Here is a 144,179-nt window from a genome sequence, read left to right on the forward strand (position 1 = left end):
AGCTTCAGGAGTCATAGGGTTTCCATCTTTCTTCCTATGTGTAATGTCAAAAAGTTGAAGGAGTCCAACTTTTTGACCGGATGATAGTTCCTACAATATAGTAGTAAAAATATTATTTGATAGAAAGTAATAAATATATGATAGAATTACAAAATTAATACTACCTCGGCCTGAGCTACACAAGCAAAACTTTTCGTCCCAGCTGTGTGAGTGAATTTCTGTTTCTGCCTACTACTTTTTCCAACTCATTCACGATCCTACATTATGGAATTATTAGTACGTTAATTAGTAAATACTATAAACCAAAATAATTACAAGATTTTTGTAGTAACACATACCTCTCCTTTCTTCGAAGTCTAAAATTTAACGACCTCTTCCCACTGGTACCTCAGCATTCCCGGTGGGACATTTTGTAATTTATCGTCCAGTGTTGTTTTTGTCTTAAAATAGTCTTTCTTTAAAGTGCTCTTATGGTCTCTCCATCTTTTTCCCAATGCCTTCTTTACATAAGCATCGGAGACCTCTGGAGCAAATCTCGCCCACAAAAAACATAAGTTAAGAAAGTAAATATAAATGAAACTTAAACCCAAGTATTATAAATGACATTAACTTTTTGCTACCTTAATGTTATCGAGAGCTTGGTTCTTGTTACTATCGGGCATTGCTCGCCATGACTCGTAGTTAATTGGCAACATATTTGCATTCCGTGCAAGAATGCCCAAGTATCCTGCTAAAAGGTGAGCTTCTGATCCAACAGGCTGACCAAAGCTATTACTGCAGACTTTGACACGCTCAACTGGATCTAGCTCGTATAAATCCCTAAGTAGCGTACGTCCTCGAACTCTCCGCGTCCCACCAGTTTCAGCTGAAAAATATTATATTGTAATATAAGAATTTTAAAAAAATAAACAAAATGTCAACACGCATGTAAATTAAATGTTATATTACTTTGACCTTCTGTAGGTTCCTCAGGTGTAACCGGAACATTTGAAGATCCAATAGCAGTCTGTTGTCCAGTGCTGTTTGTTTCCGCCGAGTTTGGAGTAGCTTTAACAATGCCTAGCTCTCGTACTTTTCTTCTAGGCATTTTATCTACAATACAAATAAAATAGTTGAATACTTAGTATACAATTACAACAATAATAGCACATATAAAATAGTTGAAATATATAATAAGAGAAATATTTATATTATGATATTACATATAAAAATAATAATCGCAAAAGCTTACTACATTATAAGTCGTAAATATCTTCATCCGTATCCTGACAGACCCATTGAAATTGTGTACTAGTACTAGGGATCTTTTCGTTTAAGTTTTGTTCTGGAAAGGGCAAAGTTTGTGTTCTGTCGTCAATGCCATCTGTACTTTCACTGCCCATGTCAAACAAGTCTCTAGGGATGTTACGGAGTACAATGTACCAACCGTCATCAGTTGGATCTTTTGAGTAAAAAACTTGTTTGACTTGAGAAGAAAATACATACGACTCATCAATCAATTGTTGTCCTGTGTGAATCAATCGAGAGAAGTTCACCATTGTGAAACCAAATTGATCTTGCTTGATCCCACGAGCAGTATTAACATCGGCCCAATCACCTCCAATGGACTGATGGTAAGTATTACCAGGATAAGATACATCCATCGTTGAAGAGAAGGTACTAGGCGGGCATTCTCCATGAAAAAGCCATTTTTTATAACCCGAACAAACCCATCAACAATTAGATGCTCATATACAACTTCACGATAATGCCAGTTTGTGTTGACACAGTTGTTACACGGGCAAAGAATCATGTTCTCTTGGCTTGCATGTTGAAATGCAAAATTTAGAAAAGATTGTACTCCATTTCGATAACCGTTGCTTACCCTTGACAAATTCATCCAAGAACGGTCCATTTCTAAATTCTTAAAGTCGGATTTTCACCAAAAATTACAAGGGTAAGTTGTTCTATTATAAGTATATATGAGTTATGTATGATATATATTTCTGTATTAAGTAAATTATGTAAGTTATGTATTATATAAGTTATGTAAGTTACGTATTATGTGAGCTATGTAAGTTGTATTTTATGTAAGTTATTTAGTATGTAAGCTATGTAAGTTGTGTATTATGTAAGCTATGTATTATGTTACTTATGTGGGTTATATATTATGTATGTTATGTAAGTTGTTCAGGTTATAAGCTATGTAAGTTATGTGAGTTATATATGTAAGTTATGTATAAGTTTAATTTGTATTAAGCTATGTAAGTTGTGAATAATGTAAGTTATGAAAGTTATATATTATGTTAAGTTATGAAAATTATGTATTAAGTTGTGTATTATGTAAGTTGTGAATAATGTAAGTTATGAACGTTATGTATTATGTTAAGTTATGAAAGTTATGTATTAAGTTGTGTATTATGTTAGTTATTTAAGCTATGTATTATGAAATTTTATCTTAATATTATATAAGTTATCTAAAATTAGAAAGCGATATGTAATTAGAAATTGTATCTTAATATTATATAAGTTATGTAATGAGAAATTAATATTATATAAGTTATGCAATTGAAATTTTATCTTAATATTATATAAGTTATCTAAATATATAAATTTATGTGTACTTAGAAATTACAATTTAATATTATATAAGTTATGTAATTCCAAATTTAATCTTAAAATAATATAACTTATCTTAATATTATAGAAGTTATGTAATTAGAAATTTTATCTTAATATTATATAAGTTATCTTAATATTTATATAAGTTATGTAATTAGAAATTTTGTCTTAATACTATATAAGTAATCTTAATATTATATAAGTTATCTTAATTTTATGTTATTTCCAATTGATGTGTGATTAGAAATTTTATCTTAATATTATATAAGTTATGAAGTGTCTGCTAAAAGCTATGTAAGTTGTGAAAGTAGATGAAATTACATTACTTAAGCCATATGCATGTTATATATTATGTGGGTTACATAAAATACATAAATTATGAAATCGATCCAAAGATTTTGCAAGTCTTGAAATTTGATCTTAATATTATATAAGTTTAATTTGTATTAAGCAAGTTAATACCATTTACAAAAGTTAAGAAATTTTAGCTTTAAGTATGTATGTTTTGTTAATTTTAACTTTAAAACAAATAAAATAAATTTGAATTAAATAAAATATTTAATTACGTTAATTAAATAACTTTGAATTCATCGTTCAAATTAAATAAAATATTTTTATGTTATGTAAGTTTTAAAAAAATGGTAAGTTATCAAAATTAAACTTAAAATAAATTAAAACATATAATTTTTTCCATGATTCAAATTAAATTAATGTGTAATTTACGTGATAAAAATTAAACTTAAAAATAAACTAAATTTCCGTGATTAAAATAACAACTAAAGGCAAAAAAGAAAGAAAAATTTTGGAGGAGAACATATAAATATTTGCAAACTATACATACATTTAACCAAATGTTTTTATTATTTGCACATAAATAACATTCATTTTGTCTTAAAATAATTTACTTGCAATATGGAATAATATGTACACATCAATTAAGCATATTTCATATCAATGAAACTGAGCTGTGAAAATAAAGTGGATTAATTTGTTCTTAAATGAAATGTGTAGTTAAGAAATATCGAATAATTTTAAAATAAAAAAATTTGTATCCAAATCCCAGTACAATTTATTAAATTGCTCCTATTTTGCTCAACATATATAACAATCATTGATGGATGATAACAGAAAACATAAGTCAGAAAAGTACATGGCAATTGTAAAATAAGTAAAATGAAACATAAGGTAAAGGGAAACAACCAAAACCAATTACATGTATACAAAAGCAGAGCCCCAAAAGAAATTTTTTTCAAAAATCATCATGATAAAACTATTACTGATTTAAGTTATGAACTAAAACATACCTTAATATTTAACTCAACTTTGTCTACTTCACTCTCACCAGCAAATAGAGACTACAGTCAGGAATAGGAATTTTGTTAAGCAATTTGGGAAAATGCATATAAATAAGGGGAAAACGTTCAAATTTTAACATGTACCTACCCAAACAATAGTTCCGCAAAACACACGCAGCAAACCCCAAATTTCAATGGTTAGATATGTATTAAGATGCACCAAATATTATTTCTGCCTACAATAGATGAACCATGATCAAACTAGCACCAAATATTTTTTCAGTTTAGCCATCAAATATGTAAAACTTTATGGATATCACAACCAAATATTACTTGGAAACATTAAATGGCACCTTAAAACTTTACCAATATGAGAACCAAATATAAAAACTTAATGAATACCAATGACCCTAAACCAAATATATAGAAAACAGAAAATATAAGCAGCCAGGTGTTTACGAAACTATAGAAAAGTAACTAAACAAAGTATCAATTGATAAAGTCAAGTGAAACATAAGATCAAGTTGCATGTAAACATAAGATCAACTAAAAGCGATCAATTATTTACCGTCCATTAATGAAGACAATACAATGATGTAAATCCAAAATCAAGTTGCATGTTACGAACCGAGTAATCTCAAATATGTTAAAATAAAGAATGCCATCTATGCACAAACGATTTTAAAAATTTCAAATACTTAGAAAATATTAAAACACTAAACCTTTCTGCATATATAGTTCTTGAAAAATTTAAATACTTAGAAAATATTAAAACATTGAAAAAGTAATAACGAATAAATAAATAACTACTGAACAAAAAAAGAGAGAGTAAATAGTTGCACTGAACTAACAAGTTAACAAATAAATCAACCTAAGCTCAAGCATATCAAAAATCAAAATGAGAACAAATCACTGATTTCTCATCTCCCTTAATCATAACTTAATATTTTTCTTTTTCCAAGTCAACAAATTTTTTTCCATTACAGAGGGTAAAACATAGTACAACAGTTTGAATTTTCTTTTTCATATAAGTACCGTAACACTTCAATTCTTCATTTTTCTTGAATTTTTCAACAAGGCAAAAAGGAAATAAGAATAAGCATGCTTTAGTTTTAATACATATACATATACATATATATAATTTTCAACGGGATTCGCCCTACTAAATGAAATGAAAAGGATATTTGAAATTGGTTTTTGATAAAAATGAAATGTCGATATATAAAACTGATTTTTTATGCAAATTTCTCAACCTATAACGTTTTCTGAAAATGAACAGAACTATCACTAGTTCGGAAGCCCCAAATGCACGAGATTGGCCATACACTCGAAATGGAATTTTTGTTCAAAATTGGTATACCAGATAACATTCACACATGAAAAAGAAAAAGGAAGATGCCGAACTTACCGATTGTTGGGGAACCAGAGAAGTAAGGAGACTGTGATGTGGCAAAGCAGACGGCGCCTTACAGGGATACGTCGGGTTTGGGGAACTGTTAGGGATTAAGGGAATTTAGGGATTTGGGGGAGATGACAGTTTGGGGGGAGGGAGATTAATTGGGGTTTTTGGTTTTGTTTCGGTCAAAAGGATGGAAAACAAATGATGCCATTTTTTCCTATTTAACCCAGTTGCGGCGTTTATACATAAGCGCCACAAAATATACAGTCAAACGTTGTCATTTCGACATCAGTTAAATCAAACTCCTGGCATTTTCAACCCTAAATTCCACAACTAAAATAAGTAAAATGGCACCGTTTATATATAAAACTTAAACTATTTGCGGCGTTTTAGGGAAAGCGCCACTCAAGACAATGCCAAACGATGCAGTTTCTTAACTCATAATACACTATTGCGGCATTTACAAAAAGCGCCACTAAATGCAAAGAACAAAACGGCAATGTTTTGCTAACATTTCAATAAAATTAACCGATATTTCAATAATTTCTTTTAAATTAGAGAGAAAATTTTAACTAATAATTACACATTTTAAAAAGAAAATACATCAGTATATTTTTATATTGAATAAATATAAATATTTATGTATTGAATATAAATAAAAATTTATTTTAATTATATCAATAATTATGTTACTATTTTACAAGATTATCTGGATCACACACGATAAAAGTTAATGTATAAAATAGTTGAACAATAAAACATTGTTCGTGTCTGCTTTTGGGATTTAACCCATTTTGATATATTTTTTAAATATTAATTTATATTTATATTATTTTCATTTATATTAATCTAGAATTTCCAAGATTAAACACAAAAGCCCCAATCCCCAAATTAAAGTTGAAACCTTAAAATCATCAACCATATTATTTATCCGTAACCATCAAACCCCAAACTATAAACCACTATATTGTAAGCCTTAATTAATCATAAATCCTAAACCCCAAACTATAAACCTTAAACCTCAAATCCCACATCGTAAAACTTAAACCCTAAACCCATCAATTAACCATAAAACACCAAACCACCAAACCACAAAATCCAATCCACAATATATCGTAAACATTAACCGTAGATCTTAAATCCTAAATTAACCATAAACATTAAACCCGTAAACCACAAACAACAACCACCAAATCATAAAATCTAAACCCTAAAGTTGGCCAAACCCCTAAAGTCTAAACCGTACGTCATAAACCTTAATCCTAAACCATATCTTTGGAAATTCGGGTGGCCAATGTGTTAGTTTAGTACAGAACATATATTTTATAGTATTTAATTATTTAATATAGGTGTGCTACAACGTGGCATGGATCCCAGTAAAATTAAAATGTTATTCTTTAATTAGTTGTCAAATAGTAGTATATATATATCTTTAAACCTTGAACATTAAACCTTCAATCCCTAGCCCAAAATAAAAAATAGTATATATACCATAAACCCTAAAAATCTATAGCGAAAATAATGGAAAAATAAATCCTAAAATAATGGAAAAATAAATTAAGTTTCTTGCGGCGTTTTTAATCTAAAGCGCCACTAAAAGTTACTCTATAGCGGCGTTTCCAAATAAGCACCGCTAATGAATCTATACGTGAAGCTGAAACGAAGCGTTTTGGTCAAAATTTTTTTTGCGCTTAAGCAGAAGCGCCACTAAAAGCTGATATATAGCAGCGTTTACGGGAACGCGCCACTAAAGGCGCTATAGCTCAAGACGAAACGTTGCATTTCGGTTTAAAAATTTTCAGTGTTTTTTAGTTAAACGCCGCTATTTATGGGAAATAACGGCGTTTTCAGGTAAGCACCACTAACGCCTTTATATGTCAAACCCGAACGATGCGTTTTGTTCAAAATATTTGCGGCGATTCAGGAATAGCGCCACTAAAAGCTGATATATAGCGGCGTTTTCAGCTAAGAGCCGCTAAAGGCGCTATAGCTCAAGACGAAACGTTCCGTTTCGGTTTCAAAAGTTCCGACATTTTTTGGTTACGCCGCTAATAGCGGGCTATAGCGGCATTTTCCACAAGCGCCAATATTGGCTCTATGCCTCAATACCAAACGTTGCATTTTGGTTTAGATATTTTGCGGCGCATGTACTATAGCACCGCTAATGCTGTGCTTCAGCGGCGTTTTTACAGAAGTGCCACTAATTCTACTATACCTCAATATTGTACCTGCGTTTTGTTTAACATTTTTTGCGGCGCTTGCAAACAAACGCCGCTAATTGTGCTCTATAATGGCGTTTTTATAATGCGCCACTACTGCCACTATTCCTGAATATTAAACGATAAGTTTTGTCAGATTTATTATGGTGTTTTTGTTTAAAATGCTACTAATGATGCTCTTTTGCGGCATTTTTATATAAAACGCCACTATGGGTTTGACTATTTGCGGCGTTTTCCTAGAAGCACCGCTATTGTTGGATCTTTACCGGCATTTTAGAATTAGCGCCACGAATGCCTGATTTTTAGCGGCATTTTATCTACAAACGCCACAAAAAATGCCACTAAAGCCCTCTTTTGGTGTAATGGGCCAAGTAAAATGGCCAATCCTTGAGACCTTTGCTACTATCTACTCGAAAAAATCCCTGGTGATAAGGAAGGAAGATTAACTAGTTTGAAATTTTATTGGTTAAAAGAAAATTTCGAAATGTTCTTGAGCATTCCCATTGAGCCTTAGCTCATTTGCATTGCTCAAGCATTTATTTCGCAGTTGATAGATGGGGTAATAATGTTGGAATCAAATCAAAATAGAGTCCACATTATGTACTTGACCTTATTGGAAGATCTTAACAATGCTAAGTCCTATAGTTGGGGTTCAGCAGTTTTAACGACGTTGAATCATGAGCTTTGTCGAGTGACAAAGCATGAGATGCAAGATATAAGCGGTTGTTGTATTTTGTTGCAATCTTAAGCTCTATACAAGATTCCATTTCTAGCGTCAGTGAGTCACCAACCACCCATGTAGCCACTTGTTAATAGGTAAAAAAATGAAAATGTGGTTGCAATATAAATTTATTTTATGTGCGTGCACTTGTTAAAATTGCAAATTATTTTTTAGATGGTGACAACTTGGGAATTTGGAGGTCAGAGATAGTGGTTGTATACCGTCAAATGATTGAGGCACACTCCGGAACAAAGTAAAATATTATTTTTCAATTTTAATTTTTTTAATTGCAATATTCCAAATAGATTTATTTAACTATATAAATTGTCAATATTGTGCAGTTTGTTTGAACGTTGTATTCAAGGGAAGACGTTGCAGCTTTTATTCCAACGTGGATCCACCAGTAACAACTTGTGTGAACTACTAATGCACCATTGATTGATTTTTCAACAGTGGATTGGCACAATTCTAATCGGGTGTTAGGATAATTTGGGTGCATGCAACATGTCTCGGATGATCCACAAAAGTTTGACAATGTCCACAACATGAACAAAAGGGTAAAGACGACAAGAATTGGGTAGTTGAACATCGACAATATATTGCATAATGGAACGCTGGTGTGAGAAGCGTCCTCAGATGTAGTGTTGTATGTTTAACTTCATGCCTTTGGTTGAGTACCAATATTGGTACATGGAGAACATGAAGCCATATATATTTGGTGTTCAGTGTATGGTAGTCCCACCACACTTGTACAAACAAGGGTCATGACTCAACCACGTCATCACTAAGCTCAATCATTTGGAGTAACCGACATGTCTCGGTGCCCGATCCTGAACCCTAGCATTTGGCCTCACAAACGTAATCATATCATTCAAAGATGGGTGACTGCAGTTCTAGTCATCAACAACACCCATTCTTGGGATCAATGTCACCAACCTATAGAACGTTGCTGAGAAAACAACTGAAATTAGCAAATGATGTGTATGCCTCAAGACGAAGTTAATCGCTTTTATGAGGTTGGTCATTATATGACCATATCGATACCTATCATTGTAACATTGAGCCCATTTCCATGACTTTATGCTACCCAACCACTACGGGAAAGAAGTTGGTAACCCTACCATTTAAGCCTCAAGCCTCGCCAGCCTTTGTTTGAATCGATGTGGTTCTAGCTTGTACCCTACGTATGAATTTTGATATGCAAGTGTTTCAAAATATTTAATAAATTAGAAATGTGATTAAAAATAAAATATTTACAATAAATTTAGAAACGAGATTAAAAATAAAATATCAGCAAATAAATTTAGAAATTAGATTTTTTACCCATGTTCGCGACTTCTTTGCACCAGTCTTTATTTTTTTACTCCTTGTGGAAGTTTGCAGTGATGTGTCAGATGCAGTAAATGGACCTCTACGAAACCCCAGAACACCTAATTGCAGTAACTAGTCCCTTCTATATATTGGAGATAATGCAAATGTTTTCTAGCTTGACAACATGCATTTGTAAGTTCCTCAGGAATGATTCCCAAGATTCAAAGTTCTCGGACTCCACGATGGCGAAAGGAATCGAAAGTACGTTTCAATTATCATCTTGTACAATCGCAATCAGGAGTATTTGCTTATAATTACCATAAAGCTTGGTACCATCAACCTGCACCTATGGCTTGCAATGGGAGAAGGCCCTAACACAAGAATCGAACGTCCAAAACAATTAGTGGAAAACTCATCTCCCTACTTCTAGTTCATCGTCCAAGCCTTTGTAAGATAGTGTTTGCAAATAAATCACGATACTTGGCACATACTCATGTATTGCGACTATCCACCCTTGAAGTTCATTTTATGACGCATCCCAGTCACCGTACAACTGCTCCATCGCCATCTGTTTCGTCCACCATGCTTTTCTATAGGACATTCTGTAGTTGAATCGAGCTTGCATGTCGGTAATAAAAACTGATACAATAATGGTGGGCATGTATTTTACCAGTGGTATGATACAATTTTTGATTGTCTTTGCATCTAGTTTGCGATGGTCTTATGTCATACGTGTAGCCATGCATATATAGGGCCCTTCTAATTTTTTGATTGTCCACATAAACAATTAAATTTATGCATTTAAATCCTTTTAATCATATTTTATGAATTTACCCCTAAACTCTACCCTTTATGCAATTTAGTCCTTAAACCCAAAACTATCAAATTGAACACAATTAAGCTTAAATAAAGCTATCCGAATTTCCTATAATCCTTGAATAGCCCTTAAATTTCTAAATTTTACAATAATTCCATGAAATGTTACTAATTTAACAATTAAATCTTTAATCATCAAAATCACTAAAACTACTTTACAAAATATTATTAATTAGCTATAAAGCTTACAAAGCTATCATAAAACTTCAAAAATCTCACAAATCCAATAATGGAAAATTTCAAAATGTTCACAAATTACCACTCGAGTTAGCTAAATTAAGCTACAACGATCCTAAAAACATAAAATTTACTAAAAATGGTTTAAAATGTAACTTACATACACACCTAAAAACTTGGTTGAACCTTAAGCTTATACAATCATGATGTTTCAATGGTGGAAGGAAAATTTGGAGAATATGATGGTTTATTAATCTTTTGTTTACTTTTATTTTTATTAAATTACTAATTTGTCCTTTATTAAACTTATATAATAGCAAATGTGCTTACCCATAACCATTCTCTATAATTAGTGATGGTCTAATTACCATTTAAGGCCACCAAATCAAGTTTCTAAAGTTATTGAACCCATTTTACTAATACCAATAAACTTTCTCAACTTTTACGATTTAATCCTTTTACTTAATTAACTATCTAAACATTAAAATTTCTTTACCAATTAACTATCTATAAATATTAAATAAATAATTCATCATTAACTTACTAGTCAAAATTGTGGTCACAAAATCACCATTCCTGACACTAATAAAAAATGGGATGTTACAGATATCTTTCGAGACCTCATCCAAATTGAGGTCACTAAATTCTTCAAGATCATGATGTTGGATAGCCAGTACGCCCTATGGCACAATGGAAAAATTATTTTGGTGATCGTCAACCACAGATCCATGTATGAATAATGAAGCAGGTTGAAATAGGGTTGAAGATATACCTTTTAAAGCTGAAGAATGGTGAATAATGTTGTTGGTTGGATTCCCTTGCACGATGCCAATCCTAGTGGCAACAAAGTGTCTCGAGCTCTACGTAGTTCACCCAGTCAAGCACGAACAGAAAAACTCCTCTTGAACTTTTCAGATAGTACCCAAACTTTTTGGTTGTTAGACCTAGTTTGATTTTTCTTACTCTCTTCTACATAATTTGGGATTGTATTCCCTTTATTAATATCATGTATATTAATAATGAAATAATTCCCCTTTTACTTTTCAGAGAAAATCATGGAAGATATTGAAATTTATTCTTTCAAAATGAATATTAACTTCCATAAATATTAACTCTAGAAGGATGTTGCAAATCATATCCACCAAGTAATTCCATCCACCAGGCTATTTTGTATGCCATACGATACTATTCGCCAAGAAAAACTGTCCGCCGGGCTATTTTGGCCACTAGGTGATACTTATCCACCAAGGATAAGAATTTGCCATAATTGTATATAGGAGGGTATACACCCATTCTATTGGCATGAAGTCTATTCGCTTTAACCATAGGGTGTGACCCTGTAGGTTGTTGTAAGGTTAGTAGTAATACTAGAACATTTCAAATGTTACAAGCAATGAGTGGCATCTAGCAATGCATCATTGCTACCCAACTTACAAGAAGTCGTGCTTCAACATAAACTTTCTATAATAAACTTTTCATGTATCATATCCTTTTATCTTTTTTATCTAGATTGGACACAAATCTTGGTATAGTCACACTTGTATAGTCAAATATCATATTTCTTGATAATCTGAGTAGATTATGTTAAACAAATAAGTGTGATATCTCATATCAACTAAATTGAGCATGACCATGCATTTCTATTCTTACTTCATCAAGTGGCCCAAGATATTACACTAATTATGTAGGAGGGATAAATCATATCCTGATAAATCAAATCCTACTACATGGATTATGGTATACCCAACATTAGTCTTTATAGTTCAACCTGTTACGGTAGATGTTTGACTAAATCAAAATATACAACTCACGATGTTCGGACAATGATGATCTCAAGTCTGAGGATCATATACATAGTTATCACTATGAGTAATATTTGTGACTATTACATAATAATCTAAGAAACATACTCATGGCGGGTTAGTCCAATATGTTGTTCTCTAACACATGCTCATGTATTAATTTTGACATCCCTATGTTAACGAAAACACTTTTTCATCAATCAACTACACATTAGTCTCAATGCATTATTATTGTCCAAGCCCAGAATAATACTTAAATAAGAACCTTTTAAAAATAATCATATTATTCTTAGGACTTTATTATTAATCAATTTATTTATACACAAAGAAAAAGAAACAAAAATAACAATGGAATTGCCTTATACTAATAAACAAGGTAAAACAAGTATATAATTACAACCATCTCATGATTAGTCCTTGGGCATACTCTAACAATTTATAGGAAAAATCTTCATTTTTAAACCCTTTATCACCATCTTCTATCAATACCTCTGGATGTATCTCTAGACTGGGACCCGGGATGGGTTGTTATACGAACAACCACCGTAGTTTAGATTTTCAGACGTTTGCAATGTCCCTCCATAGCTCGACTGATCTTCCCAATAGACATTAAGATCAAAGTTAAATCTGTGATGTTGACTTACTTGAGGGACAATTTGAACGAGTTCATGATCGGTTAACTCTACAAATAACTCAACCGGTCAGGGGTTCTCAATCTCAAGTGGGAAATAAATTGCGAACATTGTAGCCAAAGCATCATCATCTACAAGTTCCATATTTGAGAACTTCAACAAATTTGTTGAAAATGAAAATTTGTAGAACAATCTTGACATATGTTTCCTACAATGGGTAACTATCTTTGCACTTGTAACAACCTAATTTCAATGGTGTCGAAAACAATGATTTTGGGACCACAAATCTGACGAATAAATCTGTAATAATTAGTATTTAAATTATATGATTCAATTATAATTTATAATATATTTTGATTTGATAAAATTTTAGTAAATTGAATAAATGACTAGTATAGGTGGTTGTCCCGAAAGTCAAGTAGTTTTGAAAAATGAGGTATCGAACCTCATTTTCTACAACCAAATATTAAATATTTTATTAAATATTTATGGAGTTACTATTTTGGTATGTGAAGGTTTGATTCGAAATTTTATTGTTTAATTGGTTAATTAAAGAAAAGGACTAAACCATAAAATTGGAAAAATTCATCAATATTAATTTTAAGTACTAAATTGATTTAAAAGTATTAATGGTTGGATTTAAATGGCAAATAGGACATTATTAAAACTAGTGGTCGGTTTTACAACTTTAATTAAGTTATAGTTAAAATGTTTATTATTTTAATGTTTAAGTTATAATAACAAAACAAAAAGGTAAATCAAACTTCATCTACTTCATTCTTTCATTCTCCTAGCTGAATCACCATTTTAAAAGACTTGGAAGCTTCGTCCAACGTTTGGTTTATGCATGTAAGTGCAAATTTATCCTGTTTCTTATAATTTTATGTTTTTATGAACGTTGTAGCTAGGTCCAACTAACCCTTACCTTCGCTTTCGAAACTGTTAAAGATTTTAAAATTTTCCATTGATGAATCTTAAATGTTTTTTTATATAGAAAATGGTTTATTTGGAAGCTTGATAATGAGTTTGGACTAGTTTGTAAAGTGATTTTGTTTAGTTTTTAAGTTTAAGAATTAAATTGTTAATTTGTTAAGTTCTTAAATTTGGCATGTTTTCCTTGTAAAATTTCAGAATTAGAGGGCTGATTTGGAATGCAATTAAATTCGGCTCAATAGGTATAAAGATTAATTGTGAAAATAAGCTTATTTCGATTTTAGAGACTAAATCGAATAATGTGTAAAAGTTTGGGGCAATTGTGAAAATTTATATATAGGAAGACATAAGCACTAAATTAAATTAATTGTGAAGTTGAAGCTGATAATTGAAATAAAATTTACTTTATAAATCAAGAACAAGTAGATAATCATGGAAAAGGGAAAGTTGATGATTAGTCCTTGAATTCTGCTATCTCTGCAATTTAGCATTAGTAAGTAATTTGCAAAAAATTATTAACTTGTGATTTATGATTTATTGAATATATATTTAATAAAATAATCATAATTATTATTCAAGGTGAGTAATGAAATTGTATTATAAGATATTATGCAATTTTGTATATCGAGCCCGGATGAACATAGGATAGGATACAATTGGCATGTCAATAGATTATTTTGCGCGTTATATGGGATTGACTTGTGTTGAGATGATGATTCCTGACTTGTTACTGTCCACTAAATATACTGGAATCTAACATTTGTTGCGGACTACCGTGTTATATTTATAGTGATTTGGCGTGTTACTAGAGGCGGATGTAAAGTCTTCGGGTTTGGCACTTGGTGTCCAGGCGTGTTTCTAGACAGATGTTAGCTTACGGGCTATGCACTTGGTGCCAAGGCCTGTTCTTCACTGGTTTGTCTTGTATGAGATTTCTGGCGTGTTTTGGGTGGATAACTACGTATCCATATCCGTTTGTATTGTTCATCGGGCTAAATTTTTAATGGTTAAATGACTTAATGATGATATGTAACTGATATTTAGTTATATTTTCTTGTGAAAGATTTGTACATGTGTTCATGATTTCCAATATTATATCTTGACTTGATAATGGTTGATACTTAATAAATGAGGTGATTAAATAACTTGTATTTACGAAACTCACCTGTTGAATGGTTGTGATTGACATAGTTAATGTTAGCTATTGTTTTTGCTATTTATAAAATGGTGATTATAAAGTAGAGCTTACTAAGTTCGTAAAAGTTTACTCACTTCATTTTCCTATTTCCTTGTAGATAACATTTTGTGGAATTGGGTAATTGGATCAACGCGAATATCACACTATCCATACTTCTTTTGGTAGATTTTGAAAACATTTATTTTTGGGATATGTGACATGTAATAAGAGTATCTTGTATATGTTTTAAGTACTTACTACAAATGGTATGTTCTATATTTGTACGATGAATGTATGCTTTCGGTTAATAATATGCTTGTTCATGGTATAAAAATTCAATTATGGCGTGGAGCTTTTCATGTAATAGGTGTGTTTTGTATTTAAGTTGAGTACATATTTCTATGTGTTCATATTTGGGTGATGTAAAGATGTTTAAGCTTGGTTTTAGACCACTTATGTTTATGCCTTTTGTGTTGGAATGAAGTGTGCATACAACCTTGGGTTTGGTTAGTTGATATAAATAATTTGGAAATGTTTACATTGTGGTAGGATTGAATATGAATAGGTAAAATAACATGGTAAGTTGGTATGTGTTTTTATGTATGAACTCATAGGTTAGAATGTAACTTATTTGATATGATTTGTGGATAAGTTTGTTAATTGAATTGTGGTGTCAATACAGACACATTGGGTAGGCACTTAAGTTAGATGATTTTGGCATGTTTTGGGCTTGTTCAAGTGTGTTTTGAATATGTTTAATTGTTGGTAAATAAGTTGTTTGATGTTCAAGTAAGCACGTTTTCGTAAACTTGCATTTGAAGGAAAAATTAGGGGCACGGCTTGGGACATGGGCTGTCACACGGCCATGTGTTGAACATGGTCATTTTACATAGTCGTGTGTTTCAAGTCAATGTGTCAGACAGTCTAGGACACGTCCTCTGACTCGACCATGAGACCCCTGTTTTCAAAATTTTTGAATTTTCTTAAAACTTTCAATTTTGTTTCAAATTAGTCCTTAATTTTTCCTAAATCATTTTTTAAAAGCCCTGTATGTCCGATTTAAGGTCAATAATCGTATTTATGTTATGAATAACATTTGAATTTTATTTTTGTTATTTAATTTGATATTTGAATAGTTAAATGTTAGTAATTGTTGTGGTGTGTGTTGTAATACTCTAACCCTAACCCAGCGACGAAGATGGGTTAGGGGTGTTACAACATTCATCTTCCATTTAAATTCCGCCAGCATTACATGCTTATTGAATCTCATTCTCATTTTTTTGTGACTCTGAAATACACAACCTTCTTCAGTTGTATTTATCATTTCTCCATTGAAATGACACTAACATTTGGTTATTCATCTTCAACAAAATTTGGTTCCTGAACAAAACACTGATATTTCTTTGTTTTTTCTTTCTCTTAAACTATTAAAGCAAAAAAAAACACGAACCAAAACATAAAAAAATCAATATATAGCCTATTGTGCAGGCAACAAAATAGTCGGCACCCCAAAAAAGTTCTTTTTTTTCAAAAATAGGTGCCGACAGATGGAAGGCCGACACCAAAAATATATATTATTGACAAAATACAAGTGTCGGCAACTAGAAGGTTGACACAAATATTTATTTTTTAAAAAATATTTTCCCAGCAAAAAATAACCGATGCCGGCAAAGGGAAGGTCAACACCAAAAATAAATTATTTTCTTACCCGGGTCTCGGTCTTGAGAAACACGGGACCAAATTTTTTTTTACCTACCACGGGTGCCAACACTAAAAAATACCGAAAAATATTTGAATTTTTTTCGGTGCCAACCATGTAGACGCTACACCTAATCAAAAATATTTTTTTCAAACCGAGAAATACCCGTATTTTTCAAAAAGTAGACCTAGAAATACAATCGGGTATCGGCCATTGCAATGTCGGCACCAAAAAAAATATTTTTTTAAACCCCAACCCAATTAGCAAGCAATCATTACACGGTGATTGACTTTGGTGCCAGCCACCGAAATGCCAGTATCGCTCGACACTATAAATTTCATGTAATTTTCATTATAGTTTTTCAACCTGGATTATTTTTGTAAATATTTATATTTTTTGAATTATTTAAGTAAAAAAGCCCAGCACTAATTAGCCCAACCAGAGTAATTACTCTGACAGGCAGGTAGTAAATTCAAAGAAGCAAATGAAACTTGGAAAGGAAGTGGGAACTGTGGCAAAATACGTACCACAGAAAACGAGTTTGAATGTTCAAAACTGACAAAACCATCCAATTCAACATATATGATTTTTCATTGTGTTTGCATTATTTTCAATGAATTAAGCGAAATTCTTTTCCGAAATTTTGTTTGATAGGTAGACATTGACTTGGATTAGTCAAAAGATAACCCGAAAACCAAGCTTCCTAGCATGGATTGAATCTTTTTGCTTTAATGGGCGCTCTTGAATCTTTCTTCCACTCCAGGCAAGGAAACCAAAACACAAATACTCCCATCTCTGTCGAAACATATCTGGAATACTAAGTTCCCACTTCTTTTTTCTCGATTTTGGTTCCTTGAAATTATAGAATCTCAAAATGTGGATTAAACTTAAAGCTCTTTCTTCAATTCTCTCCCATCTGCTTATCGGCATTGCTCTCGTTGACGCTAACCTACGATGCTATGACACTGGTAATTTCACCCTTAATAGTACATATGGCAAAAACAGAGACCTTATTCTCGCTTCTCTCCTACCTAATGTCTCTGCAAATGGTGGTTTCTTTACTGCCAGTATCGGCCAAGACTCCAACAAAATTTACGCTCTTGGTATGTGCAGAGGAGACTCTACTCCGAACGGTTGTTATACATGTCTCAATGCCTCAATCCAGGACCTCATAGCTAGCTGTCCCAACCGAAAAGAAGCCCTTTCATGGGGAGGTGATCCTCCTTGTCTTGCACGCTATGCAAACCACCCCTTTTTCGGAATCCTGGAGCTACAACCCACTGATGCAGGCTATAATACGGCGGACATCACTTCCAACTTAACTCAATTTGATACTATTTGGGAGAGTTTGATGGACAGAGTGGTTAGCAAGGCTTCCAGCGGGTCTTCTACTAAGTATGCAACCGGGGAAGCAGATTTTACAGCATTCCAGATTTATCACACAAGGACTGTGATTCCTGCCTAAGGCAATCCGTGAGTAACTATGAAAGCTGTTGCCGTGGAAAGCAGGGAGGTTATGTTCAGAAGCCTAACTGTTGGTTCAGATGGGATTTGTATCCTTTTATAAACGCAATGCTTCTACTGCTGCATCCTTATCTCCTCCACCCTCTCCTGCTAGTCCTCCGCCACTGTCAGTGAACTCTACAAGCAAAAAAGGTAACTACCGATCTGCTAGATGGCATGCTGGTTTCAGGAAGACATTGATGTAAATGAAAAGTTGTTGCTTGTGCAGGGGACGGAGGCAGCCATTCATCCCATACCATTGACATTATAATTGTTCCAATAGTCATCTTGGTGGCAGTACTTATCATACTTGCAGTTGCTGTTCTCCTTAAAAGGATAAAAAAAACAAAGCGGGATGATCAAAGTAAGTTGGTCTTTGATTTTCTTTTCTTTGGTCCTAACTTGACTACTTCGCAAAAAATCGACCCCTTGCCATGTTTATGCATTGTTTCGTACTTCTTTAGAAACCATATACCGAGTATGTAAATCTAGAAACAAAAAAAAAAAAAATCAAGATGTGGTTAGCATTAAGTAGCTTTGATGCTTTCCTCTCCTATTCATTTGTTATAACTTAATTGATTCTTTGTTATGCTGCAGATAACAAGATCCGTGGGGAAGCATTGCAGTTTGACTTTAATGCTGTAAGAGTTGCAACAGACAACTTCTCAGACGCCAACTTGCTTGGACGAGGGGGATTTGGTTCTGTTTATAAGGTTTTTCATGATTTGGCCTCTGAAAATTTCCAATATCTCAATGAAGGAAAAAAATAGAGAATGATTGAATTTATGAAATTGAAGCCTCCAGTTTGATGGCTTCCAAGAAATACTAGGAAATAAACTTTGGTGTTTTCCATCATTCTTCTTTGTTCCAAATACCACCAGGGTCAGCTTGAAGACGGACGAAAAGTAGCTGTAAAGAGGCTGTCTGAAAGTTCGGGACAAGGAGAACAAGAATTCAAGAATGAAGTGATGTTATTGGCAAAGCTTCAACACAGGAATTTGGTTAGGCTTCTAGGTTTAAGCTTTGAACAAAAGGAAAGGATTCTCATCTACGAGTTTCTGCCTAACTTAAGCCTTGATAACTTTATATTCGGTGGGATATCGATCCTTTCAAACTATACCTATTGAATTCTTGTTGATTTATTAGGTTGCGTGTCTTGGCAGATACAGTTCAAGTTGTGTTATATTGGTGAAAAGTTTCAGAACTCTGGTTTTTACTATTCTGTTCATGACTAATCACGAGTATAAACATTTTGAATTCTAAATATGCATTTAAGTCGTAGAATTTTTCTAATTTTGTAGATCCAGTAAAGTGTTCACTACTAAATTGGGAGAAGAGGTACAAAATTATAGAGGGAATAGCTAAGGGACTTCTTTATCTTCATGAAGATTCTCAATACCGAATCATCCATCGTGACTTAAAACCAGCCAACATATTGTTAGATGAAGAGATGAATCCTAAAATCTCAGATTTTGGAATGGCGAAATTGTTTACGGTTGATCAAACTCGAGCTGACACAAGCAAAGTCGTTGGGACCTAGTAAGCATTAAGAAGGATCTGTTTGTATATGTTATTTGTTAACTTTGTGATATCTAAAACTCAAAGATCCTAAGCATTAGCACTTCTTCTAGAGGATGTTTTAGCTACCATTTAAATTCATTCATTAAGATTTATTTATCTACAGTGGATACATGGCTCATGACTATGCATGGCATGGACAATATTCAGTTAAATCTGATGTTTACAGCTTTGGAGTATTGGTTTTGGAAATCATTAGTGGTAAAAAAATCAGTAGCTTCTCCAACCAAGAAGTGGGAGACTCTCTTCTAACCCATGTAAGCTGCATACTGTGGTTATCGTATTACTGGATTAGAATTTGCTAAAACACAATGTAAGTTCACATTCCTCGAGTTTTGCAGGCATGGAGAAACTGGAGAGAAGGAACTCCTTTGGAAGTAGTAGATCCAATCCTGAGGGATGGCTCCAGAAGTGAAATAATGAGATGTATCCATCTTGGGTTGCTTTGTGTTCAAGACAATATTGATTCTAGACCAACCATGGCCTCTGTCGTTCTCATGCTTAGTAGCTATTCCATTTCACTGCCAGTGCCATCAAGACCTGCATTTTCCATGCATTCCACCATGGAGACAGAAACGAAGTCTCAGTCATCATCACTCTCCAATCAATCTAAACGAGAAAACATTCAAGTGTCAGTCAACGAGGCTTCAATTTCTGAACTAGATCCTCGGTGAAGTTCGAAGATGGTACCTAGTACTTGCATTGCTTAGTTTCTGTATCTTTGTCTAGATACTCAATTCTTCTTTGGTATAAATAAAAGTAGTAATAATTAACAAAAAAGCTTCAAATTAGAACCTTTCCATAGAATTTATGGAAGAACAGTTTATATCAATTTTCTTTTCAAAAGAATGGACTTAACTTGCTACCGAGGGTAAAATTCGGTGATAGATACATCATTTGTTGAGCACTGGAACTTCCTTGTTGATCGATCCAATCCCATCTCTTCTTCTGAGGTGCTTCCTCTTGTCTTTGTTCCGAAAAAGAAGGCAGGGTGTTGCGGTGGTGGTAAAGTAATATCAGAACTGCTAAGCATGGGAACAATTCTAGCCATCGTCGGCCTTGACTTTGGATTTTGTTAGACGCACGGCAAACCAATCTGAATGCACCTAATGACTTCATCACTCACATAAGAATCTCTTAAAGTCGGATCCATTATCTCCAGCGGCCTCCTCTCTGTCCAATATCTCCAAGCCTGTAATGATCCCAACATTGGTGCTTTATCACTTCATAGGAAACTATATGATGAAATTGAAATTTCATGTTGGACCTACATAGCTCAGAAGGCTCTCAGCACTTTCAGGATTATAGAAACTGGTGTTCGTTTTGCCACCAACAATTTCAAGTGTCAACACGCCATAGCTATACACATCGGATTTGAAAGAGAATATCCCATGCAATGCATATTCTGGAGCAATATAACCACTAAGATGAGGGGTATTTGTTAGTATGCTTATGTTGACTAAAACAGGAAATTTTATGGAATTTTCCCGAAACATAGACCTTATTAATCAGTTGTTGAAATAAAGATTATGGGATGGGAAACTTACTATGTCCCAACAATCTTCTTGGTATATTCGAGGTTGTGGTTTTCTTCAACAATTCTAGCCATTCCAAAATCTGATATTTTGGGATTCATATCCTCATCCAATAAGATATTGCTTGGCTTGAGATCACGATGTACAATCTTGAGCCTTAAATCTGTATGAAGATATAGAAGTCCACGAACGGTTCCTTTAACTATCTTGAGACGTGTTGGCCAATCTAATTGTTTCTGCTTCTCAGTATCTGCATACAAGACGGCATCAAGACTATGGAACTGACAGAATCTAGATCAAATGTTGTTCAAAATAAGAAATACCAATGTCCATAAGTAACAGTTTAATCCATAACATATATGTATCTTTTGGTGAAAGCTTTAAGTTGAAGAGGGGCAGACCAAAGAGGAAGCAGTCTAGGCTTTTGTTGGGGACAAACTCATAGATGAGCATCCTCTCTTCTCTTTCAACGCAAAATCCCAACAGCCTCACAAGATTCCGGTGCTGAAGCTTGGCTACCAACGCAACCTCATTCTTGAATTCCTCTGCAGCTTGTTTAGAACTTCTTGATAGCCTTTTCACTGCAATTTGTTGTCCATTTGAAAGTGTACCCTGATTGAATACCACAGGCATTCCTCAATAGTCCAAATTGCTGTATGGTTAATGGATTTAGACAAATCTACAATTGTACTACCAACTTGTACCTTATACACACTGCCAAATCCACCCACACCAATCATGTTTGCGTCAGAGAAATTGTCTGTAGCTGCTTCAATAGTGCTCATGTCATATTGTAAAGAATTCATGGTTCTAGCCTTGCTTTTATCTACAGACGATTGATATGACATTAATTACAGGGTAATTTTATATGAAAAAAAATAGAAAAAGCAAATATGAATTGTTAACCATATGCTAACATATAAGACAACGGCCACAGTACCCTTCTGGTCCTTTAGCGAATAGGGTTTCATCCTTGCTTTCCTTCTTAGAATGCAATAACAAAATGTTGACAAAAGCACTAAGAAACCAACCGTTGGAACAATAATGTAAATAATTGTCTGTGATGAGCTCTTCCCTTTCCCTGAATCTCTTGGTGGCAGAGGAGATGGCTTGGATCTGGATACTTCCCCTGCAGTTTTGTTATAAAATGGGGTTAATCCATATTGAACATTGCAGCTAGGCAGCAATGAACTTGCTCGAGTTGCTTTCTCTTTTTGACGACAACAATCTGAGAATTCTGTAATAGCACTCTCAAGACATAAATTGCAAGCCACGAAATATCGGAAATATCCGCAGCGCTAGCAGCTTTGCTTGATCAGCAAGCCTCGAGGCTGTACAGCTTTTGAGACCCGCTAAGATTCGCTTAAACTTTGGTCGCATAACTTTTTAGCACCCATTGGAGCATTGGCTGCCTCGACTTCAACAGTACAGCTTTTGAGACATCTTTCACCAAAGACCGCCACTATGTCAACGAAGTCTTCCTCTTCCGTGAAAGTGTCGTTATCCCATACAGATCCCACCAGGCCTGGTTTCCATCGTCGAAAAGATAGATTCATTCGAGTAACGTAGCATGCACTTATCGTACCAAATCACGAGTTTTTCTCCACGGGACAAAGACTAGTAGCATTCCTGGCAGCTGTAGCCACACAGTCTCGGCAAACATCCGGTGTAACATCCCCTCGACAAAGGAAGAGACCGTAGATTCTGTCGGGTGGTTGTTGCCCCACCGTGGTGTTGTGGAAACCGTCGATCCGGTTGGCGTTGGAGGTAAGAAAAGAGAGGAGGAGATTGAGATGGTCCCATAAGTGCTGTTTGTTGTGGAAGTGGTATCTTTGTCATAACAGAACTTATATAAGAAACTTGGGTTGGCTTCGGCTGCGAGATCAAAGATGTAAAAAACAAAAGCACAGAGGAAATGAGGTTGAAGGAAGGCATCAATCACGATCAAAGCTTTCTTCTTCTTAGTTTGAAGATGGGGTGAAGGTGTTGGATAAATGGCAATGGCAGTAGCAAAGAAAGCAAAATCGAATGAAAGAAAAAACAAAAGAAAAGAACTCAGCAAGAAAATTTGTAACTGAAAATCATCATAATTTCATTCAAATTTTGAATATATGAAGGTTACAAAAGTATTTGACAGTTACCTACTAATTTAACTCGCTCTTACTTAATACTTACTAAAAATATAGCAACTTGTATACAAAAGAAAGGCGGCATACCGGCTATTACATCGATCAATCTTTCCTACTAACTTAGCTAACTCATTACAAAGATTTAGGCTAAGTTCCATAGGAACAAAATATTCAAAAATAATTTTATAACCGAACCAACTCCATTTCTTTGCTACAAAAGCAATTATAGCGACTAAAATTGTACAATTTCTCTTTGTTGGTCTTTTGACCAATTTGTTCTTTGTTGGTTCTTTGTTGCAATGCAGCCACGGCTTCAACACTCCTCCTTGGACTGTATGCAACAAACACCAATCCTTTCCTTCAAAGCATTAAATCGGTTGGCTCCCAATGATTTAGTTAAAATGTCACTAAATTTGAATTTCGAGTGCAATGAATTAAGCTAACCTCTCTCGATTGCTCACTTCTCTAACAAAATGGAATTTGATTTTGAAGTGTTTAGTCTTACCATGGAAGATCGGATTCTTAGCTATGGCCACGGTGATTGATTATCCACTCTAATTTCAAGAGGTGAATTTGACTTTCATTTAAATCACCCAAAATCTTCCTAAGCCAAATGGCTTGATTCATCTTCTTTGCAATGAGATATACTCACCTCTGCTTGTAGATTGTGCAATGATTTGTTGCTTCTTTGAACTCCAATTGAAAACACTCGATCCTAAGGTGAAAAAGTAACTCAAGTGCTCCTCATGTCATCAATCGACCACCTTAATCGCTATCGAATAGCCTAAGAGTTTCAGCTCCTTTGCCCTCCAAAACTTCATACCAGCATCGATGGTTCCTTTGACATATCTTAACACTCTTTTAGCTACCTTCAGATGTGCCACATTACTGCAGTGCATAAACCTTGAAAGTAGACTAACAGCATAGACAATGTCTGGTCTAGTTGCTGTTAAATAAAGCAAACAACCAATTAAGCTTCTATATGCTCTCTCATTTACTCGATCATGCTCACTGGCACTTGATAATTTTTCCCCAATGCAAGCGGTGTAGTGGTGATTTGCATTTCGACATGCAAAATTTTTCAAGCACCTTGGAAGCAAATGTTTGTTGACTTATGAAAATACCATCACTTCCTTGTCGATTTCCATACCAAGAAAATAGGTCATTAGACCAAGGTCAGTCATCTCAAAGACATGTTGCATCTGCTTCTTAAAGTCTTCTATCAGTTCATCTTTACAGCCAATGACTAGCAGATCATCAACATACAAGGAAACAATTAGCAAGGTTTCCTTCGATCCTTCTTAACATAGAGTGTAGGCTCACCGACACTCTTTGTGAACCCGAGCTTTGCTAGGTAGCCATCAATCCTCTCATACCGAGCTCTTGGAGCTGTTTTAGACCATATAAGGCCTTTTTCAACTTGTAAACCTTATGTTCTTCACCAAGGACCTCAAAACCCTCAGGTTGCTCAATGAATATTTCTTCATTAAGAAAGCCATTTAGAAAGGCTGACTTAACATCTAAATGGTGCACCTTCCAGTGCTTTTGAGCTGCCAAAGCAAGCAAGATCGATAGTGTCCGACCTTTGCAACAGTGCAAAAGTCTCGAAAAATCAACCCCATCTTTGCTTGACTATACCCTTTCACAACCAATCGGCCTTGTATGCATTCAAAGTACCATCAGCATTGTTTTTAGTTCTAAAGACCCATTTTACACCAATGATTCTTCTATTTTCAGGTCTATCAACAAGCTCCCAAGTGTCATTTTTCTGAATCATTCTCAATTCAGTTTCCATAGCCTCTTGCCAGCACCTTTCTTTTGCAGCTTCTTCAAAACATGAAGGCTCTAGTAGAGTTACTGCACATCTTTCATAAATATTAGCTAATGTCCTAGTGCCTCGAACAGATTCATCATCACAACTATCTTCAATGACTGCTTCAATGTCAACTTGCTGCAAATCAATGTCATTCTGATCTACCTCAGGCAAATTTGCTTCAATTCCATCCCATTTCCAGCTGTTTTCTTCATTGAACTTTACATCCCTACTCACTACAACCTTCTTAGTTAGTGGATCAAAAATTCTATATCCCTTCTTTGTATTGCTGTAGCCAACAAACACCCCTGGCATGGACCTCCTGTCCAACTTGGTTCTTCTCTCCTCAGGTACCAACACATAACATAGACAACCAAATACCTTCAAATGTGTGATAGATGGTTTCTGTCCAAACCAGGCTTCAAAGGGTGTTTTACCCTTGACTGCATTAGTTGGCAGTCTATTCAACAAGTAAACAGCTGTATTCACAGCTTCAGCCCAAAAAGCATTAGGCATTTTAGCCTCAAATAACAAACACCTAGCCATATCAAGGACTGTTCTGTTTTTCCTTTCACAGACACCATTTTGCTGTGGTGTGTATACAGTAGTCAATTGGTGTTGGATTCCAGCTTCATCACACAATTTTTGAAACTTCTGAGATACATACTCAGAACCATTGTCAGACCTCAAACATTTCAGTTTGCAATTTGCTTGGTTTTCAACCAAAGCTTTAAATTTGCAGAAAAAATCATAAACATCTGACTTATTCTTTAAAAAATTTACCCAACAGAACCTTGAATAATCATCAATGAAGAGTACAAAGTACCTGCTACCATTTAAGGAGGTAGTCTTCATTGGTCCACAGATGTCTGTATGAATAAGCTGAAGCTTCCCTTGTGCTCTCCATGCCTTGTTGACTGGAAAGGGTAATCTGGTCTGTTTGCCTAGCTGACAGACCTCACATACAGCATCCTTTGGCTCAATTTTGGACATGTCACTGACCAAATCCATTTTGTGCAGCATGTTCAGTGAATTGTAGTTCACATGCCCCATCCTCCTGTGCCACAAGTCTGTCTCATCAGACTGAGATGCATATGCCTTGGCTTGCAGTTGATTCACATCCACAATGAAGGTTCTGTCTTGCATAGCCACTGTAGTCAACACTTCACCAGCAGCATTTTTGATCAAACAGTTCTTGCCTTCAAAAATCAGAGAGTAGCCCTTCTCCAATAGCTGGCCAACACTTAGCAAGTTTTGGTCAATGTCGTACATAAAGAACCCTCGAAATGGTTTTAATACGACTTGGTGCTTATCAAGGCCTTGCCTTTCCTTTTGCCTCCAGTAGCTCACCATTGCCAATTCTGACTTTGGACTTGAAGGTAGTGTCAAGCTCCTTGAATATACTCTTCTCAGAGCCATATGGTGGGTACATCCATCGTCAATCACCAAATTTTGCTAACCTTGCTCGAGCTTGCAAAGCATGATCTTTGAAAAACATGCTCTTCGGTGCTTCAACCTCTTCTGCAGCTTGAGCTTGGCTTTGAAATTGTGGTTGTGTTTTGACTTGCTCTTACAAACCTTTTCAATGTGGCCAAATTGCTTGCGTGCTCGCATTGAATGTCCGGTCTCATACCAGCAGTATTTCTCAAGATGAGTAGTCTTCTTACAATGGACACAAGGTGGGAACTTCCTTTGATGAGTTCTTTCTTCTTCTTCGGTCCAAGGCTTTTTGCCTTTGACATTTAAGTTTGCACTTGAGCTTTCTCTGCTTCTAGCCTGAAAAGCTCCTTCATGGTGGTCCTCCTGCCTATTTGCCCTTCTCTGCTCTTGAGCATAAAGAGCATTTATAAGCTCTGTCAAAGGGATTGTTGACAAGTCCCTTGAATCTTCCAGAGAAGAAATTTTTGCTTCATACTTCTCTGGCAAGGTTGTTATGACCTTCTCAACCACTCTTTGGTCACTGAATTCCTCCCCAAGCAGCCTTATATTGTTGACAGTTGCCATGATTCTGTCAGCATACTGCTTGATGGTTTCTGAGTCCTTCATCTTGAGGTTTTCAAAATCTCTTCTCATGTTGATCATTCTTTGTTGCTGGTCTTGTCAGACCCCTGAAACTCCTCCTTGAGTTTGTCCCAGGCCTGCTTTGGAGTGTCACAAGCCATTATTCTTGTGAAAATAACATCAGAAACTCCACTTTGAAGGCACGACATAGCCTTGTACTTCTTGGCACAGTCTTCATTGTGCTGCCTAATCTGGGCTATAGTCGGGTTAGCTCTTAGTGGTGGTGGCTCAATGTCATTGAGAACAACATTCCACAGGTCGTGTGCCTGCAGGTATGTTCTCATTTTCACTTTGCCAGATGTTGTAATTTTCTCCAAGAAAGGCAGTGGAGGAGGTGGTGTAAAACTCATTTTTCACAAGCAAAACAACCTCTTCTTCTTTTGTTTCAAACACAATTTGCTTAGTGACGATTGTACAACCAAGGCCCTCAAAGACGAAAAGTTGTTGATACCATTTGTTGGATAAATGGCAATGGCGAGTAAAGAAAGCAAAATCGAATGAAAGAAAAACAAAAGAAAAGAACTCAAAGAAGAAAATTTGTAATCGAAAATCATCATAATTTCATTCAAATTTTGAATATATGAAGGTTACAAAAGTATTTGACAGTTACCTACTAATTTAACTGCTCTTACTTAATACTTACTAAAAATATAGCAACTTGTATACAAAAGAAAGTCGGCATACCGGCTATTACATCGATCAATCTTTCCTACTAACTTAGCTAACTCATTACAAAGATTTAGGCTAAGTTCCATAGGAACAAAATATTCAAAAATAATTTTATAACTGAACCAACTCCATTTCTTTGCTACAAAAGCAGTATAGCGACTAAAATTGTACAATTTGTCTTTGTTGGTCTTTGACCAATTTGTTCTTGTTGGTTCTTTGTTGCAATGCAGGCCACGGCTTCAACAGAAGGCGATTCAGCTATTTTGATTGACATTTCTATTTCTTCTTTCTCATTTTCCCAAGTTTAGATTATAATAATCCATTGTGGGCGAAAGTCAAAATGGTTAAGATAACCTTACCTTGGGTTTACAGAGAGTTTTAAGTATATACTAATTCAAAGCAAAGCAATGAGTATTAAAGTTGTTAATGATCAAAGGATAATTTATTTGTAATTTTTATTTAAATTTGATTTGAATAAATTCTTTTAATATAAATAAATTAATAATTTAGGTACAAGAACTGATTATCTTATCTATAAAAATAATATCAATGATATGATATGATTATCTTATGTTGAAAATTATTATTTTATGGGTAAACTATAAAATCCCACCAACAATATTTTTATTTTATTTTAATCACCTAACTATTAATTTTTTTATTTAATCACTAAATTTTTGAAATTAAATATTTTAATCCTTCTAACATGATGTGAGGTTTTCTTTATTGGTCTAGTAACAAAATTAGCCTTCTAATATTTACACATTCTATCAATTTGATCCAAAATATAAAAAATCAACAAATTTAGCCTTCAATATTTAAAATTTTCATTTTAGTTCTAATTTTTAAAAATAAATAAATTTTTCGTTAACATTTACAAAATCTATCAATTTAGTCCAAACTCTAAAATTAAAAATATTTTAAAAGAGGTTTATTTTTAACCATTTATAACCTATCGGCTAACTTATGTAAGGTATTAAAAAAAAAGAGTATCTTCTTTCAAGTCACTTGCAACCAAAATTTTTAATATAACTTTGGATTCACATTAGATCAAACCAATTGATTTGGAATAATTGGCTACATTACTACCCAATTAGATAATATTTTAATGCCTTTTTTTTGAAACTTAAATTTTTTGTGTGTTATCCCAATTTTTTAGAGTTTTTTTGCAAGCAACTTAAAAGAGAGTACTCTCTCTCTCTCTCTTTTTAAATATTTTACATGGGTTAGCCATAGGTATGGAAAAAAATTCTGAATTCAATGGGTTCTAAGTTTATTCGACCCAATAGGGTCAAGTTTTTTTATTGAAGTCTGAGTTTGAGGCGGGGCAGGTTAATTTTTAAAAATAGTGGGGTCGGGTCAGAGTCGAGTTTAGAATAAAAACAACCTACCTCTATCAAATATTTATGAAATTGCCCTTTACACATATTTAATGTTATTTAAATTAAAAAAATTTCTAAAATTTATCACTAATAATTTTATTCTACCGCCTCTATATTAGTTCCTTTCACCTCCCCATTTCCTATGTTCTTAATTTAATAATTTATTAAAGGAACATTTGTTCCTTGTTTTTTCTTATGTGTTGTACTCATAATATTTGTGTAAATATACATTAACATACAATTCTAGAGATAAATATAAATTTAATTAATCATATTTTTACAAAAAAATAAATATATTTGTGTAAATCTTTCATTTTTAAAAGGGTAAACTACCAAAATAGTTATTTTTGTTTGCCTCAGGTTACATTTTAATCACTTGTGTTTGAAATGTTACATTTTAATCACTTACGTTATCGTATTGTAACACCATTAATTGTTGTTAACGGTGTAACGGTAAGCTGTCATGGCATGTTAAATCATCATTTCAAACGAACTTTTTTGGTTAAATTCTATAATTGGTTTCTATACTTTTTCATTTTGAGCAATTAAAATTTTTTTTCTTTTATTTTCTTTTAACTTTCATTTTTTTTATTTATTTTTCATTCTCTTTGCTTCTCCCAATGTTTCCTCCATCTTCATTTCTTTTAACGTAGTTTTTCTATGTTTTTATTTGTTAAAACTAGTCTATAAGCTCACCTCACTCAAAAAATATTAAATTGTTCCAAAAAAAAGTATAAGGGACTAGTTTTAACAAATGGAAAATATAGAAAAACTATGTTAAAAGAAATGGAGAATGAAGGAAAACAAAGGGAGAAGCAGAAGAGAATGGAAAAAAGAAGAAGAGAAAGTTAAAAGAACATAAAAGAAAACTTTAAATTGCTCAAAACGAAAAAATATGGAGATCGATTGTATAAATTAACCTAAAATTTTTGTTTGAAATTATGATTTAACGTACCACGTCAGCTTATCATTACACGGTTAACGACAATTAATGGCTCGGTGACTAAAATATTACAATACAATAACATAAGTGACTAAAACGTAACATTCCAAACATAAGTAACTAAAATGTAACCTGAAGTAAACAAAAGTGGTTATTTTGGTTGCTTACCCTTTTTAAAAAAAATTAATTAATCACATTTTCACAAAAAATAAAATAACTAAATTAAATTCAGGTTGAGCCGTATCGAAGTTGAGTATGCTATTAATTTTTGGGTTTGGGCTTGAGTTCGGAGCTGGTTAATTTTTTTTAAAGTTGGGGTGGGTCAAGCTCGAGGCATAGCGATAAAGCATTAGATCAGGGTGGGGCAGGCAAAAAACAATCCCATTGTCATCATAGTTAGTCGGTAGGTAATAAAGAGCTAAAAATAATTTTTTTTAAATAATTTTAAAATTTTTAGAGTTAAAGACTAAATTGATAGATTTTGTAAATGTTGAGCGTAAAATTTATTGAATTTTTAGAAGTGGAACTAAAATGACAAATTTTGTAAGCATTGAGAGCTAAATTTGTTTAATTATTTATATTTAAGATTAAATTGATAGAATCAGAACATTAAAGGGCTAATTTTATTATTAAACCAATAAAATAGCTCATATTTACTTAGAGATACTAAAATATTTAATTTGAAAAATTTAATTTACCCATAAAAAATTATGTTTCATAAATAGAAAATTATAACAATAAATTAATTTACACCTTTCAAAATATATAAGTGTTAATTTATCTCTTTTTTCAGTACAAAACAGTAATACAATCTGCAGCTAAGAAAAGGGCTTTCTAGGTACTTTAACCCAATTTCTTCATGAAACTAGCACGGCATCTACCACATACGTACTTACCTTTTGTGATTGTGGAGTTTTGGCCCATACTGCAAGTAAAGAAATGGGAATAGAAACCGAATGAATCCAAAAATAGAAGGGGGAACTTTTAATCTACATTTTACTTGGCAGAGAGGAGAGTTTTCTTTGTGGTTTTTGTTTCCTTGCCTTAAGTTGTCAAGAGCGCCCATTAAGGCAAAAGTCACTGGAAACCTTAGTCTTTCATTCCTGAGTCTCACATGTCTAATTAGTAGCAGTCTTCTTTTGGATTCCTTAACAAGCCCGCCACTGGTTAGAACATATAGATACTTTCATCTGTCTTCCTAAAGGAGATTGTCTACTAACTAGACCTGTCTCTCTTACACAGCTGAGACTGAGGAATTAAAAACCAAGTTTCCTATGACTTTTGACTTCTACTCGAGGCAATGAAACTCCCATCTCATCTCAGCCATGAAAAACCTGGATTTAAAGTTCCCACTTGTTTCTTTTAGGTTTCATTTCTTTCAAATCATACAACCTTAAAATGTGGGTTCAACTTACAGCTCTTTCTTTAATTCTCTCCTATCTTCTCATCGGCATCACTCTTGTTGAGGCTCTCCTAAAATGTTATGACATTGGTAATTTCTCTACGAATAGCGAATATGGTAAAAACCGGGACCTTATTCTTGCTTCTCTCCCATCTAATGTCTCTACAAAAGGTGGTTTCCTTACTACCAGTATTGGCCAAAACTCCAACAAAGTTTACACTCTTGCTATGTGCAGAGGAGACTCTAGTCCATAGGCTTGTTATGAATGTATCTATCGCTCAATCCACAATCTCGTCACTAGTTGTCCCAACCAGAAAGAAGCCCTTTCATATGCGAGGAGTCCATGTCATGTGCACTATGCAGATCGCTCATTTTATGGAACCCTGGAGCTAGAACCCCCTAAGGCAGGCTTTAATAATGACGACATCACGTCGAACTTAACACAATTTTATACAGCTTGGGAGAGTTTGATGGACAGAGTGGGGGAAAAGGCTTCTAACGGCACTTCTCCTCTTAAGTTTGCAAATGGGGAAGCAGATTTTGGGGAATACCAAAAGATATATACACGAATGCAGTGCACTCCAGATTTATCACACAAGGATTGTGATTCCTGCCTCAGCCTATCCGTAAGTTACTTTAAAGCATGTTGCCATGGGAAGAAAGGAGGTTATGTTCGTAGGCCTAACTGTTATTTCCGCTGGGAATTGTATCCCTTCTATACATCCAATGCTACACCTCCACCCCTACCTGTTAGTCTTCCGCCACAGTCAGCGAACACAAATACAAAAGGTAAGTACGGATCTGCTAGATGGCATGTTGGTTTTATGAAGAAGTAGATGGCATATTGTGTAAAAGTACTTACAAATAAGGGTGTTCATTCGGTTAACCGAGCCGAAATAACATTAACTGAATTTACCGACATTTCAAAATTTTTAACCGTTAACCGAACCAAAATTTTTTTAAAAAAATTAACCGAACTGAAATTTTTCGGTTAATTCGGTCGGTTAACTGAATTAAATGAAAATTATATATTTTTTATTTTAGTGAAAAATTACCCGAATTAACCGGATTACCCGAATTAACCGGATTACCTGAATTAACCGAATTACCTGAATTAACCGAATTAACCGAATTGAATCACTACATAATTAAATTATTTTTAGACTTTTAGACTTTAGTTTTAGTTTTAGTTTTAGTTTTAGAATTTTATTTTTATTTATTAAATTATTTGTAATTTTTATGATTGGGTTGGGTTGGGTTGGGTTGAATACTTGGGTTTGGATTGGGTTTAGGTGAATAGTGGGCCTATTTATATATTATACTTTTATTTATTAATTTTTTCGGTTAAACCGAAAAAATTCGGTTAACCGACCGGTTTCGAACTGAATTAACCGTTAACCGAAAAATCAAAAAATAATTAACCGACTCCCGGTCGAAAAAATTCGGTTAACCGACCGAATTTGGTTTTACCCGAATTTTGCACACCCCTACTTACAAAGATCTTTCTTGTGAAGACAGGGGAGACGAAATAAAATATATGCTCTATAGGCTCAAAAGCTCACAAAAAATTTATAGTTTTGATGTCAAACTTGCAAATTTAAAATTTCAAAATAAATTTTTAGTTCAGGGAGGCAATGTAAAATTATAATTTCTGAAAAACAACTAGTAACAACCCAATTTCAGTGGTGTCAAAAACAGTGGTTTTGGGACCACAATTTTGACAAGTGAGTAAATATTTTAATTATTATTTAAATTTTATGTGATTATATTAAGGTTGTATTAAAGTTTCGTTAAGAAATTTTGAAGTTTAAATGGTTAATTAGGTAAAAAAGACTAAATTGAAAAATGTACAAAAGTAGGGTTCTATTAGTCAAAAGGGTTAAATGGCTATGGAAAGGTAAAATAATGGACTTAGATGGTAACTATACCATATATGTTGAAGGTGGACAAATATGGACATGATTTAGTTGTTTTGTAAGTTAATAACTAAAGTTAAAGTAGTAATTAAATAATTAAATCTTAAACTAAAATAAAACAAATTAGAATCATCTTCATTAGTTTTCTTCTCCACCAAAATTTGAAGGAAATAAACACCATTTTCATGGCTTTAAGGTTCGGCTAACATAGGAGCGTTGCATGGTAAGATTGTGTCTCGTTTTTAGCAATTTTTATGTTTTGGAACTCGTTCTAGCTTAATCTACTTAGCCTAGGGGTTAATTTGCAAAATTGTTAAAGGTTTAGGGACTTACCATGATTTTTTTGAATGTGTTTTGGTGTTAATTAATAGATTATTACTATTGGTTGTTAAATAAACTTGTTTTGTTAAATGGTTTTTGATGAATTTAGGGTTTAGGGATCAAATTATTTAAATGATAAATTTCATGAATTTTGAGTGAAATGAGAAAAATATGGATTGATATAGATATAGGGAAGAATTGGCTAACTTTTTTTGAGGGTTAAAATAGTTAAATTTCAAGTTACAAGCGTAAGGACTAAATTGTGAAAAAGTTAAAATAGGAGGGGTAATTCTATAATTTCATGAAAATGTGAATTCTTGATTGAATTGAGTACTTGAAGTTATTTGAAGTGCTTAATTGAATGAAATTACTTATTTAGATTAAGATAAACAATAACAAGATTTAAATCGGGGAAAAGGTAAAGCTTTGGACTAAGACTTCAATTCGGTTATTGCAACCATAGTTGTCGAGGTAAGTTCGTATAAAATTATAATCTTATTAATGATAGTTTGAATTGATTACCGGTTATATTGTGTTAGTTATAAACTGACTTGAAAATGCATGTGTATCGATGCTTTGAGTAATTGACGGATAAATGATTCGTTTGAACTTTAAGAATTCTTAGGATACGAATACACGTCATTAGGGATTTCATGTTTCGGGTGTTGGTCTTGAATGTCCTATTAATGGCTAAGGTCCTGCATTTGTTACGGATTCTTCACAGCTCATGTGAGAAGTATCGTGTAGCTAAAAGAATGCGAATGGTCCTTTTGGTATGTTTGTGGTGAAATGTGAATGGTTAAATTGATGTCAATTGGTAGTTAAATGAACTAGGTTTTGTGTTTGAAATATGGCTATGTTGTTTTACTATAGTTAATGATGTTTTGGTATAAATGTGGTGCCTTTGAATGACATATTGGTTAGATGAAATAAGTTGATTGAATTGGTATATTTAGATGTGTTTGAATGATGCTTAGGTCTATTGAATGTGTACACAAATGGAGTGGTTGAATAGATATGTTTTGGCCTTGAAATGACTTGATTTTAGGGTCAAATTATGGAGCACATGGCCTGAGACACGGGCTGTCACATGGCCTGGCTACATGGTCGTGTGTCACTTTTTTTTTTGGTGTAAATTTCACACAGCCTAAGACATGGCCGTGTGTATCAAGTTAGTATGTTACACGGCCTTGTACACGGCTGTGTCTCACAAGTCAGTGAGTTACACGGTTTGGCACACGGCCTGCGACACGGCCGTGTGACCCAAATTAGTGAGTTACATGGTTTGTGACACAGGTTGGGACACGACCGTGTGTCCCTTTGTTCGATTGTTACACAGTCTGGGCTATGTCACACAGCCTAGCCACACGGCCATGTGACCCCTATTTTCAGATTTTTTAACTTTTTCCCAAAATTTTTTATTTATTTTGATTTAGTCCCAAATCATTTCTAAACTGTTTTTAGGGCCTCAAAGGCCCGATTTAAGACCCAAATGCATATGTTTGATAGGTTTTTAATGAGTTTTATTTAATTAATGATGAATGACATTAGTGATATATTTTGATATTAATTGTATGGAATTGTATGGTAATGCTCCGTAACCCTAATCCAGCAACAGTGACTAGTTAGGGGTGTTACACAAATTATCATGCTTGACTCTCTTGTGTCTTAAAGTCTAAATCAGGCAATGCACAAAAATCCACAAATTATTCCAAAACCGAATAAATAAAAAATCCAAATTAAAAGAAGTTACTTCAAAATTAGGTTCGAATAAATTACTTAAACACAAACAATAATTCAGGGGCTATATCACATAAACATATAAAATCCTCCCCACACTTAAGATGTACATTGCCCTCAATGTACAAACAATTAAAATCACAGAATAAGTACAATAGCATAAGGAGGAAGAGAACTGAAACTGCCTTGAATTTGGATGAACTTGTCAAAATATTACAAACTAGAATCGTGGATGATTTTAAATGAAGTACATGTTTCCGAGAAAACTAATAAGAAGATAGACAAAAATAAATAAGATAAAGAGAAAAAAAATAGAAAAACAATTGACAAAACAATAAAACTATGGTGCATAATTAAATAAAATAACTAAAAACAAAAACTAAAACTAAAACTAAAAAATAAAAATAAAAATAAATAAAATATAAAAACTAAATGAAATCACTTTCATTGGGGTAGGAAGGAAAAAAAAGAAGAAGAAAAAAACTAGCTTTAAAAAGGAAAAAGAAGTACAAGGTCATGTGCCAGGCCATGTGAGCCACATAGCCATTTGTGCCACACGGCTGTGTAGATAGACCATGTGAAATCACCTAGACCGTGTGTGATTCAAAAATGAGAAAAACAAACCCAGTAACCATAGGGCCTAGCTAACGCCCGTGTGTCTAGGTCGTGTGCGATGCTCCTTCACTTCTCCTACACCCATGTGCAAGCCCGTGTAAGTGATACGGTCTACCACACGCCTGTGTGACAGGCCGTGTGAGATGTCTCAAGTCCATGTAACTTTCTGTGCCTGTGTGGGTCAAATTAAAATTGAAAAAAATTAGCTCTAGTATGCACACGGCCTGATGCACGCCCGTGTGTCAAGGCCGTGTGGATCACCCCAGACCATGTAGACCAAATTTTTTTCACTTTTTTCAATTTTTTAAGGTAATAAAAATAAATGTACTATTTTTTTCAAATTTTTTAATTTTTTTAATTCTTAAAAGATAACATGAAAGTAAAATACATAAATAAAAACAAAAACACTTGGGTTGCCTCCCGAGAAGCGCTTATTTAGAGTCTAAGCTTGACTTTCCTTGTTAAGCTCATGGTTAAGGCGGATCTTGAAGTCAAAGCTCTTCTCTCTCGTTATCAGTATTGCCAACAAAATAAAGTTTTCGACCATGATTGTTTACTTTAAATGTGCTATAATCAGGATGTGTTTTCTTAATGGTTCCATATGGAAAGACGATTTTTACCACACATGGGTTAGACCTTGTTAGCTTAAACTCTGAAGGAAAATCCGTGGATCCGATTTGTCTAACAGTACTTTGTCCCCAACTTTAATTGGTTCATTCTCTTTACATGCACATCATGTCGTTGCTTTGTTACTTCCTTTTGCTTTCTCAGTTTCTCATCAACCTTTGTTTGTCATTCATCTAGTTCGTTGAGTTGCACCATCCACTCTTCACTTGTCCCTTGAGTTCTATCACTTTGAATAAAATATGACTCCAACATGTTTTCATGAGGGATTTCCTGCAAAGAACATTGAGCCACATGATTATTAACATTAACAAAACAATTAGTATCATCTAGCTTGCCAGGGACTCTCACAAAATCACGTGCTTGAAGAATAATCTTTTCAACACTTACATGAAGCACAAGTTCATCAGTACCCACATCAATAACAGTTCTAGCAATGACTAAAAAGGGTCAACCTAAGATCATGGGTAGCTTAATATTCTCATCATGTCAATACAACAAAATTAATAAGGAATATAAATTTATTGACTTTCACAAATACATCCTCAATAATAACCTTAGGATATCTAATTGATCTATCCGCTAATTGAATACTCATTCTAGTGGGTTTGGGTTCCCCAAGACCAAGTTGTTTGAACATCTTATAAGACATGACATTTATACTAGCCCCAAAATCAGCCAAAGCTTTTTCAACATTTAAACTACCAATGAGACAAGGGATTGTAAAACTCCCTGAATTTTTAAGTTTGTTAGGTAGTTTATTTTGGAGAATGGCTGAGTAAACTGCATTGAACTCCACAGCCGACAGGTCGTTTAACTTCCTATTATTTGTTAACAGCTCCTTTAAAAATTTTACATACTTTGGCATCTGCGAAAGGGTTTCAACAAACAGTAAGTTAATGTGCAATTTTTTTAAGAGTTCAATAAATTTACCATATTGTTCTTTTATGTGGTATCTCTTCAATGTTGCTGGATATGGAACTCGTGGTTTGTAGTATTTAATTATCGGCTTATGTTCTTTCTTACTTTCTTCAACCTCATCACTTTTCACAACAACTATAGCTTTGACTTCTTTTTAGGCTCGACTAACCCTTCTACGTTTCGAATAGTGATGGTGTGGATTTGCTCATTTGGGTTATTTTCAGTGTTGCTAGGTAAACTACTTTGTGGTCTTTCCAAAATAAGTTTGGTAAGTTGTCCAATTTGATTTTCAAGCCCATGAATCGACTGCATGATTAGTGCAATTATACATTTTGTTAATGTACCCAACATATCGGCTATGGGCTTGATCATCTTTAGAGCATAAGCCTCCATTTATATCAAAGCACATGAGTTGCATATGCTTGGTTAATGACTAACTCGGGATTTAGGTAAATCACAACATGAACATTACAAGTGAATTAATTCAAAAATAGGTTTAGAATTAATTCATCTTGGGTCGAGTCCAATGTACCATTCTACCAATGAATACATCTATGTCTCTACTTGTGGAGTCAACTGCTCCAGTAGCCAATACTAGCCATCTCCCCAATTGGAATTATAGACTACATAATAATCTTTTTCAGTATTTGAATCAAATGTTCACCTTGATTCTTTTATGGGATTACGGGCTCATTTAGATTATCTACTTAAGTAAGTTGTCTTTCTCGCAATGTAAACGTTCTTTACAGTGCCAGAACTTTAGACAATCAATGAGCTAATATTTTTTATCACAATTTCGCTATGCATGCAAAATATAAAAGACATAAATACAAAAGACATAATAGTGAAAGTGAAATTAACTTTTATTATTTATCCATCATTCAAATAAATAGAAAACAATTACATGTTTACTACAATATGGGTACATTTCCCAACACTGCTAAAGTGCACGGAGAATGTATACATATGGTTTTCAACTTTGCAAAGGTTCGGTTGGATTGTATGGAGATATATTTGCACATGTGTATGATAATCCTATGTGGGTTCTTTAAAGTATGAGACTCTGTAGAGTCTAAGGCTTAACGTCTCATATGTGTATGCAAGTCCATGTTCATGGCATATCTAAGTTATGAAAGTCCGTTGGACTTATTCTCTAAGTTTTATGTCAAAGTTATACGTGGGAATTCACCGTACGAAGTTCTCGACATTATCCGCACGTATGAGTCCGTCATATTCATGAATCTACTTCTATGAATCTTTACGCATGACAATCCACAAGACCTATTCTCTGAGTTTCATGACAAAGTTATATATGGAATTCCTTCATGCCAAAGTCTACAAAACAATCTGCGTATATTAATCTGCATCTACATGTAAATATTTGTCTATGGATCCACATGTCTGAGTCTTTCACATATAAGTTCACACTTATGAATCTTCAATATGAATTCGTATGAATAATAATTCACTAGATGTATCTTTATGAATCAAGTTATGGTAGTCTATTGATTTTATATCCTTGTTTTGAGTTTAAGAGTTCAAATAGTCTATCATTAACAAGAGTTAGTACGGACTATTATCCAAGCAAGAGATCGCATGGGCTTATTCTTATATTCAAGCTAGGAGAGTTTGTATGAATTAGTTATATTAAGCCAAAATCGCAAGGATCTTCTTCATATAAGAGTCTGCCAAGGACTAGCTTTAAATCAAGAGTCTACAGTGGCGATTCGCCAAACAAGAGTCTGACAACATCTATTATTTAAGATGGAGTTACAAGTGAGAACCCGTGTGTATAAATTTGCAATTATGACTCCTCTTATAAATGTTCGTAAGTAAGGTCTACAAGTATATGTTTGTCAAGCTCAAGTTCGTGTATAAACGACTTTAAGTGTAAATTTGCATGTAATAGAATTCTCCAAGTATGAATCTCCATGTATGAGTCTTCTTGGAATTAATCTGTTGCACGTTAATCCACAATGATAGCAATTGCTAAGGTAACTCACATATGTTCTACTGGCAAAGAGGTAATGTTCCATCTTACAGGAAATCAATACAAATGGAAAGGTAAAAATCAATCTGCATTGTAGCCTATAGTACGAACGGTAGTAACAGAGGGTTATGTTAATGCAAAAGGTGTACAAATTCTCAAGATGAGCCAACGTAAGGAAGGAAAGAAGTACACTAGGAAGAATGTCTGAATCCTACTTGTGCAAGCGATGTCAAACAAGAGATCAAAACCATGAAGTTTTTACTTATATTTCATTAAAGGTATATTATATTGGAAACTCACTAAGTTCATTAGAACTTACTTAGTATTTGTTGTGTTATCTAGGTATGATGGTTTATATAAGAAGCTAAAGAGGGATCAAGCCATAATTCGTTCAAGCGTGGACGAACTTGTGTTCTCATTTGTGACATGCATATAGTTGGGCGACCTTGAGGCCGAACCTCAGGGTCTGAATCTTTGTATCTACGTATGAACTTGATATATTAAATTCCCTGATGAATAATTGTTTAAATGTAGCAAAACCAATATTGCTAATGTTCTCGTAAGTTTGCGTGATAATAACTTAAGCTAAGAATTTGTAACTGTTGCGTTTTAGTTTGGCGGATCAATTAGTCAAATATTTTAAGTTGTTTCTAGTGTTACGCAAACTAAGTTATGTATGATTAAGAAAACATAATTGGCTATTTTAATCGTGTTAGTTTTATAACTTAGTTGAAATTTGTTCGTAGTTAGTTTTGGAGTTGAGGTGACACTTTGTATTCGAACCTGTCAATCAACAGTGAGCCAAATAATTTCTCCTTTCTAAAATGTGTTTAACCTTTTTTTAAAGTTCATATAAGTTAATTATATTTCAATATAATAATTGAATATTTTTTAAAATAATTTAAAAGTAATTAAATGTTTTTAAATAATTAATAATTTTAAAAAGAATTTAAGTATATATCTATAATTATTATTTTATTATAATATTATTTTAAGGGTTAGAATTTGGTACAATGTCAAGAAACTCTTTTTATTCCACAAGCAATCTTAAAAAGTGACACATATCTCTTTATTTAAAATATTTATTTTTTAATATTTTATTGTACCCTATAGTAGACTTGTCAACCCCTTAACCTTACTTTTGGATTTTAAAACCTATAGGCAAAGTGTACCAAATATTTTTCCTTATTTTAAATATTTAAAATTAAAAATATTATAGTAATATTAAATACTTATCACATTATTTAAAAATTGTTAGTTTTGATATTATCTATAAATTTACTTTTTAAATAATTAATAAATTAAGTATATTTTAGATTTATTATTTTATTATAAAATATTATAGTATTATTTTAAAATTTTAATATTAAAAATATCATAGTAATATTAAATACTTCCCACATTACTTAAAATTTGTTACTTTTCACACATACGGTAATTAATTTGTTAATTTCAACATGGGACTTGGAAAAATCTAACTTACCTAGAAGTGTTTATTTCCATTTTGGGTCAATTTATATATATATGATTATAGCAATTTGGAGAAACAATAATGGAATGTAATCGCATACTTAAATTCTTGCCATTTGTCGTTATAAATTAAAATAAATACAAATATAGAAATACAATATATATATATTAAACGTAATTTATGGAATTCTTAATTAAATGTTTTAATGGTAACCCACTTTATTTTAGGTATTTGTAAACCCTAAATTCCAATTAGTAGACTTTACATGGTAATCTTTATACATTATTTTTTAAACAATTTTTATACATTACTTAATAAAAAATGAATTGACTAAATTACATTTTAATTGTATTTAATAACATACTATACAATAATAAGTGGTATCATACAAAAATTTACATCTTTTGTCAATGCCCTTTAGCAACTGCATGATTGGTCCAATTATACATTTTGTTAATGTCAAATTCCCTTTATTATAAAACAGTGCAATTAGTTATTAAAAATAAAATTATTGAAAAATATATTTTTACTGTGCAATTAAGGTAATCAATGCCCTTTGTTAATACTAATCAAATGCAAATTAATTATAAAAACAATATTAAAATGGCGAAATTAAGGAATAAAATTACCACAAAAAAGATTGATAGAATTAGTAAAAAGAAAAAATATTTTAAACATATTGACATTATTCCCTGCATAATACTAGTTAAATTACTATAATAGAGAAATATTTTAAGGAAACAAATATTTAAGATTTTATAATCAACGTAATCAATGCATAAATATTTTTCATTAACAAATGCAAAATTCCTTAATTTTATTCTTCTCACTATAAATTAATATATTCGTGCATATTTAACAACTTAAAAATTGATGTATTTGAAACACATCTTCATTGATTACAATCCTAAAAAATTGTGAATGTTATAAATGCTATTAAGCGGATGGTCAACCTTTCACCTTTCATCTCCCTTAGCCTTTCACCTTTTATCTTTTTAACTTTTAATCTTTCATTTTCCTTAAACCTTTCATATTCTTGTAACCCTTTTCTATTTATGTATTAAAATATGAAGAGTCTAACCTCCCTATATATAGAGAGAGAAGTATGCTATTTGTAAATATGATGAGAAATATAGAATGCAATAGAAATCTTCATATTCTCATATTCATCTTTTATCTATTTTTTTTATAATACGTTATTAGTACGAATGCTCAAAATAATCCAAGAGCCTTGCATTTTTCGTTAGTTTGGATCAAGGCATGTAATACATTTTATCATGATGTCCATCATGATAAAATTACTTACGTTTATAACTTGTTTCATTTTTTTAAGGGTTCCACTAATCCCGTAATTTGTTAAAACCTTCTAACATAGTCAAATTACTTGTAATTCATTTTATGACTAAATTGTTGTAATTATTTGAGTTTTTTTCTTGTTATGTTATGCTTGAAATTTTTGTTAAGTGATTACTTATATTTGCTTGAAAATTTGTTAAGGAACTACTGATATTTATATTAAATTTATATTGTAGCTATATCATCAATGTCCAACCTTGCAAAACTTGAATTTTTTGCTTTTGATATTACTGGAAAAAACTATTTATCTTGGATATTAGATGCTGAAATACACTTAGATGCAAAAGCCTTAGTGAAACTATTAATGAAGGAAATAAAACATCTAGTCAAGATAAGGCCAAAGCTATAATATTTCTTCGCCATCACCTCCATGAAGGACTAAAGACTGAATATTTGGCTGTTAAAGATCCACTTGTCCTTTGAAATAGTTTAAAAGAAAGATATGACCACCAGAAAACCATAATACTTCTTGAAGCTCGCTATGATTGGTTGCATTTGAGATTACAAGATTTTAAATCTGTGAGTGAATATAACTCGACTATGCTTAGAATCACTTCCCAATTGAAATTATGTGGAGAGAACATAACTGGTGAGAATCTGTTAAAAAAACATACTACAGATTTCACGCAAATAATGTTGTCATGCGGACACAATATCATGAAAAAGGTTTTAAGAAATATTCTGAATTAATATCTTGTCTTCTTGTGGCTAAGCAAAATAATAAACTGTTAATGAAAAATCATGAGTCACGTCCAACTGGCTTTACTCTATTCCCTGAAGCGAATGTGACATCATAAAAAGAAAGGATAAAGGCCACACTAGCAGTCATGGTCGAGGACATGGCTGTGGCCATGGTCGTGGTCATGGACGTGAACGAGGAGGTAATTTCAGGAATACTCACCAGAAGTGGGATCATAAGGATGAAAAGAATGATAAAAATACAACTAAGAAAGTGGAAAGTTTGCGCTATCATTGTGGAGGTAAAAACCATTGGTCCCATACTTGTCATACACAAAATCATCTTGTAGAATTATATCAACAATCATTAAAGGATAAAGGGAAGAAAATAAAGATAATTTTTTTTGTGATAATGACAGATGATTATGGTATCGTTAGTACAACTCATTTGGAAGTGGCTAATTTCTTCACCACCCCTGAAGGGAATAATTGATCTTTTAATTTTATTATTATAGTTTTAAAGAATAAATTTTATGCAAGTTTGTTATGTTATTAACAACATGGTTATTATATTATGTTTCAAACTATTTATGAAAATTTTATATATTTTGAAAATCTATGTGACATTTATTTGTTTTCTTTGAAGAATATGAATACCTTTCAAATTCAATTAGCGATAAATTGTGAAGACTTATTATCGAAACCATTTTTTATGAGAACAAAAATTTAGTTGTCGACTTAAAAAAAAATGGAGTCGCCACCGATCCTTTATTGAGCTGTGATCGGCTCACCTTAAAAACTATTTTGGTCTGCGAATTTTGAGAAAACAGGTTCAGGAGTCAGTTACGCACGAGGAAGGGTTAGCACCCTCGTAACGCCCACAATCTGTACCGAATTGATTATTTAATGTCTTAATGTCAAAAGTTTGAAAATATTTTTTAAAATATGATCATTGTTTTTTAAAAAAACTTGTATAAATCAAATTACATATTAAAATCCTCTTATTTAGGGAATATTCGATTGTTTAAGTTAGATGAAGAAATCGAGACTCAATACGTTGGAGTACAATTTCTCAAAATTCTCAAACTTTGAATATTACCTATTTTATAGGAAAAATTTCATCTCAAGAAAAAAATATGTCATACCCAATACATTAGGATACAATATGTTGAATTTCGAAAATAATTTTTATTTATGCGTTTTGAAAAATATTCTCGATTATTTAGGGTTAACAAGGAAAATTAGAACCCAATACGTTAGGACTCAATTTTCTCGAAAATCCTAAATATCGAATATTACATGATCTTGAAAGCCTTTGAACAAGAATGGTTTCAATGCTTTGATGAAACCAAATATATTTTCTTTAAAAGTATGATAAAATGTTAATGAATAACATGAAACAAATACTTTAATTTAAATTATATATGTGTATGTATTTACAAAATTTGTATATATATATGTATAAGTACAACATAAAATGTGAAAACATGTGTATGCATATATTAAAACACACATATAAGCATACATATAAAAAAGAAAAGGAATGAAATATATAAAACAAAAAACTGATAATAATTTCTAAAAATGTGTATATATATATGTATGTGAAAATTATGAAAGTAAGATAAAAAAATATAAAAGTATGTATAGGTGTATGTATTTAAAAATAAAAAAAATATAAGTATATATATAGGTAAATCATGAAAATATGTATATGTATATATTTAAATACTTATATATATATGTACAATATGTATATAAAATAATGGAATATATAGAATAATAAAAATATTTATAATAATTTAAAAATAAAAAAGTGTATATATATATACTATAGAAAATAAATGTATATTTTGAATTATAAAATATGGGAAATATATGTGTACTATAAAATATGTATGTATACATATATAACATCTAAAGTATATGCGTGTAGTTGAAGAAGTACATGGTTATAATAATAATAATAATAATAATAATAATAATAATAATAATAATAATAATAATAAGAGTATTAACAGTATTAACATGCTAAAAAAACTAAAGTGTTAGATTAGGGATCAGATTGAAAATAAACGAAGATCGGGGGTCAGAATTAAAAAAAACAAGGGACCAAATCCCAATGCGCACAACAAGAGGAGGACCCAATGGGAAATATTCCCATGCTGGTCAAACGGCACCATTTCTATGGACCAAATTAAAATAGAAAGAAAAAATGGCTAAATTGAAAATACATGAAATACTGCATTAAAGTCAAACAAAAAACGGGAGACCAAACGCGCAAATTTCCCATTAACAAGAAAAACACGCGGATCTAGTGTTTCTCGGTCGGGTCATCGGGTTCGGCCCTATACGACGTCATTTTGAGGCCACTGAAGCAGGCCTCAAACGGCGTCGTTTCACAGCCGTTATAAAACCAAATTTTTTTTTCTAAAAACCTCATTTTTTCCCTTTAATTCAAAGTAGCAGAGTAACCCACTGCTTAAGTTTTGTTATTTCCCTGCTGCCGTTCTCAGCTCCAACCAAACCCCGGCGCTCCGTCAAGCTCCAATTTGAGCGAGGTGAACGCGATTTCGACGGCGAATCTTGGGAGGTAATACCTCCCCCTCCCCTTACTGTAGTTTATGTATATATAAAAAAATGAAACAAAAAAAAAACAAAAAATACACAATAATAGACGCGATTCACCTTCAATCTTCGATTTTTCTTTTATTTTAATGTCTGTCTGTGTCTCCCCCTGTTTACAGATTTTAATTGGCTTTTTATAGCCAAAACGAAAAGAAAAGAAAGAAATAAAAGATATATAAAACAAATAATAATAATAATATTTCTTTCCTTCCATTTCGCTATTAGTCCCTTTCTTTTCGCTGCTTGCTTCCTTGTTTGCCATATTGTAGGTACGTGGCCAGTCAACGTGGAGGCATACGTGGGAGCTGTTGTGTGTGGGAGCGGCGCACTTGTAGGGGAGGCCAGTTTAGGGTTCCTGAAAATTTGATTTTGGGCTAGGGTTTGGGTCTGATGTATTGTCATTGGGCTTAGGTTAATAGTTTATGGGTTGGTCTTGTTTTGAGTGGGCCGGGCAAAATAGACTATTACAGCTGCCCCTCTTTGCTTGTTGACGTGCAACGAGAACATAGCAAAGACTTTAGAAATGGCCAATTTTGCCCGGTTGTGCTAAATCTTGGTGCTCTTTCTCTTCAAGTAGCCCCATTTCAACCTACTGCATCTTCGGAGGTATTGATGCTTCGACCCACTCCACTTGTAACTTCTCAAAAGAACAAAATTTGTTATCTTTAGTCTGCTCCACTGCAACTTCATAGAGATAAGACTTGTAACTTCAATCTTATTCTGCTATAATTTTAAAGATAAGTCTGATGCGATCTACTCTCTGCAAATTCAGAGAGATAAGATCTATGGCTTTAATCCGCTCCACTGCAACTTCAGGGAGATAGGATTGGTTTCTTCTGTCTGCTCCACTACAACTTCAGGGAGATAAGACTGGATGCGATCTGCTCTACTGCAACTTTAGCAAGATAAGATCTGTGGTTTTAATCCGCTCCACTGCAACTTCAGGGAGATAGGATTGGTTTCTTCTGTCTGCTCCACTGCAACTTCAGGGAGATAAGACTGGATACGATCTGCTCTACTGCAACTTTAGAGAGATAAGATCTGTTTAATCCACTCCACTGCAACTTTAGGGAGATAGGATTGGTTTCTTCTGTCTGCTCCACTACAACTTCAGAGAGATAAGACTGGATACGATCTGCTTTACTGTAACTTCAGAGAGATAAGATCTGTTTAATCTGCTCTACTGCAACTTCAGGGAGATGGGATTGGTTTCTTCTATCTGCTCCACTGTAACTTCAGGGATATAAGACTGGATACGATCAGCTCTACTGCAACTTTAGAGAGATAAGATCTGTGGTTTTAATCCGCTCCACTGCAACTTTAGGGAGATAGGATTTGTTTCTTTTGTCTGCTCCACTGCAACTTCAGGGAGATAAGACTGTATGCAATCTGCTCTCTGCAACTTCAGAGAGATAAGATCTTTGGTTTTAATCTGCTCTACTGCAACCTTAGGGAGATAGGATTATTTTCTTCAATTTTTTTAACTGTAATATTGGGGAAACAATATTCACTGTCGTAGCTTCAATCTGTTCCACTACACAGCCAAGGAAGTAAGATTCACTGTTGTAGCTTCAATCTTTTTAACTACAATGTCGGGGAAGCAAGATTCACCTTTGTGGCTTCAATCTGTTCCACTGCACCACCTGAAAAGTAAGATTCGCTGTTGTAGCTTCAATCTTTTCCACTGTATTGCCAAAGAGATAGGATTCACTACCCACAACTTCAATCCTCTTCACTTCAGCTATTCCAAGTCTTAACGCCAGGGAGATAAGATTTGCTGCCCTCAGCTTTAATCTGCTCCGCTATAACGTCAAGGAAACAAGGTTGGTGTCTTCGGTCTGCTTCATTACCAATACAGGAAGGCAAGATCTGGTGTTTTCAGCCTGCTCCACTGCAACCCAGGGAGGCAAGGCTTACAATCTTCAACCTATTCCACTGCTGTCCAGAGAGATAGGGCTTACAATCTTCAACCTATTCCACTGCTGTCCAAGGAGATAGGACTTGCAATCTTCAACCTATTCCACTACTGTCCATGGAGATAGGATTCACAATCTTCGATCTGCTTCGTTGTCAGTACAGGAAGGCAAGATCTGTTATTTTTAACCTGCCCCGCTATAACTCAGGGAGGCATAGCTTTGATTTCACCGATCTATTCTTCGAGGAACATGACCTTTTATAATGAATCCAATTATGCCTAAGATTAGGATGACATGATCAAAATGCATCAAATGCTCCTAACTAGACATGTGTGAATGGTGTTTGCATGAATGTAGAATGCTATTTTTTTTAGAATGATCCTTCTTAAGTTATCATTGCTTAAAGTTTATTAAGGCTTTATCACTGACATGCTACAATGCCTTCCTGCTCGGTTGGCGTTTTCAACAAGACACTTAGTCAAATTGCCCCCACTATAAACCTCAAAGTTCAATCCACTAGGACATAAAATTTGTACCATCATTCTTCTACTGCAACCCGATGGTAGAAATATATGGCTTTTTCTCAATCCTCTCCTATCACAATTCAAGGATACAGGATCTAAATCTCTCTGGTCCCTTACACCATTCCTCGAGTATTGTACCAAAAGCTCATACACAAATAAAAGCTTTCTTCTCTGAGGAAACCTCTTCCTACTGCCTGGTGATCATTGCTTGCTTGTTTATTTAAGCTCTGACATCAACACGACATCTTGTCATTTTGTTCAATCAATGTTTTTGACAACAAAATCCAAAGAGAAAGTCCTAATTTAGACTCTTCCTTTTCAGATTTCCAACCTTTAAACCTATTGCGTTCTAAATAATAATCATGTTTCAGGCTCCTGTATTATTTAGAAACTTCTAGAGCAATATGCAAAACTTCCCTTGTGAAAGTTTTATTAGTCCATTAATCATTATTCTAATGCAACACGCTTGCAAAAAGAACAAAATGATGGACAAAATAGAGCTAGTTCTGAGCATAGCTTAAAATGAATAAATTATCAAAGATAGTAAAGAAGGATAACAAAGAAATTAATTGGGAATGTGTATCTTGGAAACGAATGAAGTGTTCCAAGAATAACAAATTCAGTATAAATAGTATGAATATTGGGTGCCCCAGATATCGCTGCTTGAACTTCTCTGTACAAACTTTCTAAAGACCCTTCTGAGTTTGACATGTGTTTAGGAGATCTACAGTACTCTACCAATGCCCCAAGATGTTGCGTACCCTTTCCTGATGATTCAGGTATAACAAGATCACCACATGCCCCAATCTGGTTAAAATTCGAGTTGTTCTGATCACCTCATGCCCCATTCTGATCAACATTTGAGTCACCTTTTTTGGGTTTTCAACTCAAATTCCCTTTGGTCTTAAGGTGCCCTTTGCGGGTTTTCACCTCGGCCTCTCCATTTTTAGTTTTATTTTTATTTTATTTTTCTTTTTTATCACTTTTATTTTTATTTTGATTTTGACCCTTTTTTTTGAATCTGAACTCATAAGATTAGGCAAGTCCTCATTATCCCTTTCGATTAGAACTAATGTTTTTCTAGATAAAGTCTTCCACATAAGATCTTCCACATAAGATCTTCCACTTTCATCTTGTATGCGTAAGATCTTCTTTGTGATCAAATTTCTTTCATAGAGCCTTCTAGGGTAAAATTTAACTATGACGAAAAACTTTGGATCTTCCTCTTCAATTAGGATGAAATCCAACCAAAATTCGGAGAGATAGAAACTCGATCTCAATGGGAAGAACTATGATAAGTCAAACAGAAAGGCGTTGCCCTGGCAAAAAATTTCACTGTATCGTTCATGATGTTAATATTGAACATACTACAAATTTCTGATATCGTGTTGTTGTTTAGATTACAATGTCAGTGATTAACCTGAGCATATCCTAGTATGACCACGCGAAGACGTCTTTGAGCTATTGAGGTAACTCAACAAGGTTCTGCTTTGTTTCTCCGGTTATGCATGTTCACAATCTCCATTGTCTCCTCATAAGGTAAAACTTCCTTCCTGCTCTACCATCCTCAACAAGTCTATTTCATTTTCAAAGTCATGAGATCCCTTTAAACATATGCATTGCTCAAAAGAAAATTCTGAGTCTGTAGCAGTGTCACTCATGTCATTGATATCTGGGGACCCATAGTAGGTACCAAAGAATATATGAATTTATGTACAATATGATTATGAATGAAAGAATGATGTGGAAGAGAGTTCAAAAGAATGAAAGAATAATTATTCAAAAAGAATGAAAGAATATTTTCTCAAAAATGAATGTAAAGATGTATTTTATTAGAATAATAACGTTCAGACATAAGCCTATTTCACAAAAGAGTTCTTATTGCCTCTAGGCTAAAAGTAACAAGTGTGTTCTGAATATTACTCTGAGTAAGCTCTAAATACTATAGGGGTTTCTTCTGCAGTCTAATTATTTAGAACACTCCAAGGTTTATAAGGGCGAATATCTGAAAAGGTCCCTTCTTCAGTTGTTTCTTCGTATATGTCACTGATGTGAACACTTCCCAACACCTCTTCATATATTGCATTCACCCCATTGTCAATCATGATTGGGTAGCGGATTTTCTGCACTAGATGAGTCATCAAACTTGACAACACCCATGATGATGAGTTTTTCAACTAGCTTTTTGAAGGTAATGCAATTCTCTATTGAGTGCCCCGTAGTTCTCGCATGGTAGTCACATTGTGCGTTCGCATCATACCACTTGGGATACAGAGGTTGTAGAGGCTTCGCATGAAAAAAGGAAACAACATGTGCATCAAACAAGCTTTGATACAACTCCTTATACGACATTGGAATTGGCGTGAACTGGAGCTTCTCAGTGCCTTGCTTCACACCTGATTCTTGTCTTGATGAGCCCTGCTGATTAGCAACCACTTTTCTTGGTTGATTCACCGTAATCGATTTGCTATACGTATTCACGTTGTTCACCTCTTTTTCTTTTTCCTTTGAGGCTTGTCTTCCGTTATTTCCTCCAGCATCAATCTTTCCGCTCCTTATGACACTTTCAATCATTTCACCATTCATAACTATGTCAAAAAAGCTTTCTGTAGCACTTCCTAACATATGTGTGATGAACGAGGCTTTCAATGTATTTATAAAGAACATTGTCATTTCTCTTTCCAACAGCGGTGGCTGAACTTGGACGGCGATCTCTCTCCACCTCTGTGCGTACTGCCTAAAGCTTTAATTAGATTTCTTTTCCAAGTTCTGTAAGGTGATTCTATCAGGAACCATATCTGCTACATGACTGTACTGCTTCATAAAAGCCTATGCCAAATCTCTCCAGGAACTAATCCTGGTACTGCTCAATGGATTGTACCATTTAGACGCTGCCCCTGTGAGGCTAACTTGGAAGCAATGTATTAATAATTGGTTGTTGTTGACATACCCAGTCATTCGCCAAATCTGGGGCCAAACACAGATCCTTTGCATCAATCCCACGATAGTTGTCAGTGCTCTCTATTGCTCTGAACTTCTCTTCAATCCATTTCCACCTTTCCTCTAGTTGCTTTGGTAATTCCTCTTTTGTTTTTTCTTTTTCAACCACCTCACCAAAATCGGGAATAACAGGATTGACAGGATTATTCTTAGGGCTAGAGCCTGATCCGACTTGGAAATTCATTGACCTTGAAGCATCAGTTTGAAACTGCTGAGGCCTAATGGTGATAGAAGATTTGCATGAGTATACTTTAGCTCGGGCTTGCACACGTGGAGGAGTAAAGCCTGGAGGATAAAGAGGTTCATCATCGCCTCCCTCTTCAACATTAGCCATAGGGCATTTTCCCTTTTCTTTTCCCCTAGTCAACAGTTGAGTTAACTGAGTCATCATATTCCCTTGAAATTCCATGATTTTGTCTATCATATTCTGCTGAATTTTCTCAAGCTACTCCTTCATTTGCTGCTGAAGCTGATCCTGCATTTCTTTTTGGAATTGCTCGAGCTTTTCCAATCTTTGGTACATATTTTTTTATTTCGCCCGTGTACTGTAACGATGTTGAATTGGCTGGTTAGATTCCAGATTAACTGAGGAATGATTTTGATTAATTAGGCCCTTTAATAGTTTTTAATGCATATGATGCAATGCATGAAATAAATGCAAAAAGAGAACATTGATTCTTATTGAATCCAGTTTAGAAAACTTTACTAGAAGACAAATTTCTTTAGATAAAGCGGATACATATATACAGCTTTGCCCTCATACTCCAGGCGAAGACATCTTCTCTTTCTTCATCCGGATGCTAAGATAGATTTTGCGAATTCTTCAAAAAGGGGTGTCTCCCCTACCTCCTTTTTGCTTGATCTTAATACTCGTTCATCCTCGTAATGCTTATCAGTTTCTTTAATGAATTTGGAATGTCGACAGCTCTCAAATAATTAGCTTGAATCTTCGGGCCATGAAGTAAAGACATGTACTCCTCCATCACCCTTCTTTTGCTGTGTTTCTTGGAATATATTCAAACAACCGTATTATCTTCCACTTTATCAAGAAATCCTTTTTTCATGACAAGCTCTCTATTTAGCAATCAAACTTGAATCAACACCTCTTTTCTAAGATGAAAATGCAATGCAATCATGATGCCATGCAGTCAAAACAAAACACAACAAGCCAGTTTTAGGTATAAAAAACAAATAGAAAATAATAAAAAACCTACTCGGGTAGCTACTAGGGTTCGGTATAATTCTACCAAAGGTAAGTTCCTAAAGTTCACTATATGAGGTTTGGCTTCTAGGGCGAAGGTACCCGAACCAGCAGATTCTTCAATCCTCACCCATTATAGGCTCATACAGACTGAGTTCAGTTCAGGGGGATACATTTCCCTATGGCTACACGGAGATGAAAATCTCACGAAGACATAGGTACGAATGTATCCCGAAAGCGATCCACTATCCTGCACGGAGGTTAAAACCTCACGAAGGACTAGTTTCTCACTCCCACTTAGAGGGGTAAAATTGACCATGAAATGAAAAATGCAAATAAACTAACGGATTTAGACCAATTAAGAAGGCATATCATGAGGAAAACCAATGAATGAAAAAGGGGAAATCATGATTTAAAACAAATTTTCATTTTTTCCGACAAAAAGACAAAAATTAATCAATTTATGGCTCAACTATTTAAAATGTCCCCAGTGGAGTCACCAAGCTGTCGAAACCATTTTTTTATGAGAACAAAAATTTAGTTGTCGACTTAAAAAAACAAAAAAAATAGAGTCGCCACCGATCCTTTATTGAGGTGTGATCGGCTCACCTCAAAAACTATTTTGGTCTACGAATTTTGAGAAAATAGGTTCGGGAGTCAGTTACGCACGAGGAAGGGTTAGCACCCTCGTAACGCCCAAAATCGGTACCGAATTGATTATTTAATGTCTTAATGTCAAATGTTTGAAATGATTTTTTAAAATATGATCATTGTATTTAAAAAAAACTTGTATAAATCAAATTACATATTAAAATCCTCTTATTTAGGGAATATTCGATTGTTTAAGTTAGATGAAGAAATCGAGACTCAATACGTTGGAGTACAATTTCTCAAAATTCTCAAACTTTGAATATTACCTTTTTTATAGGAAAAATTTCATCTCAAGATAAAAATATGTCATACCCAATACATTAGGATACAACATAAAACATGTTGAATTCCCGAAAATGATTTTTATTTATGCGTTTTGAAAAAATATTCTCGATTATTTAGGGTTAACAAGGAAAATTGGAACCCAATACGTTAGGACTCAATTTTCTCGAAAATCCCAAATATCGAATATTACATGATCTTGAAAGCCTTTGAACAAGAATGGTTTCAATGCTTTGATGAAACCAAATATATTTTCTTTAAAAGTATGATAAAATGTTAATGAATAACATGAAACAAATACTTTAATTTAAATTATATATGTGTATGTATTTACAAAATTTGTATATATATATGTATAAGTACAACATAAAATTGTGAAAACATGTGTATGCATATATTAAAACACACATATGTACATATAAAAAAGAAAAGGAATGAAATATATATGATAATAATAAAAATATAAATAATGGAATTATATAGAATAAAATATGTATAGGTGTATGTATTTAAAAATAAAAAAAAATTATATATATATAGGTAAATCATGAAAATATGTATATGTATATATTTAAATACTTATATATATATACAATATGTATATAAAATAATGGAATATATAGAATAATAAAAATATTTATAATAATTTTGAATATAGAAAATAAATGTATATTTTGAATTATAAAATATGGGAAATATATGTGTACTATAAAATATGTATGTATACATATATAACATCTAAAGTATATGCGTGTAGTTGAAGAAGTACATGGTTATAATAATAATAATAATAATAATAATAATAATAATAATAATAATAAGAGTATTAACAGTATTAACATACTAAAAACACTAAAGTGTTAGATTAGGGATCAGATTGAAAATAAACGAAGATCGGGGGTCAGAATTAAAAAACAACAAGGGACCAAATCCCAATGTGCGTAACAAGAGGAGGACCCAAAGGGAAATATTCTCATGCTGGTCAAATGGCACCGTTCCAGTGGGCGTATGCACATGATCTATGGACCAAATTAAAACAGAAAGAAAAAATGGCTAAATTGAAAATAGATGAAATACTGCATTAAAATCAAACAAAAAAATGGAAGACCAAACGCGCAAATTTCCCATTAACAAGAAAAACACGCGGATCTAGTGTTTCTCGGTCGGGTCATCAGGTTCGGCCCTATACGACGTCGTTTTGAGGCCTCTGAAGCAGGCCTCAAACGGCGTCATTTCGCAGCCGTTATAAAACCATATTTTTTTCTAAAAACCTCATTTTTCCCCTTTAATTCAAAGTAGCAGAGTAACCCACTGCTTAAGTTTTGTTATTTCCCTGCTGCCGTTCTCAGCTCCAACCAAACCCCGGCGCTCCGTCAAGCTCCAATTTGAGCGAGGTGAACGCGGTTTCGACGGCGAATCTTGGGAGGTAATACCTCTCCTTCCCTTTACTGTAGTTTATGTATATATAAAAAAATGAAACAAAAAACAAAAAATAGACAATAATAGACGCGATTCACCTTTAAACTTGGTTTTCTTTTATTTTAATGTCCATCTGTGTCTCCCCCATTTCTGATTTTAATTGGCTTTTATAGCCAAAAGCGAAAAGAAAAGAAAGAAAAAAAGATATATAAAACAAATAATAATAATAATATTTCTTTCCTTCCATTTCGCTATTAGTCCCTTTCTTTTATCGCTGCTTGCTTCCTTGTTTGCAGTATTGCAGGTACGTGGCCAGTCAACGTGGAGGCATACGTGGGAGCTGCTGTGCGTGGGAGCGGCGCACGTATAGGGGAGGCCAGTTTAGGGTTTTTGAAATTTTGATTTTGGGCTAGGGTTTGGGTCTGATGTATTGTCATTGGGCTTAGGTTAATAGTTTATGGGTTGGTTTTGTTTTGAGTGGGCTGGGCAAAATAGACTATTACAGTTGCCCCTCTTTGCTTGTTGACGTGCAACGAGAACATAGCAAAGACTTTAGAAATGGTCAATTTTGTCCGGTCGTGTTAAATCTTGGAGCTCTTTCTCTTCAAGTAGCCCCATTTCAACCTACTACATCTTCGAAGGTATTGATGCTTCGACCCACTCCACTTGTAACTTCTCAAAAGAACAAAATTTGTTATCTTTAGTCTGCTCCACTGCAACTTCATAAAGATAAGACTTGTAACTTCAACCTTGTTCTGCTACAATTTTAAAGATAAGTCTGATGCGATCTACTCTCTGCAACTTCAGAGAGATAAGATCTATGGCTTTAATCCGCTCCACTGCAGCTTCAGGGAGATAGGATTGGTTTCTTCTGTCTGCTCCACTGCAACTTCGGGGAGATAAGACTGGATGCGATCTGCTCTACTGTAACTTTAGCAAGATAATATATGTGGTTTTAATTTGCTCCACTGCAACTTCAGGGAGATAAGACTGGATGTGATCTGCTCTACTGCAACTTCAGATAGATAAGATCTTTTCAATCTGCTCCACTGTAACTTCAGGGAGATAGGATTGGTTTCTTCTGTCTGCGCCACTGCAACTTCAGGGAGATAAGACTGGATAGGATCTGCTCTACTGCAACTTTAGAGAGATAAGATCTGTTTAATCCACTCTACTGCAACTTCAGGGAGATAGGATTGGTTTCTTCATGCGCTCCACTACCACTTCGGAGAGATAAGATGGATACGATCGCTTTATTGCAACTTCGAGAGATAAGATCATTTAATCGCTCTCTCGCAACTTCAGGAAGATAGGATTGGTTTCTTCTATCTGCTCCACTGTAACTTCAGGGAGATAAGACTGGATACGATCTGCTCTACTGCAACTTCAGAGAGATAAGATCTGTGGTTTTAATCCACTCCACTGCAACTTTAGGGAGATAGGATTGTTTCTTTTGTCTGCTCCACTGCAACTTCAGGGAGACAAGACTGTATGCAATCTGCTCTCTGCAACTTCAGAGAGATAAGATCTTTGGTTTTAATCCACTCCACTGCAACCTTAGGGAGATAGGATTATTTTCTTCAATTTTTTTAACTGTAATATTGGGGAAACAATATTCACTGTCGTAGCTTCAATCTATTCCATTGCACAGCCAGGGAAGTAAGATTCGCTGTTGTAGCTTCAATCTTTTTAACTGCAATGTCGGGGAAGCAAGATTCGCCTTTGTGGCTTCAATCTGTTCCACTGCACCACCTGGGAAGTAAGATTCGCTGTTGTAGCTTCAATCTTTTCATCTGTATTGCCAAAGAGATAGGATTCACTGCCCACAACTTCAATCCTCTTCACTTCAGCTATTCCAAGTCTTAACGCCAGGGAGATAAGATTTGCTGCCCTCAGCTTTAATCTGCTCCGCTATAACGTCAAGGAAACAAGGTTGGTGTCTTCGATCTGCTTCGTTGCCAATACAGGAAGGTAAGATCTGGTGTTTTCAGCCTACTCCACTGCAACCCAGGGAGGCAAGGCTTACAATCTTCAACTTATTCCACTGCTGTCCAGGGAGATAGGGCTTACAATCTTCAACCTATTCCACTGCTGTCCAAGGAGATAGGACTTGCAATCTTCAACCTATTCCACTGCTGTCCATGGAGATAGGATTCACAATCTTCGATCTACTTCGTTGTCAGTACAGGAAGGCAAGATCTGTTATTTTTAACCTGCCCTACTATAACCTAGGGAGGCATAGCTTTGATTTCACCGATCTATTCTTCGAGAAACATGAAATTTTATAATGAATCCAATTATGCTGAAGATTAGAATGGTGTTTGCATGAATGTAGAATGCTTTTTTTTTAGAATGATCCTTCTTAAGTTATCATTGCTCGAAGTTTATTAAGGCTTTATCACTGACATGCTACAATGCCTTCCTGCTCGGTTGGCATTTTCAACAAGACACTTAGTCAAATTGCCCCACTGTAAACCTCAAAGTTTAATCCACTGGGACATAAATTTTGTACCATCATTCTTCCACTGCAACTCGAGGGTAGAAATATATGGCTTTTTCTCAATCCTCTTCTATCACAATTCAAGGATACAGGATCTAAATCTCTCTGGTCCCTTACACCATTCCCCGAGTGTCGTACCAAAAGCTCATGCACAAATAAAAGCTTTCTTCTCCGAGGAAACCTCTTCCTATTGCCTGGTGATCATTGCTTGCTTGTTTATTTAAGCTCTGACATCAACACGACATCTTGTCATTTTGTTCAATCAATGTTTTTGACAACAAAATCCAAAGAGAAAGTCCTAATTTAGACTCTTCCTTTTCAGATTTCCAACCTTTAAACCTAGTGCGTTCTAAATAATAATCATGTTTCAGGCTCTTGTATTATTTAGAAACTTCTAGAGTAATATGCAAAACTTCCCTTGTGAAAGTTTTATTAGTCCATTAATCGTTATTCTAATGCAACACGCTTGCAAAAAGAACAAAATGATGGACAAAATAGAGCTAGTTCTGAACATAGCTCAAAATGAATAAATTATCAAAGATAGTAAAGAAGGATAACAAAGAAATTAATTGGGAATGTGTACTTGGAAACGAATGAAGTGTTCCAAGAATAACAAATTCAGTATAAATAGTATGAATATTGGGTGCCCCAGATATCGCTGCTTGAACTTCTCTGTACAAACTTTCTGAAGACCCTTCTGAGTTTGACATGTGTTTAGGAGATCTATAGTACTCTACCAATGCCCCCAGATGTTGCGTACCCTTTCCTGATGATTTAGGTATAACATGATCACCACATGCCCCAATCTGGTTAAAATTCGAGTTGTTCTGATCACCTCATACCCCATTCTGATCAACATTTGAGTCACCCTTTTTGGGTTTTCAACTCAAATCCCCTTTGGTCTTAAGGTGCCCTTTGCGGGTTTTCACCTAGGCCTCTCCATTTTTATTTTCTTTTTCTTTTTCTTTTTCTTTTTTATCACTTTTATTTTTATTTTGATTTTGACCCCTTTTTTTTGAATCTGAACTCATAAGATTAGGCAAGCCCTCATTATCCCTTTCGATCAGAACCAATGTTTTTCTAGATAAAGTCTTCCACATAAGATCTTCCACTTTCATCTTGTATGCGTAAGATCTTCTTTGTGATCAAATTTCTTTCATAGAGCCTTTTGGGGAAAAATTTAACTATGACGAAAAACTTTGGATCTTCCTCTTCAATTAGGATGAAATCCAACCAAAATTCGGAGAGATAGAAACTCGATCTCAATTGGCAAAACTATGATAAGTCAAACAGAAAGGCGTTGTCCCGGTAAAAAATTTCACTGTATCGTTCATGATGTTAATATTGAACATACTACAAATTTTTGATATCGTGTTGTTGTTCAGATTACAATGTCAGTGATTAACCTGGGCATATCCTAGTATGACCACGTGAAGACGTCTTTGAGCTATTGATGTAACTCAACAAGGTTCTGCTTTGTTTCTCCAGTTATGCATGTTCACAATCTCCATTGTCTCCTCATAAGGTAAAATTTCCTTCCTGCTCTACCATCCTCAACAAGTCTATGTCATTTTCAAAGTCATGAGATCCATCTAAACACATGCCTTGCTCAAAAGAAAATTTCGAGTCTGTAGCAGTGTCACTCATGTCATTGATATCTGGGGACCCATAGTAGGTACCAAAGAATATATGAATTTATGTACAATATGATTATGAATGAAAGAATGATGTGGAAGAGAGTTCAAAAGAATGAAAGAATAATTATTCAAAAAGAATGAAAGAATATTTGCTCAAAAATGAATGTAAAGATGTATTTTATTAGAATAATAACGTTCAGACATGAGCCTATTTCACAAAAGAGTTCTTATTGCCTCTAGGCTAAAAGCAACAAGTGTGTTCTGAATATTACTCTGAGTAAGCTCTAAATACTATAGGGGTTTCTTCTGCAGTCCAATTATTTAGAACACTCCAAGGTTTATAAGGCGAATATCGAAAAGGTCCCTTCTTGATTGTTTCTTCGTATATGTCACTGATGTGAACACTTCCCAACACCTCTTCATATATTGCATTCACCCCATTGTCAATCATGATTGGGTAGCGGATTTTCTGCACTAGATGAGTCATCAAACTTGACAACACCCATGATGATGAGTTTTTCAACTAGCTTTTTGAAGGTAATGCAATTCTCTATTGAGTGCCCCGTAGTTCCCGCATGGTAGTCACATTGTGCGTTCGCATCATACCACTTGGGATACGGAGGTTATAGAGGCTTTGCACGAAAAGGGGAAACAACATGTGCATCAAACAAGCTTTGATACATCTCCTTATACGACATTGGAATTGGCGTGAACTGGAGCTTCTCAGTGCCTTGCTTCACACCTGATTCTTGTCTTGATGAACCCTGCTGATTAGCAACCACTTTTCTTGGTTGATTCACCGTAATCGATTTGCTATACGTATTCACGCTGTTCACCTCATTTTCTTTTTCCTTTGAGGCTTGTCTTCTGTTATTTCCTCCAGCATCAATCTTTCCGCTCCTTATGGCACTTTCAATCATTTCACCATTCATAACTATGTCAAAAAAGCTTTTTGTAGCACTTCCTAACATATGTGTGATGAACGGGGCTTTCAATGTATTTATAAAGAGCATTATCATTTCTCTTTCCAAGAGCGGTGGCTGAACTTGGACGGCGATCTCCCTTCACCTCTGTGCGTACTGCCTAAAGCTTTCATTCGATTTCTTTTCCAATTTCTGTAAGGTGATTCTATCAGGAACCATATCTGCTACATGACTGTACTGCTTCATAAAAGCCTGTGCCAAATCTCTCCAGGAACTAATCCTGGTACGGCTCAATGGATTGTACCATTTAGACGCTGCCCCTGTAAGGCTATCTTGGAAGCAATGTATTAATAATTGGTCATTGTTGACATACCCAGTCATTCGCCAAATTTGGGACCAAACTCAGATCCTTTGCATCAATCCCACGATAGTTGTCAGTGCTCTCCATTGCTCTGAACTTCTCTTCAATCCATTTCCACCTTTCCTCTAGTTGCTTTGGTAATTCCTCTTTTGTTTTTTATTTTTCAAACACCTCACCAAAATCGGGAATAACAGGATTGACAGGATTATTCTTAGGGCTAGAGCCTGATCCAACTTGGAAATTCATTGACCTTGAAGCATCAGTTTGAAACTGCTGAGGCCTAATGGTGACAGAAGATTTGCATGAGTATACTTCAGCTCGGGCTTGCACACGTGGAGGAGTAAAGCCTGGAGGATAAAGAGGTCCATCATCGCCTCCCTCTTCAACATTAGCCATAGGGCATTTTCCCTTTTCTTTTCCCCTAGTCAACAGTTGAGTTAACTGAGTCATCATATTCCCTTGAGATTCCATGATTTTGTCTATCATATTCTGCTGAATTTTCTCGAGCTGCTCATTCATTTGCTGCTGAAGCTGATCCTGCATTTCTTTTTGGAATTGCTCGAGCTTTTCCAATCTTTGGTACATATTTTTTTATTTCGCCCGTGGACTGTAACGATGTTGAATTGGCTGGTTAGATTCCAGATGAACTGAGGAATGATTTTGATTAATTAGGCCCTTTAATAGTTTTTAATGCATATGATGCAATGCATGAAATGAATGCAAAAAGAGACATTGATTCTTATTCAATCCAGTTTAGAAAACTTTACTAGAAGACAAATTTCTTTACATAAAGCAGATACATATATACAGCTTTGCCATCATACACCAGGCAAAGACATCTTCTCTTTCTTCATCCGGATGCTAAGATAGATTTTGCGAATTCTTCAAAAAGGGGTGTCTCCCCTACCTCCTTTTTGCTTGATCTTAATACTCGTTCATCCTCGTAATGCTTATCATTTTCTTTAAGGAAGTTGGAATGTCGACAGCTCTCGAATAATTAGCTTGAATCTTCAGGCCATGAAGTAAAGACATGTACTCCTCTATCACCCTTCTTTTACTGTGTTTCTTGGAATATATTCAAGCAACCGTATTATCTTCCACTTTATCACAAAATCCGTTTTTCATGACAAGCTCTCTATTTAGCAATCAAACTTGAATAAACACCTCTTTTCTAAGATGAAAATGCAATGCAATCATGATGCCATGCAGTCAAAACAAAACACAACAAGCCAGTATTAGGTATAAAAAACAAATAGAAAATAATAAAAAACCTACTCGGGTAGCTACTAGGGTTCGGTATAATTCTACCTAGGGTAAGTTCCTAAAGTTCACTATATGAGGTTTGGCTTCTAGGGCAAAGGTACCCGAACCAGCAGATTCTTCGATCCTCACCCATTATAGGCTCATACAGACAGAGTTTAGTTCAGGGGGATACATTTCCCTATGGCTACACGGAGATGAAAATCACGAAAAAATAGGTACGAATGTATCCCGAAAGTGATCCACTATCCTGCACGGAGGTGAAAACCTCATGAAGGACTAGTTTCTCACTCCCACTTAGAGGGGTAAAATTGACCATGAAATGAAAAATGCAAATAAACTAACGGATTTAGACCAATTAAGAAGGCATATCATGAGGAAAACCAATGAGTGAAAAAGGGGAAATCATGATTTAAAACAAATTTTGATTTTTTTCGACAAAAAGACAAAAATTAATTAATTTATGGCTCGACTCTCTAAAATGTCCCCAGTGGAGTCGCCAAGCTGTCGAAACCATTTTTTATGAGAACAAAAATTTAGTTGTCGACTTTAAAAAAAATAAAAAAAATAGAGTTGCCACAGATCCTTTATTGAGGTGTGATCGACTCACCTTAAAAACTATTTTGGTCTGCGAATTCTGAGAAAATAGGTTCGGGACTCAGTTACGCACAAGGAAGGGTTAGCACCCTCATAACGCCCAAAATCGGTACCGAATTGATTATTTAATATCTTAATGTCAAAAGTTTGAAAAGCTTTTTTAAAATATAATCATTGTATTTAAAAAAAACTTGTATAAATCAAATTACATATTAAAATCCTCTTATTTAGGGAATATTCGATTGTTTAAGTTAGATGAAGAAATCGAGACTCAATACGTTGGAGTACAATTTCTCAAAATTCTCAAACTTTGAATATTACCTTTTTTCTAGGAAAAATTTCATCTCAAGAAAAAAATGTCATACCCAATACATTAGGATACAACATGTTGAATTCCCGAAAATGATTTTTATTTATGCATTTTGAAAAAATATTCTCGATTATTTAGGGTTAACAAGGAAAATTGGAACCCAATACGTTAGGACTCAATTTTCTCGAAAATCCCAAATATCGAATATTACATGATCTTGAAAGCCTTTGAACAAGAATGGTTTCAATGCTTTGATGAAACCAAATATATTTTCTTTAAAAGTATGATAAAATGTTAATGAACAACATGAAACAAATACTTTAATTTAAATTATATATGTGTATGTATTTACAAAATTTGTATATATATATGTATAAGTACAATGTAAAATTGTGAAAACATATGTATGCATATATTAAAACACACATATAAGCATACATATAAAAAGAAAAGGAATGAAATATAAAACAAAAACCTATAATAATTTCTAAAAATGTGTATATATATATGTATGTGAAAATTATGAAAGTAAGATAAAAAATATAAAAGTATGTATAGGTGTATGTATTTACAAAATAAAAAAATATAAGTATATATATAGATAAATCATGAAAATACGTATATGTATATATTTAAATACTTGTATATATGTACAATATGTATATAAAATAATGGAATATATAGAATAATAAAAATATTTATAATAATTTAGAAATAAAAAAAGTGTATATATATATACTATAAAAATGAATGTATATTTTGAATTATAAAATATGGGAAATATATGTGTACTATAAAATATGTATGTATACATATATAACATATAAAGTATATGCGTGTAGTTGAAGAAGTACATGGTTATAATAATAATAATAATAATAATAATAATAATAATAATAATAATAAGAGTACTAACAGTATTAACATACTAAAAAATTTAAAGTGTTAGATTAGGGATCTGATTGAAAATAAATGAAGATCGGGGGTCAGAATTAAAAAAACAAGGGACCAAATCCCAATGCGCGTAACAAGAGGAGGACCCAAAGGGAAATATTCTCATGCTGGTCAAATGGCACCGTTCCAGTGGGCGTATGCACATGATCTATGGACCAAATTAAAACATAAAGAAAAAAAATGGCTAAATTTAAAAGACATGAAATACTGCATTAAAATCAAACAAAAAAACGGGGGACCAAACGCGCAAATTTCCCATTAACAAGAAAAACACGCGGATCTAGTGTTTCTCGGTCGGGTCATCGGGTTCGGCCCTATACGACGTCGTTTGGAGGCCACTGAAGCAAGCCTCAAACGACGTCCTTTCGCAGCCGTTATAAAACCAAATTTTTTTCTAAAAACATCATTTTTCCCCTTTAATTCAAAGCAGCAGAGTAACCCTCTGCTAGGGTTTTGCTATTTCCCTACCGCCTTTCTTAGCTCCAACTAAACCTCGGCGCTCCGTCAAGCTCCGATTTGAGCGAGGTGAATGCGGTTTCGACGGCGAATCTTGGGAGGTAATACCTCTCCCTCCCATTACTGTAGTTTATGTATATATAAAAAAATGAAACACAAAACAAAAATAGACAATAATAGACGCGATTCACCTTTAAACTTCGATTTTTATTTTATTTTAATGTCTATCTATGTCTCTTCCTATTTACTGATTTTAATTTGATTTTTATAGCCAAAACGAAAAGAAAAGAAAGAAAGAAAAGATATATAAAACAAATAATAATAATATTTCTTTCCTTCCATTTCACTATTAGTCCATTTCTTTTCGCTGCTTGCTTCCTTGTTTATTGTATTGCAGGTACGTGGTCAGTCAACGTGGAGGCGTACGTGGGAGCTGCTGTGCGTGGGAGCGGCTGGCGTAGGGGAGGCCAATTTAGGGTTTCTAAAAATTTGATGTTGGGCTAGGGTTTGGGTTTGATGTATTGTCATTGGGCTTAGGTTAATAGTTTATGGGTTGGTCTTGTTTTGAGTGGGCCGGGCAAAATGGACTATTACACTTATGCTTAGAAAATAGTGTAATTACTCATACATTACTTAAGAATAATAAATATTTTCTCATTTGATAATGTAAAAAGCTAGTGTGAGTACTATGTCCGGTAGTACCAAAATCATAGAAGGTTCTAGAAGAGCAAATATATTATTGCCCAGAGGAACTAAGTTTCAAATTAATGATGCATTATACTCTCCTAAGTCTCAATGAAATTTGTTGAGTTTTAAAGATATTCGCCATAATTGATATCATGTTGTGATAATAAGTGAAGGTTATGATGAATATCTTCAAATTACGAGTATAATCCAAAGAAATAAAAAATATTTTGGAGAAATTGTCTGCACTCTCCTCTGGTTTGTATTAAATGTGAATTAGTATAATTAAAGCACATGATATAATAAATCAGAAGTTTACTAATGAATTTATTATTTGGCAAGACCGGTTAGGCCATCTTGGATCAATTATGATGTGAAAAATTATTGACAATTCATGTGGACATTCATTCAAGAACTAATAGATTCTTCAAGCTAATAATTTTTCATGTGATGCTTGCTTTCAAGACAATTTAATCATTCGACCATCACCAGCCAAGATAAATTATGAATCTATCAGTTTTCTAGAACGGATACAAGGAGATATATGTAGACCAATAAACCCTTCGTGTGGACCATTTAGATATTTTATGGTTTTACTCGATGCTTCGACTAGATGGTTACATATATCCTTGTTATAAACTCGCAACCTGCCATTTGCAAGGTTACTTGTTCAGTTGATCAAATTACGAACACATTTTCTAGATTTCCCTATCAAGACAATTTGTCTTGACAATGCTGGAGAATTTACTTCCCAAGCTTTCAATAATTTTTGTATGTCTATTGGAATAAATGTTGAACATCCTGTAGCAAATGTTCATACACAAAACAATCTTGCTAAATCATTAATCAAATGTCTTCAATTGATTGCAAGACCATTACTTATGAAGTCAAAACTTCCAATTTTTGCTTAGGGTCATGCCATACTACATGCAGCATCACTAATTTGACTTAAGCCAACAAGTTATCATAAGTTCTCCTCGTTACAAATGGTTTTTGGTTAGGAACCAAATATTTCCCATCTGAGAATTTTTGGATGTGCTATATATGTTTTGATTGCTCCACCACAACACTCTAAAATGGGTCATCAAAGGAGGTTAGGATTATATATTGGATATGAATCCCCATCAATAATTAAATATCTCGAGCCATCAACAGGGAATTTATTTACGGCTCAATTTGCTAATTGTCATTTTAACGAGTCAGTTTTTCCAACGTTAAAGGTAGAAAATAAACAGTTGGAAAAAGAAATAGATTGGAATGAATTATCATTGTCTCATCTTGATCATCGTACGCAACAATGCGAACTGGAGGTTGAAAGGATAATTCATTTGCAAAGTTTAGCAAATCCATTGCCAGACACATTTATTGATCTAAAAAGAGTGACAAAATCACATAAATCAGCTGTAAATGCTCCAATCAAAATAGGTGTCCCTGAAGGACAAACTCTAGTTGCTAGTGAGTCTAAAGCACATTTGAAGCGTGGTAGACCAATTGGTTCTAGAGATAAGAATCATTGAAAAAGAAAAGGAGCAAAAATAGATAATGGTCAGATCGAGGAAGCAATGACTTTAAAAAAATCTTCAGAAGAAATTTTAGACATGACTGAAGCTCAAGAAAAATCTCAGGTACCTGATAATGAAGAGATCTCAACAAATTATGTCATGTCAAGAATTAAGTGGAACCAAAATCAAATTGACGTTGATGACATATTTGCATGCAATGTAGCACTAGATATTTTGAATGTCAATGTGGATCTGATATGACCACGCCCCGGGCACACTTTTGGACCATCTCCCTAAGCATTGCTTGCAAACCCATGCGAGTTGAATTAGTTCAATTCCATCTCGTTGAGCTCCATTTAGCTCATTTCCAGCTCCAAGAGCTCGAATTAGCTCAATTTCAGCTCGATAATTTTTGTTTCAGCTCAATTTCATTTATGCGATTACATAGTTGCTGAAATAAATTAATATGTTAATTTATTTAGCTCAATTTATATTTGGTATTTAATTGGTTCAAATCTGGACAAACATTATTAAATTTGTGTTTATTGCATGATATTAAGTTTTCCTAATTACTACAGCTCATAAATAAGTTTGTGTCATTGCATGCTTTTATTTCGTCTTATCTTATTTCAATTAAGTGTGTTTAGTTTTAATCATGTGTTTTTAATTTGTCTAGGTTATATTCTTAATTATGTTTAGCTGAATTTTGCATTAATTAAGTTCATTCATCTTTGTGTAGGTTGGCCGAATGTGGGAATACATTAAGCAAGGTGCATGCATGTTGGGTTCAATGTACCTGGCGATACATGCATGAAATGTCATCAAATTGGTGAGTTGAATTTTGAACATTCCTATGTGACTATTCGACCAAGGGAGCTAATGTTTCCTACTCCAAAGCTGCCATTTATTCCTTTCACATTGCTGGATTCAACTTGGCTGTTCGGTTCATAATGTTCACACTCAATGATTATTCAAAGCTGAGTTTTCACACCTTGAATGGCTTCTCATTACCTCCTTTAATTGCTGGTCATCTTTCAGCAAACGTTGCCAATTAATTGAGCTTATTTAAGCCTATTAACCGAACCTAGCTACTGCCATGCATCTTTCCAAGCTTCCAAGTCCATTGCTCATTCTAGAAGCTGACCATTGGAGTTCCCATTCAGCCGAATCTTGCTAGCTAAATTAATTGAATTCATTTGCTTAACTTTTAAGGATTGTATGTGACTATTCGGCTAGCTTAGTCTTTGCCTATAAATAGTTTACTTGTTTATTGTAAAAGGTTAAAGAATTTGATCAACTAAACTTAATAGAACTTTTGTTCTTGTGAGGTTACCTCCTCTCTTCTTTTGTTCGAGTCTCAAAGTGACTTATCTAGCTTACTAGTGGCGTCAATCCGAACTCCATTGAACTTATCACCGAATCGGTGTGGCGTTCAACCATATTATTATACCTTTGGTTCTTACTTCTTCATAAGTAACGGGTCAAGGTCCATCTTTGATAAACTATTTAACCCACCTTGAGCAATATAAGTCCCGGGGCAACACTCTACATAGTATTGAATCGATCTTGACACTTGAGTTCGTATTCCATCCCATTTTTATTATTAACTTATAAGTTATTTTATTTGTTAAAACCGGACCTATCCATCTCCAAAACCAAGCCATCATTTGAACCCATTTTAATTACTTTTTTTTGTCAAATTTCTAAATGAACTATTGTTCTTGTGAGGATTCTCCCTCTCATATTTTGTGTGAGTCTTGATTTTGCTTATCTAGCGTGCTAGTGGTGTCAACCGAACTCTTTCCGAACTTATCACCAATCCTGGTGTGGCGCTCATCCATTTCAATATACCTTCGGTTCTTACTTTGCTAAGTAACGGGTCGAGGTCCATATTCCTGTTTCCATCTTTTCACCTTAAACCATATAAGATTTGGGGTGATACTCATCATAGTATTGAAACTTTCTTGACGTTTAAGTTCTATTATCCATCTCCACCAATTATCTTTTCTATCTTACCTTGTTTCTATTCCAAACCGAACCTACCAATACCAATACACTTTTAAGTGAATCAAATCAATCAACGAGTCGGATCACATCAGGATCATGAGCCAATGTCAATTGAAGAATGTAGACAAAGAGATGATTGGCCAAAATGGAAAAAAACAATTGAGGCAGAGTTAAAATCTCTTGCGAATAGATATGTATTCGGACATGTAGTTCGTACACTTGAAGGTGTAAAACCTGTAGGATATAAATGGGTTTTTGTGAGAAAGAGAAATGAAAAAGGAGAAATTGTGAGATATAGAACACATTTGGTTGCACAAGGATTTTCAGAAAGGCCTAGTATTGATTATGAAAAGACATACTCTCTTGTGGTGGATGCAACTATTAGGTTCTTGATTAGTCTGGCAATAAGAGAATTGCTTGATTTATGCCAAATAGATGTAGTTACAGCTTATTTGTATGACCCACTTGATAATAGCATTTACATGAAACTCCATAAGGTTTTAAATTGTTAGAAGTAGCTAATTTATGTTCTCGAGAACATTACTCAGTCAAATTAAATAGATCCCTTTATGGATTGAAATAATCTGGGTGCATGTGGTATAACCACCTTAGTGAGTACATATTGAGAGAAGGCTATAATAATAATCTCATTTCCTCATGCATTTAAATAAAGTGGTTTGGATCAGGATTTGTTATAATTGTTGTGTAAGTTGATGATTTAAATATCGTAGGGACTCCTGAAGAGATTTTAATGACAATTGAGTGCTTAAAGAAAGAATTTGAAATGAAAAACCTTAGAAAGATAATATTTTGTCTAGGGTTACAAATTGAGCACCTAAATAATGTAATCATTGTACATCAAACAACATATATAGAAAAAGTACTAAGAAGATTTTACATGCATAATGCACATCCGTTGAGCACCCCAATGGTTGTTAGGTCACTTAATGTAAATAAATATTCTTTTCGTCCTATGAAACAAAAATTACTGCTACTTCTTCTAATCATACTGAGATTTTGGCAATCCAGGAGGCTAGTTGTGAACTTGTGTGGCTAAGGTCTGTAATTCATCACATACAAAAAGACTGTGGTTTATACTCTAAAAAAGAAGCTCCAATAGTCTTATATGAAGATAATACAACTTGTATTGCACGATTAAAGGATGGATATATTAGGGGTGATAGAACAAAACATATATCACTAAAATTTTCTTCACTCATGATCTACAAAAGAATGGAGATATAAATGTTCAATAGATTCGTTCAAGCAAGAATTTGAGAAGTTAATTTTCAACATTGGATTGTGTCGTTTTAAAGATCTTAAGTGATGCCTACATGAGGGGGAGTAAATTCTCACTACATTTTCTTTTAAGGTTGTGACATACTGTGTATCAAAAGATTGTGTACTCTTTTTTCCTTCACTAGGTTTTTGTCCCATAGAGTTTTTCCTAGTAAGATTTTTAATGATGCATATCCTTTATAAAATGAGCATCCAAGGGGGAGTGTTATGAATGCTATTAAGTGGATGTTCAACCTTTCACCTTTCATCTCCCTTAACCTTCCACCTTTCATCTTCTTTAACTTTTAGCCTTTCATCTTCCTTAAACCTTTCATCTTTTGTAACCCCTTTTCTATTTATGAATTAAAATAAGAAGAGTCTAATCTCCATATATATATATAGAAGTATGCTAATTGTAAATATGATGAAAAATATAGAATGCAATAGAAATCTTCATATTCTCATATCCATCTTTTATCTATTATTTTTGTTTATAATAGTGTATTCAATATATATTTTAATTTTTATTTATTTTATATATTACAATTTTTTAAATTTTTATTTTTTTTATTATTAGAGTAAAGATAAATATAAAAATACAAAAACTCAATATTAATAATTTTAACATTAAAAATAATAATTTATCAATTTATATAAAATAAATAAACTGTAAAAATATATTAATATTATTATTTAAATGATTATCTATTAATATTAATATTCAAATTATGGTAAATTTTATATTATTCTAATATTAAATATTATTAAAATACTTTGCAATTGCATTACATTTTCAATTTATTAATGATTTTATGAAATTCATTAATTTTTTAAAATTTAATATTATAAAAACTATTATAAATTTAATATAGACTCTTGACGTGCATCACACAAGAATACTAACTAGTTATTATTACTGTTTATCTAAAAATTTGCATCAATAATCAAAATATTATAACTACATCTAAGTGAGATGTGAATAGGCAACTATGCACCAAAGTAATCGTGCAACCTTTGACAATATTCAAAGGTTTTATCTTGACAAAAATTTAAATGTAATAGAAATAATCAAAATGGCATAAATGAAGTTTGATAGCAAGTTAATTTTGTGCTTTTAATGTAATTATTTTTGGCTAATTTTCGAATAGCATGCTACTAAACTTGTGTCAATCTTATCAAGGACAAAATTGGAGTGTTGAAATTCAAAATCAAACAAAATGGGCTAAATTGGAATGAAAAGCAAAGAGGAGAGCCAAATTGAAGAATTGAAAAATTAGTGGTTGACTAGTTAAAATTAGATTTTTGAAATTGTCAAAATTCTATAAATTATATGAATATGATTTTTAGTTGATATTTTTAGGAAAAAATCTTGCTAAATTTAGCATGAGGAATGTGTATAAATACTTGGTGTTGGTGGCCTTTAAAAAATACACTTGGAAATTGAATGCAAAAAGCAATTTATTTCTTTTTCTCCTTTCATACATTTTAACAATACAGGCATTCTGTCACTTTTCCATTTTTATTACTTTTGGCTTAATTACTTCCCAAGTCCATTCCTTTTCCACCTTCTACCATTTCCATTAAATCCATTTACATACACCAACTAACATGGTTAATATCATGCTTAACTAATTCCATTATAGCTTTAGCCTAATTATCGCTCCACTAAAAAAATCGTGAGATATGAACCCGCACTTTTCAACATGGTATTTACTATCTCTAGAATATGGGATAGTATAAATTCGTCCCTTAAAGTTAATTCCATTTCAACATAAAGTGCACGTTGGGTTGGAGTTGTTTTGGCGTATATTTGGGAAGTCAAGTCGGTTGTGCTGTATTTGAATTTCCGCGAACACATTGGCGTGTCTAGGTGGGAAAAGGCGGTTGGATTTCATCAAGGGAGATAGTGATCGAATTTAAACGACCCGCACAGTTGAGGCCATTAATTTGAGTTTGGATTTCTAAATCGCAAGACTATCATAATCTTAAATTACATTCACGAATTACATGGTTAGAAATTCAAAAAAGGTCAGTTTGCAGGTCGTACTAGAACTGACTACATACGAAAAAGTTGGCAGTTGAGGTGTCCTTGATCGCTATAACCAACTTATCATTTGGAAAGGAAAAATCCCTTTTTCAAGGATCGATTCGAGTTCAGAGTATAGTGAGGCTGAGGCTAAGCTTAAATATATATGCTACTTAAGAAATTCAATTCCATTTTCTTATTTCATTTTATTTTTGATTAAATTGTTTATTGCTACTATTTTGCTTTATTTACTTTCTAAACATTTTTATCTTCCCTTACTTTTTATTTTTCCCAGCAAGTTTGTCACGAGTCGTGGGCACGACTATTGTTGTGAAAATAATATTGATCACGAGAAAAGGCGAAAGTAGACAACCAATCCCTATGGATTCAACCCTACTACTAGTTAGTGTTATTTTGTCATAGGAATTTATATTTGGTGGTTTCAACACTCGTCAAATTTTGTTGTGAAAATTTAACGTTAATTTAAATTTATAATGTATAAATTTTGAACAATTTGCTCTCTAGCACGGTTTTAATCTGTCCTCATTGACACAATTTTGTTCTTTTTAGTTTTCTTATGGTTTCTTACAATTCCTCTTTCGGTCTTTCTAATTCTCGGTTCGATTGGTGCTTTAATGGTGGATGATCTGGCAAATCTTCACCTTTCAAATGAGGAAGAGGATGCTTTTCAGGAGGATGCAAAAGAGATGGAACGAGATATAAAGTTTTCACTGGTTGGAACTTGTTTAACAAATAGAGTGCTCCACTTTTCGTCTTTTCGGAATACCATGGCTGATTTATGGCACCCTATTGGAGGTATTACTATAACTAATATAGGGGAGAAACATTACTCATTTAGGTTCTTTCATACGGTTGATATGAACAAAGTTTTAAAAGGTGTTCCATGGTTTTTTAACAACCATTTATTATTACATAAACGGCAAATGAAAGAAGATCCACTCATAGTCTTGCTAAATTATGTTGTATTTTGGATTCAAATCCATGATTTGCCCTCAGGTCTTATGTTAGAAACAATGGCTAAACATTTTGGAGTGTTCATGGAATATGATATGCGAATTTTGTCTTTAAGGTTGTAATGGTATATGAGAATAAAAGTGAGATTGGATGTGAGTTTGGCCCCTAAATAGAGGGAAAGGTTTCAGGTGGGAGATCAACCATATTATGCTCGCTTTCAATATGAGAAGCTTAGCCTCTTTTGTTTTATATATGGAAAGCTTGGACATGGGGAAAGTTTTTGTCCAGTGAGGGTTTGTGTTGACCCGTCCAAAATAGTGTTTGGTTGGGATACCACTTTGTGAGCCACGATAAAGGGAGGACCGGTGAGAATCAATCGTTGGTTGCATCAGCCAGATGGGATGGACTTTCGATATGCGGATAAGGAAATGATGCTATCCCGGCCGCATCATGTTTCGATACAACTCGACGACCTTAGAATTGGCCTAAGCTCAAGGGGCCCAAGTGCAAAATGAAGCTTAATTTCAGCTCATTGAGCTCAATTCTAGCTTCTTCAAGCTCATCTAGTTCAACCCAAGCTCATTTAGCTTAACTTCAACACATTTTTAATTTGCTGGAATAAGTATTTAGTTGCTGGAATAAATTACTCATCTTAGTTAATTGAGTTCATTTTAGTTAATTAAGTTCCTGGAACAAATTACTCATCTTAGTTAATTAAGTTCATCTTAGTTAATTTAGTTGCTGGAATAATTTATTGTTGCATGTTTTTTTAGTTTATTAAATTAAGTTAAGTGTTAAATGTGTTTATTTACAGTTTATTAATTAAACTTATTAAGTCTAATATGTGTTTTAATGTGTTTTAATGTGTTTGTTAATAAATGCTTGCAGGTGACTATTTAGTTGCTTATTAAGTTTAGTGTGTTTAAATGTGTTTGTTAATAAATGTTTGCAGGTGACCATTTAGTTGGAATCAATTAAGTACAAGGGTTGTTACAAAGTGTTAATTGTTACTATTCAGTTGGAATCTGTTACATACAGGGGTTGTTACATCAATTCAAGGAGAGCATTATACATCATTCAAATGAGCTGTTACATTATTTAAAGGAAAGCATTATACATCCTTTAAATTCAGCAGCCTATTCTTTTTCTCCATGGTGTCTATTTGGCTGTGCAAGGGATAATTTAAAGCTCTTCCTAAATTATTTGGCTGCTCAAGAATGAAACCTAAGCATTCAAGATTATTTAATCAGCTGAATTGGAATATTAAAGTTGCTGTTACTTAGGCTTGAAATTTCAAGAGTTTGAGCTTAATGATTAAGTTAATTTCAACTCATTATTAGCTCATTTAAGCTAAATAATTGTGACTTTTCAGCTAGGCCTTATTTAGCATTATAAATACTTGTAATCAGCTCATTATAAGGGAATTTTGCTGAATTTATGTTAAAATTGAAACTTGTGTGATTTCCACTTCTCCTTATTCTTTTCGGGACTGAATTGACTTATCAAGTTATCTTGTGGCCTCATTCCTTCCTTTGCTAAATCAAACTTATCACCTTTGGTGTGGCATTCATTATACCTTTGGTTCCTATCACATTTGATAGCGGGTCAAGGTTCTTTGCTAATTTTCCTAAACCGACATTCACCTAAGAGCTACTTTGAGATTCGGGTCAATAATCTTTATTGTTGGTTCATTCTCTACCCTTAGCCGATATTTCCATTCACTGTTAAACCTTTTTCCTTTTAAAACCTTTGTTTGGAGCCTTTCATCTATTCTGTTGAAACAAACTCAGCTTTACTCAAATTCATGATCGGACACACACATACAACTCGAATAATTACGAAACGAGTTGGTATCAGGAAAGGGAATTAATGGTACGTAACTTTAGGTACTCAATGTCTAATTCAGGGGGTTATATCAATCATAGGAATCCAAATATTAATGATGAGATTCTTTTTGGATTTAATAAGGGATTTAATGATGGAACTGGGCCGAATGAGGATAAGGTTATGGTAGTTGAGCTTATGGACTTTGATCTGATGGTGAAAATAGCCTCATTCAGCCAGAAGATGGGAAGAAACAATAACAAACAATTTTAGTAACAAATGCGTGCGAAGGCATTGATGATTTATCAGTTGGCTTTGCTAGGAAGGGCAGCAGAACATTATGACAATACTAAGCTAGAATGTCCATGGAATGAAGAATCCACGGGTAGTTTATCGTCTCAAGAATAAATTGAGAGTTGTTCATCCTCATATTTTGTTTCTAATGGAGACAAAATTAAGTGCGAGGAAGATGGAAAGTATTCGTAAGAAATGTGGATTTTATAATAGAATAGAAGTTGGAATTGATGGAAAAGGTGGTTTGTATTTAGGGTGGAGGTAGCATATTGATATTTAGAAACATGGTGGATGGCGATTTATATTTATGGCCATCTGGAGGAACACTTACAAGACTCTACTTAGAATCTACTTTGCAGGCTAGGTCAGGATCAAAACTTACAGTGGTTAACGATGGGTGATTTTAAGGAAGTTACTTTCTCTTTTGAAAAATCGAGTGGTAGAAATCAGGCAGAAAGAGAAGCTTTTCATTCTATAATGGCCGATTGTGATATTACTAATTTGGGTTACAATAAAAAATGGTACACTTGGGAGAGGGGTAAATTTGCATTAACAAACATTCGCGAATAGCTGGATCAGGGTGTAGCAAATGCGTTGTGGTAGTGTCAGTTTCCCGATTTTTTGGTTGATCACTTATAACATTCAATCTCTGACCACTATTTGATTTTAGTGTCAAGTAAAAATCTGGATATCTAAAATAATGGGGAAAGACAAAGGAGATTCAAATTTGATGTTGATTGGTGTTTGGAGGGTGAGTGTGAGAATGTGATCCGAGATTACTAGGGCTCTATTACAGAAAAATTACCCAAGAAACTAGTCAAATTGGGTCATCGACTCATGGATTGGAATTCTGAACTGAAACGAGATCACAAGGCCTTGCATGTGTTAGTAACAGATGAACCAACTAATGAGACGCTCTTGGAATTGCTAAATATTTAGTTAGAGCTAAATCTTAAGGTGGACAAAGAGGAATTGTATTAGGAACAAATGGCACATATTAATTGGCTAAAGCATAGGGATCATAACACCACGTTTTTCTATAAATTAGCAACAGGAAGGAAGTGTTATAACTCCATTAAGGGTCTTGAGGATGAGGCAAAAAGATGGATTGAGGATGAAAATAGAGTCATGGCTATTGTTTCTAATTATTTTCAAGATATTTTCACAGCATTGAAGGAGGGAGAAGCGGGCGCCACTTTTGATAAAGTACAACAAGGCATTTCGCATGATATGAATGTTGAATTGTTGAAATCGTTTATAGAGGAGGAAATTTGGCGGTGAGAGGCATGGCCCCCTTAAAACTTCTGGACTTGATGGATTTCCTACCTTGTTCTATAAGAGATATTGGCATATTTTGGGACCAGAGGTATCTTCCTATTTTCTTGTTGTTCTCCAAGGTGATGTTGTGGTAGAGGAAATTAATAGCACGCATATCATCTTGATCCCTAAGTTTAGTAATCCGAGAACCATTACTCAATTTAGACCTATTAGTCTTTGTAGTTTCTTATATAAGATTATTTCTAAGACCATTGTGAATAGAATTAATGGGCTTTTGAATGTATGTATCCATAAGGTGCAAGGTGCATTTATCCCGAATACACAAATTTTTTATAATATTTTTGTTATTTATGAGATTCTGGATACTTTGAAAACAAAAAGATGGGGTAGAAAAAAGCTTTGTCCTTAAATTAGACATGAGCAAAGCTTATGATAGGGTGAAGTGGGATTTTTAGTTGGAATAATGGTCAATTTGGGGTTTCATGCTGATTGGTGACCTTGATAATGCGATGTGTGGCTTCAGTTTCTTACATAGTGGGATTCAATGGATGTCTAAGTGATAGGTTTATGCCAACAAGGGGTCTTAGGCAAGGGATCCGCTTAGCACGTACTTGTTTTTGGTATGTGCTAGAGGCTTTTAAACACTTTTGGATGATGTTAAGGAGAGGGATTTGGTAAGGGGAGTTCGAATAGGTAGAGGTCCTTTGACAATTAACCATCTATTTTTCGCGGATGACAGCTTACTATTCGAGGATGCTTCAAAAGAGGGAGCTGAAAACATTTATAGAATTATTTCGACATATGAGAAAGCATAGGGGAAAATGGTTAATTATGACAAGTTGTTGATCTATTTTGGGTCAAATGTGGCTAAATGCGATAGAAATATAGCTACCTCTATTCTAAGTGTTCGTTTGTCATCAAATCCAAAAATATCTCGACTTACCTATGATAGTTAGACGCAAAAAGAAATGTGCTTAATCGATTTTGGTGGAGGAATGATAAAATGTTAAAGGATATTCATTGGAGTTCGTGGAGAGAATTATGTGCACCAAATTCCATTGAGGGCTTACGTTTTTGCAATTTTGCTATGTTTAATTTATCTTTGTTGGCTAAGCAAAGTTGGCGTATTTGGACTCAACCAAATTGTTTGCTTACCAGATTTTTTAAAGCGTGTTATTATCCAAAAACTGATTTTCTATCTATTGGGTTGGGAACTTACCCTTCTCTCACCTGGAGAAGCATTCGTGGTTGGCGGGTTGGAGACGGGGAATCAATGAACATTTGGAATGACCCCTGGACCTAGAGATGACAGAGTTAAATGTCAACACATAAATACAAGATTTACTAAAGTTGCTGATTTAATTAACCCATAACAAGGTAACCGAAAGGAAGATGTAGTTCATGAGATTGTTGAATTTGACCAAGTAGATGTTATTTTATCCATCCCCATAGCCCAGATGAAACCACCCGATCTTGAAATTTGGTGTGTTGAAGGTACGGGGGAGTTTACAGTCAAAAGTGGATACAAGTTATTGTTACATGGAAATTTATCCAACCAGAACACTCCTAACAAGCCTACTATAACTCTTGGTACAAATTTTTCTCTCTACTTATGGGCGTTACAACTTTCGTAGAAAATAAAATTTCATTTGTGGAAAGTTTACAATGACTTTTTACCTATTTATGCTAATCTGAATAAGAGAAATCTCCTTAATCCTAGTGCTTGTCTGATGTGCCTTGAGGATACTAAGTCAGTGGACCATCTCCTTCAGTTTTGCCCAGTTACAGAACAAGTTCTGGACTCTTTGCATGTCATTAGATCCCCTGTCTCAAAGCACTCAGACCATAGATATTGGTTAATGGACTCGTTCAACATGGAAAATGGTATAAACATAAAACTTTTGACAGTAACAATATGGGCTATTTGTGTGTTAGAAATCAATTGGTGTATGATGGTATCAAACAATCAATTCAAGATATATTAGGGTTTATTGCAGGGTGTATTAAAGAATTGGAATCCATTTCAATTCAAGATATATCAGGGTTTATTGCAGGGTATATTAAAGAATTGGAATCCATTTCAGATGAGAGCCCCCTTGTTTGTATGCCTAAGACTAGTTACTGGAGGCCACCACAACAGGGCACTGTGAAAATTAATTTCAACTCCTCTTTTAATGTGCATGGAAGCAAATCATTTTTAGGAGTTATTATACGAAACAAAGTGTGTTTGATAATGGGGGCTTGTACTTACCCTTACTCTCATGTTGTAGATGCGTTTGTGGCAGAGCTCGGGCATGTGAATCGGCAATTTGGTTTGTGAGGGAGCTTGGGTTCCAGCATATTCAGATTGAAGGGGAATCTCTTGCAATTATCAAAAAACTGCAATTAGACACATCAGACAAGTCAGTTCTTGGCCCAATCATTATAGACATAAAACAAAATATGGGTTTGTTTGTTTATGTCACCTTTCACCATGTGAGGAGAGATGCAAATGAGGCAACCCATGTGTTGGCAAGGGAGGGATGCTACTTATTAGAGGAATGGTTCTGGATTGAAGAAGCACCGGAGTTGGTCGAGAGCGGCTGCGGCGGATTATTCTAAGTACTGTCTTTCACGCTAATCGGGTTAATGAAAGTGATAAAAAAGAAAAAGGAAAAGGAAAAGAAAAGAAAAATAGAGAGGCCAAGGTGAAAATCCGCAAAGAGCGCCTTGAGACCAAAGGGATTTGAGTTGAAAACCCGAAAAGGGCGGCTCAAATATTGGACAGAATGGGGCACGAGGTGATTAGAGCAACTTGAATTTTAACCAGATTGGGGCATGTGGTGATCTTGTTATACCTAAATCATCAGGAAAGGGTAGGCAACATCTTGGGGCATTGGCAGAGTACTGTAGATCTCCTAAACACATATCAAACTCAGAAGGATCTTCAAAAGTTTGTACAGAGAAGTTCAAGCTGTGATATCTGGGGCACCCAATATTCATACTATTTATACTAAATTTGCTATTCTTTGAACACTTCATTCATTTCCAAGATACGCATTCCCAATTAATTTTTTTGTTATCCTTCTTTACTATCTTTGATAATTTATTCATTTCAAGCTATGCTCAGAACTAGCTCTATTTTATCCATCGTTTTGTTTTTTTGCAAGCATGTTGCATTAGAATAATGATTAATGGACTAATAAAACTTTCACAAGGGAAGTTTTTCATATTACTCTAGAAGTTTCTAAATAATACAGGAGCCTGAAATAGGACTATTATTTAGAATGCATCAGGTTTAAAGGTTGGAAATCTGAAAAGGAAGAGTCTAAATTAGGACTTTCTCTTTGGATTTTGTTGTTAAAAACATTGATTGAACAAAATGACAAGATGTTGTGTTGATGTAAGAACTTAAATAAACAAGCAAGCAATGATCACCAGGCAATAGGAAGAGGTTTCCTCAGAGAACATAGCCTTTATTTATACATGAGCCTTTGGTACGACACCCGGGGAATGGTGTAAAGGACTAGAGAGATTTAGATCATGTATCCTTGAATTGTGATATGAGAGGATTGAGAAAAAGCCATATATTTTTACCCTCGGTTTGCAGTGGGAGAATTACGGTACAAATTTTGCGTCCTAGTGGATTGAAGTTTGAGGTTTACAGTTGGGGACAATCTGACTAAGTATTTCTTTGGAGACGCCAGCCGAATAGGAAGGTGTTGTAGCACGTCAGTGATAAAGCCTTAATAAAATTCGAGCAATGATAACCTAAGCAATAAAAAAGGATCATCCTCAAAAATAGCATTCTACATTCATGCAAACACCATTCACACATGTCTAGTTAGGAGCATTTGATGCACTTTGATCATGCTGTCCTAATCTTAGGCATAATTAGGTTCGTTATACAGGTCATGTTCCCTAGAGAACAGATCGGTGAAACCTCAAAGCCTTGCCTCCTACATTGTAGCAGAGCAGGTTGAAAATAGCATATCTTGCATTCCTGTACTGACGGTGAAATAGATCGAAGATTGTGAATCCTATCTCCTTGGACAATAGCGACATAGGTTGAAGATTGTGAATCCTATCTCCCTGGATAGCAGCGAAATAGGTTGAAGATTGTGAGTCCTATCTCCCTAGACAGTAGTGGAATAGGTTGAAGATTACAAGACTTATCTCCCTGAGCAGCAGTAGAATAGGTTGAAGATTGCAAGTCCTATCTCCCTGGGTAGCAGTGGAATAGGTTGAAGATTACGAATCTTATCTCCCTGGTCAATAGTGGAATAAGTTGAAGATTACGAATGTTATCTCCCTGGTCAACAGTGGAATAAGTGGAAGATCGTGAATCCTATCTCCTTGAGTAGTAGTGGAGTAGGCTGAGAATTACAGATCTTATCTCCCTAAGCAGTAGTGGAGCAGATCGAAGTCCCCAGCCTTATTTCCCTGAGTAGCAGCGGAGTAGGTTGAAAATTACAGATGTTATCTCCCTAAGCAGTAGTGGAGTAGATCGAAGACACTAGCCTTGCCTCTCTCGGTTGCAGCGCAGACAGGTTGAAGATAGTAGATCTTACCTTCCTGTACTGACAGTGAAGCAGATTGAAGACACTAGCCTTGCCTCCCTGAGTTGCAGTGGAGCAGGTTAAAAATAGCAGATCTTGCCTTCTTGCACCGACAGCGAAGCAGATCGAAGACACCAACCTTGCCCCCCTGGGTTGTAGCGAAGCAGTTGAACTAGAATGGATCGCATTAGGTCTTATCTCCCTGAGGTTATAGCAGAGTAGACTGAGAAAGCAAGTCTTATTCCCCTGAAGTTGCAGTGGGGCAAACTGAGAATAGCAAATCTTACTTCCCTAGTGGTGTAGTGGAACAGATTGAAACTACAACACCGAATCTTACTTCCTCGACATCACAGTTAAGCAGACTGAAGATAGTAGATCGTGTCTCCCTAAGCAATAGTGGAGCAGATCGAAGACGGTGAATCTTATCTTCCAAAGGTAGTAGAAGCAGATTTAAGATAAAGCCTTATCTCCCTGAGTAGCAGTGGAGCAGGTTGAAAATAGCAGATCTTGTCTTCCTGTATTGGCAGTGAAGTAGATCAAAGATAGTAGATCTTGTCTTCATATATTGGTAGTGAAGTAGATCGAAGATAATAGATCTTATCTTCCTGTATTGGCAGTGAAGTAGATCAAAGATAGCAGATCTTGTCTTCCTATATTGGCAGTGAAGTAGATCAAATGTGGCAGTCTTATCTCCCTGAGTAGCAGTGGAGCAGCAAAGTAGATCAAAGATAGTAGATCTTGTCTTCCTGTACTGGCAGCGAAGTAGATCAAAGACACCAGTCCTATCTCCCTGAGCAGCAGTGAAGTAGGTTGAAGTTTGTAGATTCTGCAGTAGTGGGGCAGATTGAAGACGACGAATCTTATCTTCCCAAAGTAGTAGGGAAGCAAATTTAAGCCACCAATCCTATCTCCCTAAGCAATAGTGGAGTAGGTTGAAGATTGTAGCAATAGTGGAGCAGATCGAAGATGGTAAATCCTATCTTCCCAAGGTAGTAGGGAAGCATATTTAAGCCATCAATCCCTTCTCCCTGAGCAGTAGTGGAGTAGGTTGAAGATTGTAGATCTTGTCTCCTTAAGCAGTAGTGGAGCAGATCGAAGGCAGCGAATCCTATCTCCTTGGCATTACAATAGAATAGATTAAAGCTAAATGTAGCGAATCTTGTTTCCATGAAACAAATTAAAGTGATGGATCTTATATCTTTGAAGTTGCAATGGGGCAGATTGAAGTTATAAATCCTATCTTACTGGCATTGTAGTAGACTGGACCGAAGCACCAATTCTTATACCTCTGAGAATGCAATAGGTTGGAATGAGGCTACTTGAAGAAGAGCAGCAATGTCCAACACGACCGGACAAAATTGGCTATTTTTAGAGTCTTTGCTCCATTCCCGTTACATGACAACGAGCAAAGAGAGGCAGCTGTAATACCCAATTTTAGCCCGGGCCCAAAATCATAGAATTAAAATGAAATAAAATAAACCAAATAAATGTCCACTTTATTACAACAGTAGGCCCAATTAATTTACCCAAAGCCAAAATACATCAAACCACTAAGCCCCAATATCACAAACCTAATTATTAACCCATTACCTAATTACATTACCCAACACCAAGCCCAAATTACAAACCCATTACAGCCCAAATCCCAACCCGATTGCAGAAACCCTAACAGCAAACAACTTTCCAGTGCCTCACACCCTAATTGCCGCCGCATCCTCCGTGCACATGTGCCTCTTCCACAGCCTCCATACCTGTGAGAAAAGTAGATCCAAACAGCAATAGACGCAGCAAATAACGGAATAGGATTTTTTTATCACTTTTATTTTGCTGTAATTCTGACTATAAAAACTGGAGAAAAATTGTATTGTGGGAGGGGGATGATATCAAAACCTATTAAAAAATAGAGAATTAAAAAGCAATTTGAAGGTTTTTCTTTTTTTTCCTCTATTTCTTTCCTTTTTCTTTTGTTTTCCTTTATTCTTTTCTTCACAAATCAAAGATAATTAAAAGGGAAACCATACCTGGGTGATGTGCTCTCGAAGCCCTTCCTTGTTCTGTGCGAAATGAAGGAAAAAGGAGGGGTTTTGGGAAGAAACGGCGCACACAGGAGAGAAATAACTAAGGTTTTTTTATTTAGGTTTTAAGTGACCTTTATGTAGCATACAAAGCTTACCGTTTGGAGCCTGCATTTTCCTCTGATGGTCTATTTGCGCATTTGATCCCCCTTGTTTTTCAAAATGTGTTTAAACATTTTTTATTTCTTTTGAATTTAACCACATGTTTTACTTTTGTTTCAATTTAGTCCTCTATTTGTTATTAGTTATTTATTATTAAATTAATTATTTTTACACTCTTATTGTATTAATTATTATTATATTATATATTATTATTATACCTACATATATACACGCATATGTATTTTATAATATATATGTATATATTTTAAATGTTTTTTAAATACATATACATATTTTATTACTATTTTATTTTCATAGTTTTTATACGCATATATATGTATATACATTTATATTTTATAATATTTATACATTTTCCATATTTTATAATTCATATATATATACATTTTTATATATATATATACATATACTATTCAAATTATTGTAAATATATTTTCCACATTTTATGTATATATACATATTTTCATAATTTCATAATTTATTAATATATTATACTTTTTTCCTTTTTTATTTTATAATACATATACATCTTTTATATTTCATAATCCATGCACATATATACATGCATTTTCTATAATATACATATACGTACCTTTTTAGAATTATTATAAGTTTTGTTGTTGTTTTTGTTTGGTGTATTTCATGTTTTTATATATGTATATACTTATACATATACATGTAAAATTTAAATTAAAGTATTTGTTTCATGTTGTATATTAACATTTTATCATTTTTTTCAAAAAAAGAAAATGTATTTGGTTTCTTCAAAACATTAAAATCATTCTCTTTTGATTCAAAAGTTTTTAAAATAATGCAATATTCGATATTCGGGATTTTCGAGAAAATTGAGCCCTAGCGTATTGGGTTCTGATTTTCTTTGTTAATCCTAAGTAATCGAGAATATTCTTTATTCAAAATGCATATGTATAAAATCATTTTCGGGAACTTAACTTGTTGTGTCCTAATGTATTGGACATGACATATTGCTTTCTCGAAATGAAGATTTTCTTATAAAATCAAAGCGATATTCAAAGTTTGGGGATTTTGAGCAATTGTACCCTAATGTATTGAGTCTCGATTTTTTCGTCTGACTTAAACAATTGATTATCCTTTTTAGATTTCATCATTTGAGTTTTTTTTTAAATCTTTTTAACCCTCGACACTAAGAGATGAAATAATCAATTTGGTATCGATTTTAGGCGTTACGAGGGTGCTAACCCTTCCTCGTACGTAACTGACTCCTAAACCTATTTTCTTAAAATTCGCAGACCAGAATCGTTTTTAAGGTGAGCCGATCACACCTCAATAAAGGATCGGTGGCGACTCCAATTTTTGTTTTTTTAAAGTCGACAACTAAATTTTTGTTTTCAAAAAAATGGTTTCGACAAAACTAATATTATATTTTTACGTGCTTATAAAATAATAATTAATCAAATAATTAGAGCACGGATATTTTATATAAGATATTGATTTATTTGAATTTTCTTATGCATCAATTTCTTCGGTAAAAATATTAAGGAAGTCCCTATATTTAGGTGTGGATTACATTTCAATCTCTCTATTGAAAAACGATAAATTAACTTTTATACATTTCGAAACATGCAAATTAGCTCATCCGTTAAATATTTAACGTGGAACATGCTAAAAATTATTTTTTATGAGTAAACTATAAAAAGGGCCACCAACTATGCCTTTTGTTCTATTTTGGTCACCCAACTATTAATTTTTTCGATTTAGTCACTAAACTTTTAAAACTTAAATATTTGAGTCACTATGAGCTTATGTGAGTTTTTTTTATTGATCTAGTAACAAAATTAGCCCTATAATATTTACACATTCTATCAATTTGATCCTAAATATAAAAAAGAGCCCCCTCATGTTTACACATTCTATTAATTTGATCATAAATATAAAAAAGTCAACAAATTTAGCCCTCAATGTTTACAAAATTTGTCATTTTAGTTCTAATTCTAAAAATAATAATAAATTTGATCGTCCACATTTACACACTATCATTTTGTCCTAACTCTAAAAACTTTAAAAATATTTTTTAAAAATCATTTTTAGCCGTTTATAATCTATCGACTAACCCATGTGAGGTAATAAAATAAGAAAAATAAGAAAAAGAGTATCTCTTTCAAGTCACTTGCAACAATTTTTTTTAACTATAATCTAGGCTTCACATTGGACTAACCAATTGATTTGGAACATATCTGGAATAATTGGCTACATTACAACCTGATCAAATAATATTTTTAATGCCTTTATTTTCTTTTGGATCTTATTATTATTTTTGTGCTTTATCCCAGCTTTTTAGAGTTTTTTGCAAGCGACTTGAAAGAAGTACTCTTTTTTTTTAATATCTTACATTAGTTAGTTGTACGGATGACAAAAACCCCAAATACGACGAGTTCCAAGCCAATCTGACCCAATAAGGTCAGTTTTTTTATTGAATTTAGGGTCAGGGCATGGAGGGTTAATTTTTTAAAACAGTCCTGTCAGGTTTAGAATGAAATTGCCCCAAGATATTTATGAAATTACCCTTTAAACATATTTAATATTAATTGAATTAAAAATCTCTAAAATTTATCACTAGTAGTCTCATTCTACCACCTCTATATTAGTCTCCTTTCACCCTTCTCCATTTTTAATCTTCTCAGTTTAATAATTTATTAAAGGAACCTTTCTTCCCTCTTTTTTCTTGTGTATTGTAATCAAATGTGTCTAAATATACATTAGCACACAACTTCAGAGATGAATCATTAAGCAAATCTAATAAAAATATGGGCCAAAATCTTTAATTTTAAAAAAATTAATTAATCACAATTTTATAAAAAATTAAAATTAAAAATTCAACTTATGTCGAGCCGGATCGAAGTTGGATATGCTATTAATTCCCAAATTTAGGTTTGCAATAGTTTTAATGTTTTAAAGATGGGTTCGTGTCAGGCTCGAAGCATGGCGATGAGCATTAGATCGAGGTGGGGCAGGCAAAAATCAATCACATTGCCATCATAGTTAGCCAAAAAGTCATAAATGGCTAAATATATATATATATTAAATTATTTTAAAATTTTTAGAGTTAAGACTAAATTGATAGATTTTGTAAATGTTAAGGGCCAACTTTATTGAATTTTTAGAAATAGAACTAAAATGACAAATTTTGTAAGCATTGAGAGCTAAATTTGTTGAATTATTTATATTTAGGATTAAATTGCTAGAATGTGTAAATATTAGATGGCTAATTTTGTTATTAAATCAATAAAAAAGCCCACATCAACCGGTGATTAAAATATTTAATTTCGAAAACTTTAGTGATTAAATAAAAAAAATAAAAGTTGGGTGACCAAAATAGAACAAAAGACATAATTGGGTGATCATTTTTATAGTTTGCCCATAAAAAATATTTTCTAGTGTGTTTGACGTCATTATTTAATAAAAAAATTTCATGTTTCAAAGTGTATAAGGATTAATTTACCCATTTTTTCAATAGAAAAGCCTAAATACAATCTAACCCTAAGTGCAGGGGCTTCCCTAATAGCTTCACCCAATTTCTTCCTAAAAACAAACATGGCATCTACCACATTCGTACTTACCTTTTGTGATTGTGGAGTTTTGGCCCATACTGCAAGTAAAGAAATGGGAAAACAAACCGAATGAATCCAAAAATAGAAGTGGGAACTTTTATTCTACATTTTACTTGGCAGATATGACAGTTTTCTTTGTGGCTTTTGTTTTCTTGCCTTAAGTTGTCTGGAGTGCCCATTAAGGAAAAAGTCACTGGCAACCTTAGTCTTTCATTCTTGAGTTTCACCTGTCTAAATAGAAGCAATATCCTTTTGGATTCCTTCACAAGCCCGCCACTGGTTACAACATATAGATACTTTCATCTGTCTTCCTAAAGGAGATTGTCTACTAACTAGACTTGTCTCTTTCAAACAACTGAGATTGAGGAATTAAAAACCAAGTTTCCTATGACTTTTGACATCTACTCGAGGCACTGAAACTCCCATCCCATCTCATCCATGAAAAATCTGGATTTAAAGTTCCCACTTGTTTCTTTTAGGTTTTGTTTCTTTCAAATTATACAACCTCAAAATGTGGGTTCAACTTACAACTCTTTTTTTAATTCTCTCCTATCTCCTCATCGGTATCACTCATGTTGAGGCTCTCCTAAAATGTTGTGACATTGGTAATTTCTCTATGAATAGCGCATATGGTAAAAACCGGGACCTTATTCTTGCTTCTCTCCTATCTAATGTCTCTACAAAAGGTTCCTTGTTGGAAAAATTTTGATTTAAAAATTTTTTTTGTTAGAGCGGGAAATTAAAATTTTCAAAATTGAGTTGGTTTAAAATATTTATAGAAATAAATTTTTTTATGAAAAATACTTGTATTTTATGCAAGACGGATCCTAAACGTTCCTAACTTTCAATAGAACGACATTCTCCACTATTCTCGTACCATGAATTGCTTCAATGTAGGCTCAAACAAGTTCGAATCAAACACAGAACTAGATGCAATTTTCTAAATCTGTCTCTCAATAGAAATCCATAGAATCATTATTCCCCAAAAATATAATTTATACTTAGAAAATAAATTCTCACTATTTTCGAGCAAAATAATAATATCTCAAAGTTGTGTTATATTTAGCCCTACTAGTGTAATTTATTTATAGGGAGGGAAAATTTTGGTTGAATTAATAAAATGCAAATAATATTTATCTGATAGAAAAACTAATTTCCTAGTTCAACTAGGAGAGGGTTTTGAGCCTCTCCTATATTGGGTCCAATTATATGTCATTCATTAACTTTTAACTCAACACTTTATAATTTAATCCAACCCAATACATGTTTTTTTATTTCACAAAAATAAATATTATTTATTAAATTAATTTAAATTAAATAATTTTCTCAACCCAATTTTAATTCTATTAAATTTGTTACAACTTTATCGTAAAAATATATTAGAAAATATGTTTAATTTTTATATTAAGCATATTCACAATGACCAATTGATTTAATTTTATTTTGAACTTCAATAATTTAATTAAATAATATTTCGAAAAACTTAAATTAATTATCATGTCATTTCCATAATTAGTAAGAAAACACATTCATTTCCAAATGTAACTCATTTCTCTAACTTTATTATTTCCATCTATTTTTGTTTGTTTGTTTGATTCTTTATACAATTCATTTCTGGTTTCAACGAGCTAGTAGAGGGACCACTTGAACATATACAATTAGGGCTATTAATTAAAAACTCATTTAGTCCGAAGTCATTCCACTATAGTATCATGACTAAGCTCTCCTTAATTATATACAATTAGCTACTCAATCAGTGTTCGTCCAATGACCTTATCATAAGTGTGTTACCCTAATAGGATATCCTTAATTTATTTGGGATAAATTTGTTCTCCTAGTATGATCTTATTTTATCTCACAATAACTATTAACTTTCCTTTCACGAAAAGTCAATTACTATCAAATAGTAATTAAGTCATTTATCACAAAGACAAACGACTTGTGGTTACATTTACTTTTCATTTATCATGTAATGCCAATGAGAGGATATCATTTACCCATTTCCTGGGCTATGAATTCCGCTATTGTGAATGATGCTACATACTACAAAATTCGTATACCCAACGCATCAGCTTTCAGTTCTTTATCTATTTAAACTCAGGCTTTTACTTAGATCAAAGTATACGAGTACACATACATAGTCCACCATCCACTCAAGATTAAGGTATGTCACACTATAAATGTCACAAGTGAATAAATCCATAAACGGATTCAGGATCTATTCTACTTAGGTTTTGTCCAATGTACTATCAGTTCAGTTAGTCACATCTATGTCTCTATCTTCTAGGAGTCATCCACTATAATGCTTAAGACAAAGCATCTCTTGAATTGGACTTGATATCTTTCAATCAATTTTCTCATTTCAAATTAGACAAAGGACATGGTTAGGTTTATTTTCTAATACAAGTTGTCTTTTTGCATGACGACCTGGCTACGTAATATTGTTCAGTATTGGTTGAACATTTAGATGATCATTGAGTCAATATTTGCTTCAATTTTTCTTTTCGTGCAAAAACCATTGAGAACAATATACAAAAGATATTAATGTAATTAATGGATATTATTATTTAACCAATTTATTCGAAAAATACAAGTGTACATAGACGAAAATACTATACTTAGGGCACCAAATCCAACAATCTCCCACTTGTCCTAGTGAAGTAGACGAGTCATGTTTTACATTCCTATGCCTCCATATGTTTCCCGAAAAGTCCCTAACTAGTAGAGTCTTGGTAAACAAATCCATAAGATTTGATCTCAGATGCAATCTTTGACTACATCCACTATTCCATCAAACATTACTTGCTCCCTTATGATACTTTCTATCAATGTATTTTGTCCTTATGTGGTTCCTTTGGTGTTTGGCTATATACAAACTATTATAGTGTCATAAATTTTTTCATACCTCACGTTTGACCTCAATAGTAAGTTAGCAATGCAACCCTGCTTGACACTTATTCACACTATAGACCTACTGCCTAGGACAAAGACACATCTCGACGTCGATTTTATTGAATCTTGACACGTTTGAAAGTCAAAATCAGTATATTCTTAACTACTTGCCAATGTCTTGGACCAGGATTCATCTGATATCGACTCACCAACCAAACTACAAAATAGATATCTGGACGTGTGCATAACATGACATACATGAGACTTCCTACCTTAGAAGCATGAGAACCTTTCTCCTATTTTCCCTTTCTTCCGCTGTCCTAGGACATTTCTCCAAATAAAGATAAAATCCTGATACTGAAGTGTGAGTTCCCTTCTTAGAATTGGTCATTGCATAACATTCAAATATCTTGTATATGTTTGAAGCTTGTGATAATGCTATCACTTTGTTCTTTCAATCTCTCAAGATTCAAATGCTTAGAACAAAATTAATTTTTCCCAAGTCCTTCATGCTAAATTGTTAAGTTAATCATAGTTTAACCGATGCAAATGTCTCTACATCATTTCCAATTAGTAGAATTTCATCGATAAATAGAACAAGAAAGACCACCTTTCCATCCCCAACACATTTATAAACACAAGGTTCATTTACATTTTTCTCAAATCCAAAAGTTTTGATCATTTTATCAAACCTTTGTTTCCATGGGCGAGATGCTTGCTTAAGTTTATATATAGATCTAAGAAGTTTGCAAACTTTATGCTCATTTTCTTTAGCTATATATCTAGTGGGTTGCATCATCTAGTGCTTTCTTCAAGATAGCTATTCAAAAATGCTATCTTTGTTGGATCTAGTGCCCTAAATGTGGTATTTTTGTCTATGTACACTTGTAATTTTTTGAATAAATTGGTTAATAAAATTATTTATGAATTACATTAATACTTTATATAATTGTCTTCATGTTATTTTTTTACGCAAAGAAAAATGGGAGTAAATATTAGCTAATTGGTTATCTAATGTTTAAACTAATACTGAGCGATATTACGTGGCTAGATCGTAATATGAAAAGACAACTTGTATTAGTAGACAAACCTAAATATGTCCTTAGTCTAATCGAAATTGAAAGACTAATATGTCATCTATTAAGTCCAATTGGGGAAATATTTTGTCTTGTGCATCAGAGCAGATGACTCCTAGAAGATAAAGACATAGATGTGATGACTGGACTGATAGTACATCGGACTAGACCCTAAAGGAATAGATCCTAAACCCGTTTATGGATTTATTCACTTGTGACATTCATAGTGTGGCATACTGACCGCACCCCAACGTCCGTGCACCAAGGTTGAGAATTAACACTAAAACAATCTAATCTAGGCGGTATGCTTCAAGTGTGACATGTCAATTGTAATATTTATATTGTCAATGGAACACACGAGTATTCCAAGGATCGAACCCAAGAAAGTAAGTGATTTTAATAATTCCTACTCGACAAGCGTGCAATGAAATATTCTAGCTTGCTACTCACTAATTTTTATATTACAAAAATACATAATTTGGAGGTTAATTAATCTAGTTAACTACTTAACACTAAAAAGGACTAAATTGTAAAATAGAATAAAATAAATAAATGACAAGTAGTGATTGGTTGACTTCCATGTTGCTAAATAACCTTTGGATTAGGGATCTAAATCACTAAACTCCCAATTTGTTTTAATTTTACCTCTCGATCTCCACATTACTAAGTTAGACAAATTAGTTTGATTTATCTCATGATCTCACCAAACTAATATATTACAGACACCTTAAGGTATGGGAATCTCAATGATAAAAGACTTGAACATGCCATCAACACACTTTATATGCATAATAACCCGATACACCGCTTATTGGCGTAATCCTAGTGTCGTCCCTCCTGGCGCAGACCCACATCAATATATATGTAACATAACATACACAGATAAGTTCATGAGAGCTTAGTGAGTAAAACATCATTTACCTGTATTATTTTTTCACATTTCAACTGATAATTTGTTTAGATGATATCATCGTTCTGAGCCTTCAACTTAATCAGTAGCGAATACTCCCTAAATTTCTAATCTCTTACATGTCAGTTACCTTACCTTGCTCAGAACTAATCTCTTCCCTTCAATGCCTTCGATGCACCACTTACACTCTTTAATCTAAACTTTCAATAACCTTTATAAATTTCCTTACTAGTGGTTCATACCATTGAAACACCGTTACTCTTGCACACATAACTCCAAGCCATTGTTTCATCATAATTCTTGAATCATCATATATTCAGATAGCAGTTACCTTATTCAAATATAAAGTGTGGGTTCCTTATTCATAATACACTTTTCTAAATTTCTTCAATCTTCATCATTCACAACCGATATATAATCTTGTATAATATTTTACCGTAGTCTATAGAGACATTATGCCTTACTGGTCTTACTCACAACTTACGAGCCATACTGAATATTCCAAACAATTTGATACAGAATCCACCATAAATGATATCCTATACAGTACACCATTAAGAGTCTTACCATTACATGCCAAGAGCATCTCCTTTCAGAGATCGCTACAAAAGTTTTCATCTCGTGATTTACCACAGAGGCTTTCTTTTCATGGTTTGCCACAAAGGCTTTCAATTCATTTTACGCCACAAAAGCTATTCTTTTATATTGCACTACAAAGGCTTTCTTTCATATTATGCCACAAAGGCTTTCTTTCATATTACGCCATAAAGGCTTTCTTTCATACTACGACACAAAGGCTTTCTTTCATACTACGCCACAAAGGCTTTTCCTTATCTGTCGTGTTTTTGTGATATGAATTTGCCTAAACTCACTTACATAACGTTTGCCCATCATCTCATAGGACAAGTAGAAAAATCCATTTTGTAATAACCTTCCTTGAAGTTCCTTTAGAGAGTGCCATGACCATGGAATTTTCCTTTCAAAATTTGTGTTTAAAGTTCGACGAACCCCTTTAGACAATACCATCGAAATAGACACAAACTCACTTCACAAACCCTTTGTGCACTAATGCGAACAACATTCATCTTTTAACAGATCATACCCCATAACATACATTTGAGACACACATATGTAATTGAACCTAAACTTCCCAGATCCCATACCATGGCACGCATTCTATTTTCAACAATCACTCATACAATTACATAACCATCATACCATACTTTTTTAGCTTTGATTTCATTATTCAATCAGTTTCTATAGAAAAATTTCATATGAATACTATTCATACAAGAGTTAGCTTACAGACTCACTTGATTCTCACGTACTGCAGTCCAAAACTCCAGACCCAAACTTCCATCTCGCAGATCAACAACAACTACATCTACAAAACATGGATAAATCATATCCCACTACATGGATTATGGTATACCCAACATTAGTCTTTATAGTTCAACCTGTTACGATAGATGTTTGACTATATCAAAATATACAACTCACGATGTTCGGACAATGATGATCTCAAGTCTAAGGATCATATACATAGTTATCACTATGAGTAATATTTGTGACTATTACATAAAAATCCAAGAAAAATACTCATGGCGGGTTAGTCCAATATGTTGTTCTCTAACACATGCTCATGTATTGATTTTGGCATCCCTATGTCAATGACAACACTTTGACATCAATCAACTACACATTAGTCTCAATGCATTATTATTGTCCAAGCCCAGAATAATACTTGAATAAAGACATTTTAAGAATAATCATATTATTCTTAGGACTTTATTATTATTCAATTTATTTATACACAAAGAAAAAGAAACTGAAATAACAATGGCATTGCCTTATATTAATAAACAAGGTAAAACGAGTATGTAATTAAAACCATCTCATGATTGGTCCTTGGGCATACTTTAACAATTGATGGGAAAAATCTTCATTTTTAGACCCTTCATCACCATCTTCTATGGTGCCCAATACCTCTGGATGTATCTCTAGACCGGGACCTGAGATGTGTTGTTATATGAACAACCACCGTAGTTTAGATATTTGGACGTTTGCAATATTCCTCCATAGCTTGATTGATCTTCCCAATAGACATTAAGATCAAAGTCAAATCTATGATGTTGACTTACTTGAGGGATAATTTGAACGGGTTCGTGATTGGTTAACTCTAGGGGTGAGCATTCGATCGAATCGAATCGAAAATTTTCGAGTTAATCGAGTTTTCGAATCTCATTTTATCATCCTAACTTTATTTGAAGTTTTCTCGAATCGAGTCGAGTGAGATGGAATTCGAATCGAATCGAATCGAATATATTTGTTCGAGTTAAATTTTAAAAATTAATTTTGGGTCCTTGTAACCATTGTCACCCATCGTAATAAAATTTGTCCACCTTAATCAAATTTTTTATTAACTTTCATCATCTCATAATTTATTTATTAATTTTTTATATACTGGTTAGCTTACTTGTTTGCTTAGTTGTTTCAATTATCTTCGGATTCTTGTCACTATGTATTTTGGAATTAAAATATGATTTTTAATAAAATTTATTTTAAAAATAAAATTTGAAATTGATACCAATATAAAATTTTAACACGAATATTTTATGACATAATTAAGAATTCAATTTTAATATAAATATTCAATATGACTAAACAATTCAATAATATAAATAATATAAAATGTGATATTTAATTTAATAATATAAATAGTATATATAAATAAAATTATTACTATTTATGTTTAGTGATTTTTTGGATAATTTTAATTTTTATTTGAGAGTAAAGGGTGAGAAGTAAAAGTTTAGGGGAAAATAAAAGTTTTGGGAATAAAAGTTTGAGGAAAGTAAATAGGGGAGTAAAATTTTGGAGGAAAATATTAAAAAAATTGGAGGGAGGGTTTGGGGTAGATGGGAGGTGGGATGGGAAGAGAATAAAAGTTTTAGGGAAAAAGTGGGAGGGAGTAAAAATTTTGGGGGAAAATAAAAGGTTTTGATGGTTTTGAGAGTAAAATTTTGAAAAAAATGAATTGAAGAGTAAAATTTTGGTGGGAAATGGATTTTGGGTAGATTGGGGTTGGGAGGAGGAGTAAAAGTTTTGGGGGAAAAGTGGGAAGGAGTAAAAGTTTTGAGGGAAAAGTAAAAAAGTTTAGGATTTAGGGTAAAACTGTAAAATATTATAGTTTGATATTCAAATTATTCGAATTATTGAGTTATTGAATTGAAAACTCAACTCGATTGAACTCGAAATTGAAAAAAATTCGAGTTGATTCGAATAACTCGATTAACTCGAATAACTCGATTCGTTTAACTCGAAATTCGAATTTTTTTTCGATTTTTTCGAGTCGAATCGAATTTTGCTCACCCCTAGTTAACTCTACAAATAACTCAACCGGTCAGGGGTTCTCGATCTTAAGTGGGAAATAAATTGCGATCATTGTAGCCACATCATCATCATCATCTACAAGTTCCATATCTGAGAACTTCAACGAATCAGTTGAAAATGAAAGTTTGTAGAACAATCTTGACATATGCTTCCCACAATTAGGGGTTTCAGTCGGTTAACCGACCCGAAATAACATTAATTGAATTAACCGACCTTTCAAAATTTTTAACTGTTAACCGAACCAAAATTTTTTTCAAAAAAATTAACCGAACTGAAATTTTTTCGGTTAATTCGGTCAGTTAACCAAATTAACCGAAAATTATATGTTTTTATTTTTGGTTAAAAATTAACCGAATTAACCGAATTACTCGAATTATATGTTTTTTATTTATAGCCTCTAGTTTTAGTTTTAGTTTTAGTTTTAGAATTTTATTTTTATTTATTAAATTATTTGTAATTTTTATGATTAGGTTGGCTTGGGTAATTAGGTTGGGTTGGATACTTGGGTTTGGATTGGGTTTAGGTGAATAGTGGGCCTATTTATATATTATAATTTTATTTATTAATTTTTTCAGCTAAACCAAAAAAATTCGGTTAACCGACCGGTTTCGAATCAAATTAACCATTAACCGAAAAATCAAAAAATAATTAGCCGACCCCCGACAGAAAAAAGTTGGTTAACTGACTGATTAACTGAATTCGGTTGGTTAACTAAATTTTTTCGATTTTACCTGAATTTTGCACAGCCCTACCCACAATGGGTAACTATCTTTGCACTTGTAACAACCTAATATCAGTGGTGTAGGAAACAAAGGTTTCGGGACCACAAATCTGACGAGTAAATCTGTAATAATTAGTATTTAAATTATATGAGTTAATTATAATTTATAATATATTTCGATTTGATGAAATTTTAGTAAATTGAATAAATGACTAGTATAGGTGGTTGTCTCGAAAGTCAAATGGTTTCGAAAAATGAGGTATTGAGACTCGTTTTCAAAAACCAAATTTTAAATATTTTATTAAATATTTACAGAGTTACTATTTTGGTATGTGAAGGTTTGATTTGGAAATTTTATTGTTTAATTAGTTAATTAAAGAAAAAGGAATAAACCGTAAAAATTGCAAAAATTCATCACTATTAATTTTAAGTACTAAATTGATTTAAAAGTATTAACGGTTGGATTTAAATGGAAAATAGGACATTATTAGAACTAGTGGTCGGTTTTACAACTTTAATTAAGTAAGTGTTAAAATGTTTATTATTTTAATGTTTAAGTTATAATAATAAAACAAAAAGGTAAATCAAACTTCATCTACTTCATTCTTTCATTCTCCTAGCCGAATCACCATTTTAAAAGACTTGGAAGCTTCGGTCAACGTTTGGTTTATGCACGTAAGTGCAAATTTATCATGTTTTTTTTATAGTTTTATGTTTTTATGATCGTTGCAGTTAGGTCCAACTAACCCGTACCTCCGGTTTCGAAACTGTTAAAGATTTTAAAATTTTCCATTGATGAATCTTAGAGTTTTTTATATAGAAAATGCTTTAGTTGGAAGCTTGATAATGAGTTTGGACTAGTTTGTAAAGTGATTTTGTTTAGTTCTTAAGTTTAAAGATTAAATTGTTAAGTTGTTAAATTTGGCATGGTTTCCTTGTAAAATTTCAGAATTAGAGGGCTGATTTGGAATGTAATTAAATTTGGCTCAATAGGTATAAGGATTAATTGTGAAAATAAGCTTATTTCGATTTTAAGGACTAAATCGAATAATGTGTAAAAGTTTAGGGAAATTGTGAAAAATTATATATAGGAAGACATAAGCACTACATTAAATATTACATGAAGTTGAAGCTGATAATTGAAATAAAATTTACTTTATAAATCAAGAACAAGTAGATAATCGTGGAAAAGGGAAAGTTGTTGATTAGTCCTTAATTTTGCTATCTCTGCAATTTAGCAGTAGTAAGTAATTTGCCAAAATTTATTAACTTGTGATTTATGATTTATTGAATATATATTTAATAAAATAATCATAATGATTATTCAAGGTGAGTAATGAAATTGTATTATAAGATATTATGCAGTTTTGTATATCGAGCCCGGATGAACATAGGATAGGATACAATTTGCATGTCAATAGATTATTTTGCGCGCTGCGATGTATAGGATTGACTTGTGTTTAGATGATGATTCCTGACTTGTTACTGTCCACTGAATATATTGAGTCTAACATTTGTTGCGGACTATCGTGTTATATTTACAATGATTTGGCGTGTTACCGGAGGCGGATGTAAAGTTTTCGTGTTTGGCACTTGGTGTCTAGGCATGTTTCTAGAGAGATGTTACCCTATGGGCTAGGCACTTGGTGCCAAGGCGTGTTCTCGGTTGGTTTGGCTTGTATGAGCTTTCTGGCGTGTTTTGGGTGGATAACTACGTATCCATCTCCATTTGTATTGTTCATCAAGTTGAATTTTTAATGGTTAAATGACTTAATGATGATATGTAACTAATATTTAGTTATATTTTCTTGTCAAAGATTTGTACATATGTTCATGATTTCCAATATTATATCGTGACTTGATAATGGTTGATACTTTATAAATGAGGTGATTAAATAACTCGTATTTATGAAACTCACCTGTTGAATGGTTGTAATTGACATAGTTAATGTTAGCTATTGTTTTTGCTATTTATAAAACTGTGATTATATGGTAAGTTATAACATTTCAACCTGTGAACTTACTAAGCTCGTAAAATTTTACTCACTTCATTTTCTGTTCCCTTGTAGATAACATTTTGTGGAATCGGGCAATTGGATCAACGAGTATATCACACTATCAGACTCTTTTTGGTAGATTTTGAAAATATTTATTTTTGGGATATGTGACATGTAATAAGAGTATCTTGTATATGTTTTAAGTACTTACTACAAATGGTATATTCTATATTTGTGCGATGAATGTATGCTTTTCGTTAATAATATGCTTGTTCATGGAATAAAAATTCAATTATGGCGTGGAACTTGTCATGTAATAGGTGTGTTTTGTATTTAAGTCAAGTACATATTTCTATGTGTTCATATTTGGGTGATGTAAAGATGTTTAAGGTTGGTTTTAGACCACTTATGTTTATGCCTTTTGTGTTGGAATGAAGTGTGCATACAACCTTGGGTTTGGTTAGTTAATATAAATAATTTGGAAATGTTTACATTGTGGTAGGATTGAATATGAATAGGTAAAATAACATGGTAAGTTGGTATGTGTTTTTATGTATGAACTCATAGGTTAGAATGTAACTTATTTGATATGATTTGTGGATAAGTTTGTTAATTGAATTGTGGTGTCAATAAAGACTCATTGGGTAGGCACTTAAGTTAGATGATTTTGGCATGTTTTGGGCTTGTTCAAGTGTGTTTTGAATATGTTTAATTGTTGGTAAATAAGTTGTTTTTTGTTCAAGTAAGCACATTTTGGTAAACTTGCATTTGAAGGAAAAATTAGGGGCACACGGCTTGGGACATGGGCTATCACACGACCATGTGATGTACATGGTCATTTTACACGGTCGTGTATTTCAAGTCAATGTGTCACACAGTCTGGGACACGTCATGCGACACGGCCATGTGACACCTGTTTTCAAAATTTTTGAATTTTCCTAAAACTTTCAATTTTGTTTCAAACTAGTCCTTAATTGTTCCTAAATTATTTTTTAAAAGCACTGTATGTCCGATTTAAGGTCAATAATGGTATTTATGTTATGAATAACATTTGAATTTAATTTTTGTTATTTAATTTGATATTTGAATAGTTAAATGTTAGTAATTGTTGTGATGTGTGTTGTAATACTCTAACCCTAACCCAGCGACAAAGATGGGTTAGGGGTGTTACAACATTGATCTTCCATTTAAGTTCCGCCAGCATTACATGCTTATTGAATCTCATTCTCATTTTTTTGTGACTCTGAAATACACAACCTTCTTCAGTTGTATTTATCATTTCTCCATTGAAATAACACTAACATTTGGTTATTCATCTTCAACAAAATTTGGTTCCTGAACAAAACACTGATATTTCTTTGTTTTTTCTTTCTCTTAAATTATTAAAGCAAAAAAAAAAAACCTGATCCAAAACATAAAAAAATCAATATATAGTCTATTTGTGCAGGCAACAAAAATATTCGGCACCCCAAAAAAATTTTCTTTGTTTTCAAAAATGGGTGCCGACAGATGGAAGGCCGACACCAAAAATATATATTATTGACAAAATACTAGTGTCGGCAACTAGAAGGTTGACACGAAAATTTGTTTTTAAAAAATATTTTCCTTGCAAAAAATAACCGGTGCCGGCAAAGGGAAGGCCAACACCAAAAAGAAATTATTTTCTTACTCGGGTCTCGGTCTTGAGAAACACGGGACCAAAAATTTTTTTTACCTACCACAGGTGCCAACACAAAAAAAAACCGAAAAAATATTTGAATTTTTTTTCCGATGCCGACTATGTAGACGCTGACACCTAATTAAAAATAATTTCTTTTCAAACCGGGAAATACCCGTATTTTTCAAAAAGTAGACCCAAAAATACAAACGGGTGTCGGCCATTGCAGTGTCGGCACAAAAAAATATTTTTTTAAATCCCGACCCAATCAGCAAGCAATCATTACACGGTGATTGACTTTGGTGCCAGCCATCGGAATGCCAGTATCGCTCGACACTATAGATTTCATGTAATTTTCATTGTAGTTTTTCGACCTGGGTTATTTTCATAAATATTTATATTTTTTGAATTATTTAAGTAAAAAAGCCCAGCACTAGTTAGCCCAACAAGAGTAATTACTCTAAAGAAGAAATGAAACTTGGAAAGGAAGTGGGAACTGTGGCAAAATACGTACCACAGAAAACGAGTTTGTATGTTCAAAACTGACAAAACCATCCAATTCAACATATATGATTTTTCATTATGTTTGCATTATTTTCAATGAATTAAGCGAAATTATTTTCCGAAATTTTGTTTGATAGGTAGACATTGACTTGGATTAGTCAAAAAGATAACCCGAAAACCAAGCTTCCTAGCATGGATTGAATCTTTTTGCTTTAATGGGCGCTCTTGAATCTTTCTCCCACTCCAGGCAAGGAAACCAAAACACAAATACTCCCATCTCTGTCGAAACATATCTGGAATACTAGGTTCCCACTTCTTTTTTCTCGATTTTGGTTCCTTGAAATTATAGAATCTCAAAATGTGGATTAAACTTAAAGCTCTTTCTTCAATTCTCTCCCATCTGCTTATCGGCATTGCTCTCGTTGACGCTAACCTACGATGCTATGACAGTGGTAATTTCACCCTTAATAGTACATATGGCAAAAACAGAGACCTTATTCTCGCTTCTCTCCTACCTAATGTCTCTGCAAATGGTGGTTTCTTTACTGCCAGTATCAGCCAAGACTCCAACAAAATTTACGCTCTTGGTATGTGCAGAGGAGACTCTACTCCAAACGGTTGTTATACATGTCTCAATGCCTCAATCCAGGATCTCATAGCTAGCTGTCCCAACCGAAAAGAAGCCCTTTCATGGGGAGGTGATCCTCCTTGTCTTGCACGCTATGCAAATCGCCCCTTTTTCGGAATCCTGGAGCTACAACCCACTGATGCAGGCTATAATACGGCGGACATCACTTCCAACTTAACTCAATTTGATACTATTTGGGAGAGTTTGATGGACAGAGTGGTGAGCAAGGCTTCCAGCGGGTCTTCTACTAAGTATGCAACCGGGGAAGCAGATTTTACAGCATTCCAAACGATACATGCACTTATGCAGTGCACTCCAGATTTATCACACAAGGATTGTGATTCCTGCCTAAGGCAATCCGTGAGTTACTATGAAAGCTGTTGCCGTGGAAAGCAGGGAGGTTATGTTCAGAAGCCTAACTGTTGGTTCAGATGGGATTTGTATCCTTTCTATACACGCAATGCTTCTACTACTGCATCCTTATCTCCTCCACCCTCTCCTGCTAGTCCTCCGCCACTGTCAGTGAACTCTACAAGAAAAAAAGGTAACTACCAATCTGCTAGATGGCATGCTGGTTTCAGGAAGACATTGATGTAAATGAAAAGTTGTTGCTTGTGCAGGGGACGGAGGCAGCCATTCATCCCATACCATTGCCATTATAATTGTTCCAATAGTCATCTTGGTGGCAGTACTTATCACACTTGCAGTTGTTGTTCTCCTTAAAAGGATAAAAAAAACAAAGAGGGATGATCAAAGTAAGTTGGTCTTTGATTTTCTTTTCTATAGTCTTAACTTGACTACTTCGCAAAAAATCGACCCCTTGCCATGTTTATGCATTGTTTCATACTTCTTTAGAAACCATATACCGAGTATGTAAATCTAGAAACAAAAAAAGAAAAAAAAATCAAGACGTGGTTAGCATTAAGTAGCTTTGATGCTTTCCTCTCCTATTCATTTGTTATAACTTAATTGATTCTTTGTTATGCTGCAGATAACAAGACCCATGGGGAAGCATTGCAGTTTGACTTTAATGCTGTAAGAGTTGCAACAGACAACTTCTCAGACGCCAACTTGCTTGGACGAGGGGGATTTGGTTCTGTTTATAAGGTAATTCATGATTTGGCCTCTGAAAATTTCCAATATCTCAATGAAGGGAAAAAAAATAGAGAACGATTGAATTTATGAAATTGAAGCCTCCAGTTTGATGGCTTCCAACAAATACTAGGAAATAAACTTTGGTGTTTTCCATCATTCTTCTTTGTTCCAAATACCACCAGGGTCAGCTTGAAGACGGACGAAAAGTAGCTGTAAAGAGGCTGTCTGAAAGTTCGGGACAAGGAGAACAAGAATTCAAGAATGAAGTGATGTTATTGGCAAAGCTTCAACACAGGAATTTGGTTAGGCTTCTTGGTTTAAGCTTTGAACAAAAGGAAAGGATTCTCATCTACGAGTTTCTGCCTAACTCAAGCCTTGATAACTTTATATTCGGTGGGATATCGATCCTTTCAAACTATACCTATTGAATTCTTGTTGATTTATTAGGTTGCGTGTCTTGGCAGAATACAGTTCAAGTTGTGTTATATTGGTGAAAAGTTTCAGAACTCTGGTTTTTACTATTCTGTTCATGACTAATCACGAGTATAAACATTTTGAATTCTAAATATGCATTTAAGTCGTAGAATTTTTCTAATTTTGTAGATCCAGTAAAGTGTTCACTACTAAATTGGGAGAAGAGGTACAAAATTATAGAGGGAATAGCTAAGGGACTTCTTTATCTTCATGAAGATTCTCAATACCGAATCATCCATCGCGACTTAAAACCAGCCAACATATTGTTAGATGAAGAGATGAATCCCAAAATCTCAGATTTTGGAATGGCGAAATTGTTTACGGTTGATCAAACTCGAGCTGACACAAGCAAAGTCGTTGGGACCTAGTAAGTATTAAGAAGGATCTGTTAGTGTATGTTATTTGTTAACTTTGTGATATCTAAAACTCAAAGATCCTAAGCATTAGCACTTCTTCTAGAGGATGTTTAAGCTACCATTTAAATTCATTCATTAAGATTTATTTATCTACAGTGGATACATGGCTCCTGAGTATGCATGGCATGGACAATATTCAGTTAAATCCGATGTTTACAGCTTTGGAGTATTGGTTTTGGAAATCATTAGTGGTAAAAAAATCAGTAGCTTCTCCAACCAAGAAGTGGGCGACTCTCTTCTAACCCATGTAAGCTGCATACTGTGGTTATCGTATTACTGGATTAGAATTTGCTAAAACACAATGTAAGTTCACATTCCTCGAGTTTTGCAGGCATGGAGAAACTGGAGAGAAGGAACTCCTTTGGAAGTAGTAGATCCAATCCTGAGGGATGGCTCCAGAAGTGAAATAATGAGATGTATCCATCTTGGGTTGCTTTGTGTTCAAGACAATATTGATTCTAGACCAACCATGGCCTCTGTCGTTCTCATGCTTAGTAGCTATTCCACATCACTGCCAGTGCCATCAAGACCTGCATTTTCCATGCATTCCACCATGGAGACAGAAACGAAGTCTCAGTCATCATCACTCTCCAATCAATCTAAACGAGAAAACATTCAAGTGTCAGTCAACGAGGCTTCAATTTCTGAACTAGATCCTCGGTGAAGTTCGAAGATGGTACCTAGTACTTGCATTGCTTAGTTTCTGTATCTTTGTCTAGATACTCAATTCTTCTTTGGTATAAATAAAAGTAGTAATAATTAACAAAGAAGCTTCAAATTAGAACCTTTCCATAGAATTTATGGAAGAACAGTTTATATCAATTTTCTTTTCAAAAGAATGGACTCAACTTGCTACCGAGGGTAAAATTTGGTGATAGATACATCATTTGTTGAGCACTGGAACTTCCTTGTTGATCGATCCAATCCCATCTCTTCTCCTGAGGTGCTTCCTCTTGTCTTTGTTTCGAAAAAGAAGGCAGGGTGTTGCGGTGGTGGTAAAGTAATATCAGAACTGCTAAGCATGGGAACAATTCTAGCCATCGTCGGCCTTCACTTTGGATTTTGTTGGACGCACAGCAAACCAATCTGAATGCACCTAATGACTTCACCATTCACATAAAAATCTCTTAAAGTCGGATCCATTATCTCCAGCGGCCTCCTCTCTGTCCAATATCTCCAAGCCTGTAATGATCTCAACATTGGTCCTTTATCACTTCATAGGAAATTATATGATGAAATTGAAATTTCATGTTGGACCTACATAGCTCAGAAGGCTCTCAGCACTTTCAGGATTATAGAAACTGGAGTTCGTTTTGCCACCAACAATTTCAAGTGTCAACACGCCATAGCTATACACATCGGATTTGAAAGAGAATATCCCATGCACTGCATATTCTGGAGCAATATAACCACTAAGATGAGGGTATTTGTTAGTATGCTTATGTTGACTAAAACAGGAAATTTTATGGAATTTTCCCGAAACATAGACCTTATTTATCAGTTGTTGAAATAAAGATTATGGGATGGGAAACTTACTATGTCCCAACAATCTTCTTGGTATATTCGAGGTTGTGGTTTTCTTCAACAATTCTAGCCATTCCAAAATCTGATATTTTGGGATTCATATCCTCATCCAATAAGATATTGCTTGGCTTGAGATCACGATGTACAATCTTGAGCCTTGAATCTGTATGAAGATATAGAAGTCCACGAACGGTTCCTTTAACTATCTTGAGACGTGTTGGCCAATCTAATTGTTTCTGCTTCTCAGTATCTGCATACAAGACGGCATCAAGACTATGGAACTGACAGAATCTAGATCAAATGTTGTTCAAAATAAGAAATACCAATGTCCATAAGTAACAGTTTAATCCATAACATATATGTATCTTTTGGTGAAAGCTTTAAGTTGAAGAGGGGCAGACGAAAGAGGAAGCAGTCTAGGCTTTTGTTGGGGACAAACTCATAGATGAGCATCCTCTCTTCTCTTTCAACGCAAAATCCCAACAGCCTCACAAGATTCCGGTGCTGAAGCTTGGCTACCAACGCAACCTCATTCTTGAATTCCTCTGCAGCTTGTTTAGAACTTCTTGATAGCCTTTTCACTGCAATTTGTTGTCCATTTGAAAGTGTACCCTGATTGAATACCATAGGCATTCCTCAATAGTCCAAATTGCTGTATGGTTAATGGATTTAGACAAATCTACAATTGTACTACCAACTTGTACCTTATACACACTGCCAAATCCACCCACACCAATCATGTTTGCGTCAGAGAAATTGTCTGTAGCTGCTTCAATAGTGCTCATGTCATATTGTAATTTTATATGAAAAAAAAATAGAAAAAGCAAATATGAATTGTTAACCATATGCTAACATATAAGACAACGGCCACAGTACCCTTCTGGTCCTTTAGCAAATAGGGTTTCATCCTTGCTTTCCTTCTTAGAATGCAATAACAAAATGTTGACAAAAGCACTAAGAAACCAACCGTTGGAACAATAATGTAAATAATTGTCTGTGATGAGCTCTTCCCTTTCCCTGAATCTCTTGGCGGCAGAGGACTTGGCTTGGACCTGGATACTTCCCCTGCAGTTTTGTTATAAAATGGGGTTAATCCATATTGAACATTGCAGCTAGGCAGCAATGAACTTGCTCGAGTTGCTTTCTCTTTTTGACGACAACAATCTGAGAATTCTGTAATAGCACTCTCAAGACATAAATTGCAAGCCACGTCGGAAATATCCGGCGTGCACTGTGCAAGGCTGTACAGCTTTTGAGACCCGCTAAGATTCACCTCTTTGGTCGCAAACTTTTTAGCACCCATTGGAGCATCGGCTACCTCGCTCGCTACATCTTTCACCAAAGACGCCACTATGTCAACGAAGTCTTCCTCTTCCGTGAAAGTGTCGTTATCCCATACAGTCCCACCAGGCCTGGTTTCCATCGTCGAAAAGATAGATTCATTCGAGTAACGTAGCATGCATTTATCGTACCAAATCACAGAGTTTTTCTCCACGGGACAAAGACTAGTAGCATTCCTGGCAGCTGCAGCCACACAGTCTCGGCAAACATCCGGTGTAACATCCCCTCGACAAAGGAAGAGACCGTAGATTCTGTCGGGTGGTTGTTGCCCCACCGTGGTGTTGTAGAAACCGTCGATCCGGTGGGCGTTGGAGGTAAGAAAAGAGAGGAGGAGATTGAGATGGTCCCATAAGTGCTGTTTGTTGTGGAAGTGGTATCTTTGTCATAACAGAACTTATATAAGAAACTTGGGTTGGCTTCGGCTGCGAGATCAAAGATGTAAAAAACAAAAGCACAGAGGAAATGAGGTTGAAGGAAGGCATCAATCACGATCAAAGCTTTCTTCTTCTTAGTTTGAAGATGGGGTGAAGGCGATTCAGCTATTTTGATTGACATTTCTATTTCTTCTTTCTCATTTTCCCAAGTTTAGATTATAATAATCCATTGTGGACGAAAGTCAAAATGGTTAAGAGAACCTTACCTTGGGTTTACAGAGAGTTTTAAGTATATACTAATTCAAAGCAAAGCAATGAGTATTAAAGTTGTTTATGATAAAAGGATAATTTATTTGTAATTTTTATTTAAATTTGATTTGAATAAATTCTTTTAATTTAAATAAATTAATAATTTAGGTACAAGAACTGATTATCTTATCTATAAAAATAATATCAATATATGATTATCTTATGTTGAAAATTATTATTTTATGGGTAAACTATAAAAATACCGCCAACAATACTTTTTGTTTTATTTTAATCACCTAACTATTAATTTTTTATTTAATCACTAAATTTTTGAAATTAAATATTTCAATCCTTCTAACATGATGTGAGGTTTTCTTTATTGGTCTAGTAACAAAATTAGTCTTATAATATTTACACATTCTATCAATTTGATCCAAAATATAAAAAAATCAACAAATTTAGCCTTCAATATTTACAAAATTTCATTTTAGTTCTAATTTTAAAAATAAATAAATTTTTTTAACATTTACAAAATCTATCAATTTAGTCCGAACTCTAAAAATTAAAAATATTAAAAAAGGTTTATTTTTAGCCATTTATAACCTATTGGCTAACATATGTAAGGTATTAAAAAAAAAAAGAAAAAAAGAGCATCCTCTTTCAAGTCACTTGCAACCAAAAATTTTACTATAACTTTGGATTCACATTAGACCAAACCAATTGATTTGGAATAATTGGCTACATTACTACCCAATTAGATAATATTTTTAATGCCTTTTTTTTTTTGAAACTTGAATTTTTTGTGTTTTATCCCAATTTTTTAAATATTTTACATGGGTTAGCCATAGGTATGGAAAAAAAAATCCTGAATTCAATGGGTTCTAAGTTGATTCGACTCAATAGGGTCAAGTTTTTTTATTGAATTCTGAGTTTGAGGCGGGGCAGGTTAATTTTTAAAAATAGTGGGGCCGAGTCAGAGTCGAGTTTAGAATAAAACCACCCTACCCCTACCTTGAGATATTTATGAAATTGCCCTTTACACATATTTAATGTTATTTAAATTAAAAAAATTCTAAAATTTATCACTAATAATTTTATTCTACCTCCTCTATATTAGTTCCCTTTCACCCTCCCCATTTCCTATGTTTTTAATTTAATAATTTATTAAAGGAACATTTGATCCTTGTTTTTTCTTGTGTATTGTACACACAATATTTGTGTAAATATACATTAACACACAACTCTAGAGATAAATATAAATTTAATTAATCATATTTTTACAAAAATATATATATATTTGTGTAAATCTTTCATTTTTAAATGGGTAAACTACCAAAATAGTTATTTTTGTTTGCCTCAGGTTACATTTTAATCACTTGTGTTTGAAATGTTACATTTTAGTCACTTACGTTATCGTATTGTAACATTTTAGTTACTAAACCATTAATTGTCATTAACGTTGTAACGGAAAGCTGTCATGGCATGTTAAATCATCATTTCAAACGAAAATTTTAGGTTAAATTCTATAATTGGTTTCTATACTTTTTCATTTTGGCAATTAAATTTTTTTTCTTTTATGTTCTTTTAACTTTCATTTTTTTTCTTTATTTTCATTCTCTTTGCTTCTCCCAATGTTTCCCTCCCATCTTCATTTCTTTTAATGTAGTTTTTCTATATTTTTTATTTGTTAAAACTAGTCCGTAAGCTCACCTCACTTGAAAAAATTAAATTGTTCCAAAAAAAAGTATAGGGACTAGTTTTAACAAATGGAAAATATAGAAAAACTATGTTAAAAGAAATGGAGAATGGAGGAAAACAAAGGGAGAAGCAGAAGAGAATGGAAAAAAAAAAGGAAGTTAAAAGAACATAAAAGAAAATTTTAAATTGCTCAAAACGAAAAAATATGGAGATCGATTGTATAAATTAACCTAAAATTTTTGTTTGAAATTATGATTTAATGTACCACGTCAGATTATCGTTACACGGTTAACGACAATTAATGGCTCGGTGACTAAAATGTTACAATACAATAACATAAGTGACTAAAACCTAACATTCCAAATATAAGTGACTAAAATGTAACTTGAGGTAAACAAAAGTGGCTATTTTGGTTGCTTACCCTTTTTAAAAAAATTTAATTAATCACATTTTCACAAAAAATAAAATAACTTAATTAAACTCAGGTTGAGCCATATCAAAGTTGAGTATGCTATTAATTTTTGGGTTTGGGCTTGAGTTTGGAGCTGGTTAATTTTTTTAAAAGTTGGGGGTGGATCAAGCTCGAGGCATAGCGATAGAGCATTAGATCGGGATGAGGTAGGCAAAAAACAATCCCATTGTCATCATAGTTAGTCAATAGGTTATAAAGAGCTAAAAATAATTTTTTTTTAAAATAATTTTAAAATTTTAGAGTTAAAGACTAAATTGATAGATTTTGTAAATGTTGAGGGTAAAATTTATTGAATTTTTAGAAGTAGAACTAAAATGACAAATTTTGTAAGCATTGAGAGCTAAATTTGTTTAATTATCTATATTTAGGATTAAATTGATAGAATCTGTAAACATTAAAGGGCTAATTTTATTATTAAACCAATAAAATAGCTCACATCTACTTAGAGATACTAAAATATTTAATTTCGAAAAATTTAATTACCCATAAAAAATTATGTTTCATAACATTATTTAACAGAAAATTATAACAATAAATTAATTTACATCTTTGAAATATATAAGTGTTAATTTATCTCTTTTTTTTAGTAAAAAAAACAGTAATACAACCTGCAGCTAAGGAAAGGGCTTTCTAGGTACTTTAACCCAATTTCTTCATGAAACTAGCACGGCATCTACCACATACGTACTTACCTTTTGTGATTGTGGAGTTTTGGCCCATACTGCAAGTAAAGAAATGGGAACAGAAACCGAATGAATCCAAAAATAGAAGTGGGAACTTTTAATCTACATTTTACTTGGCAGAGAAGAGTGTTTTCTTTGTGGTTTTTGTTTCCTTGCCTTAAGTTGTCAAGAGCGCCCATTAAGGCAAAAGTCATTGGAAACCTTATTCTTTCGTTCTTGAGTCTCAATTGTCTAATTAGTAGTAGTCTTCTTTTGGATTCCTTAACAAGCCTGCCATTGGTTAGAACATATAGATACTTTCATTTGTCTTCCTAAAGGAGATTGTCTACTAACTAGACCTGTCTCTCTTAGACAGCTGAGACTGAGGAATTAAAAACCAAGTTTCCTATGACTTTTGACTTCTACTCGAGGCAATGAAACTCCCATCTCATCTTAGCCAGGAAAAACCTAGATTTAAAGTTCCCACTTGTTTCTTTTAGGTTTCGTTTCTTTCAAATCATACAACCTCAAAATGTGGGTTCAACTTACAGCTCTTTCTTTAATTCTCTCCTATCTCCTCATCGGCATCACTCTTGTTTAGGCTCTCTTAAAATGTTATGACATTGTTAATTTCTCTACGAATAGCGAATATGGTAAAAATCGGGACCTTATTCTTGCTTCTCTCCCATCTAATGTCTCTACAAAAGGTGGTTTCTTTACTACCAGTATTGGCCAAAACTCCAACAAAGTTTACACTCTTGATATGTGCAGAGAAGACTCTAGTCCATACGCTTGTTATGGATGTATCTATCGCTCAATCCACAATCTCGTCACTAGCTGTCCCAACTAGAAAGAAGCCCTTTCATATGCGAGGAGTCCATGTCATGTACACTGTTAGAATTAAGTGACCCGAATCCTTATTTAAATAAAATACTGTGGTAAAATAAAATAAATGTAAAATCCCTATAGAATTATACTTCTTTTATTTTATTTTAGAATAAAGTTTTTTAAACCTTATTAAACTCCATCTATTTGATATTGATTAAAAAAAGGTGTTTCACTCCTATTAGAATATGGTTTTACAAGCCTATAAATAGACATAGTCTACTCCTCTTATAATAAATTCGAATTCAACATGGTGAATTTTCTTCTCCTCTGCCATGGTTTTTTCCCGAAAGGATTTCCACGTAAAATCGGTGTGTTCTTTATTTTTATTTCTATTTCTATTTCTATTTTCTTTACGATATATTGTCATTATCGATATTTTATTTTTACAAATTGGTATTCGAGCTTCCGGGTTGTTCATCTTAATCACGGTAATAGCGTCTTTGAAGTATGAAATTCTGCTGTTGGGTTGCAACACCATATTCGCGTTGTGGCAAATAAAGATGCAGGAAATTCTTGCACAGATGGACTTAAAGGAAGCCCTGTTAGTGGTAGATAAGATGCCTTAAACATTGACAGAGAAAGAGAAGAAGCACAATGATCGAAATGCGTATTCTTTATCTTTCTCTCTTTTCTTTGCGATACATTGTCATTATCAACGTTCTATTTTTCACACCAATAATATATATTTTTCAAAAAAAACTAATAATATATTTTTACGTGCTTATAAAATAATAATTAATCAAATAATGAGAGCACAAATATTTTATATAAGATATTGATTTATTTGAATTTTCTTATGCATCAATTTCTTCGGTAAAAATATTAAGGAAGTCCCTATATTTAGGTGTGGATTACATTTCAATCTCTCTATTGAAAAACGATAAATTAACCCTTATACATTTTGAAACATGCAAATTAGCTCATCCGTTAAATATTTAACAACGGGAACATGCTAAAAATTATTTTTTATGGGTAAACTATAAAAATGGTCACCAACTATGCCTTTTGTTCTATGTTGGTCACCCAACTATTAATTTTTTCGATTTAGTCACTAAACTTTTAAAAGTTAAATATTTGAGTCACTATGAGCTTATGTGAGTTTTTTTTATTGATCTAGTAACAAAATTAGCCCTATAATATTTACACATTCTATCAATTTGATCATAAATAGAAAAAAGTCAACAAATTTAACCTCAATGTTTACAAAATTTGTCATTTTAGTTCTAATTCTAAAAATTAATAAATTTGATCGTCGACATTTACAAACTATCATTTTGTCCTAACTCTAGAAATTTTAAAAATATTTTAAAAAATCATTTTAGCCATTTATAATCTATTGACTAACCCATGTGAGGTAATAAAATAAACAAAATAAGAAAAATAGTGTCTATTTCAAGTCACTTGCAACAATTTTTTTTACTATAATTTAGGCTTCACATTGGACTAAACCAATTGATTTGGAACATATCTAGAATAATTAGCTACATTACTACCTGATCAAATAATATTTTTAATGCCTTTATTTTCTTTTGGATCTTATTATTATTTTTGTGCTTTATCCCAGCTTTTTAGATTTTTTTGCAAGCGACTTGAAAGAAGTACTCTTTTTTTTTTAATATCTTACATTAGTTAGTTGTAGGGATGACAAAAACCCCCAAATACGACGAGTTCCAAGCCGATTTGACCCAATAAGGTTAGGTTTTTTTTATTGCCCTGTCAGAGCGTGGAGGGTTAATTTTTTAAAACAGTCCTGTCAGGTTTAGAATAAAATTGCCCCAAGATATCTATGAAATTACCTTTTAAATTAATATTAATTGAATTAAAAATCTCTAAAATTTATCACTAGTAGTCTCATTCTACCACCTCTATATTAGTCTCCTTTCACCCTTCTCCATTTTTAATCTTCTCAGTTTAATAATTTATTAAATGAACCTTTCTTCCCTCTTTTTTCTTGTGTATTGTAATCAAATGTGTCTAAATATACATCAGCACACAACTTCAGTGATAAATCATTAAGCAAATCTAATAAAAAAATTACGCCAAAATCTTTCATTTTAAAAAATTTTAATTAATCACAATTGTATAAAAAATTAAAAATTAAAAAGTAAACTTCTGTTGAGCTGGATCAAAGTTGGATATACTATTAATTCTCGAATTCAGGTTTGCAACAGTTTAAATTTTTTAAAGTTGGGTTCGTGTCAGGCTCGAAGCATGGCGATGAGCATTTGATCGGGGTGGGGCAGGCAAAAAACAATCACATTACCATCATAGTTAGCCAAAAAGTCATAAATGGCTAAATATATATATATTAAATTATTTTAAAATTTTTAGAGTTAAGACTAAATTGATATATTTTGTAAATGTTAAGGGCCAACTTTATTGAATTTTTAGAAGTAGAACTAAAATGACAAATTTCGTAAGCATTGAGAGCTAAATTTGTTGAATTATTTATATTTAAGATTAAATTTCTAGAATGTGTAAATATTAGATGGCTAATTTTGTTATTAAATCAATAAAAAAAGCCCACATCAACCGGTGATTAAAATATTTTCCAATGTATTTGACGTCTTTATTTAACAAAAAAAATTCATGTTTTGAAGTGTATAAGGATTAATTTACCCATTTTTTCAATAGAAAAGCCTAAATACAATCTAACCCTAAGTGCAGGGGCTTCCCTGATAGTTTCACCCAATTTCTTCCTAAAAACAAACATGGCATCTACCACATCCGTACTTACCTTTTGTGATTGTGGAGTTTTGGCCCATATTGCAAGTAAAGAAATGGGAAAATAAACCGAATGAATCCAAAAATAGAAGTGGGAACTTTTATTCTACATTTTACTTGGTAGAGATGAGAGTTTTTTTGTGGCTTTTGTTTTCTTGCCTTAAGTTGTCTGGAGCGCCCATTAAGGCAAAAGTCATTGGCAACCTTAGTCTTTCATTCCTAAGTCTCACCTGTCTAATTAGCAGCAGTCTTCTTTTGGATTCCTTAACAAGCCTGCCACTGGTTACAACATATAGATACTTTCATCTGTCTTCTTAAAGGAGATTGTCTACTAACTAGACTTTTCTCTTTCAGACAGCTGAGATTGAGCAAACTCTGCTAGGGACAGGTAATCCTCCCAATTGTCTCGAAAGTCAACGACACAGCTCCTCAACATATCCTCCAGTATCTGAATCACCCTCTCAGATTGACCATTTGTTTGAGGATGAAATGCATTACTGAAGTTCAACCAGTACCGCATGTAGTCTCACTATCTCAGAGACATAGAGTTTAGCCAGCTTCTGCAGCGAGTAGTCAATACGAACCAGTATGAAATGGGCAGACTTGGTTAATCGATCCACGATAACCCATACAAAATCCTTCTTAGTGGGTGTAAGGGGTAACCCACTAATGAAGTCCATAGTCACCCATTCCCACTTCCAAAGTGGAATCTTAACTGGCTGCAACAACCCCGAAGATAACTGATGCTCAGCCTTAACCTGCTGGCATGTCAGACATTTACCCACAAAATATGTAACCTCACACTTAAGACCTGACCAACAATATAACTCACGAAGGTCTCGGTACAACTTATATTCCCGCCAGGATGCATAGCATAAGGGCTACTATGCGCCTCTCTCAGTATCAACTACCTCAACTCGGTATCATTTGGTACACATATTCTCCCATGGAAACAGAGCACCCCTTTGCTATTCAATCCAAAATCCACAATATTCCCACTCTATATTTATCGAAAGCGAAGACTTAAAGACTCGTTCTCCAACTGTTTACCCTTAATCTGCTCTATCCACGTCGGTTTAACTTGGAGTTCGACCAACAAACTACCATCATCAAATAAACTGAGACAAGTAAACATCGCCCTCAGATCAGTCATAGCCCTACAGCTCAGTGCATCGGCCACCACATTGGCCTTACCAGGGTGGTATTCAATCATACAGTCGTAGTCCTTAAGCAACTCAATCCATCTATGCTGCCTAAGATTTAACTCCTTCTGAGTGAGAAGATACTTGAGCCTCTTGTGATCCGTGTAGATGTTACACTTTTCATCATAGAGATAATGCCTCCAGATTTTCAATGCGAACACCACTGCGGCCAACTCTAAGTCATGCGTCGGATAATTCGCCTCATGAGTCTTAAGCTGATGAGACGCATAAGCTACCACTCTACCCTCTTGCATCAACACATATCCCAAACCGACATGTAACGCATCAGTGTAGACAGTAAACTCTTTTTTACACTCTGGCTGTATCAAAACAGGGGACTCAGTCAATATAGTTTTAAGCTTCTCAAAGCTTTCTTACTGTGCATCAGTCCAATTAAACGAAACACCCTTACGTAGCAGCTTAGTCAAGAGTGTTGCAATAAGTGAAAAACCCTCTACAAATCGTCGATAATACCATGTCAGTCCCAAAAAACTACGAATCTTAGATACAGTCTTAGGCTATTTCTAATCCAACACCCCTTCAATCTTTCGAGGATCAACCCTAATCCCCTCAGCAGAAACCACGTGGCCTAAAAATATTACTTCTCGTAACTAGAACTCACATTTACTGAACTTGGCATACAATTATTTTTCTCGTAAGATTTGCAGAACCGCTCTAAGGTGTTCATCGTGCTCATCCTCAGTCTTCAAGTACACCAGTATATTGTCAGTAAATACCACCACAAATTGATCTAGATAGGGCTGAAACACTCGGTTCATCAAATCCATGAAAGCTGCTGGTGCATTCGTCAGTCCAAATGGCATCACTAGGAACTCGGAATAATCGTATCGAGACTTAAATGTTGTCTTGTATACATCAGTCTCCTTAACCCTCAATTGATGATATCTTGATCAGAGGTCAATCTTGGAGAAAATCAAAGCCCCTCAGAACTGGTCAAACAGATCATCTATCCTCGGTAAGGGATACTTATTCTTGATTGTCAACTTGTTCAATTGTCGATAGTCAATACACATACGCATGGATCTATCCTTTTTCACGAACAGAACTGGTGCTCCCCACGGAGACACACTAGGGCGGATGAACCCACGATCCGCTAACTCTTGAATCTGAGCCTTAAGCTCTACAAGCTCTTCCGGTGCCATTCTGTAGAAAGCAATGGACACCGGAGCTGTACCAGGAAGGAGCTCAATCCTGAACTCTACTTTACAATTCAAAGATAACCCAAGTAGCTCTTCAGGAAAAACGTCCGAAAAGTCCTTAACCATCCTGATATCCTTAACCAAAGAACCTTTATAATCTAAAACACTGATGTAGGCAAGATATGCCTCACATCTCTTACGAACCAAATTTTTCGCCCTCAATACAGAAATCACATTCGATAAGTAGTTTTGACGTTCTCTAATTACAACTACCTCGCTATCCTCCTCAGTTCTCAGTACAACCCTTTTTGTGACACAATCTAAGCTCACTCGGTGTTTAACCAACCAGTCTATTCCCAGGATCAGATCAAACTCTCCAAAAGACAGTTCCATCAGATCAACCAAAAAATTAGCCACTTGAATCTCTAAAGAAGCGTCTCTAAACAACTTATTTACCTTTATTGATTGTCCCGGCGGACTCAGTACAATCACCTTACTTGCAGTGCTCTCAACCAAGATACCCAAGCTCTCAGTCACAGTACAAGCTATATAAGAGTGAGTGGATCCTATATCTATCAGTGCAGTATAAGGTACATTATAAATAATGAACGTACCCGTGTTAATGTCCAAAGCATTTCCATCTCTCTTGGTGTCGTGCAGCATAAACTAGAGCCGGCTGCCTCGTCTCAGTATGACTAGCACCTCTACCAATGCTCTCTGACCATGGCCCAACCCATTACCATATCTATTCTGTCCACAGCCTCTCGTGGCTACTGAACTGTTCTCGATGGTGGTGCAGTACCGGTACTCGAAGCTTGCATCAGATCAGCCCACCGCAGACACTTTCTAATACGGTGCTCTAATGAAACGCACCTCAAACAAGCCCTAGTTCTTTTTCAACACTCATCCTGATAGCGTCTGCCACAATCAGTACACGACAGCTATCCAGTAGCAGCAATAGGAGCCCCTACTCTGATCAGCCTATCAACTTTGACCTTTTTCTTAGGCTTCTGAATGAAACTCGAGGGCTCTGAATCCCTCTTGCTCCTACCTCTCTCTCGGTTCTGGTGCTCAACGCACTTCACTTCTTCGGCGATCTTTGCCTTATCAATCAATACCGTAAAATCTCACTCCCTTTGTGGAGTTATCAAAACCCTCACATAATCTCTGAGCCCATCCTCGAAGTGAACACATCGCTCGTACTCAGTTGCCATAATACCCTGCGCATAGCGGCTCAATCTCAGAAATTTGATCTCATACTCGGCCACCGATTTATCTCTCTGAGTCAGATTTAGGAACTCCCACCTACAGGCATCCACATAACTGGCCCCCAAATACTTCCCTTGAAAAGAGGTCTTAAAGAACTCCCAGGTCAATCGATTATTTTGAGTGCCCTCCTTAACAGTGAGCCACCACTGATATGCCTCATCACGTAGCAGTGATACAACCACTTTAATTTCTGTTCGGGAGTGCAATTCAAATAGTCCATAATCCTCCCTGTGGCCACTATCCAGTACTCAACCACATTAGTGGAAACTCCAACAATACCCCTAAAAAGCTCAACTCTGTTAGACCGGAATCATTTTGTAACCGACCTGCGACCTCCAACTCTAGTACTGGGCTTAGTGACCTTCTCTAAAATCCTCACTATGGCCTAGGGCAATGCGTCGTCCCCAGCCGCTCAATCATGAGACCCAGTCTCAGTTATAGGTGAAGTTGGTGTCTCACTAGTATCCAAATTAGGCAGACTGCCAAATGACGAAGACCCAGCTCAAGCACCTCTACGGCCTCTACCACGGCCTATTGTACCCCATCCACAAGTACCTTTGGTGCTCATTTCCTAATTGCATTTTATCTGAATTAACAGTTTTATGCATTAGTTTACAGTTCTAGTGTTTATTAACATATATTTTATGAAAACAGTATCAGAAGTATAAAGTTTGTTTCGTACACCGCAGTGTGAATCAATGTCTATCAGTTTTACTACAGTCTTAGTATACACTATTTTAAGTGTTTTTAGTATAGTCTATCTATAGTAGTCTTGGTATATTCTACCTATAGAAGTTTCAGGATATACTATCAAAGACAATTTCAGTTTTAGTTTAAACAATTCACAGTTTCAGAAAACTTACTGGACCGGTGCCGGAGACTTGGTGTACCATAATTTTAGTAAAAACATTGAGGAATCAGTTTTAAGAAATCATGTCTTAAAAACCCACATCCATAGCTGAGTTTTGGAACCTGACTCTCATACCACTAAATGTAACACCCCAAACTCAGCCTGACGTTATGGCCAAATTTGGCGATGTCACACGGTAGTGTGTTTGAAAACCGTCGCTTGTGCTGGAAAACCATAATTTTGCTAAATAAATTTTTCATTTAGAGTTATTTTATTATTATTTATTAATTTTAATATCGTGTTAATTAATCATTTGAAAGCTTCCAAAACGTTTAATCTATGCGAAAGCTTTTTAAAACAGATTGCGTAATCGTGAGTATTTTGTTAAAACATTTGGTTCTTTTGAACACTCAAGTTTTCCTAAACCTAGTAGTTATAAATTAAAAATCCTAAATTTAAGAAAAATCCTTAGAGGTCATATTTACAATAAAATTCCTAAATAAAATTTAAAATCATAATTAAGTACGAAACATAGACAAATAAGGTTGTGTGGCCACCGCTGAGTCCTCCGCCGCACCGATTCGCCTAAGCTTGGGGATTTCCTATACAGATAAATCAAAAATCAGTGTGTAATCCCCATATAGAGCAAGTACACAAAATGCAGTCACAATCTAGGCTTAAGCCTTTTCAGTACCAGATTCAGTTTCAGTTAGGGCCTTAGCCCAATTCAGTACACAAGCAGTCATGCATTAGGGCCTTGGCCCATTACAACAACAGTAATCAGTACAACAACAGAAATACTGTCACAAAATCTTACCCAGCCAGCCTCTACACACCATCTCCGTCCAACCCTATACTTCATGTGGGGATATAATCAACCCATCCATCCCTACACTCCAAAAGTACCAAATGTTGCACTAAACAGTGGTTTGCAGCTGAGCTGCAAGTAAATTAGGCCCGAGGCCTTTCATTACACTTCCTCTAAACAATACCAACCCCCAACCCAATGCAATGCAATACACAAATATGACATGCTATACATAATATCATGCATGTAAACCGGCATACAATATCAGATCATTGGGACATCAGCATGCTTAATCATATCAGTCATACAGTCATCTCAGTCAATTAAGGGTCTAGGTAAGCTTACCGACCCTATAGTAAGTCCACAATCCACTCGGGCAAACCTTGCAACCTTAGCAATTAAACTGTGAAAATGGGCCAACAATCCCTTGATGTTTGCCCGTGTGGCCCACATGGCCCAAATTGGCCTTGGTTGTGTAGCTCACACAGCCTGGCCTAAAAATCCCACATGCCTGTGTGATTCACCCGTGTGGACCCACACGTCCGTGTGGCATACACGGCCCAAATCGATCCGGCTCGTGTATCGCACACGGCCAGCCTCGTCGATCGCATGACTGTGTGACGTCGATAGCCTCACTTTTGAGCTTTTCTTTGATTTCCATTTATAGTGTTGCGGTTACACACATGTAATGTTTTTGACGCAAAAGCAACTCCAAGCAATCCCGAACCTATAATTGACCGAAATACTACTCAGTTATTCACTTAACCGATGAATTAAAACCAACCCGAACGGGTTACTCAACTATTGAACGATTGAAACTTACCCCTAACGCTTCAAATTGGTTTACTTACGAGGTAGTACCAAAAATTCTCGATCCAAGCAAAATGATGCTGCCCAAACAACAGAATAACCCATAGTCAGAAACTTAACATTCTCAACTACTAACCTCATAAAATCACTTACCAAAGTTGTCCACGAAATGCCAAAATAAGGAACAAAAGTGCGATTGCAGTCGAAATGAAAGTAGAATCGAAAGCAAAATGGGAAGAGAATGGTAGGTTTCGACAAAAGAGAGAAGAAATTCCAAAGGAGAATCAACAAAGTTTTTGGAGAGAAACAACGTAAAAAAGATGAGTACTTACCAAATGATCGTAGTTAATCAAGAGATAACACGAAACCGAATGGTAAGAAGTTGAGGAGAAAAAGAATGGGAGAGCACAGGAATTTTGGCAGCAAGGAAAAACAATGGACAAGGAAAATGGCAGCAAGAGAGAGAAGAGGAGAAGAGAAAACTGAAAATTTAATTTTTGGGGAAAAAAGAGAAAAAAATGATATGAACAAAATCATTCGATAAAAATTCTGATAACCCCCAAATCCCTTAATTCCCTCCTAAATTCACTCCATCAAACTTCCACTACCCAATTGGGATAATTTGAAACTCCTCCATCCCTTATTTTTCTCCCAAAATCATTCCAACACCTCCCAAAACCAACCACCACTTCCTCTCAACTACCAAATTTAAATACCACTCAAACACTTCAGCATTTCGGCGAAACACCCACACGACACAAGCTGCAAAATAAATCCCATTTGCATACACAGGGGTTCAAACTTCAAACCTCCTACTCCTTTGGTCTCCACTTAACCACCAAGCCAGCAGGTCTATTCTGACATATTTTACCAACATTTAATTATAAGCCTACTAAGTAGTGATAGGGCTTTGTTCAGAAAAGTACAAAAATTTTCCTAAGACAAGGCTTGAACTTAAGACCTCATACACACACCCAGAGCACTTAACCACTGAAGCAGATACACAGTTGTGTCATAAATACACGTAAACAAATATACAAACTTTGGGACATTACATAAGCAACGTTCCATTCTCGAGTTTTAAGAACTATAGTGGAATTTTCTGACCCTCTCATTAAGCTTTGTCCCTCTGTCTGTGCTATATAAGGATGCCAATAACTGGCATGTTTCACCTTTTTTTTTCTTTACGTTCTTTTTCGAGTCTCTAGAAAGTTTTGAGGTATTTTCATTAGTGAAGACGATGAAGATTTCCAATAGCTTGTCAAAACACCCTTGTTTAGTACCAGCTTACTAGTAATTTCTGGAAAGCCCTTAGGTTGTTGTCGAAGGGATTTAAGTTTTTGCATTAGTGCTTGCATAATTAAAGCAAATAAATGGTCTAATGGTTATAACTATTTCTTATTTAGCTCAAGAAGCTAGTGAAGATCTGAGCAATTGAGGCTAAGGGCCGGTAGGGTAGATTCTGCTCTGAAGTTTGCTGGTGAATTCCTTCTTACTTCTTTTGAGTTATGAAACTTGTATGATATGTGAGTTGTGTATGGTCAGTTGCTCTTACTGTAAATGAGCCTATGTGTTGTTTCTAGACGTGTGGATGAATATGGCCATTACAAAAACACCATCCGTGGTGCACGAGCCTAGTACTAGAAAATTTATGATATGTGAAAATTTTGGAAAGGAAATCTATATGTGATGCCTCTAGTAGGGTAGTTATATTGCAAACTAGACTGACAAATCAAGAACCAACCTTGCGGGAAATGAAAATAAATATGAACGGTATGTGATTCTAATTTTTGATGTATGTGTCCGAGGCTGGAACAAAGATAGGTCGTTGATAACCATGCAGAGTTGTGGAAGATGTGTATAAGTTGGCGGAATGTGTTTGCCTGAGTGTTGTATATGCTATGTTGGCGTAGTGTTGCTACCAAGGTACTATGGATGGCAATTAGCGTATTATGTTTGTATAACAGAGTCTCACAAAAAAAGTTTGATGTTCTTTTCTTACGAGTATTGATGCTTTTTTATTATTGAAGTTATTGTAAAACTAATTGTGTTTATTTTTGAAACTCACTAAGTTCAAATGAACTTACTCTGTTACTTTTCATTCTCAAGCATTTTGATTGTGTATAAGGATCTGTAGAAGAGGACTACGCCAGAGTTGCAGTTGTGAGTGAGCCACTTGTTTATTTTTGTATCATGCATGGTTGTGGTGGATGGCGTGTACATATGTTTTGTAATTAACTTTTTCAATTAACTACGTCGTTTGTATTATTTCATCTTAAAATAAAATTTCCCCCTATTTTGAAAGTGTATGTCAAACACTTAATTTGTTGATTATGAATTATTATGATTTAGAGATACCATAACTGTGCAGTAGTTTAGTAATAGATTTTTATTTTATAACTCCTATTATTTTCTCTAAAGATGTGTTACCAAATGAAAGAAGATAAATGAATTTTACACTAAGTAAAATCTTCATAATGGTTTTTCTAAAATTTTTATATTAAGCCGAAGGGTTTGAATCCGATAGTAATTCCCCAGACCATCGAGTGTCTGGTTGAATGGTATATGTCATGTCTTCTTGATGGGCTAAGGAGTGTTATAGAATATTTTTTGAAAATTTAAATAAACTGTAACACTCCAGACCCGGCCTAGACATTATGGCCGAATCTGACGATGTCACAAGGTAGTGCTTTTCGAAAAAATATTGCGTCGCTAAATCCCCTTTTCTATTTAAGTATTTTTTTTCATTATCTTATGTTAATTTCAAATCGTGTCGTTCGTTTCCAAAACATTATTCATTTACAAATCGTTATTCATTTTCAAAACGTTTTCTTATTGCGGAAGCTTTTAAACAGTTTGCATATTCGTGGTATTTTTGATAAAACATTAATTTCATTTGAAAACCTGAGTTTTACCTAACACTAGCAGATTTAAATCATAAAACCGTATAAAAACCAAATTTAAACCAAAATCTATTAAGGCCATAATTACAGCAAAATACTCCCAAATAATAGTAAAATCATAAATAGGTAATAAACAATGTAAAAGAAGTCGTGTGGCCACCACTGAGTCCTCCGATGCACCGATCCGCCTAAATCTAGGGATTACCTGTACAGATTAAACAGAAGGGTTGAGTTTACGTAAACTCAGTGTGTAATCCCCATACAAATGAACAGACAATAAACAAATAATCATAGTTTGGGCTTAAGCCATTTTCAGTATTAGTATCAGTCCAGTTTGGGCTTTAGCCCATCTCAGTAGAAAAACAATCATGCAGTAGGACTTTAGCCCATCACGATGTCGATGCGATTCTGAGATATGCGTCACAAAATCCTACCCATCCAACCTCTACACACCATCTCCGTCCAACCCTACACTCCATGTGGGGATATAATCAACCCATCCATCCCTACACTCCAAATAGTATCGAATGCGGCACTAGACAGTAGTTTGCAGCTGAGCTAGCAGTAAATTAGGCTCGAGGCCTTTCAGTACACTTCCTCCAAACATTATAATCCCCCAACCCAATGCAATGCAATATACAGATATGACATGCTATAACATAATATCATGCATATAAACAGGGCATACAATATCAAATCAGTGGAACATCATCAGACTTAATCATATCAGTCATACAGTCATTTCAATCAATTAGGGGTCTAGGTAAGCTTACCGACCCTACAGTAGGTTCACAGTCGACTTGGGCGACCCGTGCAACCTTATTAGTTAAACAGTGAAAATGGACCAACAAGCCCATGATGTTCGCCCGTGTGGGCCCGCATGTCAGAGTAGCCCGCATGACCCAAATTGGCCTTGGCCTCGTGATCCATTTTAATGTAACCTGTGCTAGTTAATTATTAATATGTGTTTCCACTATTTACTCATATGATCCTTCAAAGCTATCTACCTGACTCACTGTTACTAAATTATTTGTATCTTACGCTACAAAATTCCAAATTAAGATCCGCAAATTTTCGTTGAAACCAGACTCACATATATTCTTACCATAAAATTTTCAGAATTATTGGTTTAGCCAATAAGTACAATTTATATTTTAAATTTTTCCCTATTCTGCTATCTGACTGTTTCAACCTTTCTATACTAAAAATTAATTATCTTTTCATAAAGAATTTGGATGATGTTTCCATTTATTTCTCTTAAAAGTAGACTCATTCAGGATTTTAAACATATATATTCTAACCCATAATTATTTTTATACAATTTTTAATTCATTTCCAAAGTCAAGACAGGGGATTCCAAAATCATTCTGACACTGTCTCACTAAAATTCAAATATCATATAATATGAAATTCTTTTGCTTACTTCATTTCTTCTATGAGAAACTAGACTAAAATATCTTTAGTCTCATATTTTTTTCAACCTTTATTCGATTTTCACAATTTATGGTGATTTTTCAAATTTAGCCTACTGCTACTGTCGAAACAACAAGCAATTTCGGCTTTTCGCCGAATCCTATAATTGAACAAATAACACCATAATCAATCTTACCTTATGATTAATCAAAATCCGAAAACCAAAATACTTATAAAATGATGAACACTTACTGCAAAAACTTCAAATCGATATGTTTACAAAAATCATGAGGAGAGCCTTAATCCTCATGAAATATTTCTGCCAACACTCCGGAATTAGACTATTGAACACAAAGTAATCTCTTAAAATGATACCCAACAACTTACTGAATTTGCACAAGTGCTGCTTAACGCTATGAAATCAAGAGGAAAGAATGGTTTAGGGGGAACAAAGGAATTTCAGCAGTAGAGGAAAGAAATGAAAAGATAATCGAGTAAGAAGGAAAGAAGAAAAAAATTAGGTAGAGATAGGGGAGAGAAAACGTCAGAAAGATGGAGAAAAAAATGATTTTTTTTTTTGAAAAAGGAAAAAGTGATCAGATTTTGGATATTCTCTCCCAAAATCCCTTAATTCAGTCCTAAAATCGGTCTCTCACTTCCCACTACACATCCACCACTCAAAAACTCAGTTCAACACAACTCTTGTTGAAATTAGGAGGAAAAATACAACCTTTGTCGTCCCAAAGATTCAAACCCATGATCTCCCTCACACCAACACTCTAATTATCCACTAGACCAATAGGCTCATTCTGTTAATTATTTGCCAACTTTTACTTAAAAGCCTACTGACCAAAGATAGGAATTATTCATAAAAATACCAAAATTTGCCCAAGTCCTGGCATGAACTTGAGACCTCCCAAACACGCGCAAAACACATAACCACTAAAGCTGACAGGTATTTGTGTCACACATTCACAATACCTAAAATTAAAATTTTGGGGCGTTACATAAACAAATTTCTTAAGTTCCTTATTTGCAAATATTAACCTTGTGAAAATTGATAAATATCAATAATGTATCAATATAATTGTAAGTTATATTCTTAGTGATAATTATGTCATGTTCTTAGTATGTAAATTAATGATAATTATGTTACACTCTGAATAAATTTGACAAGTAGCATATTTCAATTAATATAAATTTGCACAAAAAATTATTTTACACAAGTAAATTGAAAATAAATTAAAAAGTACATAAATATTCAAGAAATAGATACATGTGGCAAAGGGAGTAATTTTTGAGTAAGTATGATCAGTTATGTCATTCCATATATCTCATTCCCAATCAGTTATGAAAAAAGTTGCTCATCTTAACATTTTTTGTTTTTGGAGGTTTTAGCTCAACAAGTTATTATAAACCTCCATTCACCAAACATTACTATTAGAGGATTTGACTACCCAATCCTCCATTTTTGCTCAAATCAGTTAAAAAAGACTCAAAACTTTGTTTACCAAATACCCTATAAAATGAAGATTTCATTTATTTATTTACATTTTATTTATTTAAATTAAATAAAAGATATTTTCCTATTTTATGTTATAAGTTATACGGGATGCAATAATCCCATGCATAATGATAAAATAGTTAATATTTATATAGAATATCATTTCAAATAAATAGGAACCAAATTTTAAAAATATATACCAAGTGAACCCCATATGATGGTGTGATGGTCAAAGGTGTTTATTGTCTCAAGTGTGGTCTGGATTTGAGTTGCACTATTCATATTTGTTATTCAGGCTTTGCCTTGTTATTGTAATTTACCAAAAATATATACCAAGTAATATTTTAAAATTAAATATTTTTAAAAGAATAATTTGATTAGAAAGGTATAAAATAATTTTTAAAAAGTATAGAAATTAAATGTATAATAAAAATTAAATAAATTATTTTAAAAACCGTTGAAAAAGAGAAGGTTCGTTACTTGTATGGACTCATGTACCTTGTTATATTATATATATATATATATATATATATATGATGTATGATAAGATTAATTAGTGAGATTTAGAATAGATTTTAATAAAATTTAGGCATAATGACTTATTTGGTCTTTCAAATTTACAAAAGAAATGTTATTTTCGCTATTCGCTTAAATTTTCACATCTTTTAGCACTTAAATTTATATTATTTGTCAAATCATCTCAAAATGGATGGAAAAGTTAACGCTTGTTGACGTGATAGTCTACGTGGATGCTATGTCAACAATTTCTTAATTTTTCAAAAATTTTAAAATATTAAAAAATTAATTTTTTAAAAATATTTTTTATAACTTTTTTTTAATTTTTATAAATTAATTAATTGTTGAAGTGGCATCCACATATTAATTCACTTGTATGGCACGTTAGCAAAGTTAACAAACATTAAAATTTTCATCCATTTTAGGATGATTTGATAAAATATCGCAAATTTAAAGGCTAAAAAGATTTAAAAATGAAGGACTGAACTTTTTTTTTTTAAAGTTGAAAGAGCCAAATAAGTCATTATGCTTAAAATTTATAGACTAATTTCATTTATTAAAGATTTAAAGGATTTTATGTAATTTAAATTTAAATATTTTATTAAATAATCTCTAAATTAATTTTTTTATTTAAGAGAAAAGGCGGTAATAAAGGCTATTTTAGTAAATAATAAATTTCATTGGCAGAGAGTTTTATGATCAATAAAGGCTATTGATTAATTTTAGTAAATATTATTTTAGTAAATAATATGTTTATAATTTTTCAGTTGATGACAAGGCATAGTCTTAAAGTGTCATATACAATGTTCTAATAATCGAACCACTAGCTGAATAGGTCGGACCATTGCTTTCCAATTCAATCAGTTTGATCTGTTCAATTTCTTGACCTACAATAATTAAATAATTAATTAAAAATTCAAGAAACTTTTAAAATTAAAAGTTTTATTAAACTAGTTCAACTAAAAGTTTTTGCCTTAGTTTTCAGTTTTTGTTGGTTTCGAGCAGTTTTCTTATACAATTACTTCAACCCTTTTGTTTGGACTAGTATGTCAATTGATTCTCAGTCCAATCGGTTCGATCGACCAATCCAAACATCTTCTAAGAACATTGGTCACATAATCAAATCTTTATATAATCGAAGTTTAGGGACCAAAATAGATCTAGTTGCTAGGTTCAAATACCAAAGTGAACAAAACAAAAATATAGGTAGCGAAGCGAACTTTTTCAGAGGTCACAAAGCATATTAGCCCTTATCTAATAGATGATTTTGTCATTACTGGAAACACAAGATTAAGATTATACACTACATGATATGATGTAACATTATATAATATCGTAGCAATAATAAGTTTTAAATGTACCAAAAGTATAGGGACTTAGAACATATTCAACTAATATAATAATAAATAATAATCTATAATAATGTGGAGTTACAACTCATATTTTGGACTAAACAGTGTGTGACGTTGCAACGAGGAAGTATTCTTTGTCCCGACATCACACTACAACAAAACAGACTTTTAGCGGCACCTATTGTGGCGTTTGGATTACAAACGCCCCTAAAAATTGAGCATTAGCGGCGCAAACCATAAAACGCCGCTGAAGATGTAGCATTAGCGGCGATTCTAATAAAACGCCGCTAAAAGTCAGACATACAGTGGCGGTTTCCGAATAAACGCCGTAAAAGAACATCTTTAGCGGCGTTTACTACCAAGCGCCGCAATACATCTTAACGAAAACGCAGAGTTTGGTCTTAAGGTACACTAGCATTAGTGGCGCTTATACGAAAACGCCGCTAAATCATAGTATTAGCGGCGAGTAGAGAAAGCGCCGCAATATTTCTTAACCAAAACGCAGAGTTTGGTCTTGAGGTGTATTAGGATTAGTGGCGCTTATTGGAAAACGCCGCAAAATATTAACCAAAACGCTGCGCATTGGTCTTAATGTATAGTAACATTAGTGGCGCTTATGCTAAAACGCCGCTAAAGTATAGTATTAGCGGCGAGTACTTAAAAGCGTCGCAATCTTTCTTAACCAAAACGCAGAGTTTGGTGTTGAGGTACATTACGATTAGTGGCGCTTATATGCAAACGCCGCTAAAGCATTGTATTAGCGGCGCGTGTTGTAAAGTGCCACAAAATATTAACCAAAACGCAGAGTTTGGTCTTGTGGTATATTAGGATTAGTGGCGCTCATTTGGAAAATGCCGCAAAATATTAACCAAAACGCTGCGCTTTGGTCTTGATGTATAGTAGCATTAGTGGCGCTTATGCTAAAACGCCGCTAAAGTATAGTATTAGCGGCAAGTACTGAAAAGCGCTGCAATCTTTCTTAACCAAAACGCAGAGTTTGGTGTTGAGGTACATTAGGATTAGTGGCGTTTATTTGAAAACGCCGCTAAAGCATAGTATAAGCGGCGCGTATTGTAAAGCGCCGCAAAATATTAACCAAAACGCAGCTCTTTGGTCTTGATGTATACTAGCAGTTGTGGCGCTTATGGTAAAACGCCGCTAAAACATATTATTAGCGGCGCGTTGTGGGAAGCGCCGCTAGATTGTTATATAATGTAGTTTATTATATATTTAGTTTATTATATATGTAGTTTACTATATAATGTAGTTTATTATATTATATAATGTTTATTTTTTTGAATTACAGTTTAAGGTTTATGGTTTACGATGTAGTTTTAGTGTTTTTGGTTTAGGGTTTGAGAGTTTGGTGATTAAGGTTCAGTGATTATTATAAGTTAAAAAGTTTAATATTGTATATAGTTTAGGGTTTTAGGTTTAATCATTATATAATGTTTATTATTTTGTGAATATTAGAGTTTTGAATTTAGGGTTTACGATGTAGGTTTTGGTGTTTTGGGTTTAGAAGTTTAGAGTTTACGGTTTGGGGTTTATCCCACTTTAGTCATGTTAAGAGGTTAATTAGTGTTTTAGGGCTTGATGCTTGTGGTTAACGGTTTGCAGTTTATAATTTAAGGTTAAAATATATGTTTTGTACTACACACTAACATTAGCAACACGAATTCCTGAAAATATGGTTTAGGATTAATTATGGTTAATTTAGGGTTTAGGGTTTAATTTAAGTTTTTTATATTTTCTGAATCTAAAAAAGATATATATAAATTATCAATTTAAAAAATATAATTATATACCAAAATGAGTTAAATCCCAAAAGCATACATGAGGAATGATTAAATGTTCAATTGTATACATGAAGTTTAATTTGATACAGAGCTTGTAAAATGTTAACACATGTTATTGATAAAATTAACATCAAATTTTTATTTAATATGGCATATATACATAAATATTTATGTTTATTAAAAATAAAAATATAAAAACATAAAAAAATATTGATATAATTAACTTAATTTTTTAAAAATTTCCATGTTCTTAGTGGCGTTTTACGAAAAAAACGCTGCAAAATTATCCTAATTATCAGGAAAACGACTGCGTTTCGTTTATATTTCGTTGCCGACGACGTCGTTTCGATGGTTACTTAGGGTGCGTTTGGTTCGCTGTATTGGATTAGAGGTGTATTGGATTAGAGGTGTATTGGGATTAGAGGTGTATTGGATTAGAGGTGTAATAGCTAATCCACTGTTTGGTTGAATGTAATGGAATAGAGGCGTAATAGTAATCTTGTGTTTGGTTGAATGGAATAGAGGTGTAATAGCATAATGGAAAAAACTAAAATGACTAGAATACCATTAGCATAAAATTGTTTTGGTAAATGATTATTGTTATTGTTATTTAAATTTTAATAAGATTATTATTATCAGTAATAAATATTTTAATCATATTTAAACATAATTATAATTAAATATATTTTAATTAAAATATATAATTTAATAAAATTCTTATAATTAGCAGAAAATTGTTTTGGTAAATGATTATTGTTAATGTTATTTAAATTTTAATAAGATTATTATTATCGATAATAAATATTTTAATCATATTTAAACATAATTATTATCAAATATATTTTAATTAAAATATATAATTTAATAAAATTCTTATAATTAGCAGAAATTTGTTATTGTTATTTAAATTTTAATAAGATTATTAATATCAATAATAAATAATTTAATCATATTTAAACATAATTATTATTAAATACATTATAATTTTGGTATATAATTTAATAAAATTCTTAATAATTCATATTCTTATATGAATTTACTCAAATCATAATATATGATACTAAATAAAATTTGAAATAATTAATATTAAATATATTTTAATTAAAATATATGATTTAATACAATTTAAAATAATTATTATTAAATATAATTTCATAAAATGTTCTTATGAATTTATAAAATAAAAATATAACTTGAGAATTATTTTACGCATAAACATAATTAACTTATACTAAGAAAAGTTAGATGAAAATGAAATTGTACATCATAATCCATATGTTATATAGTTTTACAACATCAAAAGTTTGAACATTGATATTTAATGGTGAGAAAGAAATCTTCTAACCCATTCCAATCAGACAATGAAGGTAAGCTAAAGAAAAGCGATCATTTGATTTGGATGATCGGAATTTTACTCAAAGCATCATACCGCTGATCGTCGGTTAAACCTTCAATTGACCATAAGGCTGAATATAAATTTGAAGCTTTCTCTTCCATCTTCTCTTCTGACTTCTGCTGAACTACCACCTCGGAGGCAATACTCCTACTGATTTTATCGCCAACGGCCTGGATTTTTTCCCCCAACAAGGTGGCAGCCTCCTCAAATGAAGAATACACATCATCACGAGCATCAGATTTCTTCTTTCTCTTGTTTGAAGATGAGGAACCCCTTGGTCTCTATCTCCTCGCGGATCCGTGCGAAACATCCATGTCGTCTAAAGAGACGTCGACCATGATCATAGAATGTGTTTCTCTCTTCATTCATATCGTAGTGCGTTCATCCTCGGCATGTATTTCTTCAAGAACATCAAGAATTGTTTGAGCGTCTTTCCGAGTCGCCCGATCTCTTGCGTATATGGCAGTAAGCTGGTTGTAGTAAGGGAAAGAACGATGTCTGAACTGAGAGGCTTCTTTGTGACTCTAAAAAAAACGAGGAAATCATATTAGTCCATGTGTTTTGTAAAAAAACAAATAAATACTTGAAATACATTTTACCTTAACATAGGATTCTAAAGCGCATCTTCAACAACAACGAGCTGCCTATGCTCGTCCCAACCAAAACCGCTGTTGTTCTGACCATTAAGCATGTCGTAGACGACTGACCATTCCCTTTTTAGGCACCTAATCCGAGATTCAATATTTGGTCTCGCCTTCAACATTGCTCTTGGTAAAGCCTTTTCTAGCATTTTCTCTAGCTCGTTCAAATAACCGGCTTTGAACCCGTATCGACATTAAATGTTCCTACATTGTGCAAATCCACCATGCAAGAAACCAAGACGCATCCTCTTCGGAACCCATTTTCTTTTGCTTCCTCGAGAAGCTTGAGAAGAAGCACCGTTGGTGGAACACCTGACATATTGTTCTTAAGAAAAAAACAAATTAACATTATTTACTATTTTGAATATCATGAATCAAAAGGTGAACAGTTTATAATATTATATCGGTAGTTCAATACTAAATTTAAATTTATAACACATTTGAACGAAAAGATAATTAAATTATAATTCAACAAAGTTTAGTACAATCTGTAATTGTAATCAAAGACCACCAAAGTTTAATAAACTAGATACATAAAATAACATCAACAAATCAATTCAAACCAAATTGTCCCTAAACCTAACTAATTTCTAGATGCTTGCCATTCATCGAACATTTGGTTGGCTAGTTCCATCCTCCAAGTAGCCCAAGCATCCGATGGATGAATATTTGTGATATTCGGTTCATCGTCATCCACCACATTAGTAGGTAATCCTTCTCCCACCTCCGCTTCAATGGGATCAATACTCATATGGGTTCGAATAAAATTATGGAGCAAACAACATGCAATAATAATTCTATTGTCCACCCTTACAGGATAAAACGATGGACTCCTAAGTATTCCCCATCTAAGTTTTAATAAGCCAAAGCATCTTTCAATGACATTACGTGCTGAGGCATGTTTCATATTAAAAAACTCTTGCAGAGAACTTGGCTGATAACCCTGACGCCACTCGTTCAGATGATATCGCTGTCCTCTAAATGGTGCAAGAAATCCCTCACAATTTGTGTATCCAGCATCAACTAGATAATAACAACCTATAAAATAAATTGACTAAAAATGATTAATTCAGCAAACAAAGTTTGATCTTTACGTATAATTCAAATTCCTCTAACTATACACTGTACCATGAGGAACTTTTAGTCCATGTCTTCTACTAATGGCATCTCGAAGCACCCGTCCATCGGCAATTGAACCTTCCCAACCAGGAAGAACATAAACAAATTGCATCTCAGGTGTACAAACACCTAGCATATTTGTTGCTATGTCACCTTTTCGGGTGCGATATCTAGGTTTATCAACTGTTGGCACCCTAATCTTGATGTGGGTTCCATCAAGAGCACCTAGGCAATTCTATATCACATGATATAAAACATTGAGTTAGAACACTATGATTAATCATATTAGTCAACTAAATATTGTACAAGCTATATATAAAACTCAGTCTAATACCTTAAACCATTTCCACCTTGTGTCAGAAGAATCGGCTGTAATTGGGTCCGGCTTTTTAAATAAGACATCTTGTAAGCGTATGACAGCATTTAAAACACTATGAAATGCTCTGCTAACAGTTTCCCTGGACCTTCTAAAGTGATGCTTGATAACTCGATTTTTAAGGTGATGGGAGATGATATGTAAAAACATTGCCACTTGCTCATCAACAAGCATGTTTCTTGACGACTTCAATCCCCCTAACGATTCTAACATCTCACATAGTTTACAAAAGGCAGTTCTATTCATCCTAGTTTGTTCAATACAGGTCTCGTCACTAGCATATACAAGTCTTTTCACATAATCCCGTTTTGCATAAAAATCTAAGGTATAGGACCTAATCATTGGTCTATAAGTATGTAGGCTAAGGCTGGCACCCATTCTAAATAAGAACCAAATCGCAATTCTACAGATTTCCAACCATATTGTCACTGCAATACCAATTCTTTTACGCCTCACACTTTGTGCAATTAAAGGCAGACGGGCCATTACTGCAATATATTAAAGTGTTCCATATTCACATTTCTCCAATCATAATTTCAATAACAGTAAAATACAATTAAATAATTTAATTGCCAAAGAACTTACAGTGATTGTGTGAAAAGAAGACGGTACACTGTGGGTGTAGGAAGCAATCAAACAGGCCGCTTCAGTAGGAAGCAATATCACACTATCAAAGAAAAATGAACAATACAAATTTAGAATCTTAACGAGTACATTGCAACAAAGCGTAACTTCAACAACACAGATGTGTATAAAAACAAGGCTATTCAATAGAATAGGATACCATAAAAGAATTTAATAGGCAATGATTAAATAGAAAAATAAATATAGTTAAATAGACTAAGTTAGAAACAAAGCAGTATTCCAACATTATTTATAATCTATTTAAATAAATATATTTAATAAATGATATAATGATATAATTATATACCATAAAAGAGACTAAGCAGGCAATGTACCGTGGATGAACTTATGACTTGTAAGAAACAGAAAGGCAGAAAATAGAAGAGGCATTATGGTCAAGTTGAATAATGTTGGAATACTGCTTTGTGACAAAGGTGACAAATAGGTAACTGTGGTTTTCAAGTATAATTATATAATTATAGGTAACTGTGCTTATAATTGTTTCAAGTATAATTATATAACTAGTATATATTTCAATTATTTCTTTTGTTACTTTTGTTAAAAAAAAGGGGGAATTGGTTGTTTTCAAGTATAAAAAATATGTATAGAAATATATTTGACTTTTTGATTTAAATTTATATGTATTATATATTTATTATATTATAAATATATTTTTAAAAAATTACAAATAATATATATTAAAAGTCATTTAAGTTCATCAATTTGGTTATGAAAATTTATATTTTGATAACTGACCAACTTAACTTTTTTTAATACAATACTGCAATATATTAAAACCTTTCCCGACTTTTAAATTAGAGAAAAAAGAATTTAATTAAACATGTTCAAATTAACTACCTATAAAAGAGACTAACAGGCAATGACTAAATCAAAAACTTACACATACTTGAACAACTAATGATGTAGTTTAACCAAAATAAATTGCTATAAAAAAAGTACATGGATACAGCCATGGGTAATGTCAAAACTCAAAACAGCACACGATATTCCTTTCTTTCCCTTCTTCCTTAACTAGCTGCCCTTATCTGTCGCTTTTCAGGTTTGGTTATTGCTTGCTTAAGACTAAATAAGGTTGATTCAGCTGGATAATAGATAGCTAATAACTAAATATGTAAAACAAAATTACATCTCCTCAAATCATTCCAATTAATAAACAACAATACAATTTCAAGCATTGAATGAGGAACAAAATGATCACATAGTTTAAGCAACAAAATCCAGAAGGTAAACAAAATGATGAGCAAAATGAGCACCATCATTTGCAGCCTACGGAACAAAATGAGGAGCAACAAAACAGAGAAACATTGGATTCCAAATATGCAAATCCAGAAGGTAATTAAAGAGCATCATCATTTAAGGATGTATAATAGAAGTAAGAAATTTCAAGCATATACCATCTATATCATATGATAAGTCCACACAAGAAGTGGATGCATAGCCAAAGAACCATAAAATATCAAGACTCTTGTCTCTCATCCGGAACTATACTACCCATCAAGGGACACCACACATCCCCACACCCATTTTCAATTACTACACAACAACAATTTGTTGTTTTCATTACTCTTTTACTAAAAAACACTTTTCCCTTATGCGGTAAAAATCATTGAATGATTGAACCAACCGGATGAGCTACATATTCCAAGTTCCAGACTCCACCCGCACCATTTTTCTACCCACGTTGGCCCAACAAAATTTATATATAACTCAACAATACAATAGAATATCACATGGTTTTCTTGACCAAGAAAATCGGGCCATGCTTCCTTTTTAATTAAATATTAACATATGTTCCTCCACAACACTCTTCCCCTAACCAAACAATGCATTGTTGGAAGGGGCTTTTGGAGCCCACTGTACATCGCTTTCTATCTCCACTGTCGGCAATCAATTGTATAATATGGTTTAGCCCAGACTTTAAGGACATTTTCTTGTATGTTGTGGAGTTTAAGTGTTGAAGTCTGATTGGAGAGCAACACTATTTTTGGGTATCAAAAGTTATGATCCTGATTCAAGCACGGATAGCGGTGAGTAGTTTATATACATGTAGAAAGGGAAAATGAAAAGGGAATATTTTCTTTGTTCAATCGTTGGGTGAGTCCGTGAATAGAGAAAAGTTAAGTTGAATGTTGGAGGTGGTCTGCTCCAACAATTTTAGGAATCTTCCCTACCAGAGGCAGAGAATACCCAAATTTATGGTGAAAAGAGAAACCATGATAAGTTCAGGTATGCAATTAGTTTAACAGAAAAGTTACAAAAATATGTTACTGGGAAATTGGGCAGAACAACATAGATGCCAGATTTTGGCCTTATTCGACGGGCAGAATCTGTAAACAAATTAACATTATTCTCACATAAATATTGAACTATTCTCACATAAATATTGAACTGCACATGGAACGTGCATCAGGGAGCAAAAAAATTTGAGAACAACGAGCAGATACGGTACCGAGAAGAAAAGCCTAAACTGGGTCTAAACTTTGAGTACGAAATTCGACACCAGCAGAGTTACATGATTAAACTTTCTAAAACCTCATGTTAAAGGTAAATGCATGATTCAATTTCTAAAATGTTGAATCTTTGTCATAAAAAAAACATAAAAGGGAAAACATGTTGAAAGAATGTTAGGGCAGACAATTTTTACCTTGATTGAATTGGAAAGCTTTTCTTGAGGGTTTATTTGGAGATTCTTGGGATTGATCTCTACTCACTGCATTTGAAGAACACAAGTCTGTTTTGATGGCCAAAACAGTGCTCTGAAAAGGTGCAAGAAATCGGAAAGAGAAATAGTGCTCTGAAAGTGAAACAGGAAGAGGCCGATGGATGAAACAGGAAGAGAAATCGGGAGCTTCTTGATCTTGGGAGGGAGAGGCTGGAGATGGCTCTTGTATTGGAAGGGTAAAATAGGCCAAATCACAATCGGGAGAGTTAAGCGGAGCTAATCTGAACTTTTTGAAGGGAATAGAAATGGGTCTTTCATCAGTAATACACCCGGAATGTATTAGACCCGTAATAGGGCAATACATTCAACCAAACATATGCATAGGTGGGGCCCACTGATTATGGGTGTATTGGCTATGCCAATACACCCAACCAAACATGTTGTTAGTGGTGAAAGGTTATAAACGCCGCAAATAGGTTCATTTAGCCATGAATACGTCGTCGTTTTTCGTTGTTCTTAGTGGCATTTTGTGGCAAAACGCCAGAAACTTGTCCTAGTTTTTTGGAAAACGACATCGTTTGGACGGTTAATTTAGTGGCGCCTTTGTCTAAACGCCGCAAAGTTAGTCGTTTAGTCACTGTTAATTGAGTGGCGCTTATGCCTAAACACCACAAATTTGACTAACTGGCTGAGGAACGACATCGTTTGTAATTTTATTTTGTGGCACGTTGGAATAAACGCCGCAAATGGGTTACTTTTGTCATAACTGTTTGGGAAATGTCATCGTTTTCGGGTTTGTTTAGTGGCGCTTATTTAGAAACGCCGTAAATTTGTTAGTTTAGTCATTGAAAACGTCGTCGTTTTTCAATGTTGTGAGTGGCGTTTTATGCCAAAACGCCACAAATTTGACTGTCTGTTCCTGAAACGACTTCGTTTCTGTGGACATTTTGTGGAGCTTATTTAAAAATGCCACTATCAGTGGGTTCATTTATCTGTGGAAACGACGTCGTTTCCTTTCCAGCCCTTTTAACCAGGCAAAACCCGATTCTTCTTCATCACTTACCCCCAATTGTTTAGCCGAAATCCCTAGCTTCCTCAGCCCCTAATCCCCCCAAACCCGACCAGCTTCACCGTGACCGTGATCGTCGGCTGCTTCATCACCATCGCCGTCTCATCTACTGTATCACCGTCACCGTCACCGTCGCTCTCTGCTCCCGCAACCACCGGTAAGTTATATTTTTAGTGTGGGAAAAAATTATAATTTTTTTTTTTACTTTATGCCTCGTCTGCTTGGTTGTAATCTTACATTGATGTTGTCTTGTTTTGCGACCGTCCCCAAACAATGCATGATAAAATGGGTGTTGTTAGTTTGCAGCAACGGTAACCCTTCAAACCGGTACACTGCTCTTTCCTGGTTTGCTATTCTTTCTATTTTCTTTATTTAGTACACTGCTCTTTTCTATTTTCTTAATTTACTTGAGAATCATTTTTTCGGTAATTGGCAGTAGGAAATAGGATATTTATGCCTTACATGATGATAACATCGGTTGTTATGCATATTGATGTGTTGAACTTTGGATAACATTGCAACTTCCTTCATATACTTTAGCATTAGCACCTTCACCAATTTTAGGACCAACAGGAAGCTGTTGAGGATCACTTAAGCATTTAGAATCTAAATTGAACTCTTCAGTTGGAAAAAACCCATTTCCAGATCCCATTGTTAAAATAATAATAATAATAATAATAACACTACATATTTTTTTAATCGGTGAACAAGAATCAAACTCTGAGATAAACAAAGAGAAAATAAAATAAAAAGATGTATATTTTTTTTAGGGTGGAAAAAGTGAGCTGTTTTAATAAAAAAAATCGTTGAATTATATAAAGATGAAGGAAAAAAAGAGTTTAATGAAGGACTCTGGGAAAAGAGTGGATCGAGAAATGGGTGATGGGATGTGGTTACTGGTTAATTGAAGACGAAGAGAGAGAGAGAGAGATTATTTAAGATTGTGAAAGGAATATTTGTTTTTTGGCTTTTTTATTTTCAACGCGGTTATATTCATGTACTGTAATGGAAATAACATGAAAATGGAACTTCCTACTACACTATTATGTCTACTTATTTTTGTTTCCTCAATCTTTGTCTGAAAAATCATTGTTTATTTTTTTTATTAAATATAGTAAAAATTTGATTTCAATTTAACTACGAGAATTATTATGGGTATTAGTAAATTAATTATTGAAAATTGAACTCGTAAATTTTTTTCAAAACATTAAATCGACATAACTAAAACACATGATTAATAAAAATAAAGTAAATACTATACTCACATAAGTAAAACCGTTAACATCATCATAAAGTAGATATGATTAATTAAGGAAATATAACATCAATTTGAGCAAATGGTCATCTTTTAAAGTGTTCATTTCTTTTCATTAATCATATGTAAATTATTTTTCTAAACTTTAAATCGACATAACATTACGTTAAAAATTATATAAAACAAAAAATTAAATTAAATAAATAAATAACTAAAACATATGATTAATAAAAATAAAGTAAATACTATACTTACATAAGTATAACCGTTAACATCATCATAAAGTAGATATGATTAATTAAGGAAGTATAACATCAATTTGAGCAAATGGTCATCTTTTAAAGTGTTTATTTCTTTTCATTAATCATATGTAAATTTTTTTTCTAAACTTTAAATCGACATAACATTACGTGAAAAATTATATAAAACAAAAAATTAAATTAAATAAATAAATAACTAAAAATATGATTAATAAAAATAAAGTAAATACTATACTTACATAAGTAAAACCGTTAACATCATCATAAAGTAGATATTATTAATTAAGGAAATATAACATCAATTTGAGCAAATGGTCATCTTTTAAAGTGTTTATTTTTTCATTAATCATATGTAAAAAAATTTTCTAAACTTTAAATCGACAAAACATTATGTGAAAAATTATATAAAACAAAAAAATTAAATTAAATAAATAAATAACTAAAACATATGATTAATAAAAATAAAGTAAATACTATACTTACATAAGTAAAACCGTTAACATCATCATAAAGTAGATATGATTAATTAAGGAAATATAACATCAATTTGAGCAAATGGTCTTCTTTTAAAGTGTTTATTTCTTTTCATTAATCATATGTAAACTTGCATAACTTACGAAATATCTTAGACAACTTACATAATACATAGCATACATAACTTACATAATACAAAACTTACATAACTTAAATATCTTACACAACTTACATAACCTACATAATACATTTAACTTACATAACTTACATAACTTACATAATACAAAACTTACATAACTTAAATATCTTACACAACTTACATAACCTACATAATACATTAAACTTACATAACTTACATAACTTACATAATACAAAACTTACATAACTCAAATATCTTACACAACTTACATAACCTACATAATACATTTAACTTACATAACTTACATAATAACTTACACACGTACATAACTTACATTTAACTTACCCTTGTAATTTCTGGTGAAAATCAGACTTCAAGAAATAAGAAATGGACCGGTCTTGGATGAATTTGTCAAGGGTAAGCGACGGTTGTCGAAATGGAGTACAGACTTTTCTAAATTTTGCATTCCAATATGCAAGCCAGGAGAACATGATTCTTTGCCCGTGTAAGAAGTGTGTCAACACAAATTGGCATTATCGTGAAGTTGTATACGAGCATCTAATTGTTAATGGGTTTGTTCGGGGTTATAAATAATGGCTTTTTCATGGAGAATGCCCGCCTAGTACTTCCTCTTCAAGGATGGATGTATCTTATGACAGTACTACTTACCACCAGTCTGATAGAGGGGATGACATGGAAGGTTTGTTGCGGGATGCATTTAATATGCACAATCATGGTGTCCAGTCATTTCCAGCGGACTTTGTGGCTTCTGATGATTGTAATATTGGGAGAAATGCTTTTACCGAACCGGGAAGTAGTGTACGTCATAAAGAGCCGAATGAAGAAGCGGCAAAGTTCTACGTACTACTTAATGACATGAACGACGAACTGTATGAGGGATCAAAATTTTCAAAAATGTCTTTCTGTGTTCGTCTTTTTCAATTAAAATGTTTGGGAGGGTGGACTGGAAACTCTTTGACAATGCTGTTAGAGTTCTTGCGAGAAATGTTTCCTTTTGCAAAAATCCCTCAGTCATGCAAAGATGTGAAGAAATTGATAAAAGATTTAGGCCTTGGATACAACAAAATCCATAGTTGCCCAAATGACTGCATGTTGTATTGAGGCGATCGGAGAAATCAACAGTGCTGTCATGTATGCGGCCACTACCGTTGGATAAGTAAAAACGCAGAAGGTGGGAACGACGATGAAAATGATGCACAGTCAAGAAAGAAGCCAGTCAAGATTTTACGGTATTTTTCACTGATACCGAGGCTTCAAAGGCTTTTCATGTCGTCGAAGACTGCGGAGTCTATGACGTGGCACCATGATGGACGAACCGATGATGGATTATTAAGGCATCCGGCAGATTCTTTAGCTTGGAAATCATTTGACAATAAATTTCCAGGCTTTGCAAGCGATCCTAGGAGTGTGAGGCTTGGGCTAGCATCTGATGGATTTAATCCTTTCAAGATCATGAGCACTGCATACAGTACTTGGCCATTAGTGCTTGTTCCTTACAATCTGCCTCCGTGGATTTGTAAGAAGCAATCTTCCCTTATCTTATCTATGATTACCCCTGGAGAGAAAGGGCCCGGGAATGATATCGACATTTATTTACAGCCACTTATTGAAGAGTTAAAACAATTGTGGGCTGGTGTTGAGACATACGATGTGCTGAGAAAGGAGAACTTTAATTTACGTGCAGCTTTGATGTGGACCGTTAATGACTTTCCCGCTTATGCCAATTTATCCGGTTGGAGTATCAAGGGTCGTTATGCGTGTCCTTGTTGTACTGCACAAACATGTTCGCAATGGTTGTACAATGGGAAGAAGTTCTCTTACATGGGGTATCGTTGGTGGTTACCGAAAAATCATAGATTTAGATTTCAGAGTTCTATATTTGATGGTACTGAAGAGTTTAGAGAAGCTCCTTCGCAGACCAGTGGCTCTGAAATCTTGTTCATGTTGGAAGATATGAATTTCATTTATGGGAAGATGAACCTACCGCCAAACACGTAAAGAAATCGAAGATCAAATGATGAAGCTGATGATGACTCTGATGAAGAGGACGATCCTAATGAGGCGGACTTGTGGAAAAAAAGAAGTATTTTTTTTGAGTTGCCTTATTGGGAGCATCACCTTTTTCGACACAATCTTGATGTTATGCACATTGAGAAAAATTTCTGCGAGAACATTATGGGTACAATTTTGAATGTCGACGGAAAATCAAAAGACAATCTTCAAAGTCAACTTGATTTACTCTAAATGGGAATCCGACCTGATCTTCATCCCAATCCACTTCAGAATGGGAAATATCGGTTGCCGCATTCTATTTTTTCAATGTCGAAGACGGAAAAAGAAGTGTTCTGCACGGTGTTGAAGGATATAAAGGTTCCAGATGCGTATGCATCAAATATATCTCGATGTGTTAGTGTTAAAGATCGAAGATTATATTCGCTAAAATCACATGACTATCACATCTTGATGCAAGATTTACTACCAGTGGCTCTACGATGTTGTATGTCCAAGAAGGTGACGTCTTGTATAATTGAACTATCCAACATAATGAAAGTCATTTGTGGCAAAGTTTTGGATGTTCAAGAACATCAGAAGGTACAGGATCGAGCCGCTTTGACTTTATGCAACATGGAGAAAATCTTCCCACCTTCCTTCTTCACCATTATGGTTCACTTGATAATTCATCTCCCGCATGAAGCAATTCTTGGCGGACCCATTTTCTATCGATGGATGTATCCCATAAAAAGGTGTTAATTAAAATTTTTAAAATTTTCCTTCATTCACCTATATGCCTTTAGTTTCAATAATGAAGAAATGTTGTATATTGTGTTTAGGTTCCTATCCAAATTAAAGTCTTACTGCCGCAACAAGCGATATCCAGAAGGATCGATTGCTGAAGGCTACTTAGCGAAGGAATGTATGACCTTCGCTCAAGATATTTGGAAGATGTTGAAACAAGGTTAAACAGACCAAATAGGAATGCTGGACTCACGGACCATAACTTAGCCGATACTTATTTGTTCCAAAGTTTTGGAGAACCAATCGGCAAAGTTGAAATTACAGAATTAGATCATTTATCGTGGGTACAAGCACATCGATATGTTCTATTTCACCCCGAATCATTGGAACCTTTACGGAAGTAAGTTCTACAAATTTGATAAATATTTATCAAACTAATAACTATTTATCTTCTAACAAGGTGAAAATTTTTTTAACATAGTGAGTACAAACAAATATTGAGATCTCGTTCGCGCTCCCAAAGAACACAACATCGAGATATCAATAAGATGTTTATAGAATCTTTTTATGAATGATTAAGCCAAATAGTATGCAGTTGGAGCTTCTGCTTACAAATAATAATGTTTTCTATACTTACATTTTTAATTACTCAATTTACTTTCCGTTCAATAGGTTTGGAGTGGGAAGAACGTAAACGACGAAGTTAAATGGCTCTCCTAAGGTCCAAATCGAGTGGTTAAAAGATATAGTGCGTTCCTCATCAACGGATTCAGATTTCATACAAAATATCGTGAGAGGTTGAGAAGAACGCAAAATTGTGGAATAGTTGTCAATTCTGCAATTACAAGTTATGCTAGTGCTAGGGACAATAATCCTGTCGAGGGAAATGTGGAATATTTCAGACATCTTGCTGACATAATTGAGTTGGATTACTACGGCAAATGGAAAGTTGTCTTATTTCGAGGTGATTGGGCCGATGTTAATACAGCTCGTGGAATTAAGCAAGATCAATTTGGTTTTACAATGGTGAATTTTGACCGATTGATTCACACAGGACAACAACTGATAGATGAGCCGTATGTATTCTCATCTCAAGTCAAACAAGTTTTTTACTCAAAAGATCCAACTGATGAGGGTTGGTACGTTGTACTCCGTAACATCCCTAGAGACTTGTTTGACATGGGCAGTGGAAGTAGATATAACATCGACGATAGATCAGAAACTTTGTCCTTTCCAGAACAAAACTTAAACGACAATATCCCTATTACTAGTGCGCAATTTCAATGGGTTCGTTAGGACACCGATGAAGATATTTACGAATAATGATGTAGTAAGATTTTACGATTGGTTATTTATATGAAATATATTATAATTTAAATCTTAGTCTTATTATATATTTCAACTATTTTATATGTGCTGATATTGTTGTAATTAGTTATTAAGTTGTCAACTATTTTATGTGTATTGCAGATAAAATGCCTAGAAGAAAAATTCTAAGGGGAAGCATTATGAGAAATGATCCTAACTCGACAGAGACAAATAGTACTGAACAGCAGACAGCAATTGGATCTTCGAATGTTCCGATTCTGGTGAGGATCCTCTGAAGTTCAAAGTAATTTTACGTTTAATTTACATGCGTGTTTTCATTATAGTTGATTTATTTTTCAAATTCTTATATTATAATATACCATTTGTAGCTGAAAATGGTGGGACGCGCAGAGGTCGAGGACGTACGCTACTTAGAGAGTTATACGAGTTAGATCCAGTCGAGCGTGTCAAAGTTGGACGAAACAGTTTTGGTCAGCCTGTTGGATCAGAAGCTCGACTTTTAGCAGGATACATGGGCATTTTAGCACGAAATCCGAATATGTTGCCTATCAACTACGAGTCATAGCATCAAATGCCCGAAAGCAACAAAAACCAAGTCATCGATAATATTAAGGTAACAAAATGTTAATGCCATCTGTAATGCTTGGGAAATAGTTTCATTTATATTTACTTTATTCACTTGTGTTTTTTGTTTTTTGTAGGCGAGGTTTGCTTTAGAGATCTCGGATGCTTACGTAAAGAAAGCATTGGGAAAAAGATGGAGAGACAATAAAAGTACTTTGAAGAAAAATTATTATAAAACAAAAACAACCTTAGATGAGAAATTGCAAAATGTCCCGCCGGGTATGTTGAGGTACCAATAGGAAGATGCGGTTAGCTTTTGGCATTCGAAGAAAGGCTAGGTATGGCGTACTTCCAAACTATTGTAATGATTTTGGTTTATAGTATTTTCTATTTACGTACTAAAAATTTCATAACGTAGGATCGTGAACAAGTTGGAAAAAGCAGCAGGCAGAAACAAAAATTCACCCACACAGCCGGGTCGAGAAGTTTTGCATGTGTAGCTGAGGCGGAGGTATTTTTAATTTTTTAATATTGTCGAATATGTATAACTTTCTATTAAATAATATTTATACTACCATATTGTAGGAACTGTCGTCCGGTCAAAAAGTTGGACGCCTTCAACTTTTTGAAATTACACATAGGAAGAAAGATGGATCTCCCATGACTCCTGAAGCTGGTGAAATAATGGTACGTTTACTTAATAAGATTTGACTTATTTTAGTTATTTTTAGTGTTTATTTTCTAATGGTTTAATTCATTGCTTGTAATGCAACTATTGTTATGTTGCATATGTTTTTTAATATATAATATTGCGTTTCTAACTATGTGATTTATTTATTAGGAAAAACTAAAGGATAAAAAGGCGGAGTACGAAGCGATTGCTTCTAGTGATAGTTCTGTTCATCTTGAAGACATTGATAACCGGATTATTACTGAAGTTTTGGGTCCTGAAAGGTATGGTCGGGTTCGATTTCAAGGATCTTTTGTTAGCCCAACCCAATATTTGGGATCCAGCTCCCATCAATACATGGCTTCGGGGAGTCAAGCTCAAGCTGAAGTTCAGAGGTTGAAAGACCAAATGGCTGAGATGCAAGCGGCCACAGTTGAGGTTCAAAGGAAATATGAAGAACTCTAGCTACAACTTAAAGCAGAGGCGGCAGCGAGGGAAGCAGAAGCTGCAGCGAGAGAAGCAGAGCAGGCCAAGAAGTACGACAAACTCCAGCAACAGCTTCAGGCTGTGATGAAGATGTTTCAGTCGCAACTTCCACCTCATAGTGTATGACATAAATATTTTTATCATTTTAACATTTAACATTTTTGCAAAAATACTATGAATTCACTTTTATTTATTGATATTAATATTATTTTATTCATTTAATTTGAAATATTATATAAATTTATTGCTTTTGGCTGGTTTAAATCTGGTTCCTTTTGATTTGTTGCTACAGGGGGGCTGAAAAAATGAAAAATTTAATATAAAAAATCCCAAAAATAGTGGTGTTTTTGTATAAAAGCGCCGCTAAAGAACATGTTCTTTAGCGGGGTTTTAAAAAAACGCCACTATTTTTCATGTTCTTTAGCGGCGCTTAAGAATAAACGCCGCTAAAGAACATCATCTTTAGCGGCACGCCGCTAAAGGACATGGTCTTTAGCGGCGTTTTTTATAAGCGCCGCTAAAGAACATGGTCTTTAGAGGCGTTTTTTTCTCATGTTCTTTAGCGGCGTTTTTTTCAAAGCGCCGCTAAAGAACATGGTCTTTAGCGGCGTTTTTTTAAGTGCCGCTAAAGAACATGGTCTTTAGCGGCGTTTTTGTTTGTAAACGCTGCAAACGTTTGCGACGTTTTCGTTAGCGGCCTTTTTTGCGGAGCTTCTGGAAGCGCTGCAAATACCTTTAGTGGCTTTAAAAAGCGCCGCTA

The 144,179-nt window shown here is 33.8% G+C and overlaps 1 protein-coding gene, 1 long non-coding RNA gene and 3 pseudogenes across 2 annotated transcripts; 3 read left to right on the forward strand and 2 right to left on the reverse strand.

Moving 5' to 3' along the window:
* Positions 1 to 17,525: 17,525 nt before the first annotated feature.
* LOC128037706 (cysteine-rich receptor-like protein kinase 44) lies at positions 17,526 to 20,703 on the forward strand (annotated as a pseudogene).
* LOC105795554 (cysteine-rich receptor-like protein kinase 44) lies at positions 20,170 to 105,559 on the reverse strand (annotated as a pseudogene).
* LOC105794353 (cysteine-rich receptor-like protein kinase 44) lies at positions 99,628 to 102,829 on the forward strand. Its single transcript, XM_012623501.2, has 7 exons — positions 99,628 to 100,618; positions 100,695 to 100,829; positions 101,066 to 101,181; positions 101,352 to 101,562; positions 101,773 to 102,010; positions 102,156 to 102,306; positions 102,391 to 102,829. Exons 1-7 carry the CDS (start codon positions 99,805 to 99,807, stop codon positions 102,721 to 102,723), a joined length of 1,998 nt encoding a protein of 665 aa, XP_012478955.1. The 5' UTR covers positions 99,628 to 99,804; the 3' UTR covers positions 102,724 to 102,829.
* Positions 102,819 to 104,374, reverse strand: LOC105794354 (cysteine-rich receptor-like protein kinase 10; annotated as a pseudogene).
* A 37,120-nt stretch (positions 105,560 to 142,679) lies between the features above and the next one.
* On the forward strand, positions 142,680 to 142,951 carry LOC128037704 (uncharacterized). The gene is made up of 2 exons (XR_008193402.1): positions 142,680 to 142,774; positions 142,849 to 142,951. It is a non-coding gene; the product is annotated as an uncharacterized LOC128037704 (long non-coding RNA).
* Positions 142,952 to 144,179: the final 1,228 nt, after the last annotated feature.

This window comes from Gossypium raimondii, unplaced genomic scaffold (assembly GCF_025698545.1).
Source record: "Gossypium raimondii isolate GPD5lz unplaced genomic scaffold, ASM2569854v1 Contig00265, whole genome shotgun sequence".
Lineage (NCBI taxonomy): Eukaryota > Viridiplantae > Streptophyta > Magnoliopsida > Malvales > Malvaceae > Gossypium > Gossypium raimondii.

Excerpts from the sequence above, each read along its gene's own strand:
- LOC105794353 (XM_012623501.2), top strand. The coding sequence starts at position 99,805 with ATGTGGATTAAACTTAAAGCTCTTTCTTCAATTCTCTCCCATCTGCTT. Across the intron at positions 101,182-101,351 it reads GATTTGGTTCTGTTTATAAG|GGTCAGCTTGAAGACGGACG; the intron begins GTAATTCATGAT and ends AAATACCACCAG. Across the intron at positions 101,563-101,772 it reads CCTTGATAACTTTATATTCG|ATCCAGTAAAGTGTTCACTA; the intron begins GTGGGATATCGA and ends CTAATTTTGTAG.